General features: G+C 35.2%; 1 pseudogene; it reads right to left on the bottom strand.

The window, feature by feature from the left end:
* Nucleotides 1-27,215: 27,215 nt before the first annotated feature.
* Nucleotides 27,216-113,993, bottom strand: LOC127545486 (serine/threonine-protein phosphatase 2A 55 kDa regulatory subunit B delta isoform-like; annotated as a pseudogene).
* Nucleotides 113,994-138,033: the final 24,040 nt, after the last annotated feature.

Here is a 138,033-nt window from a genome sequence, read left to right on the forward strand (position 1 = left end):
TTTTTTTCTTCTCACAAAATCTAAGAGTTGGAAAGGACTACGTATATCATCTGGACCAACTTCCACCTGAATATCCTGTCTCTTTCTGAAGAATTCCAATGAGGAAGAAGCCATTATCTGCCATGGCAGCCTATTCTTCTTCTGAACATTTGTACTCGTTAAGATTTTTTTCCTTACATTCATCCTGAATTGGCCTCTTTATATCTTCTTGGAGACAAGTAATCAAATCTAATCACTTTCATACATTAGCTCTTCAAATAGAGATTTCTTTTCACCAAGCTAAACATTTCCCATAATTCTAGACTTAGCAAGAATAGCTTTCATTCATATAGTAATTAGTAGCTTACAATTTTTTTCCTAACAATAACCCCAGGAGGAAGGAGTGAAACAATTGGTATTTTTTTTTTTTTTGGATAGAGCTTATATGGGTTAAGTGATTTGGTAAGAATTACATAGTCAACAAGTGTCAGACCTGAGTCTTGAAGTTCAAGACAAAAATTCTTTCCACTACTATCCTCAGTAAAATCAAAATTATAAAAGTGAACTATTACAATGAAAGACTTCATTACAATTTGATATTTCAACTTATGTAAACGAGTCCATTCATATTCAAAATAAAGCCTAAACAGCACCCATTCCTGAGATGCCCAATTCAAAATTCATTCCTTGGAACTTGAGAACAGAATACATGCTAGCTTCTCAGCAATAAATTTGTTACTTGGGTTTCTTTTATAGACTCGGATTTTCAATTGTCCCTGGAGGCTCACACAGATAGTTATTTAAGTTTCTCTGCAACTGGTCCAGTTGAACTACTAAGACCGTTGGAATTAATGAGAGTTGGGGAATGGCAACTATGCCTAACAGCCAGAGAATAGCCCTATAAAGATTTAGCAATATTTTTGACTTGGATCTGTTGAGTTCTGCACTCTTGTGTCTAGGCATAAACTCACTGCTGAGTTGCCCAGTGCTATTTTCAACCCACAAGATTTTGGAACAAGGTCAAGATACACTTAGAGACTGCAAAATAAGACCTTTCTCTGGGGAACTACAGTGAATAGCTCCTGTCTAGTGGCCCTTATCTCAAGTTTTATGTCCAAAGATTTTAGTAGCCAAGCTGGGAAGTTAGAAATAAGAAGCCAATGATAACCATCCTCAAGGTCTAGTTACAAGTTAACAGTGTAGTACCTACAACCATTATTATCTAAAGCATTCAGTAGATATCATTAAGATCATTAATGATAAAGGAGTCATTTGCTTTCTTGGTTCCTTAAGTATATACATAATTACATTTTCTTTAAATTGATATCATATAGAATTTAAGAGAGTGAACAATATCAAGAAGAAAGACACTGGGGAAAATTGCACTACATTATTATTGTGACGATTAATATCTCTCCTTTTATAGATTTCAGCCAAATTTTCTTTTCATGTAAGCCAAAGGTTCTTAACCTAGGATTTGAAAAAATTGTGTTTTTTATTTCACTATAATTGGTTTTCTTGGTAATCTAAAATATTTTATTGTATGAATTTTAGAAGATTATTCTGAGAAGAGGTCCCTTGGTTTCATAGACTGACAAAGGGGTCTATTACACAAAAAGAGATTTAAAATCCCTAATTTATCTTTTTATCCATAAATATATGCACACTATTTACAAGAATTTCTGTTGCACTAGGGGATTTCATGCACTAGAGGGTTTCTTAGTCCTTGGTTAATTTGGCATTGCCAATAAAACTTTCATTATCAACAGAAAAACAAAATGATGAGCTGAGATTCCTATTAATTCAGTCTTTTCATTGTCTAGATTATCTTCATAGACTGATGGCCTTAGGAGGAAAATTGCAATGAAAATCACATTGCCACTCTGCTTAAAACACCAGAACAGACTGGATATCCATTGCATAAGCTTGCTAATTAGACTTTTTAGCAATGACAACTGAAAATATTTGTTCTGCTTTGTTATTGACACTTTCTTCATTTGACTGAACTAATTATTTTCAAATTGACATTGAATAATACAAATTGCTCTTTATTTCACTGATTTTTTTTCCACTGTACAATTGACATTAGATTGGAGAGTGGCATATGGCATTAGGAATCAAAAGTCCTAAATTTTAATTTTGACTCTGCTACTAACAAATAAACTATGTTACTCTGCATACATTTGTTAAATCTTCTAGGTTCCCCTCAGTTTCTTTATGTATAAAATGGAAGCATCTTACTAAATAATTTCTAAGATTTTCCCGTGTTTCTAAAATTTTATGAACTTGTTGGGAATAGAGAAAATTGTAATGATCGCGTATTTAAAATCAGCCGGAGTCAGGAACTCAGGTTAAGGGGAAAATCTTCAGTCTTTATTCAAGTGAAGAGGTGAATAAAGATTGGGATAGCAAATATAGGCAAGAAAGATTGCGATAGCAATATGGGCAGCTGCGACAGGAAATCAGCTAACAGAGAGAGATGTGAGCTGAGCCAACCGTGGCAATGGCAATCCCAAAAGTCTCTCCTTCCCCTTCCTTTTCCACTCCCCTGCCTCCACCCACCAAAATCGTCATTTCCTATACAACACATCAGGACTTGCACAAAGAGTGAGCGGGGGCCATTCTTTCTCCAAGATTATATATTAATAGAATATGGTCCAATTACTATTTAGCCTCATGTGCTTGGGACCTCAGTGCATCAACTCAAGCCTCAGCCCATTACAGAAAATATATATAGTGAAGTCCACAGATAATCCCAAACCTTATTTTGATTTTGAATCTCTCTTTTAACTGCCTTTTAATGAAAGCAAAGTGTACCAATATGAATTTGACTTCCTCTCCTTGCCCCTGAAATGGTCTTCCTCTTATTAGATTCTCCATCCTGATGCCTTTCATAGTGTCCAAAAATGATTTTATAAAATTTATCAAAAAGCTAAGGATAGGAAGATGACGTAAAGGATATATAGGAGAAGGAATGGATAGGAAGGAATAGGAAAGGGAACAAAAAATACAAATGTTCTAATACTTTACAACTTAAAAAATAAAAGAATGTTGTTATATATGTGTACTTATATATAAACAAATAAAATACAGGATTCTAAAATTGTTCATTTGAGTTAAGTATTCATTACTAAATAATATTTTGCTTTACAAAAGAATTTGTTGTAAATTTCCTTTAGTTAGAAATCTCTCTTAGTTTCCTATATGACAAAGCATTAAACAAGAATGATTATGATTATCACTTCTATGTTATATAGCATTAGAAATGCTAGCTATAGCAATAAGACAACAAAAAGACATTGGAGGAACAAGTGTAAACAAAAAAGAAAAAAAGTTATTCCTTTTGCATATTATTTGCTGATATACTTAATCCTAGAGAAACAACTAAGAATTAATTTGATAATTAATAACTTCAGCAAAGTTTCAGAATATAAAATTAGTCAATACAAAAATTAACAAACACAAAACAACAAAATGTTTCTCTATATTACCAGCATAACTTGGCAGAAAGAGATAGAAATAGAAATTCTCATTTAAAATATCAATAGAATGGCTAAAATACTTGGAATTCTATTTAGCAAAATATATTCAGAAACTATTTAATTATAATGACAAAATTTTATTAAAATAAAAACAAATCTAAATGATTAAAGAACTATTCATTGTGTCAGAGTAGTGAGTCAATATAATAGTAAAAAAAGATATTCCTATTTAAACTAATATACTTATTTAGAAAAATAATAACTGAATTTGTTTCAAGAAACAAAATCTTAAGAATATCAAGGGGAATTAATGATGAGGAAGATTATAGGAACCCAGTGGTATGTGTATGTGTGTTTATGTGTACATGTATATGTATATGTGCATATATATATGCATATATAGCAGTAACTATATACTATATTGTCTTTTTTTTTTTAACAAGGCAACAATCATCAAAATAATGACGAGAATTAAGAAGTGGAAATGTTGATCAGTAGAACACAGTAGGCAGATAATATACAGAAACAAACAAATGGTTTGATAAAACCATTACTAAGGTAATTCATTCTTTCTGACAGCAGACAGAAATTATACTTAGACCAACATCTCATACCATATATCAAAATATGTTTCAAATGGATACATCTCTTAGACATGGAAAAAATATTAGATGAAAAAAATCCTTTTTTGATCTATGGATAGGGGAAGAATAAAGATATTGTGAGAATCACCAAATATAAAACAGACAATTTTGATTACATAAAATTTAAAAGTTTTTGAACAAACAAAACCAATGCAACTGGAATTAGAAGAAAAGGAAGTAACTTGAGAAAATCTTTACAGCAAAAGTCCCTGAAAAAGGAATCCTTTCCATATGTTGAATTATTCAATGATTCAAATTTATAAGAATAAGAATAAATTGAAATTTAACAATCTCCAATTGATAAAGCAGTTTTGATGAGGCAGTTTTCTAAGGAACGGATTGCATCTTTTAAGAAGAAACCAAGCTATAAATAAGTATAAGGGGTGGATGTTTTCAATCACCAATAGAGAAATGCAAATTTAAGCTACTTTGAAGTTCTACCTTCACCCATTAGACTTATAAAGATTGACCAAAAAGTCAAGGCAACATGCATTTATTAAGCTCAATTTATAAGCTTAGCTTATATGTGCTAAGCCCTGGGAATACATAGAAAGGTTAAGGAAAAAAATCACCACTCTCAAGGAGTGCAATGTTTAATGGAGGAAACAACATGTAAACAATTATACAAACAAGATATATGCAGGATATGTTGGAGATAATCAATAAAGAGAAGAAACTAAGATACAGGAGGATTGAGAAAGATTTCTTGCAGAAGATAGAGTTTTAGCTGAGTTTACAGGAACCAGGGAGAGCATTTTAGATGTGAGAAAAGCCAGTGAAAAAGCACCAAGACAGAAGATAGAAAGTTTTGTGCAACGAACAACAAGGAGGTCAGTGTCACTGAATTATAGAATATACAAAGAGAGAAGTAGGGTGTAAGAAACCTAGAAAATAAATCCGGAAGATTTTATATTTGATTCTGGAAGTAAGTGAGAGATTCTGGAGTTTATTGATTAGGGAGACTTGTTCTTTAGAGAGACCAACTTTTCAAATGAGTAAAAGATGAATTGGAATGGGAAAGAATTGATGCAGAGAGATCAGCTAACATATGATTACAGTAGTTCCAGCATGAGGTAATGAGAACCTACATCAGTGATTGCAGTATCTCAGAAGAGAAAGTGGCAGACAAGAAATGTTACAAAGATAGAAATGAAAGAATCTGGCAATTGATTTGGATATGGAGAGTAAGAGACAATGAAGGGTCAAGGATGATACTATACTGGGAGCCTGAATGACTAGGAAGATGGTTGTAAGTATTGAAAAGTACTTGAAAAGTAATAGGAAATTAGGAAGAGAGGATTATTGAGGGGAAGAGTGGGAAGATAATGAGTTCAGTTTTGGACATGAACTTGAGATTAAGCTGTCTAAATATGGAAATAGGTTTAAAAGGATTGCATGTATTTAATCTATATCATATTGCTTGCTGTCTTGGGAGATGAAGGAAATAAGGAAGGGTGAGAGAAAAAATTAGACACAAAATTTTACAAAAATGTATGTTAAAAACTATCTTTACATGTATTTGGTAAAGTAAAATACTATTGGGGAAAAAAAAGAGATTAAGCTATCTATATAAAATGTCTAATAGGCAGTTGCAAATGTGAGTATGTTAGTCAGGAGCAAGGTTAGGGCTTGAGAATCAGCTGTATAGAAATTGTAATAGAATTGATGGGGTTGGTGAAATGACTAAGTGAAATAATGTAGAGGAGAAGGGAAAAAAAGATGACCAAAGATTTAGATGAAGACTGGCAAAGAAGGCTGAGCAGGAAGTGGTCAGAGAGGTAGGAAGGAAACCAGTAGAGAACAATTTTTTGAAAATTTAGAGAGGAGAAAATATCAGGGAGAAGAGGGTGATTAACAATGTCAAAAGCTGTGGAGAGCCAAGAAGGATGAGAATTGAGAAAAAAACATTAGACATGTCAGTTAAGAAATCATTGGTAATTAAAAAGAGCAGTTTCAGTTGTTATTGTTAAGAGTAAAAGGAAGGGAAGAGTGGAGACACCAATTGTAGATCATCTTTTCAAGGAATTTAGTCATGAAAAGAAGGAAAGATATATAATGATAACCTGTAGGGATAGAGGAATAAAAAAAATTTTTTGAAGGTAAGGAACACATGGGCATGTTTTAGACAGTAGAGAAGTAGTCTGTAAACAGAGACTTAAGATAAGTGTGTGATAGTAGAGATAACAAAGGAAAGGATAGGGAGAAATAAGATATATAATTTGTGCAAGTGGAAGGGTTTGTCTTGATAAGGAAAAAGGCAATCTTTTCATGTGATATAAGGGTAAAGGAGGAAATAATAGTGAAAGGCACATGTCATATGACATGACAAAGAGGGGAGAAAGAGAAGCCCTTGGTGAATGGTTATGACTTTTTCAATGAAATTTAAGGTAAAAATGTCCACTAAAAGTGTAGAGGCATAAGGAGAGAGAAATGGGAAATTTGATCAGAGAGAGAGTTTTAGAAAAATCATTGTGGTAAAATGAAAAAACATTAGAGGGGCTCTGGAAAAACAGTCACATTAATTCACTGTTGAAAAGCAGTTTGGAATTATGCTCTAAAAGTTACTAAATTATGTATACTCTTTGACCCACCAATACCAATACTAGGTATATACCAAGGAAATAAAAAGAATGAAGAAAGGATCCATTTGTATAAAAAATATTTTCATGGTAATAAAGAACTAGAAAATAATGGGGTGTCCACCAATTGGGAAATGACCAAATAAATTGTGGCTTTTAAATGTAATAGATTAATATTGTGCTATATAAAATTATGAAAGAAATGGCTTCAGTGAAACCTAAGAAGACTTCTTCAGATAATTCAGAGTGGTCAGTAAAATAGAACAATGTTATTGTAAAAATAAAGAACTTTGAAAAACATGGAAACTGATTAATGCAATTAAAACCTCATAAATCTAGTAGATCAATGATCAAACATACTGTTGTTGTTACAGTTGTTGTCATTTGTCCTTCATTTTCAAAAAGGACCGATGATATGGGGGGGGACGCGGGGGGGAGTGATGTTTTGACTTGTTCATGGATTGGATTTAAGTGAGACAGTTGGACAAAGCTGTCAACCTCATTCTTTCTTCCAATGTTATCAAAATATACTGGATTTTTGTAGAAAAACCAGCTTTTTAGATGAGTAAAAGATGGATTGGAATGGGAAATTCCAAGACAAAAGCCAGGATGACTGGCAATGGCCTAGGATATCATGGATGACTTTGAAACCTTTGATAGCTAACCAAGCTGTAGGTGCTCCACAGCATCTGCTTCAGTTGCCTTCGTGGCCATTTAAACCAACTGTTTTCATCTGCCTGAAAAGAAGGCTTCACATGCTTGGAGAAAAAAACCCTCCCAAACTCATTGATAGCTTTGAAGCCTGTTGGTTACCTTTAACCTGGTTTAGCTCATCTGCCAAGGTAGTTTTATTGAGGAATGGCTATAAGGCATGCTACATCTTCTTGAAGCAATAGGTGAGAGTTGGGAGAAGAGTGGATGCTAAAGGTTCATGAGCAGGACTGAAAACAGCTCTGCAAGCCCTCATTGGTTCTCCCTGAACATCCCCATACGTGAAGCATGGTACCCACCTCCTGAAAAAGAGATGAATTAATTCAAGGTGCAAAATGAATTTTTTTTTCAATGTGGACAATGAAAGCATTTGTTTTGGTTGGCAAGCATATTTATTACAAGGATTTTGTTTTTCTTTTCTAATGGTTAAAAATGAAAAGGAAGAGAAAATATATTTTTGCTAATTGAAAAATAATTAATTTAAAATTATGAATAATGTTAATCCCTAAATAAAAATGCAACTTCCCTTAGTACATTTAAAAATTATTTCATTTACAAAAATTCAATCAATGAAGCTTTCCAACAAAATTAAAGCATGAAAATGGCTTATTTTTTGCAAATTATTCATCTTAGAGCTAGGAACTAGCCCTCTATCCTTTAAAAAATGCCCTTGAGAAATGGATTAAGGCAACTGATTCCATCTAAATAGATTCAATGTGTCCAGCTGGCAAGCTCATGTTCTGAGTGGCTCCAGGGGGTACTTCTCCAGCCATGTTACTAAACCAGATGAGAGTGTGGTTAACACTTGCCAGTGAAACTAATTCATTTATCATGTGGATAAACAGCATCCTGAACCAGCTCCAAGTCAGAATTGATCAAGTCTGTAAGCCTAACCTACCCTAATTAACACTGATTGTTGTGGGCTTGCAAGTAGAGATGCCCATTTCCTTATGAAAGCACTATGGATATAGCCTGCTGCGCTGTGGTTGAGAAAATTAAGGTCAGAAGAGATAATAGGTGGTCAATTTTGTGGCACAGAGTTATAAATAAATGTTTATTGACTGACCACTTCAATGGAATTCTGATCTTTTTGATGCCAGCCAGCATCATTTCCCTCTATAACAATCTCAGCCTATGTAATTTTTCTTACACGTAGTCCCAGGGTAACTAGGTAGTGGATAGAGAGGCAAACTTGGAATCAGGAAGTTCCATAATCTTGAGTTCAAATCAGGCCTAAGATATTAACAAGCTGTGTGATCTCCAGGCAAGTCACTTAACCCAAGTCAAGACATCGCCTCTGACATCATTGGTCTTCTTTGAAAAGGAACAACATAGATTAAGACACTCAGATCCAGAGTCCCAGGGAAGTGAACTGATTTCCACAGAAGTCAGTTGCATTGAAAGAGTTGGTCAATAAATGTATAGATCATACAAGTATGGATCAAGATTCAAATTTAGGTCCTCTGACTATACATGCAATCCTTATTCCACTATTGAGATAGATCTTTGTCTTAAAAAATTAGGTCAGAATGGTGCACTTTACATTATATCCATGGCCCAGAAGACACATATAGAAGTAAAGGCAAACTCTAATTGCCCTGGTAAGAAATAACACTCAGGGCATCTGGCCATCATAAACTAAAGATTAACTAATGGTGTTATGTAAACCTTGTACTAATAAGAAAGGTGAGACTATTATTCTCTTTGGAGTAAACTCAGGAGGTAAAAAGGTATTTCCTCTGTTTCTCCTTACTTATATTGTGCTGTACTGGTTTATACTCATTAAGTTTGGGTTTCCCTCAATCCCATTACACGTATGTCTTAAAGTCATCAGGTTCAAAGAAGAACTAGAGAACATTATGAAATGCAAAATGGACAATTCTGATTTTATTAAATTAAAAAGGTTTTCATTCTGGAGAGCAATTTGGAACTGTGCTCAAAAAGTTATCTAATTGTGCAACCCTTTGATCCAGCATGTTTCTACTGGGATAATATCCCAAAGAGATTACATCTAGAAAAAGGACTATGGTAACTGAATATGAAACACAGCATAGTATTTTCATCTTTTTGTTATTTGCTTACTTTTTTTCTTTCTCAATTTTTTCCTTTTTGATCTGATTTTTCTTGTACAACATGATAAATGTGGAAAATTTTATAGAAGAATTGCACATGTTTAACATATATTGAATTACTTTATGGGAAGAAGGGAAAGAAAAATTTGGAACAATGATCCTCTACCCATTCCACCAGGGGAAGTTTTCACACGAGGGGTAGCCCGCCCAGCTCACTAATGACTTTGAAGTCTATTGGTTTCCTTCTATCTGGTTTAAACTGTCTGCCAAGACAGTTTTATAAGAGTGAGACCACTGAGCATACTACAGCTTCTTGGAACCATAAATGAGAGTTGTGGGCAGATGAATGTCAATAGTAAAAAGGATTTGTCAAACCCTCATAGCAACACCTTTGGTCCTTCTTGAGTACTTCATTAAAGGATTAAACCACATGACCTTTGAGGACCATCCTAGCTACAAATCTATGATCCTGATTCTTAGTGGTATGAGGAAAAATTAAGAAGTATTATTATAAACACACTTCATGTAAAGTGGGTTAATGAATAATTCTAGACCTCATCAACATTTCTGGTCAATAGCTTAGTATAGTTTTTTCTGACCCACATCTGTGATCTCATCTATATGCGGAGATCTCAAAGTGAAAGACTTGATTCCAAATCTTGTAGACTCCAAGACCAGACACTTATGTACCATACTACACTGTTTCTGTTTTCTTTTTAAATGTTGTGACTTTTGTAGAAAGCTCAGAGGAGACTAGCAAAAGCTCTCTAGAGGGAAGGAGGAGGAGTTAGGTAGGATTTGGGATGAGATAGTAAAATAAGAATTAAAAAAAGCCCTGGACACTAGGAAGCAGGACAAAATGGAGTCAAAAACAATCTGGCTGTCCCTGTAGTGAAAAGTGCCATGACTAGTACATAGGTACTAACCTAATTGGAAAAAGCATATGATAATCAAGGGAGTTTCCCCTCCTCATCTTCAAAGCATAAAGCTGAGGGGTGTCTTCATCCTCCTCCCCTCGTTTCTCCCTCTCCCTACTATGGCATAACTGAAAATTCTCAACTATATTCTATTTTCTTATCTACCACTCTTTGTGGTATTTTTTAATCTTGATTATCTTTTCATGAATGACTTTGCATCACTTGCAGGTTTTGTCATTCATTACTGGACATCAGATCATGCATGTGGGGATAGCCCTACTAAGACTTTCATTTGGGTATAGGAAGTTAAAAAATCTCTCTGAGGATAACTAGTTTAATTTTATGAATGACTCTATAACCCTCCAAATCAGAAATTTAAAGTTTGATCTTAGGGTTCACTTAGACTTCTCCTGGAGAAGTAAACCAGTTGTAACCCTGGGATCCCCAAAGGTGTGTGCACAGGGTCTAGAGCCTAAATGCTACTATCTGTTTTACCTGAAAGGAGGGATGATCTAGGTCAGACTAGAGGAGAAAGTTCTGATAGGTATGCTCTGTGGGGATTTCAACTCTACCACTTTGTCATTAGAAAGTAAAAATGACAAAAAGTACTGATTCCTTCATGGTCTATGATGATACCAAAAAAAAGGAAACTATATTACGTGAAGTCTATGAAAAGTGTAGGATACAAATGTGCGTATGGTGAAATGAGTGATGTCTCTAGAGTAAGAGACCCCACGCTCAAATCCTGCTTCTTACATTACATTGTAATCTTAAATTACAAGTCATTTAACCTCAGTTTCCTTATCTGTAAAATGAAATAGCTAGACCCAGATGTTCACTAAAGTTCCTTCCCATTCGAAATCTATGTTCCTATGAATTCTAAATTGGCTGCAATTTATGAATGTTCATCTTAACTTAACCATCTGGATGATAATAGGTATATGAATGATTCTAAGTCATCCTTTAAAGGGACTGTTATGTGGTCACATAGATCCACAATTGTCTGACAGATTTACAATTAACACTCCTTATGGGAGAAATTACATTAACTAAAATAAGGTGAATTGGGTCCAGATTTAGACACTGCCTATTAAATAAAATCTATGATACTGTCAAGCACATTTAATTGTTTAATCCAGCATTTTAAATGTTAGAAATTAATGTTGGTGAAAGAGTTAAGCACATTATAGATTTATCACTTTAAAGACAAAGCTATGTAAATGCCTAGGCCATTAGCTACATAATAGCTTCAGATGCCATATTCAGATAACCTCAGATTGGTTAAATTATGAAACTATAATTAAAAATAATTATCCTTGCAGTAGCCACTGGATAGTTAATGAGTCTATATTGGCAGGGAGAAATAAAGAGCTTAGGTCAATGACATATCAAGCTGATAGACTGAGTCAGTCTTAATGTTGATAGATGCAATGGTTTTATGCCTCTATAAAAATTTAATAAAACATCTAGAAATCATTTGTGATAATGATCAAAGGAAAAAGGCTAAACTTCTAAGCAGGATTTATTCCCATGTGAAATATGGAGCTAAAATTGCCACTAGAAAATATTTTTTCCTTGCATAAAATCAATGTAGTTGGCTTAGAATTCTGTACTTATTTTTCCATAATATTATGAGTAATCTGTTTACAAGACAGATTCTTTAAGTTCCGATTCAAAAAGAATTTCATATTTGTAGATTTCAGGCAGTGAGCCAGTATTTTTTTTTAAATAGTTGAAAATTGTCTGACAAAGATCATTGTCATTTGTGTCTAGGAGTCAACCTGCTTCTCATTTGCTCACACCCATCCCCCAAATATTTATCTAATCAATCACCAAGAGCAATAGGGTCATATCATCCACGAATTTAATTTAGATGAATTTGACTATAGACATACTCAACTATAAACACATGGTAAAAAAGGGAGAAAAATAACAATTTAAATCATATGGGTAATGTCATTCCACTCAATGACCATAGGCTTTGAAAAAACCAAAGTGAGTCTGAGATAGAAGACATTAATCTGATGTTACTCCAATCCATTTCCCCAACCTCTCACAGTGTGGGCAGTCAGCTTTATCATCTCCTCTTTATCTTACCCACAACCTTTTCATTCTACTAAGGCTTGTCTATCTAATAAGAAAGACAGCTTTAGTTGGCTATACTTGCATTACTAATCAGATAGACCATATGCTGTTGAGTTTTTCTTTTACCTCCTGGTGAAATAGGAATAAGAAACACTTCCTTTAAGTCCCAATTTAAATCTTTTCTTTTATTGGAAGCCTTCCTCAGCCCTTATCAGTTCTAGTGCCTTCCCTGTTAATTACTTCTGACTGGTCCTTATTAGTCACGTATTTTATATAGATTGCTTTGCAGATTTTATTTATATATTGTCTCCTCTATTAGAAAGTAAACTCCTTGAAAGCAGGACTGCCTTTTTCCTCTTTTTATATTCCCATTGCTTAGCACAAAACCTTCTGTATTTCCACATCTACTATCCCAATCAAATCCTCATTATCTATCAGTTCAAATTTCCTATCTCCTTTCCTACCACCTGCTCTTTCTTGCTCCTATTCTTCCTATAGAACAATGGCAGACTAATTTTCTCCAAAATACCATTTTCATACACTCTATTATTTAAAAGCCTACCAAATCCATACTACTTAATACATTTAAGTCCTTCAACCTTTTAATTCTACCATTACAGAATCACAAAATGTCAGTACTAAAAGAAGCCTAATAGATCTAATTAAATCTCATTTTTCAGATAAAGAAATTGAGGTTTAGAGAAGAAGTGACTGCTTAAAGTCACCCTGGAAAACAATTGGTTCAGTAAAGAGTCGACTTCCGAGTCAAAGGATCTGGGTTTAAATACCATCTTGAGTCACTTCAAGCAAGGGACTCTCTGAGCCTGTTTCCTCCTCTGAGGCCTAAAAGACTTGGATTAAATGATTCTAAAGCTTCCTTCCAGCCTTTCTATGATCCTGAAAGTAGCAGCACCAGGACACAAATCCATACCTTTTTCTCTAAGGCTCTTTCTACTATATCTTACTCATTTCTGACACAATAGCCTTGATCATTGGGAAGCTGAGTGCTGGCATTCAGCCCTAGAGTCAGAAAAATACAAATATAAATCCAACCTGACAGTAGGTGTGTGACCCTGGACAAGTCACCCTGTTTGCCTTAGTTTCCTCAACTGCAAAATGAGCTGGAGAAGAAAATGGCAAATCACTTTAGTATCTTTGCCAAGAAAATCCTAAACGAAGTCGCTATGAGTTACACAACTGAAATAACTTGATAACAACAAAAACACCATGATTATGTTGCATGTTCTCCATTCACTCTCTTATCTACCAATCTTCAAATTCTGCAACTCCTTCAAGATTTAAGTCCAGATTCACTATTTCTATGTAATCTCTCCCCCACCTGGCCCTACCCTATAATGATCTTTTTCTTACTTTGAAGAAATAAATACTGGGCCAATAATCTCTTTGATGAGGTTAAGGGTTGCCTTAAAGATTACCCTGGAATGTACCAAACCACTTTCTGGTTCATGGTTTGCCCCATGAAAATGTTCTCCTTCATTTCATTTCTAGACCAAATAATCATGACGAGGCAATTAGCAATAACAGTCTTCATCATCATTAAAAATATATTGAACTTTGCATTGAATGCCATGATAGACTCCATAACATTATTTATTGAACAGTTCTATTATTGTCATTTCTCATGAAACATAGGCTCAAAACAGTCAGGCAATGAAGCACTTATGTGTCTGAGACAAGGTTTGAAAACTGGGCTGCCATATTTGGAGTGCTCCTTGTCTCTAATTGTCTAGCAGAGCTTTTAAAGCTTTCATTATAATGGATCTGACTTCATGGTACCACAGATTTACAACTGGAAAAGGCAGTAAGGATCATTGATTCCAACTTCCTCCTTTTTCAAATAAGTAAACTAAGGCAGGAAGAGGGCAATTAATCTACATAAGCTAAAAAGTCATTGGCAGAATTTGAACGCAAACCCTGCTAACTTGACTCTCTGATTTGATTTATTTCAACATAAGTACATATGTTCCAGGAAAAGGAGCATTTCCTGCATTAAAACAGGTCCATTTATTCAGAGTAATATTTTTTAAAATGTGTCTCATTATATTTCCCCTCCCTGCCATCTCTATGGTACAGATGCATAAGCATGTATGAGAGATGTTGTAGAGAAGATTTCTGTATAGATCTCAGTTGAAATAAACTATTAATTTAGGTCCCTTCCCACAATGAAATTAGAAATTCTATCTTTCTGTTTTCTGTATTATCTCATCATATGACTGATGGCTACTTAGCAGGTCCTTTCAAGTACCTCATCTGTGCATCCAAAAGAAACCAAGAGTTTCATGTTCAATGGAGAATGAACCTGGCTGGGGTCTTTGATGAGTTGTGTCCAAAAGACAAGCCCTTTCTGGGATATTAATGCATTGTTGGTGGACTTGTGAAATGGCCCAACCATTCTGGAGAGCAATTTGGAGCTATGCCCAAGGGCTATAAAACTGCATATCCCAGCAGTGTCACTAATGGGTCTCTATCCCAAAGAGGAAATAGGACCCACTAGTACAAAAATGTTCTTTTTATAATAGAAAGAAATTGTAAATTGAGTGGATGGCCATCAATTGAAGAACAGATGAATAAGTTTTATGATATATGAATGCTATAAGAAATGAAGAAAAAGGAGGCTTCAGAAAAGCCTAAAAAGACTTATATAAAATGATGCTGAATGAAGTGAGAATATTAAAGTGAAGATAACACTATACACAATAACAGCAAGACTATGTGATGGTCAACTATGATAGACTGCTCTTCTCAGCAATACAATGATCCAAGACAATTCCAATAGACTTGTGATGGAAAATGCCATCCACATTCAGAGAAAGAATTATGAAGACTGAATGCAGACAGAAGCATACTATTTTCATTTTTTTGTTGTTGTTTTCTCTCATGGTTTTTCCCTTTTGTTCTGATTCTTCTTTCACAATATGGCTAATATGGAATATTTTTTGTACATATATAATCTGTATCAGATTGCTTGCTATCTTGGGGAGAGGGGAGGTAAGAGAAGGAAAGAGAAAAATTTGGAACATAAAATCTCACAAAAATGAAAGTTGGGAACTATTTTTATGTGTATTTAGAAAAATAAAATACTATTAAGGAAAAAAAAAAAAACAAGTACTCTGTAGCATGTTTTTGCAGTTTTGTCTGCCTTAAGACAAATGGAAAGATTTCTATCACCATCAAAGGCAAAATATCTACAAAGGGTATTCTAATGTGTCTACCAATTCCTAACATTTTTACAATTAATAACAGCTGTGAGGTGGTTTGACATAATAGAGAAAGTGCTGGAGTGGAAATCAGGAATGCCTGTGTTGAATCTTATCTAGGACAGTTACCAGCAGTATGATCCTGGGCAAATATCTCTCTGAGTCTTGGTTTTCTCAACTGTAAAATGGGTATAATAGCATCTACTCTTCAACGTTGTTTTAAGGGCCAAATGAGACGACAGTGTAGAACTCTTTGCAAATTGTAAATTAGTATGGATATGCTAGCCATTATTACTAATTGCTAACATTTTATTAACAATAACATCTGAGAAATGGTTAGTCTTAAAGGATTGGCGTGCCAGACTAGGAGTCAGAATTGAATCCTACCTAAGTCACTTGCCAGATGTATGGTGCTTGGTAAGTTTCTCTCTCTCTCTCTCTCTCTCTCTCTCTCTCTCTCTCTCTTCTCTCTCTCTCTCTCTCTCTCTCTCTCTCTCGTCTCTGTCTCTGTCTCTTTCTTCTCTCTCTCTCTCTCTCTTTGTTTCTCTCTCTCTTTCTGTTTCTCTCTGTCTCTCTCTGTCTCTCTGTCTCTCTCTCTCTCTCTGTTTCTTGTCTCTTCTCTGTCTCTTTCTTCTCTCTCTCTCTCTCTTTCTCTCTCTGTTTCTTGTCTCTGTCTCTTCTCTCTCTCTCTTTTTATCTCTCTCTCTCTCTCTATTTCTTGTCTCTCTCTCTCTGTTCTTCTTTCTCTCTTTCTCTCTCTCTCTGTCTCTCTTTCTCTCTGTCTCTCTCTCTCTCTTTATTTCTTCTTAGTCTTAGTTTTATCACTTGTAAAATGAGGATAATAGATCTACTTCACAAGGTTCTTCTCAAAATGAAATAATTAATGAAAAGTATTTTGCCAACTTGAAAGCACCATGAAAACTGAATGATTGTTGTTGTTATTCTGTTATATTCCTAACCTTATGCTAAGTATATGAGAAATGGAGACCAGAGCTATGGAGAAGTGAGACAACCTGTGAGGGGAAATATCATCACAAGAAAAACACCAGTTTAATACAAATGCAAAACTCAGGCTGAAGGAAGCACTGTGGGGAAATGGAATGAGGAGAAAATAAAAGCTCCCATCTTCCTCTACACCTAGCCACATGATTACAAACCAGTCCAAACTAGCATCCAGAAATCAGAGATTAGGGGCACCAAAAAATGACAATTCAATACTAACATTGCCATATAAAACCAGAATTCTTCAAGGCCAATGCTCTGAAATAGTCTATAGAAAATAACCAAAGAAGTCAAGAGGCTGCAAACAGCTTGTGAGTTAAAGGCAGTTGGCTGGTACAATGTAAGAGTACTGAATTTGGAATCATTAAGACTCCTCTTTCCAAGTTCAAACAGGCCCCAGACATTTACTAGCTGTGTGACTTTACTCCATTTGACTCAGTTTCCTCATCTGTCAAATGAGCTAGTGAAGAAAATGGCAAACCTTTGCCAGGAAAACCCCAAGTCATGAAGTGTCACACATGCCTGAAACAACTGAAAAACAACCAAATAGTGAATCAACTTATACCAGGTTCACTGGTTAATGATAGATATGAATAAGGTCACAGTGGTGAGTTCAGTTTCCAAGGTTACTGCTTAACTTTATTCTATTACATGGTAACAAATTGAAGGATCTGTCTTGTAAGAAATTGCCATTCATCCCAAGAGGGATAGAGTTAAGAGACAACACTCAAAACATGTACTCCTGATGGCACATCATAGATCACAGAATATGTAAGGGGAAAAGAAAGATCCATTCTGATCACCAGTGACAACTTCATATTAAAAGGATAGCATAGCACCACATATATAATTTATATGAAATGTTTTACTGTCTTAGGGAAGATGGAGAGAAGTGAGGAAAGAAGTTAATTTGGAACTCAAAATTTTTAAAAAGATTAAAAAACTTTTACGTGCAATTAGGGGAAAGTATTACTTTTTAAAAGGATAAAATAGGGGGAAGTTAGGTGGCGCAGTGTATAGAGCATCAGTCCTGAAGTCAAGGGGACCTGAGTTCAAATCTGGCCTTAGATACTTAACACTTCCAAGCTGTATGACCCTGGGCAAGTCACTTAACCCCAATTGTCTCAGCCAAAAAATATATATGTATATATATAGTATCTTATATCTTTGATTTATAGTTTAAAAACCACTATCAACAACTTGGCCTTGCTATCTATTTAGCTTTGTAATGATATCCACTTATCATTTCACTGATCCTCAATTTCCTAATCTATAAAATGGGCATAATAAAGGTTGCCCCACCTACATCACAGGAGTTGCTTGAAGGTCAGATGAAATAACGGGTATCAATAATTTAGAAAGCCATAAAGTGCTATTCAAATATAAGCTATTTTTACTCTGATACTGCTAAACTTAACTTTCCTGGAAGTCAGGAAACATATAAGAAAATGTCAAGTTTGGTATGATCATGAATAGCATATAATTTAAGCAAGAAAGGACCTTAAAGATCATTGTTTTACAGATATATAATGATAGCTAGTATTTATAAAGCACTTTAAAGTTTGCCAAAAAAAAAAAAAGCTTTATAAATATTCACTGATCTGATTTTTAGTATTCCCAGTTTAAAGCAACTAGGTAATAAAATGGATAGAACACTGGATTTGGAGTTAGGAATTTTCATCTTTCTAAACTCAAATCCAGCTCCAGATACATACTCTCTGTGTGACCCTAAGCAAAGTCATTTAATTCTGCCTGCCTCAGTTTCCTCATCTGTAAAATGAGCTGGAGAAGAAAATTTTAAAAAACCACTCCAGTATCTTTGCTAAATAAATTACAAAAGAAGTCACAAAGAGTCAGATGGGAATGAAAGGCCTGAAAAATAACAAAATCCCCATTTTACAAAGGAAGAAACTGAGGCATATAGTGATTAAGTCACTTGTTCATGGTCCACAATAAATATCTGAGATGAGTTGGAACTCAGCTCTTTCTAATTCCAGGTTCAGAGATCTATGTACTATATTGCTACTTAGCAGTCTCATGACTTTGGTAACTAAGATCGAAGAAGATAGTGATTGACCAAGGTAAATTATTTCAGAAGTAGCAAATTTTGGCCTTTTGACTCTGAGATCAGTGTTTTTCCCATTATACCACATTGCTTTTTTGTAACTTGATTTCTATTGATGATTATGGTAAATCCATGCCAGACCCCAAAGGGTAACTCTTCTCTCAAGAGACTAATTACTCAGCTTTCCTAAGTGGAAATACATCCTTGCTTACCCTTAATGGACTGGTAGCATGGCATTATTAGAGACATAGTGTGCTGTTAGTGATTAGAAAACTGACTTTACAATCAGGAAGTCCCATCTTTGTCCTTTCCTGTCTGTGTGACCTAAAATAAGCCACTTATCCCCTTTAGTTTCCCCAGGGAACTCTATAAGACTAGATGTGATTCGTAAATCATCAGCTTTTTCTATATGTTATCAAAAAAGCCCAGCAGCAAGAGATAGAAAAGGAAATCTCATTTAAAATAACTGTAGACAATACAAAATATTTGGGAGTATACCTGCCAAGACAAAGCCAGAAACTATATAGACACAATTACAAAACACTTTCCACACAAATAAATTTAGATCTAAATAATTGGAAAAATATCAATTGCTCATGTGTAGGCTGAACTAATATAATAAAAATAACAATTCTACCTAAATTAATCATGTGGAAGAACAAAAGTAAAAAATATTAAGGGAATTAATGAAAAAGACTGGATATGGTTGCAGAGCAGGTGTGGACCTTCGCCAATTGAGGGATATTCCTAAGAGGAGATGCCCTTCTTCCAACCTCCTTCCCACCTCAAAAACTCCTCAGCTACCTCAAGTCAAAGCTCACTTACTCAAGTATCAATATATCAAAGCTTTGTGGAATGACCATGTTAGCCTGGAGCAGAAAAGTATCTCTGACTACATTCTGAGTTACACATGTGGACCCAGACACAAATTCCACATTCCTATCAACCTGTGCTTTGGAAAAGATATGAAAGTCACCTAAATCCCATGTTACTATGGTCAAACAAGAAGTCTGCCTTCTTCAATTCAATCCAAATAACATTTATTGAAGACTTACTATGTGCTGAAATTCAAAGACAATACAATTAGCATGAACAATATTTGCTGCTCACAAATACTTAAGGAATCTATTTGGGATCTAGCATAATGGAATAGTCTCTGATTTGGCGCTAGCTATATAGAACAACTTAGTGCATTGGAAACTACATCCCCAAAGTAGGGATCCTCTTGTTTTACATAATACCATATAACTATTGAACATCTTTAGAGAAAAGGATATGCCATTTTGGGGGAAGGGGGAGGGAGAGGAGGCAATTGGGATTAAGTGACTTGCCCCAGGGTCACACAATTAGTAAGAATTAAGTGCCTGAGGTCACTTTTGAACTCAGGTCCTGTGCTTCATCCACTGCATCATCCATTTTCCACTGATTCTCTATGTCAGTACTATCATACTTTAATAATCAGCTTTAGGACCAAGTTAGGGTTGCGTCAGAATATCAGGGCTGGATTTGATACAAATTTGTGTGAATCACAGAATTTGAAAATTGGAAAGGGCTTCAATAACCATTTAATATGCCCTGTACATGAAAGTAAATCTCACTGTAACATACCTGACAAGTGGTCATCCAGCCCTCTTGGAAGATCTTCAAAGAGGTTTTTTGTAGAGAAACCAATCCATGGTTTCTCAAGGCAATCCATTCAATTTTTGAATAACTCTAATGATTAGGAAGGGTCAGTTAAGTGGTACAGGATTTAGTCAGGAATACTTCTCTTCATGAGTTCAAATGTGGTCTCAGGCACGTGTTAGTTATGTGATCCTAGGCAAGTCACTTAAACCTTTTCCCTTTTGTTTTGATTTTTCTTTCCCAACATGACTCATATGGAAATATGTTTTCAAAATTGATTGTACATCTGTATCAGATTGATTGCTGCCTTGGAGAAGGGGGAAGGTAAAGGAAGGAGGGAGAAACAATTAAAACTCAAAATCTGACAAAAATGAATATTGACAACAATCTTTATTTCCAATTGGAAAAAATAACATACCATTAAAATGAAAAAAAAAATTAAAGTTATTTAAGCTTGTTTGCCTGAATTTGCTTATCTATAAAATGAGATGGAGAAGGAAATGGCAAACTATCTCAGTATCTTTGACAAGAAAACCCCAAAAGGTGTCATGAAGTCATGCACAACAATCATAAAATTTTTTCTGACTTTAAGCCTGAATTTGTCCCTTTACAGCTATTATTCCACATTCTGACTCATAGAGTTGAACAAAACAAGACTAAATTCTCTTCTACAAACTGCCACACCTGTCCCCCCCAAAAAAGAATATAAATATATATTTATGTAGTGCTTTACATATTTTGCCTTATCTACTCCAAATAATGACCTTGTGAATTAGATAGTACAGATATTATGACCATTTAAGAAGTAAGGAAACTGAGACAGTTAAAATAATTTGCCACAGCTAGTAGGGAACAGAGATAGGGCTGAAATCCAAATATCCTAACTTTAAACTCCATGTTTTTTTTTTCACTCTAAAACATCTCTCTCTTACATGTGGATACATCTACTTGATATTATATAATTGTTTTTTTTTGCATATGTCTAATGAAATGTCTGGTATATAATAAGCAATTAATAAATGCTTCCTGACTAATGTCATTTAAAAGTTTCAGGAAAGCTTTGACTCTAAAACTAACCCTTCTTCATTGGCTAATGCATGAAATGTTCCTATTACAATTTATCCCTTTTGTCTTTTTTTAATAGTATTTTATTTTTTCCAAATACATGCAAACATAGTTTTCAACATTGACCTTTGCAAAACTTGTATTTCAAAATTTTCTCTCTCTCTTCTTCCCTTCCCCATCCCCAAGACAGCAAGCAATCTTATATAAGTTAAACTTATATAATTCTTCTAAATATATTTCCATATTCATCATTCTACACAAGAAAAATCAGATCAAAAGAGAAAAGGGGAAAAAACCAAGCAAACAAACAATAACAACAAAAAGGTGAAAATGCTCCATAGTTCTCTCTCTGGATGTACATGGTGCTTTCCATCACAAATCTATTGGAATTGTCTTGAATCATTTGTTAAAAAAAAAGAGCAAAGTCCATCATAGTTGATAATCACATAATCTTGTTACTATATACATTGTTTCCTTGGTTCTGTTCACTTCATTCAGCATCAGTTCATATAAGTCTTTCTAGGCTTTTCTGAAATCAGTCTTCTCATCATTTCTTATAGAACAATAATATAGAACAATAAGCACATCACCTTCTTTGATGAGGGCCTGACATGGTGGACTGAACTATGCCAGTGTCTCCCAAGTCATGCAATTTATTTATTTATTTGCTTATTTATTATTTATTTATTTTCCCACTTAATAGTATCTTCTGTTTTCCAATCACATGTAAAGATAGTTTTCAACATTCACTTTTCTAGATTTTGAGTTTTTAATTTTTCTCTCTCTCTTCCTTCTCCCCATTCCAAGATGACAATCTGATATACATGTACAATCATGTTAAACATATTTTCACATTAGTCGTGTTGTGAAAGAAAAATCAGAATAAAAGAGGAAAAACAGAAGAAAACAAAACAAACCAAAAAAAAAATGAAAACAGTATGCTTTTATTCAGATTTTATAGCATTTTCCATCATGAGTCTTTTTGAATTGTTGATCATTGTATTGCCAAAAAGAGCTATCTATTTTTTTCTTTTTCTTTTTTTTTAATTTAATTTAAATTTTAAGAGCTATCTATTAAGCTTGATCATTGCACAATGCTGCTGTTACTATGTACAATGTTCTCCTGGTTCAACTCACTTCACTCAGTATCATTTCTTGTAAGCCTTTCCAAGTTTTTCTAAAATCAGCTTGTTCATCATTTTTTATAGAACAATAATATGTCATTACATTTATATACCACAATTTACTCAGCCATTCCCCAATTGATACATATCCTTTCAATTTCCAATTCTTTGACATCACAAAAAGCTGCTATAAATATTTTTGTATGTGTATTCTTTCCCCATTTTTATAAGCACTTTGAAACACAAACCTAGTAATTATATTGCTGAAACAAAGGCTATGTATCGTTTTATAGCCCTTTGGCCATAGTTCCAAATTGTTTTCTAGAATGGTTGAATTTAGTTCTTAACTCCATCAATGATACCTTAGTGTCCCAATTTTCCCACACCATCTTCAATAGTTATCATTTTTCTATTCTATCACAATAACCAATCTAATAGGTGTGAGATGGTATCTCATAGTTGTTTTGATTTGTATTTCTCTAATTAATAGTGATTTAGAGCATTTTTTTCATATAACTAAATATGACTTTAATTTCTATATCTGAAAATAGCCTGTTAATAGACCATTTATCAATTAGGGAATGACTTGTATTCTTATGACTCACTTCTCGATATATTTAAGATCAGAAACACCATTTGTAAAAATTGTTTCCCAGATTTCTGCTTGTCTCTTAATTTTGGTTACAATGGTTTCGTTTGGGCAAAAACCTTTTAATTTAATGTAATCAAAATCATCTATTTTGCACTTTATAATGCTTTCAATTTTCTATGTGGGCATAATTTCTCCCCTTTCCCATAAATCTGTCAGGTAAACTATTCCTTGCTCTTCTTATTTGCTTATGGTCTCACCTTTTTATGTTTAAATCACTTACTCATTTTGACCTTATTTTGATATAAGGTATGAAATATGCCTAGTTTCTGTCATGCTATTTTCCAATTTTCCCAGCAGTTTTTGTCAAATAGTGAGTTCTTGTCTCAGAACAGGCAATCAGTTTCAAAGTTCTTGAAAACTTTGAAACCTCCCCTTTACAGCTGCTTGAGCTGTGGGGGAGAGGGGTTGTCTTTCTTTTTTCTTACTTATATCCCCAAATATTAGTACAGAACCTAACACCTAGTAGGTGCTTAATAAATGTTATTAAACTGAATTTATTAAGCATCAACTTTGGTGAATGCTTTACAAATATTATTTCAGTTAATCTTTGTAACAACCCTGGGAGGTCCTATTATTATCCCATTTTACAGCTGAGGAAAATAATACAGACAGATATTACATGATTTGCTTAGGATCGCACAGTTAGGAAGTATTCAAGACTAACTTGAAATCTGGGTCTCATTATTCTATACTCAGTACTCCTTTAACTGCCTCTGTTAAGAGTTTAGCAATTGTTTGTTAAGTTGACTTGACTTCCTTTCTAAATCACAGGGAGAATTAACTTTTTTATCTATTATCAGTTATTTATACTTTAATGTCAACGAAACATCTCAGGGCTGGTTTTGATTTTGAGTGTCAGAAAAGTAGCAGAGGGCAGAGAAGGAAGGCGGGGAATGAAGAGGAGAAAGAAAGGAAAGACCAATAAAGAATAACATTGCCTATTTTATCATTTTCTTCAGTGTCTGCTCACTTTAAATCTGTGATATTGTCCAGGTTGGGTTCCAGGAGCTTCCTATCAATTTTATATCCACATAGGGAAACTTGACCTAGAGAAATTCAGCCCTGAAATCACAAAGAAGGGGAGTCATAATCAAAATGCTAAAGTTTTGCTCTTATAAAAAATTATGAGTTAAAATCACCCATTAACTGGCTCTTGTATCTTGCCCAAGAGAGGGTCATAGTTCAAGAAAGAATAAAAGCAGTGTCAAGTAACACAGCTGTTCTTAAAAAAAAAAAAAAAAAGTAGCTTATTTTCTTCTGCCTTTATGAGGTAGTGGATATGTCTGAAATTGTTCTGTGTTGTAGTAAAGTTAATTTAAAAAACTTGTAGTTTCTGTCAGAAGGAAAAAATAGCATTTATTAAGCACTTGCTTTGTGCCAAACACAATGCTAATGCTTTATTAATATTCTCATTTTGTCTTGACAACAACCCTGAGGGATAAATGCTTGTTATCCTCATCTTATAGTTGAGGAAACTGAGACAGTCAGATGTTAAGTAACTTATTCAAGAGTCAAAGAGTTAGTATCTAAAGTCAGATTTGAACTCGGGTTTTCCTGACTCTGAGCCCATGGTCCTACAACAGTATCATCTAGCTGCCTCCAGCTAGGAAGCAGAGACCATATAGAACAAGCTCTGCAATTTACAATAGAATTAACTGAGGTCCAAAAAAAATTAAGGGATTTGCCTTGGATCATACAAGTAACAAATAACTAAGGCACCATTTGAATATGAGACTTATTAGCCATGATACTTAGACTCATTAGCCTTAGACTCAAGAGCCATGATACAATGTCCATTTCTATTTTACTGTGCTTCCTGAATGCCTAAGGATACAGTATGGTCCAGAAGAACATGTCTCTGGATTTGTGGTCAAAAGATTAGATTCAAATCCTAACTTGTCCACTTAGTGTATTTGTAACCTCTCAGGATCTCCATCTCCTCATATGTAAAATGAAAGGTTGGGACTAAACGGATTCAAAACTTTCTTCCAACTCTAAATCTAGGATCTAAATTCCTGGAACATAAATTCTGTTTTGTTTTGTTTTTTGGCAATTGGAGTTAAGTGACTTGCTCAGGGTCACACAGATAATAAATGTCTGAGGCAGAATTTAAACTTAGGGTTCCTGACACCAAAGCCAGTGCTCTATCCACTGCATCACGTAGCTCCTCCTCCATAGCCTGTTAATTGGTATCCCTACACTCAGTTGATATTCTTCTCCGCGTAATTACCAATTCCTAAACACAGATTGACCATGTCAATCCCCAGCTTAAGAAACCCCAGTGTTCCCTATTGTTTGTGGAATATAAGACAGATTCTTCAGTTTGGAACTTAAAGTTTCTCTTAATTTTTCCTCCAACCTACATATCCAAATTGATTTCATAAATCCACCTCAAATAGGTCTACCTGCTATTTTTCATGCACATTTTATCTCCTATGTTGGTATTTTTGCATATTCTGCTCTTTATGTCTAGAAGTATTCCTAATCCCCTTCAAAGGTTAGCTCCTTCACACCTGCCTCTGCATACAACCTGCTCACCCTACTCCAGTTATTAGTACTACTCTCAAAAATTACTTTGTCCATTTTGTATTTATGCTGAATTTACTTCTCTGTAAATATTTTGTTCTCCTTCATCCCCATGATAAAATATAAACTTTCCATGGACAGGAACTAGGCACCAAGAATAGTGCCTAGTTAAGGATAGGAAGCCAACAAATTCTTGTTGAATGAAATGAAATTGAGCTAATTATTATGTTCAAGAAACTGAGAATGTGCCGATGGCACATACCCTATTGGAAGAGAGCTGGCCATCTATGACACGTGCAAAAATAATTACAACAGGAAAGAGAGCATAATTAATGCAAAGTGGAATAAACTGGACCCCAGAAAAATTGTGATTCATGATGATTCTTGATTACACAGTTAAGTAACAATACTAGAATTCAAATCCAAGCTGTCAGATTCAGGATCTGATTGATTCCTTGATTATCATTAGAGAGAGTATATTCAGTAGATGAGGTAGGGAATGGAATCCATGTACTAATCAATTCTAAGTAGTCAGTGGATGGCGAGGAATTCAAAGACCAATTATAAATTATTCTTTCATGATGTTTGGTTGTGAATGGAAGAAGAGAAATGGGGTAGTAGCTTTAGAGTAGGAATTCTTAACCTTTTGGTGGCATGGACCCATTTGAGTCTAGTGGAACTTACAGATCTCTTCACAATATTTTTAAAATGCAATAAAACTAGGACCTGGGTAGAGTAGTAGATAGCACTCCAAGTTTGCAGTCAGGAAGACCTGAATTCAAATTCAAACTCAGGAACTTATTAGCTATGTGACTCTGAGCAAGTCACTTAGCCTTGCCTGCTTCAGTTCCCTCATCTGTAAAATGAGCTGAAGAAGAAAATGGCAAACCACTCCAGTATCTTTGACAAGAAAACTCCAAATGGGGTCATAAAGAATCAGATTTAACTGAACAACATCAAAATAAACCATTATATTCAGAAAGATACTGACATATAGTTAGAAAAACACTTTTTAAACAAAAAAAAAGAGAAAATTCACAGGTTCCAGGTTAAGATATAGTTAAGATAGTTAGAAATAACTGGTATATAAAAAAGGTTCAAGAATTTCTAGCCAAAAACTCTTTGCCATCCAATTTATAATATCTGTACATTCCCCCATCCTCCAAGGAATATAAACTCCATGAAGTGGTTACATCAGAAGGTGTGATTAAATACAGTGAGAGAATAGATACACAAGAAAAACCTACTTCCAGATCCAACTCAAGCATCCTACGTTGCCAGGGCCTACCTAAGCATCCAATGGTAAAACCATCTAGACCTAGATGAAGGCCAGAGAAGAAGTTTGTATTGTCATAAAGCATAATATATGTTCTGAAAGTCCCAAATATTATAGCAGAGAGAAAAAGAAAGACCTTTGATGACTTTCCATTTGAATGTTAGATTTTTGGTCTATAAACTGAAAAGGAAGGTCCTAGAATATGTATAAATTGTTGAAGAGCAATGATGCTCTCCAGAGGGTGCCATACCATGTGGAGGATCTTCTTATTAAAGTCCAGACTGTCCACACTGATTTCCTCTCTCTTCTTCTTGCCCCAATACACATTCTCCGAGACTTTAAGATAGCACGTGGTTTGCTGTTTTCTATTGATGCTCCTAAAGAATATCCTTCCCAGTGCTTCTATCAAACATTCTGAAGAAATTGTTGTATAAGCCAATCATGAGGACACTGTTGGAGCCACTCCAGCAACACTAAAACTTGTTGAAGATGTAGTCATTTTCATATAGAAAACAAAGCTTACTTCAGAGATATTCATAAACTTGATATATCTCCACCGGCTTTGGTACCAAGATATATTTTAACTGAAAGGTAATCTCTTGTCATCATGTATAGACCACTGTGACTAAATTTTGCATCAAATATTGAAGAAATTGAATTTTTTCACAAAAACAGACAAATTAGAAATAAATTTTAATTAAAGGGAATTCTTTGAAAATTTGAAATGAAGCACTTTGTAAGGGTAATGTTAACATTGCCTCTAACAGAAAATGCTAGGGAATCCACATGCCTTAAAGAATAGAGAGCTGGGCTTAATACCAGCAAAGGAAGAAATGATTTCAGAAAAAAATGACCTATTACTGGGATTTTCGGGTTCTTAAAAAAACTGGGAATGCCTACTCCACAGGACTAAGGAGCACACATCACAAAGCCTTATAGTTCCTTTGCTGCTGCATATACAAACACATCACATAGATGTGGATGGAATTCTGCAGCAATGATCACCTCAGTCAGTTCCTCCATGTTTGGGGGCTTAATATCTATAATGTTAAAGCTTCTATCTGTGATCTTTAAATGCCACAGATTAATCCTCAGGTCACCAGCAGATATATATTTCATGATCACTGTTTACAGAAATGGAGTTGATGTGAATATTCAAAATATTCTTGGAGAATTTACTTATACCATCAGATTCATGGGCTTCAATATGGGAACCCATACTTTTGTGATTCTGAATAGAGTATCCTGTCTTCATCTTTCAGGTTATAACTTTTTACTCTCTTATCCAATTCTCTTATTTTCCATAATTTAATAATTCCATCATTAGTAGACAGCAGGAAATGAGCAGCATTCAATTGCAGCAACCACCTAATCTTTTAAATTTTGTCCTCAATTTCTAGATTTTTCAGAGTCAGATTCAAATTCGTGACTTTAAAAGGTACTAAACCACCCAGTTGCCTTTAAGGATGTCTTTGATTTCCACTAAGAAGTTACTTCACTTTGGAAACATTCTTCAGCCATATGAGTCTCTTTCCTCCTTTGTCAAATGATGGTATTGAATTTGTAGACCTCTAAGACTTCTTCCAGCTCTGATATTTATGACAATAAGATGACAAAAATCTACATGGGGAAAATGGATCAGAGCCTCAAGTAGAAGATGAATGAGGATTACAAACTAGATGGAAATTATCCAAGAAGTAATGAATAGTTGGCAATTACTTCTGGAGAATGAAAGGGAACATCGAGACCTGGCTATGTAATGATGGTTTTCAATAATTAAATAAACACAAAAACAACATGTTACCAGACTGGAAAAGAAACTTGCCATGAAATTTAAATATAATTTAATTTAATGAGAAGTAACATGATATAGTGGAAAGAGAAGTAGATTTGGAGTACAAGGCCCCAAATTCCAGTGCTGACTTTGCCACATCTTTTCTGTGGAACATATTTAAGTACCAACCTCGCTGAACTTACTTTTCTTCATCTGTAAAATCAAAGGTTTGGACTAAGTAATTGCTTATGTTTCTTCCATCCCTAAATCTTTAATCTAAATCCAGTAGAAAAAAAGTTTGAGATTAGAAGAAAATGTGTTAACTACTATGTATGATATATATATACTTTTTTGAAATTGTATTTTATTTTTCCAAATACATGTATAAATAATTCTCAACATTCATTTCTGTAACACTTTGTGTCCCAATTTTTTCTTTCTCCTTATTTATTCCCCTTCCCCAAAACAGCAAACAATCTGATATAGGTTAAATATGTGCAATTCTTTCAAATATATTTTCATATTTTTTATGTTGTACAATAAAAATTAGATCAAAAAGAAAAAACACACAAAAAAAGCAAACAAACTACAATAAACAACAAAAGGTGAAAATACTATGTTTCAATCCACATTGAGTCTCCATAGTTCTCTCTCTAGGTGCAAATGGCACTTTCCATCACAAGTCTATTGGAATTTCCTTGAATCATTTCCTTCCTCGTTGAAAAGAGCCAAGTCCATTATGGTAGATCATCACACAATTTTGTTGATATTGTGTACAATGTTCTCTTGGTTCTATTCACTTCACTCAGCATCAGTTTATTAAGTCCTTCCAGGCTTTTCTGAAATTAGCCTGATCATTATTTCTTATAGAATAATAACATTCTATTACATTCACATACCATAACTTATTCAGCCATTCCCCAACTAGTGGGCATCCAGTTCCTTGCCACTACAAAAAGGGCTCCTTACAAACATTTTTGCATATGTGGGTCCTTTTCCCTCTTTAATGATCTCTTTGGGATACAGATTGAATAGAGACTCTATTCTCTATTCAAAGAGAATAGAAAGCATTCTTCCTGAAAAGCACCCCGCTATTTCCCAATGGAGTAGCTAGGTGGGACAATGGATAGGGCACCAGCCCTGATATTAGGAAAACTTAGTGAGTTGAAATCCAGATTCAGACACTTAGTAAATGTATAAACCTGGGCAAGTCGCTTGTTTGCCTCAATTTTCTCATCTGTAAAATAAGCTGGAAAAGGAAATGGCAAAGCATTCCAGTAACTTTGCTAAGAAAACCCCAAATGATGTTATGAAGAGTCAGAACTAATCAAGTAAATAATAACAACAAAATTCAGCAATGACTCCCATGAGAATATTCATACCTTTGGATACTTCCTACTTATAAAGAAATTAAGGACAAGGAAAAAAACTATCTGTACAAAAAAATTCATTAATCTGAATAGCTGCTGTCCTTGGTTTTCAAATGACATCACTATGTTGGAGTCAAGTTACAATGTGTCCAGCTGTGACTGATCAGACCCATAGAATTCAGAAGACTGCCACAGATCAGGCAGTTCAGCCTTCTCATACCCACTATGTATCTCTCTGTTGCCTTCTGTGGGATTTTCATTTTCAATTCTTTGGAGACTGTTATTTTCATTTCTCACAACCGTGCTGCAGTGCCAGGACATGGGTATTAAAAAGATGGGTCTTGTTTCCAAGAAAAGCTTGGAGCCATTAAATAAGTTTTGCAATTTCCTGAAGACAATCTAACCTTCCTTCTTCCTGTTCAATTGCAGGTCCAATACTTTTTCCATTTGTGCTGTCTCTACCAGATCTATGCTACCAAACATATTCTATAGATTACCCATGCTACTGCATATGTCTTAGAAATAGACATTCTTCATCTTCTTTGTCTTTTCAGTCTGAATGATCAGACCAAACTTTTTAATGGCTATAGACCTCTTGCAACTATATAAATAATAATAATAGTAACAAAAGCAAGAAAAAATATGGAATGGTAAATAAATGGAAACGGGCTGATTTTGTGAGTCTTGTTAAAGTTAATATACACATTTCAAAAAACAAACTGTAAATAACTAAAGTTTAAGCTTTCAAGTACAATCTTTTTTTTAAATTGTGTATTTGAATGGTTGCTTTTGTTGATGGTTACTAAGTCTATAATAAATAAAAGAAAAAGAGATGTGTCACGAACTGAGGTTTCTTCCTGTCTTACAGCCAAAGTCTTCTTGTATTCAAAACTTTTCTTCAATAACTGTTTTCCTTTTACGTCAACAGACCTGGAAGAGACTCAAACCTCACAGACTCCTTGTACTTTAGTTTCCCTACTAAAAAATACCACTCCCTTTTTTAAAAAGTAGAGCAGGATTATGGGGAATTGCTGAAGAAACTGCATCCAGAAACAGTTTTGAGAAATTTTTTTAAAGGCTAATAATACTCTATGAATTCCACCATATTCATTCAACCAACCAATACCTTTTGAGCAACTACAGTGTATACTGTTTAACTTAATGAAGAGAAATTAAAAAGAGTAATTCCTAATTACAATAAGACTGGTAAAGTGGGTATCAAAAATCTACAGATATTTTATGAATTTTCAGTTCCAGCTTCCTACCTAACTAAAGCTTATATAAGTCTCAGAAACTGAGCTTTTTCTATGACTGCCTTCAGGAATATCATAAATATCATTAAAACAGTCAGCAAAGGAAGAGAAGGAACATGAAGGCCTAGGATAGCTCTAGAATTTAGATTTGGATTTTTTCCTCCCTTGGAAATTTAAGAACTATAGTTTGGGGCTAAATGGAATTTAGGGCCTCTTGCCTAGTCCATCACTGGGACTTGAGAACTCCTAGACTAACTGTTGTTATCACTAATTAAATTCAACCATCAATGTTAAAACTGGTAGGCTCTGTTGTTGACACGAATTTCTACAAATGAATAGCAATTGACATTGGTAGACATTTCCCAAGTGCTTTAATTCATAAGTAGGAACTCAACTGAGCCACATGGCAATTCTATGAGATCAGTGGCATATGCATTATTGTCTCCATTTTACTGATAAAGAATCTGAAGCTCAGGAACATTAAATAACTTGCCCATATGGCAGGTAAGTGACACAGTGGATAGAATGCTGGGTTTGGAATCAGAAAAGCTCATCTGGTCTGACACAGTATCTGTGTGATCCTGGGCAAGTCACTTAACTCTGTTTGCCTCAATTTTTATCTGAAAATGAGCTGAAGAAGGAAATGGAAAATAATTCCAATATTGTTGCTCCCCAAAAAACCAAATGGGGTCAAAAAGAGTCAGACATGCCTGAAAAACATGTGTCATAGGGAAGATTCAATCCCAGGTCTTTCAAGACTTGGAAAGACATTAGACTTTCCAAGAAAACTTCATAGTTTTCTATCAATTGTCACAATGCTCTTATAGTTTGTTTAAATTCATGGTATTTCAAAACTGGAGAAGACCTCAAAAACCAACTAGTGTTCTATAAAAAGGTGTCAAAATTGAGGGCAGCCCACAAAACTCCCACTATAATTGTGAAATGTTTAACAAAATAAATAAAAATACAATACAATATAAATAATGTTAATTTGTGGTTTTCTAAGTCTGTATCCGGACAGCTGGAATTCAGTTATATTTGCATTTGATACCACTAATTTATCAGATAACTAGTTATTTAGCATTTGTTTATGAGCAGAAATTCACTATTTCTAGAAATGGTCCTTTCTACTTTTAGACAGTGCATTAAAATGGGTTTTCCTAGAAGCAAGCCTAAATCTACCTCTTTCACCCTTCCATCCCTGATCTCTCTTTCTTCATTGCTACTTCCTTTCTTTTATCAAAATATGGTGCTGTGAACAGAACATTGACTTGATAATCCGAAAGCTCTGAGATCGATGTGTCATTTACTAGTAGTGTGACATAAGATAGACCACTCCACATGTCACCACCTCTTTCATATACTCTTCCATTCCTGTGACTGGTCTTCTTGATGTTCCTTGTACGAGAATTCCACCTCCCAAATCTGGGCATTTTCATTGGTTGTCCTTCATAGCTGAGATCTTCTTCTTCTTCATCCCGGCATCCCAACTTCCCTAGCTTTCTTCAGATCTCAGCTGAAGTCTCCATCTTCTGCAAGAAGCCTTTCCCAGTGCTTTGCTAGTTTGAAATCTTGTTTTGCTTTTTTTTTGCTTGTTTGTTTATTTTCCCAGTTACATTTTAAACATTTGTTTTTTTTTAAATTTTTGAGTTTCAGATTCTCTCCCTTATCCCTACCCTCAGCCTCTGTTAAGAAACCACATGTGAAGTTATGCAAAACATTTCCATCAAATTAATGTTGTGAAAACAAACATAGATCCCTCACTCCCCTCCCCCCCAAAAAAACTCAAGAAAAATGAAGACAGAGAGGGGAGGAAGAGAGGGAGGGAGGGGAAAAGAATGTTTCAATCTTTAATCAGACATAATCAGTTCCTTCTTGAGGTATGGATAGTATTTTTCATCAGAAGTCCTTCAGAGTAGCCATGGATCATTGTACTGAGAATAGCAAGATCATTTACAGCTAACTATGCCAGAACATTGCTATCACTTTGCATACAATACATCTCACTTTGATTGAGTCATTTTTGATTGAGGTATTTTCTGAGAGTATCCTGCTCATCATTTCCCGTAGAACCAAAACATTCCCTCATAATCACATATCACAATTTATTCAGCCATTCCCCACTCAATAGGCATTCCTTCAACTTCCAATTGTTTGCCCTGAGAAGAAAGATGCTATAAATATTTTTGTATATATAGGTTCTTTTCCTTCTTTTAAATCTCTTTTTGGATTCATGCCTAGTAGTGGGATTGTTAGGTCAAAGGATATGCATGCATTTATAGCCCTTTGAACATAAATCATATCTTTTGATCATTTATCAATTGGGGCATGGCTCTTAATTTTTATTTGACTCGATTCCCTCTGTGTTTGAGAAATGAAACCTTATCAGAGTAACTTACTTCAAAATTCTTTTTTACAATTACTATTACACACTGTATTTCTTTGCATTTATTTTATTCTCTCTCCTTTCACCTTGTCCGTCCTCAAAAGTGTTTTGCTACTATTTCCTCCCCCAATATGCCCTCTCTTTTATCCCCTTCCCCACTTCCCATATCCCACTTCCCTCCTACTTTTCTACAAGTTAAAATAGATTTCCATACTCATATTGAGTGGGTATGTTCTTTCCTCTTTGAGCCAATTCCAATGAGAATAAGTTCCCCCTATCCTCCCCTTCTTCTCCTTCACTGTAAAAGATTTTTATTATCTATTTTTATGGCAAATAATTTATATTTCTCCCTTTCTCCCTTTCTCTTCTTCCCAGTATATTCCTTTCACACTTATTTTTTTTTATTTTATCCCTTCATATTCAACTCACACCTGTGCCCTCTCTCTATATATACTTCTTCTAACTGCCATAATAATGAGAAAATTTTAATGAGTTACAAGTATCATCCTCCCATGTAAGAATGTAAACATAAACCTTAAGCCCCTTATGATATCACTTTCCTGATTATCTTATTATGCTTCTCCTGAATCTTATATTTGAAAATTAAATTTTCTATTCAGTTCTAGTCTTTTCATCACAAATGCTTGAAGATCTTCTGTTTCAGAATTTACACCTTTTCTCCTGAAGGATTATATTCAGTTTTGTTGTAAGTAATTCTTGGTTTTAATCCCAGCTCTATTGCTCTCCAGAATATCATATTCAAGCCCTCCACTCATTTAATGTAAAAGCTGCTAAATCTTGTGTTATCCTGACTATGGATCCATTATATTGAATTGTTTTTTTTTCTGGATATTTTCTCCTTGGCCTGGGAGTTTTGGAATTTGGCTACACTATTGCTGGGAGTTTTCATTTGAGGATCTTTTTCAGGAGGTGATTGGTGGATTCTTTCTATTTCTATTTTACCCTGTTGTTCTAGACTATTTGCAGTTTTCCTTGATAATTTCTTAAAAGAAGATGTCTGTAAGAGGCTCTGGACCTGAACCTCCTAGAGTGAGTTGAGGACTCCTTTGTGTCAGGCCCCACCCTAACCCAGGATTCCTTGATTACCACGCTAGCAATGCTGAAGTGGTGAAACCTTGCCGGGCGCGGGGGAGGCACAGAAAGGATGAGCTCCTCCTTCGGGGAGGGATTGGGGAGGAGTCTCTACCCCGATTGGTGAACGACAGGTGGAGGGAAAAGAACTATAAAAGGAACGGACACTGGACGGTTTGCGGGAGACACCATTGACTTGTAACATCAATAAACATCACTGCATTCTATCCACCTCGGCTCTCTGTCTGGTGATTCCCTCCTCCCGTCTCCACGAGGAGGGCCAGAGACATCCGAAGCCCCGTCCGGCTCGGGGAAGCTGGAAGAGGCAGTCTCTGTTAAGGTTCCCTGCGACTAGGTCTTGGCCCCCGACAGATGTCCAGGCTCTTTATTGTGATCATGACTTTCAGGTAGACTAATAATTTTAAAATTATGTCTCCTGGATCTATTTTCCAGGTTAGTTATTTTTCCAATGAGATATTTCACATTTTTCCTTTTTCTTTTTTTTTTTGTTTTGTTTTGTTTTATTGTATCTTGATTTCTCATAAAATCACTTGCTTCCATTTGCTTAATTCTAATTTTTAAGGAATTATTTTTTTCAGTGAGCTTTTGTACTTCCTTTCCCATTTGGCCAATTTTACTTTTTAAGGCATTCTTTTCCTCATTAGCTTTTAAAATTTCTTTTTGCACCACTCTCAACACTTTTTCTAATTTTTCCTCTATCTCTCTTGCTTGACTTTCAAGCATTTTGAGCTCTTCCATACCCTGAAACCAATTTTTATTGGAGGCTTTGGATGTAGGAGCTTTGACTTTGTTATCATTTTCTGAGTATGTGTTTTGATCTTCCTTATTGCCATAGTAATTTTTTTTAACTTTTTAATAAATTTTTTTTTATTTTCAAAACATATGCATGGATAATTTGACAACATTGACCCTTGCATAGCCTTGTGTTTCAAATTTTCTCGTCCTTTCCCCAACCCCTCCTCTAGATGGCAAGCAATTCAATATATGTTAAACATGTTAAATATATGTTAAATCCAATATATATAAACATATTTATACAATTCTCTTGCTGCACAAGAGAAATCAGATAAAAAAAAAAAGAAAGTAAATGAGTAAGAAAACAAAATTCAAGCAAACAACACTAAAAAGAATGAGAATATTATGTTGTGATCCACATTCAATTCCCACAGTCCTCCTTATGGGTGTAGATGACTCTCTTCATCACAAGATCATTGGAACTGGCATCAATCATCTCATTGTTGGAAAGAGTCATGTTCTCCAGAATTGATCATCGTATAATATTGATGTTGTTGTGTACAATGATCTCCAGGTTTTGCTCATTTCACTTAACATCAGTTCATGTAAGTCTTTACGAGTCTCTCTGAAATCATCCTGCTGGTCATTTCTTATAGAACAATAATAATCCATTATATTCATATGCCATAACTTATTCAGCCATTCTCCAGTTGATGGGCATCCACTCAGTTTCCAGTTTCTTGCCACTATGAAAAGGGCGGCCACAAGCATTTATGCACATGTGGGTCCCTTTCCCTCCTTTTAAGATCTCTTTAGGCCCAATAGAAACACTGCTGGATCAAAGGGTATACAGTTTGATAATTTTTTAAACATAGTTCCAGATTGCTCTCCAGAATTGCTGGATCCCTTCATAACTCCACCAACAATGTATTAGTGTCCCAGTTTTCTCACATCCCCTCCAACATTCATCTTTGTCTTTTCCTATCATCTTAACCAATCTGAGAGGGGTGTTGTAGTATCTAAGAGTTGTCTTACTTTATATTTCTCTAATCAATAGTGATTCAAAGCACCTTCTCATATGATTAGAAATAGTTTTAATTTCTTCATCTGAAAATTATCTGTTTATATCCTTGGACCATTTATCAATTGGAGAATGGCTTGGATTCTTATAAATTTGAATCATTCTCTATATATTTTAGAAATGAGGCCTTTATCAGAACCCTTAAGTGTAAAAATGATTTCCCAATTTATTGCTTCCCTTCTGATGTTGTCTGCATTAGTTTTGCTTGTACAAAAAACTTTTAACTTAATATAATCAAAATTATCTATTGGTATGCAATTATGAGTTCCAATTCTTCTTTGGACACAAATTCCTTTCTGTGTGCCTTTCTTCTCCACAGATCTGAGAGGTAACTATCCTATGTTCCTCTAATTTGCTTATAATATCACTCTTTATGTCTAAATCATGACCTATTTAGATCTTATCTTGGTATATGGTGTTAGGTGTGGGTCGAGCCCAAATTTCTTCCATACCAGTTTCCAATTTTCCCAGCAGTTTTTATCAAATCGTGAGTTCTTATCCCAAAAGCTGGGGTCTTTGGGTTTGTCAAACACTAGATTGCTATAGTTAGTGCCTATTTTGTTCTGTGATCTTAACTTATTGCACCGATTGACTACTCTGTTTCTTAGCCAGTACCAAATGGTTTTGATGACCTCTGCTTTAAAATATAGTTTTAGGTCTGGCACAGCGAGGCTTCCTTCATTAGCATTTTTTCATTAATTCCCTTGAAATTCTTGACCTTTTGTCCTTTCAGATAAACTTTGTTATTGTTTTTTCTAGATCAATAAAATAATTTCTTGGGAGTTTGATTTATATGGCACTAAATAAAAATTGTCATTTTTATTGTATTTGCTCAGCCTACCCATGAGCACTTGATATTTTTCCAATTGATTAGGTCTGACTTTATTTGTGTGGAAAATGTTTTATAGTTGTGTTCGCATCCTGAAACTTTGCTTAAGTTGTAAATTGTTTCTAGTAGTTTTTTAGTTGATTGTGTAGGGTTCTCTAAGTATACCATCATATCATGTGCAAAGAATGATAATTTGGTTTCCTTATGACTTACTCTACTTTCTTTAATCTCTTTTTCTTCTCTTATAGCCAAAGCTAACATTTCTAATACAATATTGAACAATAATGGTGATAGTGGGCAGCCTTGTTTCATCCCTGATCTTATTGGAAATGGTTCTAGTTTGTTCCCATAACATATGATGCTTGCTAGTGGTTCTAAATAGATGCTACTGACTATTTTAAGGAAAAATCCATTTATTCCTATACTCTCTAGTGTTGTTTTTTAATAAGAATGGGTGTTGGATTTTATGAAATGCTTTTTTCTGCATCTATTGAGATAATTATATGATTCTTGTTAGTTTTGTTATTGAGATAGTTGATTATGCTGATAGTTTTCCTAATATTGAATCAGCCCTACATTCCTGGTATAAATCATACTTAGTTAGAAGTATTATCCTGGGGATGATTTTCTGTAATCTCAGTACTAATATTTTATTTAAGATTTTTGCCTCAATATTCATTAGGGAAATTGATCTATAATTTTCTTTCTCTGTTTTCACCCTATCTGGTTTAGCTATCTGTACCATATCTGTGTCATAAAAGGAATCTGATAGGACTTCTTCTTTCCCTATTTTTTTCAAATTGTTTATATATGATTGGAATTAATTGTTCTTTGAATGTTTGGTAGAATTCACATGTAAATCCATCTGGCCCTGAAGATTTTTTCTTAAGGAGTTGATTAATAGCTTGTTTTTTTTCTTTTTCTAAAATGGGACTATTTAAATAATTTGTTTCCTCTTCTGTTAACCTGGGCAATATATATTTTTGTAGATATTCTTCAATTTTATTTAGATTATCAAATTTATTAACATACAGTTGGGCAAAATAACTACTAATTATTGCTCTAATTTCCTCTTCATTGGTAGAAACTTCTCCCTTTTCATTTTTGAGACTAACAATTTGATTTTCTTCTTTCCTTTTTCTAATCAAATTAACTAAAGGTTTATCTGTTTTCTTGTTTTTTTTTTTCATAAAACCAACTCTTAGTTTTATTTATTAATTAAATAGTTTTCTTATTTTCACCTTTATTAATCTCCCCTTTTATTTTCAAAATTTCAAATTTGGTATCTAATTGAAGGGTTTTAATTTGTTCTTTTTCTAGCTTTTTTAGTTGTAAGCCCAATTCATTGATTTTCTCTTTATTTTATGCAAGCAAGCATCTAGAAATATAAAAATTGCCCTTATAACCATTTTGGCTGTATCCCACAAATTTTGATATGTTGTATCATTATTATCACACTCTTGAATGAAATTATTGATTGTGTGTGTGAATTGCTCTTTCATCCATACATTCTTTAGGATTACATTATTTAATTTCCAATTAACTTTTGGTTTATTTTCTTCTAGCCTTATATTGCATGTGATTTTTATTGCATCATAAGTTGGAAAAAATGCCTTTACTATTTCTGCCTGTCTACATTTGATTTTGAGGTTTTTATGCCCTAAAACATGCTCAATTTTTGTATAAATTCCATGAACCACTGAGAAAAAAGTATACTCCTTTCTGTCTCTATTCAATTTTCTCCAAAGATCTATCATACCTACCTTTTCTAACATTTTGTTCACTTCCTTAACTTCTTATTTATTCTGTGGTTCAATTTATCTAGTTCTGAGAGAGCAAGGTTGAGATTCCCCACTAATATAGTTTTGCTGTCTATTTCTTCTTGTACATGGAAATTCCTAGAAAAGTTAAGAGAGAGAGCCAAGTGGTACCTTTATATTTAAATTTGATATTGCTTCATTATCTATGGTACCCTTAAGTAAAATATAATTTCCTTCCTTATCTATTTTAATTAGATCTATCTTTGCTTTTACTTGATCTGAGATCAGGATTGTTGGGGGTTTTTTGTTTTTTTTTTTTTTAACTTCACCTGAAGCATAACAGATTCTGCTCCAGTCCTTTAACCTTCACTCTGTATCACATAGTAACTTTCTATGGTCAGAAACTTTTCCTGTTGTCTGCTTATTTTCCTAAATTTTACTTTGCTTTTAACTCTTTGTTAAAATACATCTCTGTTTCTAGAATAGAGAAAGTACTGTCCCAAGTTTCAGGTTTTGTGCAACTATTTTCAGAGATCCTTCAAGGGACCTGAGCACAAGCATTCTGCCCTAGAACTGTTAGGACTATCTGCTCCATGTAGATGTAAGATGTAATCTGCTAAAATAACAGAGTTCCAGTTTATTGTTAATAAAGAGATGTCTTGTGGGCTGAGATATCCAGAAGCTGTCTGGACCACGACTGCCCATGCCCATTCTTAGTTTGCTGGTTTCCCAAGGCTTTCTCATTCTACTGACAAACCTTTTGTGCCAATCTTCCAAGCCATCTATGGTGTCTCTGGGCTCAGAGATCTAGAAATGCTAGTGCTGCTGCTGATTCAGAGTTCCTGATTTGCTGGCATTGGGACCAGGGCTGTGCTGGTACAGCCTGTGCTAGGATTATATACAGGACTCCTACTGTAGTTCCACAGGCCTTTTCTGCTGATCTTCCAAGTTCTCTTTTAGTGTCTCTAGACTGAGAGTTTTGAAAGTCACCGTCTGGGTCTAGAGTTGTGCTGGCAAGGCCTGCACCAGAATTGCATACTGGATTCCTACTCTTGTGTTACTCACCTTTTCTTCTGACATTCTAAGTTGCCTTCGGCTATAAAATGTTCTACTCCAACTTTTGGGGTGTTCTGAATTCATTTTAGAGTCATTATTTAAAGGAACTTGGAGCTGTTTGGGAGAGAAGTTGGACTAGTTTAAACCTGATTAGAACTCAGGAAGATGAGCCTTCTTGACTCCAGGTATGACGCTCTATCCATTGTACCACCTAGCTTCCCCTCTGCCCCACCTTGAAGAACAAGCAAAATAATGTTGATTACTACATATTAATAGCTCTTCAAATAGTTTAAAGTAGCCATTCTATTCCTGGTTCATAACAGATATAAGATGATTATCTGCATATTTAGCATGTTCCTAAGTATTAAACTTGGAAGATGGAGTGAATATAATTGAATAGAATCTATTTAGTTCTTTGAAGAAAGCTCATTTATGCTAGCAGTCCAATTTCTCTCATCCCAACCTAGCTTCCTAGACCTAAGGGAGATACCAAGCCTTACCTTAGGAAAGTTATAGTTACTCAGGCCTTGGTGATGGTCAGTGTTATTTCTAAGTTATATAGGATATTTGGCTTTAGATAATGTCAAAATCCTCTATAGATTGATTGGCTTTATTTATCTTTCCATACACCATTAAACCAAACAGAACTGAATTAAAAATAAAATTGTATCTAACATTGTTTACCTTTGGTATCTCTAATCTGGACTTTTTTCTATTTTTTCCTCCTTTTTAGTAGAGTCTCTTCTCTCCCCAAATGAAGAAAAGATAGCTCATAAGGCTTATACTTTCTTTTTTTAAAAAAATCAATGAATCTTTCTCCAACTTTGAATCACAGAGAATGATGAGGGTAGAAAATGTAGGCCACAGTGCATAATTTCCACGTTAGAGACAATACATATTTATGTATGTTTGCACATGTGAACATGGCTTCTGTTAGAGAAAATTAGGAAATGTTTCTTTTATTTTTCAGGTCTGTTTTAAATTATCCTCTTTCATAAATAACCTCCATTCCCATTCATCTATCTACTTCTGGATTCATTCTATAGTAACAACATCCAGGATAGAGTAGGAAATTGTGGATAAGTATGATATATGAAACATATCAGTAGAAGAATGAGTAGTATCCAAATTGCTTTCCCCTTTGACTATTAGGTCTATACTCCAAAGAGACCAAAGAAAGGAGAAAAAGATCCAAATGTACAAAAATATTTATTGCAGCTCTTTTTGTGATGGCAAAGAACTAAAAATTAAAGGGATACCCATCAACTAGGAAATGGCTAAGCAAACTATGTTACATGCTCATAATGGAATTCAATTGTGCCATAAGAAATGAGAATATAAGTCATTTCAGAGATACCTGGAAAATTTTATGGAATCACTGAAGAACTAGGAGGATAATTTATATAATAACAACATTGATAAAATGAACAACTTTGAAGGAGTTGAGCACTCTAATCAACTTAATGACTAGTCATGATTCCAGAGGACCTATGATGAAGAAGCTATTTACCTCCTGACAGAGAGGTGATGATTCAAGATGGAAAATAGCACATTCATTTTTTTGTCTGTTGTCAATGCAGGAATTTGTTTTACCTGCCTATGCAAATTTCTTATGAATTGTTTTGGTTTTCTTTTTCTTTATTCTCAATGTGGGGAGAAAGATGGTGAGCATTAAATGTTTATTAATGGAAATTAATTTATTTTAAAAGAAAAAATGAGTAAATATAGTGTGATTAGAGTAAAAGATCAAATGGAATTATACTGTCAAAAATGGGAGGGATAAAAGGAGGACAGAGAATGAATATGTATCATTGGAGAATGAGTGAATAAAGTGAAGTATATGAACACAAGAGAAGGTTGCTGTGCTATAAGAAACAAAATGAGGAATTCAGAAAAATATGAAAAGATAGAAGAACTCAAGATGATTAAAGAGGCAAAACAAGGAGAATATACATAAAGGCTTTAACAGTATAAAGGAAAATAAAGTTAAAAGATTTCAGATTAAAAGGAATGACCAATACATAGTGAGAGTTGGGGTACTACAGGTGCTACATATGACTTATAAAGTCAGATGCTATTACTTTAACAGTTCATTTTGCTTAACCGTTCTTTGTAAAAGGGGAAGGTTCTGGAAATGGAAGGATTGGAGTGGGGGTTTAAACATCAAGAACTTTTGTAGTATAACAAAGGCCTCAATAAAACTTTTTAAAAGAACATAAAAGATTAATATCTTTGGATTCTCAGTCCTCTCCCTTTTCTCTCCTTTTTCCCCAAGTTATGGTTAGCAATTAGCCTTTTGATTAGGTTGGCCAATGTCTTATTATGGAACACAGATGTTTCTTATCATATTTGTCTTATAGTCTTTTGGGTTTTTTTACAGTGGAAGGGGGATTAGATTTGTTTTTGATCACCCTGTATTAGAGTACATTTCAGAGCTAGAGTTAACTGGGCTGAGGTTGTCAGAGATGTATTCTAAAGAGATACTAGAAATTAAGATATGTGTGTGTGTGCATGTAAAACCAACTATAATGAACTTCTTGTTAATGTTCTGTCATTTTTTTATTCTTAATGACCTCATTTAGGGTTCTCTTGGCAAAAATACTGTCATTTCCTTCTCCAGTTTATTTTGCAGATGAGGAAACTGAGGCAAACTAGACTTAGCCAGGGATACATAGCTAATGTCTGAGGCTGGATTTGAACTAAGGAAGAGGAGTCTTCTTGACTTCAGGCTCTGCACTCTATGGACTATGGTGCTACCTAGCTACTCATATAATGAGCTTTACTCTCAACCAAAATTTCTTGGTCTGAGCACAGATTCTTCTGTTTAGTGGTCGAACCATCTCTCCCACCCCTCTTGACTTTCCTCTATCCCAAATCTCTCAGGTGCCAGAAATAAAAAAGACCATCTTCCATTCCCTTCTCCCTGTAGTGCAGTAGTTATACTTACCCTTTCTAGCTATAATCTCATGTTCCTTAAACCTTTCTCCATTAAAAACACTGAAAAGCTGATCTTTCTGGATGTGGAAATGGAAAGCAATGGAAATAACAGATACCGAAAGATACTTTATAAACATTGACGAAAGCTCAAAGAGCTTTGGCTCTAATCAAAGAGAAGAGGAAAATTGGGATCATAAAATTGTTAAGAGTTGAATATTTGTGTAAGCCTAATCAATTTTTTTAGAAAGGGCTAGTCTTAGTTAATGAGAAGAAGATATTTAGAATCATAGGACTGTTAGAGAGTTGGATGTATGCTCATTTTTTAACAAGCACAAGTAAATGTTGCTAATTGTATGTGATAAGGATTAATATCAGCACTTTCCAGACCACAGCTCCACTTCCAGCTGGTACCCTAAAGTTTTGTGTAGGAAAATTACCCTCTTAGAGACTTTACAGCTGTAACTACAGCTCCTTCAGCTTTTGCCTTCTTGAGGGCCACAGCTACTGAAAATCCAGAAAAAAAAAATTCTTACCTTCCAAGTCCTTGGAATTGTCAAATGATTCGACATTAGAAATGGATTCAGTTTTATCAGTAAAATGACATGGTAAGAGATGTATTACCATCTGCTTTGGAAGGCGCTCTAAAGCCCAGCTTCTTAAACTGTGGCTCATGATCCCATGTGGGGGTCTCATAACTGAATGCGAGGGTAGTGAAATTATGGTTTATCATCACTAAATATTTGAGCTCATTTTATGTACAGTGGTCAAAGAAAAATTTCTCAGATAAAAATTAATTTAGCTTGCCAGCTATTAGCTATTTGCATTTAAAAAAAGGATTGATGGAGAAAAATTTAAAAGTTTCTTTACCTGGGTCACTTACTTCCTCTTCTATTTGAGAAAGTTGAGCCCTGGTAATATTTACCTCAACTGGGGGCCATGACAAAACCTAAAGACTAAAACAGACTTCTGGTAAGTGATAAGACATAATTTCTGATAAGTGATAAGATTCTGATAAAATGACCCTTGAATTGAGAAATTTTTAGGAAAAAAATAATGAATAAAGTGTTAAAAGTTCAGAAGAGAGTAAAAAGAAGAGTTCTAAAAGGAATTAAAAGGACAGACCCGAGATCAGCATTGTTCTCTACATTTTGACAACCTGAATGAAGGAATTTCTTAACCATTGGTTCAGTGGAACTGAAGGAAACTTCTTAACTATTGACTGTGAATGTTGGTTAAAGAGAGCTATAGTCTGTTTTCTTTCTCATTTTTTTTCTTTTTTGATCTGATTTTTCTTGTGCAGCATGATAAATGTGGAAATATGTATAGAAGATTCCCTCCACATGTTAAACATATACTGGATTACTTGCACTCTAAGGGAAGGAGTGGGGGGGGGGGAGGAGGGAAGAGGGGAATAGAAGAGAGGGAGAAAAAAATTGGAATACAAGATTTTGCAAGGGTAAATGTTGAAAATTATTCATATATTTTGAAAATAAAGTTTTAAATAAAAAATTAAAATACCCTTGGAACTATATATAGTTCCAATCATTTACATCTTACTATAAATTAGCCAAAGTAGTTTACTTTCCTTTTAATACCAGAGGTCATTAGCACTGATAAAATTTTTATTTTACTGGCACAGTGGAAAGTGGACTAGACTTTGTTTATAATCATTTTATAGACTAGGAAACTGAAGCAAACAAGAATTAAAGTGATTTGCCCAGATTCTCATAGTTAATGTCTACGGCTGGATTTGAATCGAGGTCTTCCTGACTCTGTAAAATGATTATAATAATAGCACCTAGCTCTCAAAATGGTTGTAGAGGTAAAATAATGTAACATTTTCAAAGTGCTTTGCAAGTCTTATATAAATGCTGGCTATGATTAGCTATTAAGAACAAATTTTTTATCATAAGATACTTTGGAAAAAGATAAGGAGAATTGGAATGTCACAATATGGCACAACAAATAGCAAGAAGACAGACACTCAGAAGGCATCAAGGTACCAAATGACAGGAGAGATCCTCAGAAAAAGAAGGTATCCTTTTAAAGCCAAAACAAACTTTACTTTGAAATTTTACCCAGAGCAGGCCCTGCCTCCTCCTTTCTTCCCAGATACCAGATATAAAGAGACCTACTAAATAAATGTCACATGCCCTCAGTCACTTCTCCACCTGCTCCGTGGTGGTGAACTCACTTATAAGTACAAATTGGGGGAGATGTGTTCAGATGGCAGTTTATCCCATCATTTGGGGAATGGTTGAACAAGTTGTGGTATATGATTATGATGAAATACCACTGTGTTATAAGAAATGATAAGCTCAATTATTTTAGAAAAGCATGCAAAGACTTGCACAAAATAATGAAAAGCAAAACTAACAGAACCAAGAGAACACTGTATACAGTAACCAATGTTATTTTAAGAATGACTGAGCAATTAAGCCATTTTGATTAATATAAATGCTCAAATTAACTATAAAGGACATATGATCTTGATCCAGAGGAGCAAATGATTAAAAGAAGTATACATAGAATAATTTTACATCTATATATACCTCCCTATGTCTAATGGTAGCTATTTCTGAATAGAAGGGAGAACAGGAGAGGAAAGGAAAAAAGGAAAATAAGAAGCAAGTTACATGATAACTTTATCATACATTTAAAAGGAGTAGCAAGTTGTAAAGAATAGATTTGCAGTTTCATATGCAATTATCTTTTTTATTATACTATGCTATAGAATTAGTTATTTTATTCCATAAATTAAAAATAAAATAAACAAGAAAAAATTTTATTAAAGCTTTTTATTTTTCAAATCATATACATGGACAATTCTTCAACATTAGCCTTTGCAAAACCCTGTATTCCACTTTCCCCCCATGCCCTCCCCTAGTAGTCCAACATATATTAAACATGATAGAAATATATGTTAAACCCAATATATATATGTATATATATCTATATGTATATATATATACACACACATTTATACAATTATCGTGTCACACAAGAAAAAAAAGAGAAGCAAAATAAAATGCAAGTAAACAACAACAAAAAGAGTGAAAATATTAGGTTGTGAACCACACTCAGTTCCTTTCTCTGGTGTAGATGGCAAGAAAAAAATTTTTTTAAAGAATTAGAGATTTTAGTTGAGCTCAATATGTGTCAACAATGTTATAAAAGCTAATATGATCTTGGGCTTCATTAAGAGACAGATTCAAGAAATATATATTCTGTCCCAGACAGACCAATATAGAGTATCTTGAGCTGTTTTGCTTGCCACAGCTTGGGGGAGTGGGGAAGACATTGATAAGCTGGAAAGTATCCAAAGGATCATACCATCTCAGAGACAGATGATAGATTCTAAGAATCTCCATTTTGTGAAAAGACCTTGACCCAGACAGTCTTCATTTTCTGATCTATGACATTATTTAGTTCAGATACCTCCTCATCATGCCCATCTCTTCTTTCAGGTACCTTTTAAAAACTATACTTCCCTATTAGAATTAAAGCTCTTTGAGGACAATATTTTTGTATTTTTTTATAGTTCTTTTTGTATTTTGATCTCAGGGACTTTAGTACAATGTCTGGCATTTGATAATTGTTTATCATTTTGACTTAAAGGTAATTAGGATGATGAAATACCCTAATTTCATGACATATGAGGATTGTCTGAAAGAAGTGTGAACTTAAAGGAAGCATAATAGCTGTTTTTAAGTATCTAAAGGGTATTATTTAGAAGAGAGATTAGAATTGATCTGATTGGCTTTGAAGAGTAAAAACAGAAATAATTTTCAACAGAAGTTGAAAAGAGGCAAATTCAAACTTCTTACAACAGTGTAGAAGTGTGAAAGGTAGCATTTTTGCCTTTCTTTCTTTTTTTTTTTTTTAGAATCATTACATGTTATTATTATTTGTTTTTCTTTCTTTTTTTCAACTTTTAATTTTCAAAACATATGCATGGATAATTTTTCAACATTGATCCTTGCATAGACTTATGTTCCAAATTTTCCCCTCCTTCTCCCAACTCCCCCCTGTAGATTTGCCTTTGTTTCTTTACACCCTCCTTCACAATCACATAAAAAACTTACCAGACTAAAATCTGAGCAGAAAAGCCAAGAAAAAGTAACTGATTCATTTTTCCAGCCTATGACATTTTAGTAAAACAGATAGAGTGACTAGGCCAGGATTCTAGATTCTCAGATACTGGAATGGTTTGCCAATTGCTTCTCCAACAGATGGGGAAACTGAGGCAGAATTAAGTGACTTGTCCAAGGTCACACACCTAGTGAGTGTCTGAGGCCAGATTTAAACATATGGAGATGAGTCCTCCTGACTTCAGGCCCAGCATTCTATGTACTATGGTGCAAATTTATTGTGACTTTCATCTAGAGATATCTAGATGTCTAGATATGTCTAACAACTTTCTGAGGAAAAAAATATATATATACTATACTTTCAAATTTAATCTGTTATTAATACTTTCCCCATTACTTTCTTAAATCTTGATAATCAAAACAACAAAACAGGCCATGACTTGTAGCATTCGCTGATGTCTAAGGTATAAATGCTCATACTGAAAATTTAACTGAGAATCCAATTCAAGCTGGCTCCAGCTCATCACTGCTTCCCATTAGTCTTATCTCTACATTCTGGAGCCAAACTGAACAGAGCTAATAGTCCTTCTCCATAGAGAATACAGAACACAGGGCCTATGGTCAGCAAGGCTCATCTTTCTAAATTCAAATTCAGCCTCAAACTCTTACTGTTGAGTCTGGGCAAGTCACTTAACACTATTTACCCCAGTTTCCTCATCTGTAAAACAAGCTGGAAAAGGAAATAGCAAGTCACTCCAGTACCTTTTGCCAAGAAAACCCCAACAGTGGTCATGAAGAGTCAGACATGACTGAACAACAACAAAAAGTAAAATAGGCTGCCTTGATATATAATCATTCCTCCCTTTCTAGAAGTCTTTAAGCAATTACTTTTTCATTGATAAACACTTTTACAAATAAGGAAATGTAAGTTTTCCAGATAAGTTAAAGGACTTGCCTGTCTAATCCTATGGACACAAAGTGTTTGAAGAGTTGAAATCTAATTTTACTGACTCCAAGCCCAGCACTCTATCCCATTTTCAATCTCTGGCAGGTTCTAAATGGGCCAAGTGAGAGCCTGTCCATCTACTGCCCAAAGACTAGCCCAGTTAAGTTCAAGAGACATCAATAGGCTAACCACACAGGGAGATTCATTTTCCAACCACACAGCTTTCCCAAACTGTCTTAATAAGTAAGTTATAGAGGGGCTATAATCCACACAGGGACATCACAAATCCTGTTAAATATTGAAGTAAGTATTTAGTAACATGGAAAGCACCCAACACATAATACATTTCAACTCTAAGTGAATTATGGGTCTGTTGTGTTCTTCTCTCCGAGGGGGCTGCAATAGAAGTGCTGGAAGCCAGCTATTTATCTTAGTATCACTAACTAAGCTACTGCAGCACTGACCCACCCAACAGCAAAGTAAGACATATGAATCAAGAAAAGTGATTTCACTTGGAAGTCCAGTCAAAAGGCTGGAAAAAAAAGAAAATGTGATGTTGAGAAAGTGCAGTAAAGGATAGGTTTCCTGAATAATATGTTGGAAGTCAAAGGCTCTTCAACCTTTTAGATTCATTATCCATATCCCCTTCCCCCCACCCCCAATCCCAGTTGGATATTATCCAAAGATATAAGAGCTTCTTGTTATGGAGAAAAGAAACTGACATGCAACATATGACTTTGAGACATCACATATCTTAATGTGCCAGGAAGACTAATAATGCTTTCTTCAACGACCTTCGGGAGGCCCCCAGACTTGGGAAGAGAATTACATAAAAGTAACCTCTGGGGCTTTGCTCAGGTTATCATCAAAGGTATTTTTAAATGGCTGGATTGAATAATTGCCAAATTTATCTCTGACACTCCCTGGAGTTGGATGTTTGGCTAGATATAGATCACTATTAAACTGCTCTGCAAGGCAAAGATGAAGGGAATTGCTCTGAGTTTGAAAGGAGGGACAAAGGTAGATCCTAGAAGGAGCATCACTCCAGAGCAAAGGGACCCACTGTATCCCACCTTGTATTTCAACCTAGCTTTGTTTTCATTTCCCTTTCCCCTGTGACATCTAAAGAGAGATAAAAGAATTTTAAAGTTGGAAAAGCCCAACTCTTTCATTATACTGTTAAGGAAATTTGGCTGAGAGAAACTAAGTTAACCCAAGATCATGTTTGTACTTGGACAGGACCTGAAATACAACCCTCTTCTTTTGACTCTGGGATCCTAATGAGATCTCTGCAGAAAGAAGTAGCTCTAGACTAAGCTGCTGAGGAATATTGACCATTCTCCTAAATGAGGGGAAAGAGATAGCAAGTTTTTCTGGCATGATAATAATAATAATAATGATAAATAATAAATAATATTATTATATGCTTTAAAGTTTGTGAAGCACTTTTAAAGTATTATTTCATTTTATGCTCACAGCAATCCTGGAACTAAGTGTTCTTATTGGGTAGGGAAGTGTTATAATTATCCACCTTCTACAGGTGAGGAAACTGAAGCAGAAAGAATCCTGTCCTCTTGCCCACGATTACAGAGTTAGTAGAATTTGTTAGAAGACTTTGAATTCAAATATTTCTGACTTTAGATCCAGTACTGGGCCACCTAGCTACCTAGAATATAGCCCAAAATTTAGAGTTTTGTAATTATGATTGGCAAATAATTCTACCCAAGGAAATCAGGAATATGAGCTTAGGGTGAAGATGATGGCTTGAATTCAAAAATTCAATAAATAGTGCTAATTTCAGCAGCACATATACTAAAAATTCATAAACATTTATTAAGTGTCTTTACTAAATCTTCCCCTCTTTAACTTTTTTTTTCTTTTAAGAAACAGGTGGCATTGTGAACAGATCACTGGATATGGAGTCAAGAAGACTTGGATTCAAATCGAGTCTCAGACTTTTATCAGCTATGTGATCCTAAGCAAGTCACTTAATCTCTCTGTGCCTCACTTTGCTTATCTATAAAATGAGGACAATAATAGCACACACCTCCCAAGGTTATTGGGAAGATTAAATTAATATCTGCAAAGTGCTTTGGAAACCTAATTTCAATTTCATGCCAATAAAAGAAGAGAATAGGAAGAAACTAGACTTCATTGCACACCTACTTACAGCTTTATTGTTGTAGTTGTTTTTGTAGACTCTTTGAAATGGTTTGAGAGGTAGCCAGGATTCACCCAGACAGTTAATAGGAGTTACAAGGAATTTTCTAACTCTGACACACTTTGAATCAGTGCCAGATGCAGGCAATCAAAGGAAAGGATTTAATCTTAGTCTAGAGCACACTAATTGACTAGATTCTCTTTGATTGGGTGTGGTGGGTGATGGCAGTTATACACTAAAAGAACTATTGGTCTGTCTTTGTCAAGGAGAAGCTTTCCAATCAGTGCATTATGGTAGAAAAGAGCCTATGAAATATGAACAATTTTCAGATGAAGAAATTGAAACTGTTTCTAGTAATATGAAAAGGTGCTCTAAACTATTTGTAATGTTCGGGCTAGCTTTTGGAGGTCCTCCAGAAGGGCCTTAGTCTCAGCAAGATAGACACCATGAGAATGGTCAAGAACAGAGTCTAGATTCTTTATTCTGGCCCAGTCTTGATCTTAGTTCAGGAGGCATCGGAGCTACCAGGAGGCTGGTCAAAGATAGAATGTCTCTCTTCCAGTCCTTATTGGTCCTTATATTCCTTACTGTAATTACATCATTACAGAATACTAATTATGTGACCTTAGAGAACCATTACATCACCATGCTAAGTACTAAGTGTATATGTAAACTAGAGAATCATCATCTCATCAATTCCGCTGAGTTAACACCTTGTTTCAAGTATATTTCTCCAGAGTTCTGGCTCTCTACAACTATTGATCAGAGAAATGCAAATTAAGACAACTCTGAGACACCACTACACACCTGTCAGATTGGCTAAGATGACAGGAAAAGATAATGACAAATGTTGGAGGGGATATGGGGTGGAGATGCGAACTGATCCACTCATTCTGGAGAATAATTTGGAACTATGCTCAAATTATCAAACTGTGCATACCCTTTGATCCAGCAGTGCTACTACTGGGCTTATACCCCAAAGAGATACTAAAGAAGGGAAAGGGACCTGTATGTGCCAAAATGTTTGTGGCAGCCCTGTTTGTAGTGGCTAGAAGCTGGAAAATGAATGGATGCCCATCAATTGGAGAATGGCTGAATAAATTGCGGTATATGAATGTTATGGAATATTATTGTTCTGTAAGAAATGACCAACAGAATGATTTCAGAAAAACATGGAGAAACTTACGTGAACTGATACTGAGTGAAATGAACAGAACCAAGAGATCATTATACACGGCAACAACAATTCTGAAGGACATGGCTCTCTTCAGCAATGAGATGATTCAAACCAGTTCCAATTGTTCAGTGATGAAGAAAACCATCTATACCCAGAGAGAGGACTGTGGGAGTTGAGTGTGGTGAAATGGAAAAAAGGTACAAAGTAACCAATTTAGGTCTGATATTAGGAAAAATTTCCTATCAATTTGAGTTTCCAACAATGGAAATGGTTCTTGAAAAACAAGGTGTTTCCTCTCCTTGAATCTGTTGTTATTTGCTTGCATTTTGTTTTGCTTCTCTTTTTTTCTTGGGCGGCATGATAATTGTATAAATATGTACAGATATATTGGATTTAACATATATTTCTATCACATTTAACATATATTGGACTACTTGCCATCTAGAGGAGGGCATGGGGGAAGAGGAGAAAATTGGAACACAAGGTTTTGCAAAGGTTGATGTTGAAGGATTGTCCATGCATATTATTTGAAAAATAAAAAGCTTTAATAAATAAATATTTCTTAAAAAAAAAGAAAGAAAGAAAAGAGTCTATGAACTCCAGAAGCTAGCAACAGAAAAAAGTAATTATCAAAGTTCAGTAGATAGACACCAAGAAGAAAGAAATATGAAGACATCAACAGAGGATAATAGCAGCCCTATAGCACCAGAGACATCAATTTGCCTGACCATCCCTATGCCTAGGTCACATGTATCCCCTAAATATATGACTTTAGTAAGTGTTCCCCAATCACACAGTTTCCTAGTATCTTGCACATATTTCCTAGCTACCCAAATTCCCTGTGTTGGCTGCATTATAAGAGGCATAGTTTCTAAGGATAGAGGTGATAGTATTATTGTACTTTGAACTTGTCAGACCTCTTCTGGAATATTGTCAGTCTACAAACATTTATTAAGTGCCCATTTTATAAAGACACTCTGCTAAACACTGAGGATACAAATACAAATAAGAAAGATGTTCTCTGCCCTCGAGGAGTTTATCATTTAATGGAGGAAGACACTCACAAAAGGAAACTGAAGTAGGTAAGAGTGATCCAGTCGAGGGAGAAGTTTTATGAAGTATAATCAGGTAAGAAATGAAGAGGTGACCAACCTGGGCCCCCTTTTTAAAAGGAGATTTTAAGCCGACTCATGGCACCACTCTCCAATCAGAGAAGCAGATGGCATTGATTAGATGTGAGTACCAAAGCTGATGGTATCTTAAAGATTGATGAGGTTCCTGTGTGCTTGATATAAAAGTTCCAAGGAAAGAAATTGGGTAATAAATGAAAAATATTGTGTTCAGTTTTGGACACCATGGTTAAAGAAAAATATTGCTAAACGAGAATTTTGAGAGAAGGGTAAATAGTATAATGAAGGATCTGAATCCTAGTACATATAAAGGTTGGCTGAAGGAATTGGTTCTTTTTATCTTAGAGAAGACTTAGGAAATTTGAGAGCTGTCTTCAAGTATTTAGAGTATGATGTGTAGAAGGAATATCTTGTTCTATTTGGTTTCAGAGGACAGAACCAGAAGAAATGGAAAAATGGTACAAAGTAACCAATTTAGGTCTGATATTAGGAAAATTTTCCTAACAATTTGAGTTTCCAACAATGGAAATAGTTCTTGAGAAACAACTTGTTTCCTCTCTTTGAATCAAGCACAGACTGGTTAACTACTTGCTGCCCTAGTGTGGAGCCCTTTCCAATATGGATTAGACTAGATGGCTGAGAATCCTTCTAACCCTCATATTCTGTGTCTTCTATATGGGATCCCATGTCACACATCTTCTCTGTAAGCAGGGCATCACTTAGAGCAAAATGTATTCCATGTGTACAAAAGGGACCTTGTCAATTTATTCTTTTTATGCTTCTTAATCAAATGCCTTTTTTTCAACTAATGTGTTTCCTGGTTGATTGGCTGATCGCATGGAGAACCTACAAGCTGTGATTTTCAGTGGACATTGCCCTAACAGGTCTTATGAACCTTGAATAGCTTCTCTAGAACCCAGACTGTGAGCAAGGATACCCTAGGTGCTACATTGGTTTAACTTTACAAAGCACCTGGTTTCTATTCAACTCATTCAGGAAAATAATGAGAAAGAATTTGGGTGTTACATATATAATTGAAAACATATTTCTTGCTTTCTCATTGAGTGGAGGAAGAGCAAGAGAGAGGAAGAGAATTTCAAACTCAATTTTTTTTTTAAAAAGTAATATTAAAAAAAATTTTTTTTAAGAATTTACATGCTATACAGTTTTAAGTCTAATATTGATGTTGTTAGCAACTGAATGAAAAATCATTATGTAATTTAGAGGCAGGTTGGTAGGATGGTTGGACAGAAAACTGGAACTGAAACTTGGCAAGTGTCACATAGATGGTAAATGGCTGAGATTAGATTTGAATGTGTCCAAGTCACATAACTTCTGTCTACTTCAACTATCAAATAGGTATAATAAGAGCACCAACTACTCAGGGCTCTTGTGAGGATCAAATCAAATAATATTTGTATTTTGCAAATCTATTAACTATGTAATAAGCACCATATAAATGTTTTTCCTTTCCCTTTTTAAATAGAAAAAAGTAAAATTTTCCTCTGAGTTGGTCTTAGGAAGGCTTATATTTATAAGCAAAATAATAATTTCATTATTTTTATTAATATTTAACAATTTTTAAAATTTTGTGAAGATTAATGCCAAGCAGCAAATGTAATCCTGAGCTTCTGAAACTGATCTAAGTAGTTACATGTCGTTTAGTTCAATGCCTTCAGCCTATCTAAGACTTTTGTGATATCTACTGCATTGCAAAGAAAAATGTGTTAGAATTATTTGACTGGAGTTTCTCATTGTAGAAATTCCCTTGTGGATTATAAAGGATCCTAACAAATAATTACAGGAGGGTTAGGAGAATAGCAAATATCTAGATAATTGAGATTCTTGTCTTTCCCCCTTTCCTTTCATCCTACACCCCACTCCTACCCTGTTCATTCATTCCACCACTATTAATTAAGCACCTGCAATGTGGCCAGCACTGTGATAAACACTGAAGATAAAAAGCAAAATAGTCACAGTCCTCATGGAACTTCCCTCCCTCCCCGCTCTCAAATTAAAGCACTATCTGAAGTAAGTGGGCTGACTATCTACATTGATCAAATTCATAACTGAAGATTCCATGAATAATTATTAAACTTCTATTCTCTTTAAGGTTCATTAAAGACGCAATAAGCTCAGTTGTTTACCACCGAGTGAAGCCTTCAGGCAATTAATTAACATTCATCATTTCCTTATGGGATCACTGGATTTGGAGCTGGAAGGAATTTAGAAATCTTTTAGTCCAATCCTCTCTCTCTCTGTAAATGAGGAAATTGAGGGTTGAGGTCATTTGCCCAAGGTTACATAGATAGTAATAAGTGAAGGCAGGATTTGAACACAGATCATTTAACTGGGGCAACTAAGTAGCCGGTGGATAGAGCATGGGCTGAGAACTAGGAAGATTTATCAGAGAACCTGCCCTTTATTAGAGAAAATGTCACACCTAGGGGTGTGTATGATGCAAAATAATGACTATATAAATAGTTAGGTGGCAGTGCATAGTGTTGGGCCTGGAGTCAGAAAGATTCTTCTTCCTGAGTTTAAATCTGGCCTTAGACACTTAATAGCTGTGAGGCCTTGGGCAAGTCACTTAACCCTGTTTGTCTCAGTTTTCTTACTTATAAAATTAGCTAGATAAGGAAATGGCAAACTCCTCCAGTATCTTTGCCAAGAAAATCCCAAATAAAGTCACAAACAGTAAAAATAATAATAATAACTGAACAATAATCTAAGTTATAAACCTAGGAGTTTTTCCCTTGACTCCATATTGAAGTCTCTCTCTCTATGAGTTTCATGTAACATCGGGTTTGTCATACCCCTGAATGGGTCTGATTGGTTGAAGTTTTCTCAAGTTTGTGGGACTGGGCCTAAGTCACATGATCTCTATATCCAGTTGAGCCTTGGGTTTCAGGAAGTCACCTGACCATTATTCCCAGCCTACAGAAGTGATGTGACCCACAGGAAGCAGACAATATTAGTGACTCTTGGTCAAAGATGGTTCCGTCCTTTTAATCTATCCAATGAGAAGGTCCGGGTCTTTTGCTTTTAAATCCTGAACAAGGCGGAATCTAGCTAGGTTCCAGGAGTACATGGCAGATTTGGGATAGATTAAATAAATGCTTTCTCTTTGTACCTGAAGATGTCTCTGATAAGTTAATTTGGGGGCATCTTGCATCCATCCCACACACACCTATGACCCTGGTAAAAAGCATAAATATGGGAATTGAGCTATCTTATCATTCTTCCCAATTTAATCTAATAACCATTTTCCCAGTTCAAAACTATGTGTCCTAAATTGGAAAGTAAATAAAATTCTATATATAAATACCAAGTTTCAATCAGTATTAGGAAGTAAGGAAACAAGCTTGTATAAGAGCCAACTAGGTACTGAAGCAGGTTGTGGTCCCTTTAAGAAACTGTATTTCCTATTGATCTGTGATTCCTTTCAGATTATTCCCAGCCCCTCCTGGCTGAGGAATTTTAGTTCAGGAAGCCAGGACCTTTGATTCACAAATCCTGATCAAAAGCACCCTTTTGAATTCCAACAGGAGATCTAGGCTTGTCCCAGCCCCCATTCTGATGATCTGCTCTGATTTCCCAACCCCCACCAAAACAAGCAATTTAATGAGCTTCCATCAACTAAGGTCTTTACAGATGGACCTTGGCAGTGCCCTTTACAATCAGGATCTTTTTGCCCATTGGAATACGCTTTCCAGTGCTATCCTCTCTTTACCCTTACCTATTTCCTTAACCAGACTTTAACCTTACTTCCAATCCCCATAATAAACCTCTTTTATCAATCTAGGTTTTTGAGTCTGTAAATTCCTTTACAGAGAACCTCTGCGCCACCAGAAGGGAGTCCCCCAAACTCCCTATCCTTGTGCCAAAACCTATCCTGAACCCTGAACCTGCCACTAGACCTCATTTAACCCCCTGACCACCAGAAACCCTAATTTCATTTGGGTTTCTCAATCAAAACTTCATCAGTACCAGGCCCTATACAAATATATCATTTTGGGGAATAAACTGAGTACAGACTCTCACAAAGATGTGGCTTTGACCTATTCTCCTTTTATGACTTAAGACTTTTCAATAATAAGTTAAGAGAGATGTTTCTTTTAAACAATTGTTTTATTATATAATTATTTTAAACGGTCATATACCACATCATATTTTATGTTTTATATTTTTATATATTTATTATATTTTATTATATGATTATTTTAAATGATCATATACCATATCATAATTACCTATATTCTACAACAAATCCATCTACTATGCTGAAAGTCTTCCTTTAGGCTTCTTCTTATTGTTGTGTAGACATTGTGTGGGACAGGAATGAAGCTTACCCAAATTGAAATCAAGGACTTTCAAGATAGAAAAACAAAAAAAGATTTATTATGATCTCCAGAGAAAGGGCAACTCCCAAACAGACAAGGTGATATCAGTAGAGGAGTACAAAGCACAAACTGTAAAACACAGGATTATATAGTTCCCAATATGGAAGCTCCCACCCCCATCTGATCTTTTCTTCCATTAGCTGGGGAGTTAAGGCTCATGCTCTAATTGGAGAAATCTACCCAGAGGAGACTAAGAACACTAGCTAATGACACACTCTTTATACCATATTAGGAACTCAATGCTAATATGGCAAAAAAAAGTCAGAGGGAACAGGAGGAGAACACCTATGACTTTTAGCTATAGCACAACTTGTTATTGCAAAGCTTCAAGTTATAATTAGGGTATCGTTTGAAGTCATATTCTTAAAAGAAGTCATATTCTTAAAAGAGATCTTCATTCAATCCATCCCATCAAACACCAATGGAGCATACAACTTGTCCATCCCTTGCTCTTGTCACTGAACAGCCCACCTTCTTTTCCAACATTATATTTCTCTAATGAAATTGTAAAAGTCATTGACATAAATTTTGTTTGTTAATGTACTGCCCTTTGGGAAAGCCTCATCTTTTTTTTTTTTTTCATTTTAAACTTAAGTATAAAATGAAAAAAGAAAATAAAAGAACATTTCTGTACACAGCAGAATATAAGAGCATTCAATATAAAACAATCAACTTCTATTTTAAGAAAACCTATGTAATAAATACTATATACATTGTTTTCAAAGCTACCTAGCTTCTCTATTTTTCTTTCTAGGTTTTCTTTTGTTCTCTACTGTGAACTTTTATTTGATATTTTTCTCCTCCCTCTCTTCCTCTCTCTCCCCCATCTGCTCTAGAGAAGACTACAATTAAACACAAATATATGCATACACATCTGCAAACATATACATATATATGTACATATATACATATATGTAAGACACTATTATGCACATTTCTATTTGTTCTTTCTTTGAAAATAGATAACATCTTCCTTCACAGATCCAAGTCTTTCTATGCTTTTCTATATCAACCAGCTCATCATTTCTTATATCACAGCAGTATTCCATCACAATCATATATCAATCACAATTTGTTTAGCTAGTTCTCAACTGAAGAGAATCTATTATTTTGCCCAATCTAACAGGTATTAAGATGATCTTGATGTTGTTTTAATTTGCATTTTTTCATCAATAATAATTTAGAGCATTTTTTCCATATTTTTTTATTTCTTCATCAAAAAATTGCCTGTTCATATCCCTTGAACATTTACCAATTGGGGATATGACTAAGGGAAGTCTCATCTTTAAAATGTACTTTTAACAAGAAATATTGAATGCTTTTAAAGCTTATCTTTGTTTGGGCAATAATTTTTCATTTTTATTTGAATTTTTTGTTCCTAGACTTTCTCTTTCAGAAGTGGATAAAAAGGTACAAAAACTAATTTAGACAGTATATCTGGAAAAAACTTCCTAACAATTTGAAGAGTGTTCTCTTTGGGAACACATTTTCCAGAAGACTGCAGAATTCCTTAACATGGAGATATTATCACATGCTAGGTGACAAGTGCTCTCAGAAAAGAAGTTGAAAATCACTGGGGACAAATTTTCTCTAGAAGATTATTAATTAAGAGGAAGTTGGGAAAAGGCCATATCAGGGGGAAAAAAGATAGGAAAATAAGGGTGGCATCTTAGTCCATGATGGTGCTAGTAGAAAAAGGCATCCATGCTTATCAGTGTTTTTTTTTGGCAAGTTCTGTTATTGTTTGTCCTTCATTCTCAAAGAGGATAAAGACATCAGGAAGATGCAAGTTCAAATAGAAGCAGTGACAATCAGGTGACAAAAAATACTGTCTGCACCAAAAGCTCTTAACTTTTTTTGTGTGTCCTGGACCCCCTGGAAATATAATGAAGCTTTGGGAACCCGTTCCAGAATAATGTTATTAAATGCATATGAGAAAATACATAAGATTAACAAGGAAACCAAAAATGAGTGAAAATAAATATGAAAATTTTCCCTTATTTCATAGACTCCAGGTTAAAAATCCCTGTTCTAAGCACCTGACTTTGTCCCTGTGTGTCCTAACCAGTTCTTTTCTAAGTGTTCAGCATCCCTTGAAGCTTTAACAATCCGGGGCCCCTCTAAAGTTCTCTTCTCCATATCCCCTCCCTCCCAATGTTGGCTTAGGTGGAAGCACCTGATGTAGTGGGGTCAAGGTTGAAGGAAATTACCCTGGAGCTCCAATTTCCCCAAATCCTAGTAGAGGGCAAAAAAACAGCCCATAGTATAGACAGCCTTACCATGCTGGTTGGTGAATCCTGTTCACCAGGGTAGCTAAAGGTTCCTGATGTATGGCATGAAGAAGGAGTATGGACAGGTGCCTATGAAGAGATAATGTTGAGCACTCTATTGTTCACAACTCTGCCTTCTCATGAAAAAGCCATAGCCATTTCACTCATGCTTGCCTGAGAAGTTTCTTCTTTGCCAGAAGCTTTTTTTTTGGAAAAGAGCTAGTTTCCCAGTCTTGATTCTAAATTCCAGTATCATATCAACTTTGATGACATTAGTAAATTTATTCAACAAATTTTACTGTTGTCAGTCATGTCCAACTCTTCAAATTCCCATATGAGGTTTTTTTTGTTTTTTTGTTTTGGACAAAGATACTCAAGTTATTTCCCATTTTGTTCTCCAGTATTCAGAAATTAGTGAGGCACAAACAATTATAAATTGCTAAGAGGTTCAGTTCAACAAATCCAATTCAATAAAAATTATCGAGTTCCCCTATGCAAGGCTTTAGAGTTACAAAAATAATACAACCTTATTAAAAAAAAACTCCTTGATCTCAAGGAGTTATAGTCAAGTATGAGAACAATAAGATATGGACAAATAAGAATAATACAATATTAAAGGGAAGTATAGTCATATATCAAGCAGTTCTGAAATTATGTAAGAGTAAGATAATCACAAGATAAAACAATATCAAAATTAAGAATTGCAAGTGATCATCTAGTTCATTCTAGATCATCTAGTTCAATTCTGCCATTTGATAGATGAGTAATCTGTAACCTAGAAATAAATGACTTAGAGGGGGGAAAGTGAATATTTATAAAACGCCTACTATGTGCTAGGCATTTTATCTCATTTAATCTTCACAATAGCCCTGAGAAGTGGATACTATTATTAATGCCATTTTATAAATGAGAAAATTGAAGCAAACCAAGGTTAAGTGACTTGCCAGGAGTCACATAGCTAGATAGTCCACTGAAATTGGATTTGAACTCAGGTCTTCATGACTCCAGCCCCAATGTTCTAACTGATGTACCATGTAGCTGCCTAAGATAGTAGAACCGGGGTTCTTTTGAGGTTATATACATTCTTTTCATTCTATAAATCTTCATGATCAGCTTCTAATGGGAGTCCTGTAATCCAGGATATATTCTGATTGATAGTGTGAACTTATGAATGGTAACCATTCTGGGTGACCCTATTAACAGTATGAAATGAAAACTGCCTAAACTAGAATTAGCTTCAGTGTGGCCTTTGCCTCTGCAGACTATATGCCAGAGTTTGTTTGCAAAAATGTTTTATGGTGAGTTCATTGCCATCTGTAGATTTGTCGTCTGTTAAAAGATCTTTGTGCTTTTAAGAAGACTGCTCTCTTAAGCAATATTTCATTAAATCAGCTAAATAATATGCAAAATAAAAGCTTGAAGCTGTGACCTACATATTTTATAAGTTTAAGATAGTGTTTCCTTTCAGAGCCTCATCCTGCCCCCAATTTCAGATGTTGTAATAGGGAGACCCAGTCCTTAGAATATTCTTAGATTTTCCCTTTGTGGGGGGTTATATAGAACAGGTGAATATATTCCCTTTTTGGCTCTAATCCAACATATGAACCTTGTTTTGTCATTCATGACTGAGGAACTAAAGTGAATAAAGAAAAAAAGTCTTCTAATTTGCTGAGAGAACCTTTAAAGAACCAATGATTCACTACATGCTGAGCTGGAATCGAGTCTCCCTATAAAAGTGATGATCTTCCAGTCTCTCATCTTTTCTTTCCTGATGGTGAGTAAGACAAGGACTGATGTGAATTGCCCAGTGAGTGAGTGACTGCCTCATTATCTCTTACCTGGTTGCCATGGGACTATAAAAAATGACATCTTTAAAAAAAAAAGTTTGTTTTTTTTCCTGCTTTTAAGTGAATGGGGATTCTGAGATGGAAGTACCCTGCCAACCTGTCAAATTCAAAAGATCTCAAGATCCTCTAAGATATTTCTCTGGTGATAAGAATCAATAAAAGAATCCATCAGAGCTGGGCATGGTAGCCCCTATAGCAGTAATACCTAAAGAAAAGAGAAAAATCTATTTAGATGGGTGTGGAAAGACAGTTACCTGAACTCATAGAGCCACCTATATGACCTAATATAAATCATCTAAACTGTTTGAATGTCTCTTTGCAAACAATTGTACTATATGATCTCAAAGATTCCTTCTAAAGTTTTAAATTGAATGCTTAGTTAAGTTCTATAGTTTATTATATTCAGATCACAGATCTAGAGTTTTAATGAGACTTAGGAACTACTCCAGTTCCTCATTTTAAATATGGGCAACTAAGTGGTACAATGGATAGAGTTCTAGATCTGGAGTCAGGAAGACTCATTTTCTTGAATTCAAATTCAATCCCAGACACTTACTAGTTGTGTGATCCCAGGCAAGTCACTTAATTTAGTTTGCTTCAGTTTCTTCATCTGTAAAATGAGCTGGAAAAGGAAATAGCACCAAACCACTACCGTATTTTTGCCAAGAATACTCCAAATGGAATTACAAGGAGTCAGACAAGATTGAAAAACTGAAACACATTGAATGGTTTGCCCAAAGTCACACATATGTTAAGTGGCAGAACCAGAATTTAAATCCTAGTTCTCTAATTCCAATTCTAGTACTCTTTCTACTATATTAGGAGGACTCTTATTTTCCTAAATCAATCATAACAAAATGGATAGCCATCTTAATTAATTTTAAAGCTACTACTTGGAAATCTGCCTAGCCCTATATTTGAAAGTTGGTGCATGTCCACATCAAGTTCCCCTATAAGGACTGTTTTTCTTTTGGTCTTCTTGGTCTCTTTTTTGGCCTTTCTTTTTGGTATCTTTGATGTCTGTCACAGTATCTCTCACATGGAAAGCATGTATTAAATGCTTTCTGAATTGAATTGAAAGTATCACTCCAATCACTCATGACAAATACCAGGGGCTCTGTGAGACTCTCATTGATCCCCAGAGAGCAGCACCTGAAAATAAAGGCATAAAATTTAAATAAAGGCCTAGTTTCAACTAGGGATCACTTGACTATTCCATCAGAGCTACAGTTTGGAATTCAGATTTATTAAATTCAGGATAAGAGATGTTTAAAGAATTGAAAGTCACTTCTGTCTGGTTTGTTAGTACTATAAAATTTAATGTCTTTTTTCCCCTGTTTGTTCTAATACCACATACTTTTTTTGGAAATTTCTTTTTCATATAAATTTGGTAAATGACCAATCAGACAGTGTTCTTTTTAAAATATAATCAATTTGTTTTATTTCAGAGATTTCTGTGGATAAATATTCCTGACAACTGGAATTCTGTTCCATATTAATGAGAAAGATAGTCATATAAAAATTACAATCGAAGAAATTTTTTACTAAAAGAATTGACTATTTCAGGAGGCTAAGTTGGGTCTTTAATCACAAGCTTGACACTTATTGAGGCTGTTTAGAAGTGGTTGAATGCCAAAAAGATGAGGACCAATAGTAAGGAAGATGTGCTATTATGTATGTATCTATTTATTCCTCTCCTAGATTGATTTTGCTTGTAGTTTATAGCCTACCAGCTGATTACAACAATTGGTATGGTTACATGGGTGAGCAGGCCATTTCCCCTCTCCGTCATTGCTGTCATCAGGATAAGTGATTGGTGATAAACAATATCAGTCCTATTGACTATGTTGGCCTTTATCATCCCTATGTACTTTGCTTCCCTCTTTAGTCTGTCTTTATTTATGTGCCCTTTTCTAAAAGACACACTACACAACAAACTGGAAAAGACTACAAAGTATTGGAAAATTACATCCTAACTTCCACAGATGTGAAGCCCACAATACATAATTTTTTCAGTTTAAATAAATCCTTTTAGTAAATAAGAGTGTGCACTAAAGATTGGTGGCATTGTTTTTAGACCAATAAAGGAATTGCCTCAGACCATTGCCTTAAACTATTAAAAGAATTTCAAAAGATTGGCACTGAAAATTTTGGGTTTTATTTTAAATAATGATTTGTATCATACAAAGTATTAGGTTTCAACTTTATATTCCATCACTATCACCACAAAAAATAAAAAACTAGCTGCCCTTTCCTTATCCTTAATTCTCTTGAACAGGAAATCCCAAAGAATTAATTATCTCTCCATTCCTCAAAACATTATTCTAATGCCCACTCATATTAGGTCCATACTACTGTTAATAAACTGTGTTACAAGCTCAAAATAGATGAGATAATAAAAATTGAAATAGTCAATATTGAAAAGGCTACAGAAGAGAGGAACAATAATGTTGGTGGAACTGACAAGTTATCATACCATTCTACAAAACAATTTGAAAGTATATGAGAAAAGTCTCTAAACTTTGCATGTCCTTTGACCAGCAGTCCCACTAGTGGGCATATAACACATGGAGATCAAAGGCAGAAAGAAAGGACCCCATATGTGCCAAAATATTCATAACAGTACTTTTGTGATAAAAAAAAACATAAGATAGAAGCCAATCAATTGGAGAATAGCAAAACAAACTGTTATGTTAGTGCAAAGATATATCATTAAGCAATAAGAAAAGGTGATTGTGAACAATTGAGAGAATTATGGGAAGACTCACATGAAGAGATTAAAGTAAGCAGAAAAATATGTACAATGAATACCAACATGTAAATAAAAACAACTCTGAAAGGAGTCTATTGTCATGATCAATCATGGTTCAGAAAAAGGAGAAATAAAACACCCTTCCTTTATCTAAGTAGAGAAATGGAGAATTATAAGTATGTAATGGTGCATCTGCTTTTAGATGTGATCATTTTTGTCTGTTGGTTTCCTTAATTATTTTCTTACAAGGGTGAGTATGGTGGGACGTGAGAGTGTGCAGTATCAAGAAATGCCTGTGGCATAATAAACAAAAAATATTAATAAAAACAATTTTTATTATTGTGTATGATCCTTATTCTTTTAAATATTCATGATTCTGATTTTTTACATCATCCATTTTCCTAAATAATTCTCTGGTTTCCCTTATCTCCCATCAGAGTAAAGTGAGTGAATATTCTCACCATGACTATCTTTACTCTTCCTAAAGAACACTGACTTCAAGTAATGTCCTCCTATCCCACAATTCCTTCACTCTGGGAGAACAGCAACTATTTACCTTCCTGCTAGTATCTGTCTTAATCACTTCTAAGTATACACACCATTTTGCATGGAACCAGCTATCCCATTATCTCTCCCCTCCCCCTACACAGTACTAGCTCTATGAAGCCACCACATCTCTGAACCCAGAGGAAGGTGTTCAGTGATGTACAAGGAATTATTGATTTTCCCTTCTCACAGCTTTTCATTAGTGCCCACAATTGCCTCTCTTATATTGGCTTTTTTTTCCCCTCTGGTTTCTCTATAATGTGATTTGCTCACAGAATGGCCCCAGTTTTTTTTTTTTTTCTTTCCCCTTCTCTGCTCCTGGAACTCAGCAGAACTCTCCTAAATCCTTTTTTATGTTATATTTCCTTTTAACACTATCAATTTTTGGCTATAAATTCCCTGATTTGCATCATCAGAGACAGCCCAGGAAGGCTACCTTCTCCACAATCTCTTCCCCAACAAGCAAAGCAGTTGAAACCTGGGTCAAGAAGGAAAATGTATATTTTCTTGTTCAACCTGGGATGGAGAAAAGTCTTCTCTGTCATTTTAGGTACAAAGCTAGGTTGGACACAGTGCATTTAATTTTTCAGATGCAGCAATTCTCAAAGACACAATTGTAATAGGGTTTCAGCCTATGAGTTAACAAGTATATATGGACCAAGCACTAAGTGCTGAGGGCACCCCCAGCCAAAAAAAGACAAATAACAACCACTGCTCTCAATGAGTTCAGTTTTAAAGAGGAAACAACATGTAAATAATTATATATGCTGGATAAATTGGAATTAATCTTAGAGGGAAGACGCTAGCATTAAGATACATTCTTCTAGAAAGAGAGATTTTAGTTGGAACTTTAAGGAAGCCAGGGAGGGCAGAAAACAGAAATGAGGACAAAGGGTTCTAGGAAGACAAGGCAACTGTGAAAGAAAATGCCCCCCAAATAGCAAGAAAATCAATGTCAGTGCAATACTAAGCACACCCAGTGAGTGGAGAGGGGAAATGGGAAAGAGAAGAGAGGGTAAAGTCAATGGACAAAGTGCCTACATCAATGAAAGTTCAAACTTCAGTTAACAAATGGATGAATGAGAAGGAATGAGTAACTAGTGCTTGCTCCTTCTTAATCATTTCTCATTTATTCATATATATCCTTTTTATACATAGTTGTCTTTATTTTGTCTCCCCTAATAGATTGTGAGTCTACAAATTCAAGAGAATATCTTTTGTCTATCTTTGGATCTTCACACAGAGAAGGCACTTAATAAACTGACTGACTGAATAAGTGAAATAAAAAGCATTTATTAAGCACTTATTATGTTCACTTAAATTCAATTCACTTGCATGTCATAGCATCACCTTACTGGTGTCATGTCTTTGAGAATGGAGGATAAGCAATAACTATACTAAATCTATGCTCTCTCACCAGTGTAAATCACAATCAGCATCATATCCCCCGTGTTACCCTAGTAGGTCATAGAATCATTGACTTAGAGCTGGCAGGAGTCTTAGAAGAGATCATCAACGTCAATCTCCTTATTGTACAGATGAGGAATTGAGAACCATAAAGGCAAAATGGCTTATTTAAGGTCATATAGATAAACAGGACAGCCAGGATTTGAACCCTGGCCCTTTAATTCCAAATGCAGGACTCTTTCCATTGAAATAATCCTGAGGACCTGAGGATGGTCTTCAAGAAAAAGTTTATCATCTCATTGTTGACTCTCCAGTGATAAGTGCCTCTGAATTAACTGATCCTCTCCAAGTACATTTAGTTCTGAGACTAGAGTCAGGAAGGTGAGCCCTGTGTGCAAATCCAGCCTCAGACACTTATTAACAGTGTGACCCTGGGCAAGTCACTTAACCCTGTTTGCTTCAGTTTCTCCATTTGTAAGATGAACTGGAAAAGGAAATGGCAAACCACTCCAGTACCTTTGTCAAGAAAACCTCAAATGGGGTCCCAAGGAATCAGATACAACTGAAAAACAGCTAAAAAAGAAAACAATAAAACTCACAACAGATAACAGATGTCAGTTGCAATGCTCCAAATGATTGCAGCTTGATAACACTGATTAATTTATATTCTCTATTAGCTTAATCTCTCTGCATCTCAGTTTTCTCAACCATACAGTGGCGTGAACATATAAAGTATCTATTTCTCAGGGCTATGAGTAGAACCTCCTGAGTTTATGTTGATCTGATCAACCACAATTAGACACAATGTACTTTGGCTCTGACATGATGGTCCTCTTCGCAGAGTTGTTGTGAGGCTCAAATAACAAAATATATGAAAGTACTTTCAAAGCACTATATAAATGTCAGTTGTTACTTTATGAAAGTTGACTTTAACGCCACTCATTCAATAAGCACTTATTAAATGCCAGCTACAAACTGGGCTTTGTCTTAGGCACTAGAAATACAACAGGCCAAATAAAATTGCCCTTGCTTTCAAAATGTTTATGTTATTTTGAATAGACTTGTATGCATTGAGCTCAGAATTCCCCCAATAATTTATATATTTTCCACTAAATTTGTTTCTCATTCTTGAGCCAATTTTTTTTTTATTTATTAGTAGTTCAGCTAGTTCTTATGCTATCAGCAATTGCCAAAGAAGACTCCAAAAGCACTTGTCTCCTAGCAAATTGTGGATATTTCATCTCCTTAACAGCTCACATAGTGGTAAATATTTGTTTAATTGAGTTATTATTATTGTATGCCCTTTAAGTCAAGTAAACTTTCCATACCTTTTCCACATAAATTACCACCATTAGTGACCTATATCTAAAATGGTCATTCACCCAAAGTGCATTAGTAATAAAGGGAAGAAATATGTTTTCTATGACTTTATCCTCTCAAAAGCTTCCAGAGCTAATAGCAAGCACAAGCACTCATTTTTCAGCTTTTTTCTTTCACTCACATCTTCACAGACATTGAAACAGACCATGAGGGATTAAGTCTGCCTGGCTGTGATTTATGACTGCTATTGTGTGTTGTCAATTACTCATACGCACTACAAATGTTGAAACATTATGTACCTAGTAACTGTGTATTGAATTATAGATGGTTATGTGTTGAGCAATATAATGTATAAGGTCCCATCAGCCCAGAGTAGATACCAAACCTTCAAATAAAAGTCTCCATTTTAATGAGCACTAAAGGTCCTTCCACATTAACCATGTACATAGAAGAAAAATAAATCAGTGAATCACAATCTGCAAAGCCAAAAAAGAATATAGCAAGTTTGGGAGAAACCTAATTACTGATTTAAGAAATAAAGAACAGCCAGAGGTAGTAATAGCCTATGATGCAACCTAATGCCATTTTCAGAATATTCAAGAAGTTTTTGAAACACCTGAACTCCAAAATGTGATAAAAATGTAAATGATCAAAACAGAGAAGTGTGAATTTAGTGGGCTTGGTTAAAGTATAGGATTCGATTCAGAAGCATTTTGGAAACAACAGCAGAATTAGGAGTTAAAATTGAAAATTCAAACTAGGGAGGGAGGGAAGAGAAAAAAAAATTTACATGACAATTTTGGATATTTGAAAAGAATGGCAAATTGTACATAGTAGAATTGCAGGATCAAGTGCAATTTTTCTTTTTATTATACTATGTTATGGAAATGGTTGTTTTATTCCATAAATTTAAAATAAGATTTAATCGTTTTAAAAAGAGCAATGAGGAAAGCTAGGTTATCTACTTTCTTAGGACCTCCTGGCCTGGTATGGATCTTTTCCAGAGTTCTGAATTTCCTTTCCATCAGTAGCCCTGATTAAATGTAAACTGGACCACCCAATCACCCAAATGAACTATAATATACATTAGAGGCAGATGCAACTTGAAGGACTAAAACTAGACTGAAACTTATACTATGATATAGGACAGAATCTAAAAAATTTAGTCTACTTAGATTGCTAAGAATAGTTTGAGGTGAAGGTAAAACAATTTAACCTAAAATAAGTAAATGTGCATGTTTATCATGAGAAATGAAATACACAGATGCATTTCTTCTGGGGAGATTCACAGTAGTAAATTACTGGAAGGCTGAATTGGTCCAAGTTTGTGGTTTTCTTTGGTGTGATCTGTTAGTTTCTGCCTTGAAAGAGTGCTGTTTCTAGCTGATTCTCAGTTATCCTAGCTAATGAAGAGAGAGAGAGCGAGAAACAGAGAGACAGAAAAGAGGGGGGAGCAAGAGAGGGAGAGAGGGAAGAGAGAAGAGAGGGAGAAATTTGCATGGAAAGATAAGTGATAGAAAGATAGATAAAGCACTTTTAAGCACATCTATGTTCCAGGCATCATGATAAACACCAAGAATACAAATACATACAAGCAAACTGTACATTCTTGTCAATGAGCATACATTTGATGGGGGAAGACAATGCATATAAGGAAAGTGGAAAGTGGGGTAAGAGAAGAATTCACCTGTTCACCCCACTCAAAAAATACAAGGCAAGTGAGAACAAATAAGTAGAAACAATGCATCTGGCAGAAAATCTATCTGAAGCTTTCTTTAATACACTGTATATTAAAAGTTCTAAAATCTTAGATTAAAGAGGGATCGGGATTTGAATCTAAGCTAAAATGCTTATGAGATATGTAACCCAGACTCTAATGGTGGTTTGACTTTTCTACTGATTTGCTATATGACCTTAGGCAAGTGATTTATCTTGTCTAAATCTTGTCCTCCCCTGTGAAATGTAAAAAGAATAAAGTAATTGAAATACTTTCCTTATAGGGTTGTTGTGAGTGTGGCACTTTGTAAAACTCAAACTATCCTACATATATGCATTTTTATAATATATGAGTCCCAGAGACAGAGAGCAAGTAAGGAGAAGAAACTGGAAGAGAAGGAAGCTGAAAAACAGTCTTCAAGAAAAGTCCAGGAGAGAATCCTGAGAATTTAAGCTTTTTCCCCAGCCTCCTTTGATATCTGTTCCTGGTCAATTGTTTTTTGGGGGGCATCAGTGTAATCACAAAGCCACAGATTTAGAGCTAGATTTGAGAAAATTTTGATGATCTTAGACATCATTTAGTCCAGACCTCTCATTTTATAAGTACAGAAACTGCAACCCACAGGGGCTAATTATGGCACAGTAGATCAAACACTGGCTTGAAGGCAGGCGGACCAGAGTTCAAATATGATCTCAGACACTTACAGCTAGTTGTAGGATTGTGGGTAAGTCACTAAATTCCAATCACGATGCAGAAAAAGGGGGTTGGGGAAGAAGGATCCAAGCATTTATTAAGCACTTACAATGTACCAGACACTGTATTTAGTGTCTCATTTGATCCTTATTACAACCCTGGGAGGCAAATGTTTTATTATTCCCATTTCAAGTTAAAGAAAGTGAGGTAAAGAGGAGATTAAACAACTTTTCTAAGGTTATAGAGATACAACGTGTCTGAGACTGGATTTGAACTCAAGTCTTTCTGATTCTAGACCTAGCACTCTTTCTACTGCACCACCACAATGACTTATCTAAAGTCCCACAAAGTAGCATGTGAAAGCAGCATTTGAACTCAGTATGTCTGGCTGCAATTATAATACTCTTTCCATTGAATTATGCTACTTTCTACCAGTAAGACTTGCAGATAGGCAAACTAGGAAGGAGAAGAATGAGAAGAGTAAGAAAATGAACAAGAACAGGAAGAATAAGTAGTAGTGATGATAGTGGCAGCAGTGGTGGTCATGTTTGGTAAGCATAAAATAATTAATTTTGGCATTTAGCAAAACATCATTCTCATTACATTGCGCAATGATGATTTCAAGTAGCATAACAAGAATAAGAAAAAAAATTCTTAGTCATCTAATGCTACACAATTTTTCAAAATATTTTCATATGCATTATCTAACCAGATTCTCAAAACAACTCTGCAAGATACACGAGGAATGTCCAGGTATTTCAGTAATGTCCAATTCTTCATGATCCCATTTGAGTATTTTTTTCCATAGAGCACCTGAAGTGGTTTGCCATTTTCTTCTCCAGTTCATTTTACAGTTGAGGAAACTGAGACAGACAATGTGGTGACTTAGTCATTAAATGTTTGAGGCCAAATTTGAAGTCGTCTTCCTGATTCTAGGCCCCACATTCTATCCATTGCACCACCTAGTTGTCATTAGAAATGTAAGGAAGGCATAATTATTATCATGATATAGATGAAATAACTAAGATTCAAAGAAGTAATTTTTACAAAGACATGGGACTAATAAGTGGAAAAGTCAGTGCTAGGATCCAAGTCTTGATTTATACTAGCACATTGAATAATTCTGTAGCAGATATACTCAACAAAAAAACTTGAGGAAAGCATATATGATAAACATGGGTAGGTTTGCTAATTAAATAACATTAAAAGGCAGCCTTCCCTCCCCTGATTTTTCCTCCAACAAAGATAAAGAGATTTCATGGAAAAGTAAACAAGAGTTGATTGCACATACTACCTGCATTTCTCAAAAGGCAGGTTATTAATGTTATTCTCTACAGAAGATATATCTCACCAAACGCAAACCCTACTACCACAATAAATGTACTGAAGTACTTTTGGGAGATTCTTTTGCTTTGTGATAACTGCAACAAAAAACCTTACATTTAAAAAGAAATGTTCATACAAGGATCTGGTAGTACTTTAAACAAATAAATTCTATCTTACTTGTGCCTCATAGGATAAATGTAGGCAGACCTTTTCTTTTTTTTTTTTTTTAAAGAACATTAGAAATAAGAGTGGGGGAGCTGAGTCACAGAGAGATTAATTCATTTGTTTTAAATCCCATAATGAGTCAGTAGCTAAGAAGGGAATGGGATTTATGAGGGTCAATTTCCACTTCTGTGTTTTAGCCATTAGACAAGGCTCCCTCTAAACAACAGAACACTGTAGGGACATCACTTTAGTTCCCTTTACACCAAAGAGGCCAAAAGTTCAAAAACCAGACTGTGTTGGAGCCTCTTTTAATGGAGCAGCTCATTCCAAATGTTAGGGGCTTTCTTTCAGACTATGCCTATATTCCGTAAAAGCTTGCCTTTAAAAATCCAAAATGAACAAAACCTTTTTTTGACATTAAGGTATTTTTCTGATTTAAGAAATACTATTTTAAACAACAATTGGAGGGGGAGGAAGGGTAGAAGGTAGGAGATGAGTTGTGAATGTTATATTACATATCAATAGATTTCAGATTTTATATATTTATTATTTGTTTCTTTGTGTTTGCTTGATGTTTATGAACAAACTCTTACTTTGGTTCTGAGCACTGTGAAAACAACAGAAATATTTAACAAAAGGACATCTTATAATATACTGAAATGAATATCTATCCTTACATTTTCAGGGATCAACATATGGGTATATATTCATTCATTAATTTATTCACTCAATTACCATTTATTAAGCATTTATTGGTCTACGAGGTTGTGCTAATCATTAGGGAAAATATAAAGTTAACTAAGCTATAATCCTTGTCCTCACAGAACCTGAAATCTGTTAGAGAAATGTGGGCTATATATGGATGCAAAAGACTGAATATACAGATAGTTAGGCAGCATAGTAGATAGAATGCCAGGCCTAAAGTCAGGAAGATTTATCTTCCTGAGTTCAAATATCTCCCCAGATGCTTACAAACTGTGTGACCCTGGGCAAGTCACTTAAGCCTATTTGCCTCAGCTTCTTTATGTATGAAAAGAGTTGGAGGAGGAAATGGCAAACCACTCCATTATCTTTGCCAAGAAAACCCCCTAAATGGAGTCACAAATAACAATAGTGAGCATAATATTTATATAATAACTAGAAAGAAAAATAGAATGTAAGTTCTTTTTAAAAAATGGGCTTGTTGAATGAACATTCAATTAACATTCTTTCCCTACTTTACTGATGAAATCATTGTCCTTTGGTTTCCAACCTCAGGAACCATATAGAAAATTTACCTGTTTTCACATTTTTTTGTGTGTCTCTTAGACTTATGGTCAGCCTGTGTGGCCTGAGCCACAGAAAAACCACCTTGCTTTCACCCTCAGGCAGTGCTCTGAGTAGGTTGGTTTATCTACGGCTACTTTTGTCTAACTTTTCATTCTCATACTTCCTTCTTTGAAACTATGCTTTCCAAATTGAAACTATTTCTAACCATATGAAAAGATGCTCCAAGTCATTATTAATCAGAGAAATGCAAATTAAGACAATTCTGAGATACTACTACACATCTATCAGATTGGCTAGAATGACAGGGAAAGATAATGCAGAATGTTGGAGGGGATGTGGGAAAAATGGGACCCTGATACATTGTTGGTGGCGTTGTGAACACATCTAGTCATTCTGGAGAGCAATTCAGAACTATGCTCAAAAAGTTATCAAACTGGGCATACTCTTTGATCCAGCAGTGTTTCTACTGGGCTTATACCCCAAAGAGATACTAAAGAAGGGAAAGGGAATGTTTGTGCAGGAATGTTTGTGACAGGTCTCTTTGTAGTGGCCAGAAACTGGAAACTGAGTGAATGCCCATCAATTGGAGAATGGCTGAATAAATTGTGGTATATGAATGTTATGGAATATTATTGTTCTGTAAGAAATGACCAACAGGATGATTTCAGAAAGGCCTGGAGAGACTTACATGAACTGATGCTGAGTGAAACGAGCAGGAGCAGGAGATCATTATATACTTCAACAACAATATTGTATGATGATCAATTCTGATGGACGTGGCCATCTTCAGTAATGAGATGAACCAAATCAGTTCCAATAGAGCAGTAATGAATTGAACCAGCTACACCCAGCGAAAGAAGACTGGGAGATGACTATGAACCATTACATAGAATTCCCAATCTCTCTATTTTTGTCTGCCTGCATTTTTGATTTCCTTCACAGGATAATAGTACACTATTTCAAACTCTGATTCTTTTTGTACAGCAAAATAACTGTTAGGACATATATGCTTTAACATACTTAATTTAATTGGTCTACCTGCCATTGGGGGGAGGAAATGGGAGAAAGGAAGGGAAAAAATGAAACAAAAGGTTTGGTAATTGTCAATGTTGTAAAATTACCCATGCATATAACTTGTAAATAAAAAGCTATTTAAAAAGAAAGAAAGAAAAAAAGAAAAGAAACTATGCTTCCAAAAGTCAGGGAACATAAATATGGCAGGAGCACATTCGTATCATAGGGAACCATTGATGCTTGTTGTTTAAAAATATGTAGCCCTTTTGTAAAAATGGATCACTAGATTCTTAATTACATGTAACAAATATTCTTCTTGTTGCAGACACCATCCAAAATGGGGGAAATGTCCTTTTAAAGGAAAACAGAAGATAAAACTGCAAAGAAATTGCCACATCCTATACTTCTGATTCTTGCCCATGAGATAGGGTGCTCAGGAACAGTAGAATTACGCACCACAACCACTTTTTCCCTTCAGTGTCAGTGTTTTGGTGACAACACCTCACTAGTGACTGAGAATGTGAAGGAAACAGTCATTTGTACTCTGAATCAGGGGACAAATAAGGCAAGACCTACCAAGTAGCACCAGAGCTTAATTCTTAATAAAATCCTCATTATTGTCTTTTTTTCATCTTTTTTCCCTTTTTTTCCTTAACATTTGGCCTCAGATACTTACAAGATGTGTGATTCTGGGCAAGTCATCTTTGCCTCAGTTTCCACATTTGTAAAATGGAGATAATAATAGATTCTACCTTTCAGAGTTATTATAAAAATCGAGTGAGATAATATTTATAAAGTATTTGCAAATCTGAAGGTGCCACATAAATACTAATTATTATTATTACTACTTTTTCTTCCTTTCTTTCCTTTTATTTTTTTACTTTCTTACTTTGCCTCTTTTCTTTCCCTTTTTTCCCCCTTTCCTTTTCTTTTTCCTTCTTTTTTTTCTGGCTGAAAAAGCCTCACTCTAAATATGTTTCTGAGATTCCACAAAGGGTCAACCACCTTATGTTAATATCTTCTCTCTCTTCCTTGAATTGATTTTAGAAAATCAGTTCAATAAACATTTATTTAAAGTCCTTCTCTGTGCAGAGTACTTTTAGACCCTGAGACACAAAGACAAAAAAAAAAAAAAATGGTCCCTGCACTCAGAAAACTTATATTCTCCAGACATGTACTGAATGCTTATGTGTTCAGCCTGTACTTGGTAAGAAGATGAAGCACAAAATATGGTCCCTAAATTCAAAAAACTTCTATTACAGCTAGAAAGAAATTGGCATGAATTGAATAAAAATAAACAAAATTTGATAAATAAGAACATGCTCAGTAATATGGTCCAGGTTGTAAATCTTATAATTCATAAAAGATGGAGGGAGAATAAGGAGGATTAAAGTAAACATGTTAAAGTTCTATTGAGAAGGCAATGTTTAAGCTCATTTAGAAGGAAGAGTTTAGATTCGTAGAAGAGAAAAATAGAGGTAATTCCAGATCATGGGAAATCACATTGAAGGCAGAGAACTATGAGGAGATTGGGTTGACTTAAATGAAAAGTATATACTAGAGAGTAGTTAGAAATAAAACTGATCAGATAAAGTGGGTCCATATTATAAAGAACTTTGAAAACTAGTCAGAGTTAAAATAAGGACTATAAATCAGATAAAGTTTATGACATAGCAGGAAATAGGGATCCATTTAATGTTTTGAGGAAGACAGCAATATGATGAAAGCTGAACTCAGGAACTCTCGACTTGAGGGCTGGTGCTCTATCCACTGTACCATCCAGCTACCTCTATTTAAGGGATTTTTGCAGATCTTATAGCAGTATCTAAGAAAGATCAGAGCAGGAGAGCCTGATATTAATAAGGTCACTTAGGAAACTATTTCAATATTCACGGTATAAGCCAATGAAGGCATGAATAAAAGTGATAAATAAAAAGAAAGGAGAGATATGAGAAGCATTTCAAAATGATAATACCATTCACCTCCTGATAGAGAAGCAATAAAGTTAAAATGCAAAAAAGGGACATATATTTATAACTAGGGCTAATATCAGAATTTGTTTTTCCAGACTACATAAATTTGTGTTGTGGGATGTTCTATTTCTCTAATTTGCTTAATTGGGGATGGGAAATAATGGAAGAGACAGGATTAACTTTGTTATTAAAGGGTAGGGCCAAGATTACAGAGATAAGGCAGCAACTTATTTGAGCTTTCCCCCAAACTTCTCCAAATACCTTTAAATAATGCTATAAAATAACTCCTAGAACAGCAAAACCCACAAAAGGATAGTGTAAAATAATTTTCCAGCCAAAGACAGGTAAGGTCTGTTGCACCTGGGTAAGAGTAGAGGACAGTCCAGTGCAGACTCTACTAGCACAAACCACCCCCAGCAAACCAGGAGCAGGCCTTGGGAGCCACTGAATCAGCACAAACAGCAGCTACTTCCAGAACTTTCATCCATAGACATTAAAAAGATCAAACAACTGTCAGAAGGAGATTACAGGGGTCTCTTTGCTAGGACTAAGGCTGCAATCGCTTTGCCCATACTCAAATCTTGATTGCATCACCTCCTGTAAGACACTCTAAAATGAAAACTCCCAGGAATATCATAGCTAAATTCAGAATTCCCAGGTCAAGAAGAAAATATTGCAAGGATCCTGAAAGAAACAATTCAAACATTGTGGAGACATAGTCAGGATAATACAAAATTTAGCAGCTTCTACATTAAAGAATCAGAGGTCTTAGAATATAATATTCTGGAGGACAAATGAGTTAGTGTTACTATCAAGAATCACTAGCCCAGCAAAATTAAGTATTATCCTTTGGAGGTGGGTGGAATGGATATTCAGTGAAATAGAGGGTTTTCAACCATTGTTGATGAAAAGACCAGAGCTAAATAGAAAATTTGACTTTCAAATACAAAACTCAAGAGAAGCAAGAAAAAGCAAACAGGAAAGATAAATCATAAAGGACTTAATAAGATTAAGCTGTTTACATTCCTACTTGGGAAAGTGATAGTTGTAACTTTCTCATTATTAGGGCAGTTTAAAAGAGTATATATAAACAGAGAACAGAGAGGTAAATTAAAAATGAAGGAATGATATCTAAAAAATAAATTTAATTAAAAGATGAGAGATGAATATTCTGGAGAAAAATAAAAGGGAGAGGTAAAAGAAGTAAATTATCTCACATAAAAGGATAAAGTAAAAGCTTTTCCAGTGGAGAGTAAGGGGAGAGGTAAGGAGAAGTGAGTAAACTTTACTTACATCACAATTGTCTCAAATAAGGAATAACATACATGCTAGATTTCATATAGAAATCTATCTTAACATAGAGGCAAGTAGGAAGAAAGGGGGATAAGAGAAGATGTGGGGAGGGTAATAGAAGGGAGGAAATAGAAGGGAGGAAAGGGTAGCCTGAAGAAAAATACTTTTAAGGAGGGACAGGATGAAAGGAGAGCAAGCCCCAGTCACTATACTGCAAAATTTAGCAACTTCTACATTAAAGTATCAGAGATCTTAGAATATGATATTCTGGAGAGCAAATGAACTAGGATTCTAACCAAGAATCACCAACCCAGAAAAAATGAGCATAATCCTTCAAGGGGAAAAATGGATATTCAATGAAATAGAGCACTTTCAAACATTCTTGAGGAAAAGACTGGAGCTAAGTAGAAAATTTGATTTTCAAATCTAAAACTCAAGAGAAGTATGAAAAAGTAACAGGAAAGGGAAATCATAGTTGGATGTAAATAGTAGTAGAAGGGAATAGGAGGAAAAGAAACCCAGTTGACAATGGTAATTGTCAAAAAAAATTTGAAGCAAGTTTCTCTGATAAAAGACACGTTTCTCAAACATATAAAGAACTGAGTTAAGTTTATAAATATGAAAGCCATTCCCCAATTGATAAATGATGAAAAGATATGAACAGTTTTCAGATAATATAATCAAAGCTTCATATAGCAATATGAAAAAATGCTCTAGCACCATTCATTGTAAAAATGTAAATTAAAACAATTTTGACATACTACCTCATATCTATTAGATTGGCTAATAGGACCCCAAATATATATATATATATACATACATACATACACACACACACACACACACACACACACACACACACATATATATATATATATATATATATATATAGGAGATATAGGAAAAAAATGAGTCATTATTGCATTGTTGATAAAGTAGTAGACTGATTCTTTAGACTGATTAAGTCATTCTGTAGAGTAATTTTGAACTATTCCCAAAGGGCTATAAAAGTATGTATATCCTTTGATCAAACAACAACAACAAAAAAAAAATCTGAAAATACTTAGATGAGCCAATATAAAGTGAAACATACTGTGTACAAAGTAACACCAATGTTGTAAGTGAATGACTTGGCTATTCTCAGCAATACAATGATCCAAGATAAGTCTGAAGGATTTACGATGAAAAATGTTATCCATCCCCAAGAAAGAACTAACAGTGTCTAAATACACACTGAAGCATATTTTAAATTTCTTTATTTTTATTGAGGAGTGTTTTTTTATCTATGTTTTCTTTTACAACATGACTGGTGCATAGTAGGTGCTATATAAATAGTTATTCCTTTCCCTTCCCTGCCTGTATTTATTGTTGTGAGAATCAAATGAGTTAATTTTTGTGAATTACTTTGCATATTTTAAAATGTCATATAAATGCTAACACCATTATCATTATTTTTTTATATAAACTTGAAAAACCAATGTGGCAAAACAATTGTAGGGCTAAACTTAGAATTAGGCATATCTAGATTCAAAAACTAGCTGCTTGATAAGTCATTTAAAATTTCTCTCACATAGTAACATAGATAATTTAAGCCAAAGTACTGACCTTTCATAGCATTTTTTCCCAATCATCATTAAATAATTGCTTCACTATTAAATTTCATTTTATTTTGCTGACATAAAAATTACTTGTTATTTAAAGTTTTTTTTAAGAAGAAGCAACAAGGAGAACAGAAAAAATCATAATTGAGGGAACTTGGGACAAGGTTTTGAAGATTAAAAAAATGAGCCAACAAAAGTGACAAAATTTTGAGCAAAAGTAAGATCATGGTTGAAGCCAATGACAAAAATAGGAGTTCAAAAGGGAAGTTGATTTCAGAAGGAAGAAGATGGATGTTTTTTTTGATATAATGAATGAGGTAAAAACAAGATAAATCATTACAATAGTTCAAAGAATCAAGGATCCTTGTCAAATTGAGTATTCCATGTATTCATATAGGTCACATCTAAACTTTCTAATCCTATTAATCCTATTTTTGTCCATCTCCTTCTTTGTAATCAATATGGGATTCCAGGTGGTCTTTCTTGAATTTTTATTATCCCTGGGTAGCCTTTGGCTATTTATCTGTTATCCTATGACCAACTCATCTTCAATTCAAATACCCACAGGCCATTAGAGATAAACTACTAGAATATAACTTCAGAAGTGACTACATATCATAATGAATGGAGAGCTGAGTCTAGACTCAGGATGACCTAAGTTTAAATCTATCCCCAGTTACTAATTTTTGGACAAATAATTTAACCTTTGTATGCCTCAGTTTTCTCTCCTAGAAAATGTGGATAATAACAGTACTTCCTTCCACATTTTGTTAGGAATATCAAATGAGAGAATATTGCTAAAAAACAGTATAGTGCCCGGTACACAGTAAGTCCTTAATAAATACTTGTTTTCTTTTTTCCTTAGATGAGACAATAAGATTAGAAGTACAGAATTGTTCATCATCAGCATAAAAGCAATAATTGAAACCATAAGAACAGATGAGCTCTCCAAAGGAGAGAGAAAAAGAAAGACTGAGCAGGGCCAGAGAATTAAAGAAATAGCAATTCTAATAAATTTCAGAGCAAACCACAACAACAAACTTACTTTCCCCCATCTACTACATACACATGCACATGCACACTAATGAATCCTCATTTAGTCTTTTAGAAGCTGTGAAGTGATTCCTGGTATTTGTGACTTCAAATAAGTATGAAAATCAGCTGCCTTTCTTCTGCCAGGACCCAGGCAATTTAGGTAGTCTGAAGAAAAGCACTCCTTAATATAGATATCATTGTCCTGGGGATTAATTTCACTCCCTCTGATTGAGCCCAAGTTTCTTAATTTCAGGGAAACATCTCTTTGCTTGGCATTTTCAAATCAGACATCATTTAATTCTCTTTCCTTTGGGCTGGAAACTTAAGTTTTCAAACATTGAATCTCATTTGATTTACTTACTGTTTTTATTTTAAGAAATGGCCAAGAGCATTTGGAGAAAAGCTGCAATTATATTTTTAAAAATATGGAACAGGGCCATATATGCCAGTGTTCACGTGTGAGATTCCCCTATTGCACAGATCAATGTGCTCAAGTTAAGTGACTTAAAATCATCCCATGGTGGGGGTAGGATGGGATGGAACGGGATAAAAAATGATGATAATGTGACCTGTGGCCTGGAAGCTGCAGAAAGTACACAAGTAGCCTCATTACACAATTGGTGAGAGGTTTTTGCATTTCACTTTATCTCCTGGATAAAGAAAAGGCAATGTCTCCATTAGAGAAAAGACTGTCCATTTCCATTTCAGAGTTGGGTCAAATGGTATAGTCAACATTAATGCACTGGTCAGCACTTTTGCCAGTCCTAAACATACTCCTTCATTTGTTACAGAAAACAAACGCCTGTTGAATCTATGCTCTAGTGATAAGGCCCCATCCCCCCTCACCATAAGCTTCCTGGCAATTGCATTAGCACTCATATATAAAGGGACCCATTGTTTATGCATATTTTGATCCTCATTTAAAAATCAATAAAAAGATAGTTTGAGAAAACAGAGAGGCAAGTCCTTGAGATTTTATCTTCTCAAAAAAGAGTCCCTGGGATATTTCAAGAAGCCATTATTAAAACATTCTCAATAGAGTCCCTAGTGGCTCAAATCTTACTTCAGCTAATGTAATGTATTTTTCCATAACCAATCATCATTCTGAGCTTGTTTAAAAATAAACTAAACACACACTGGTAAGCATCATTACAAGTGTAGATTTGGCAAAAGCTAGTTTGTTTCCATTGTGAAACGTCATTTTAAGAGGGCTTAAGCCTCATGAAAAAGAATGTACTCACAACATTGGAAAAGAAACTTTTCTCTTTGCTTCTGTTGCCTTCTCTGCAATCAGTAAACAGCACTCTTGTATGAGCCACCACTAGGATAGGGAAACCAGGACTGTTTCTCAGGATGACTCAAATTTAGAGGACATTGAATTTAGATAGCATGTGATATCCTTCCCTAATAAGAAAGTTTAGCACCAATACAGCAAGAATTCAAAATTGGATGTTACTAAATGGAAGTCTTGAGTGAACTCCATCTCCTTCCCTTATCTAAATCTCCCTTCTACAGCTGTCTCCCCTCAACTGAAGATATGCTTCGTGCCATTTCCCAAAGTAATGTCGGAGGTATTTGCCCCAGACATCAAAATATATAGCTATGATTATATATTTATACTGAATGTGTAGCTTCCAGGAATTCTTCAATGTTCAAGTTTGAAAACTCTGAACCCATTCATTAAAGCCACCTGTGTAACTATCAAATTTATGAAGCATTAATAAAGTAGAAGTTACCTGCAATTTAGGAGTCTTGTGTTGCATTCCATTGCCACAGACACTTAGGAAGTAAAGAAGGAATGAGGTTATCTGCCTCCTTCCTTTATTTATTCCTAGGAATGAAAAAATAAAAGACAGGGAAGATTGCTGAACTGATATCCTTAAGATATTTGGAGCTACTCACAGGAAAATGTTCATGTAGAAACGGTAGAATATAGACTCCTTGAGGACAGGGGGCTTTTTGCTGTTTTATCTCCATTTTCCTGGAGCTATGAACAATGGCAATCAATCAACCCATAAAAATTTAGTAAATACTCACCACATGCTAAACACTGTTCTAAGTGTAGGGGATACAGAGAAAGACAAACACACACAAAAAGTCAGTCTTTGCCTTGACAGATCTTAAGTATTATTAGGGAGGCAAAAGCTAAAGAAAATTATGTATCAAGTAGCATGATTCTTCTTGTTGTTCAGTCATTAATTCAGTCATGTCCTCCTTTTTGTAACCCTTGTGGACTATAGCCACCAGGACTTTCTATTCTCCAGTATCTCCCAAAGTCTATCCAAGTTTATGTTTGTTGCTTCCATGACAATATCTATCCATCTCATCTTCTGCCATCCCCTTTTCCTCTTGCTTTCAATCCTTCCCAATATTAGGGCCTTTTACAATGACTCTTGCCTTCTCATTATATAATCAAAGTGTTTAAACTTCAGTTTCAGTATTTGACCTTTCAGTGAAGAGTTTGAATTAATTTCTTTAAGTACTGACTCATTTGATATCCGCTCTGTCCAAAGGACTCTCAAATACCTTCTCTAGCATCACAATTTGAAAGCATTTATTCTGCAATTCTCTGCTTTCCCTATAGTCATACTTTGCTACTAGAAAAAAATCATAGCTTTAACTATATGGACAACATATACAAGATACAGAATAGATGGAAGATTGCCTCTAGGCAATGTCATTTTAGAGGTATCTTGAAAGATACTAAAGATATCAGGGAGCAGGGTGAGGAAGAAGAGCATATCAGGTGTAAGAAATAGTCAGTGCAAAGGCATGGAGACAGAAAATGGTTATGTGTACAAGGAACCATAAATAGGTCAACTTCGCTGGATCTTAAAATATGTAAAGGATACTTAAATGTGAGGATTCTGGAAAAGGTAGAAAGGGACAAGTAATAAAGGGTAAATGCCAGTGAGGGGAGTTTATATTTGTTCTTGGAGGTAATAGAAAGTCACTAGAACTTATCAAGTAGAGAAGTGATATGGTTAACCTTATGCTTAAATAAAAATCACTTTGGCAGCTATGTGGAAGATAGGTTGAAGTGGGGAGAGATTTATGGTACATTATATATATTAGAAGGAAGAAAAGAAGGAAGGAAGGAAGGAAGGAAGAAAGGAAGGAAGGAAGGAAGGAAGGAAGGAAGGAAGGAAGGAAGGAAGGAAGGAAGGAAGGAAGGAAGGAAGGAAGGAAAGAGATGAACAAGTATTTATTTTATTAAGGCAACAGTGCCTACCATGTTCCAGGTACTGTGGTTAAGACTCTTACAAATGTTAGCTTATTTGATTTTCATAACAACCCTGGCAGCTAGGTACTTTTATTATATCCATTTTATAGTTGAGGAAACTGAGACAGCCAAAAATTAATTAACTTTCCCAGAATTATACAACTAGTAAGTATCTGAACTTAGATTTGAACTCAGATCTTTTTGACTCCAACATTCTGCCTATCATACTAGGGTGGTGTTTTTGTAATTAAATGAGGTGGCACACAATTTTGCATGTGTAGTACATCTCATATGACATGAACAATGTTCAACAATAGTATTTGGTAGTACTTTGTCCATGGAATGACAATTACAGAATAGAGGCCCTTGGTGATGACCATTTCTTCTGAATGGTTTGAGAGTGTTCATTCATTTCATCCTGGCCAATGATCCCCTCATCAGTACTTTAAAGCAGAAACTAAAGTAAACTGCCCAAATGATTGGAAGGTCCTAGATTCTGTTGCAAATCACCTGAGCCTCTGAAAAATCCAATGGTCCTTACAATGATGTATTTTACAACCCATACCTGTGGTGATTTGGATTCCTAGAATGCACATAAAAACAGCAAATAAAGTTCTATTACTTTGCAGAGGTAGGTTTAACCAATTAACAGATACATGCAATTTGTGATTGTATCTCACTTGGACCAGGGTACATTACGTTTGGATGTACCTTGGAGTGGCCCTTTCAGCTTTCATTAATTCACCATAAACCCCTAAGTCTGCAGATTCAGCATGGTAGAATCACGCTTGCATGCCTGAAACTGCAAAAAAAAAGTTAGTAGTTTAGCTCAACTCAGGTGAAAATGAAGGCAGCACCATTGGAGAGCTAGTAATTAGAGGTCATTGAATAGTACTCTGGTATGGGGAGGCAACAATGGAGAAAATTTTTAAGGGGGAAAAATTCTTTTTATATGTCAGGCCTGAAAAGGGATGGTTGTTTGGTCCATTAGAAAGTAACCTATGTAGGGGCAGTTAGGTTGCACAATGGATAGAGCACCAGCCCTAAAGTCAGGAGGACCTAGGTTTAAATCTGATCTCAGACACTTAACACTTCCCAGCTGCGTGACCTTGGGCAAGTCACTTAACCCCAATTGCCTCAGCCAAAAAAAATAAAAAGTAGCCTACATAAAGCAAGTGCCAGTGCCACTCTTAATAAGGCTTATCTTTCAATAACGCTTAGGAGAGATTTTGAAAAACAAGTAAACATAAGTAGTTTCTACTCTTTACAAATTCTTTATATGTCAAGATTGGCCAATGAAAAGAGAAGCCTTCCAACTATGAAAGGCATAACTTTCTTGATTCTCCCAAATGCTAGTAATAAGAACCTTGTTTTTATTTATATTTATCCCCTTATTTTCTTTTTCTAAATAATTTATTTTCTCTTTTAAAAGTTTATTGGTATCTTTTATTTTTATATCACCTGAATTTTCCCTTGTAACTATTCCCTTCCATATTTATTCTCTTCATATCTATTATATGTATATAATAATAAAAATAGATATGTGTTAAATATTAAATTATATAAAATATATTTATAAATTGTATATGTTGCATATAACAATATGTTATATATTATATATTTGTGTATACATGGATGTATATGTACTTGTCACCTCCACCACTGGAATGAAAGCTCTTTGAGATAACAGATTCTTTATTTTTTGAAGATTTATGAAGTACACTTTATACAGTACCTATTACATAGTAGGCTCTTTTGGAAAGACTAAATAGCCTGGAAAAGAAAGTGGAAAACTGTTGTGGCCATCTTTTAAGAGCTCATAGCATATTAGCCCTTTGATCTCAGAGGCAAGATGAATGAGGTGGGAGGCTCACAGGGTCTGAAAAGAGCTCCAGTTTATTATGCCATACAGCCTTGTTGATACACATTTTTACAAGCATGATCAGCATGTGGAGAGTAGGCAATCCCCAATCACCATGCAGAGAAACAGCTTGTGAGCTTTGCATATGCATGGTATCTGCCAATGGAAGGAGAGCTGATCCAGCAATTCAGCAACTCACTCACAGGTGAGAGACTCTGTCCAAGCATCCCTGCTCACGTAGCCACTGGCTGTGACCCTCGGCTTACACCCGTTCCCAAGATCACAAAGCAATGCTCCTTGCTCATCAAGGGTGTTTTTTCAACGTAGCAGAAAACTTATTGTGCATCAAGGGTTGAGGTAGCCTTGGTACTCCCATAACTCTGCCATTCCCCCTTTTTATCTTTTAGATAAAAAGTCCTTTCTTGAGCTTCAACCTCCAAAAGGATGGTGGGAAAAGATCTATAAAAAGCATCTAATATTACAGGGAAACAGCAAAGCAGTCACAACGTAACAAAACACAGGGCAATCCATGATTCTAATTTTAATCACCATGAAAAGATATTATCAAACCAATGTTTGATTTTTTTTTCAGCAGTTTTATCTGCATTTACATTGTAACTAAGCTTGGAGTTTCAATAACTCTACTTCTACTCTTATTTCCAATAATACTTCTCTTTTTTTTCTAATAGGATTAAGATCTGTTTCTCACTTTTGACAGGAAGCATTGATACATGAGCTCTTGTGATCACAAACACAGTCTGATTTTCAATTTCAGTATACAATTCCAACAAGTAACATTGTAACAATCTAATGTTTCTTTGGTAACAGTTACAGAATATCCCCACATAAATGCATATTTCCCTCCCAGATAGGTTGTTATATAAAAATGGTATCCAATTCTCTCACCATTTGTCCAAGAACCAGGTCCCAGGATGTTTTTCATGTGCCAAACTGCCGGCCCAATTCTTGAATGACAAGAATGTGTCCATGGAGGATTGTGTGGGACCAACCTGATGTCACTTTGACAGGACATCCCTTGAGTGCCCAGCACGTGTCACATGATACCCCACCCCTCCATGACACAATCCTAGATTATGGTGGATCTAGCCCATCTTTTAGCCTCTGGTTGTGTGTAACACAAACCTATATACGTGTGTGTGTGTGTGTGTGTGTGTGTGTGTGTGTGTATGTATCCTCTATCTAATGGTCTTGGGACTGCATCTTCTCCTCCTATTGGAGGAGTCATCTCTTCTTCCTTCTTTTCCTCTTCAGTTATGGTGAGGATCCACTGCTAAAGGTTTTCTCCTGTGGAGATACAAGCATATCCTGGTCCCATATTAGAACCCTATAGGGTCCCTCCCATCCTTCAGGACCCTTTTTCAATTACCCTGATCTCATTCTTAGGAGGCCTTCTTAATGAAGATAGGGTTTTATTTTTGAATGATTCTCTATCTTCACCAGACAGTGGATGTGTTTTTGTGGGAAATATCCATTGCCACTGTTCATCTCCTAACCCTAACAAAATGATCCAGGTTTCCTGAGTAGCTATTAAGCAATCTAACCTATCCTTGTCTATGTTGATCCTTATAATTCCTATTTTTTCCTGTTAATTGGATAATTCTGCCCGATGTTTTCCTTGCTACTTCAGTTGTCATATCTATTCTTTATAACAAATATAGGAGAGTTCCATGGGCTGTTTATTCTCTGGTCAGGGGCCATTTTTTATTCCAAACAAACTAATGCAATGGAAGCCTTAACATCAATGACCCCTCATAAAATTCTGTGGTGATATTTCATTCCTAAATTAATGTAATATATCCCTACCCTATAAGTTAATATGTAAGCCATCTATTATTAAAGGAAAAATGATTCCTTTCTTTCCATCTTTTTGCCAATTTACTGGTTCAGAGGACATCAAAGCCTCCTTACTGCCTCCTACCTCTACCAAGAGGGTTGTTGAGAAGCAGCCACCACAGTTCTGGCAGCTCCAGTGTCTATTAATCCTTCAAACTGTTGGTTATTCAAAGTAAGGGTTAGTATTGGCCGAGTGAGTGTGATAGTCTTTGTAAAATATGTATGTACAACAGCCTCTAAATTTTGATTCATTTGTGGGGCTAATTCACAAATATTATCTTCTGTTTTAATTATAAGTTCAGATGGAATAACTATTCTTTGAGCTATACATTGTCCCTTGTTAAGATATGTTTCAATATTGTCAGAGTAAATCATAGTTACTGACACAGGCATTTCTTCATATATTTGTATGACTGAGAAAGCCAATAAATACTGGGGTAATGGAGGATTTATAACAAGGATTTTTAGTTGTTTTCCTCTTTGATACTGTTGAATGGGTACTTCACAAATAATGAAGGCAGTAATAATCATTGTTCCTGAGTTTTATTACTGTGATTGTCCCTTGGCATCTAAATCTGCATACCTGTTCCTCCATTCCTGATTTATATCTGTCCCTATTTGAGCTGTCATTCCCCAGGTTGGTTTCAGGGTCCCAGTAGGTCCAGCACTAAGTTGCTCAAAATATAACTTCATGTTTGCTCCAACCTGAGTGGCAATTAACTGAGTCTATTCTAAAAATTCTGTCATCCAGAATATTACCTGGCCTAGAGTCAACACTGCCCATGCAAGTGCTTTCCAATGATTGGGGGACAAATTTTCCCATGACATTGTTTCAAGTCGTAACATAACAAAAGGTGCTATGAGCCTATATTTATAAACTTAATCCCTTAGTTGGGTTAGAACTTTGAAGAGAAGTGATACATGTCTGTGTTTTCTCTGTCTTGGGTTAAAAGGGTCATCCTCCTTTATACCAGGATATAATTCTTCCCACCCCTCCATATCTTTTACTTGATCTCTAGACAGATCTCTAGACTTTTTGAAATAAAGATAAAGAATGTAACTTAATACCTTTTGCTTTTTGTCCACTAAGTGTAGCTGCTTTTTTTTTTTTTTTTGATCCTGCTTTTCCTCAGTTTTTATTTCATTTTTTACATTAGGAGAATTTTTGAAAGACTGTAGGTCCAAATAGACAAAAAAATAAGGTGAGGCCATAGGTGGAGGAGGGGAGGGAGGCCATTCGTTAGCATCCTGCTCAGGCTCAAGAGAGGGACACCTACTGCTAAAAGATGGACCTGTCTATGCTCCAACTTTAAATTTCCTGACCTCCTTTTCTGGTTTTGATTTTAAACTTTGTTTAATGAGATTATTTTGTACTTTTCCTGGGCATTGTTTATCAAAGATGGTGAGCTGTTCACCAAAAACAGTCTATCTATCACAATTTTAACAGTCCTCTTTGTAAGCAATGTCCACACGTTTCCTAATTTCTCCTAATTGAATTGTGCACACCTGATCTTTTATAATTTATATATAGTACTGACATATGCTTCCCTGTCTGAAGAGAGTAGGGTACCTATTTTCTGCCCCATTAGGTTACTTAACCTCTCTCCACTGCACTCTCTGTGGTCTGGAAACCGCATAGTTCAGCAGGTCTCCCGCTGGAATCCTCTTAGAGGTTGTCTTGACTACATAGAGGTGCTTGACTGTGAAGTGGTCACTCTGGCACCCTTCCAGGTTCTCATCCCTGTTCCCTGGGAGCCAGTTGTTGCGGCCATCTTTTAAGAGCTCATGGAATATGAGCCCTTTGACCTCAGAGGCAAGATGAATGAGGTGGGAGACTCATAGAGTGTGAAAAGAGCTCCAGTTTATTATGGATTACAGCCTTGTTGATATACATTTTTTCAAGCATGATCAGTGCACGAACAGTAGGTAATCCCCAGTTACTATTCAGAGAAGCAACTTGTGAGCTTTGTGTATGCATGGTATCTGCCAATGGGACAACAGCCAATCCAGGAATTCAGCAGCTCACACACAGGCAAAAGGCCCTGTTCAGGCATCCCTGTTCATGTAACCACTGGCTGTGACCCTCAGCTTACACCCATTCCCACAATCACAAATCAATGCTCCTTGCTCAGCAAGGGCATTTCTGCAACATGGCAGAAAACTTGTTGTGCATCAAGGGTTGAGGTGGCCTCAGTACTCCCTCTCAACAGAATCCCATATTCTTGCAGAAAACTTTACCCTAAAAATGAAATCCATGAAAATTAGAATAGACCAAATAGAAATCAACAACTCCATGAGGCAGTAAGACATACTGAATAAGATTTAAAAAGTGAAAAAATAGAAGAAAATATAATTTATCTGATATTCAAAACAACTGACCTGGAAAACAGGTAAAGAAGAAAGAATTTAATAATCATTGGAATCCCCAAAAATCCTGATTAAACAATAGAAGCATGATGTATTATTTTTAAATTATAAATGAAAATTGCCATCTATTAAAATTCAAGGTCAAAGTAAAAACAGAAAGAAGGAACCCAATTATCTCCTGAAAGGAGCCCAAAAAAGAAAACCTCCAGAAATATCACAGTCAAAAGCCAAAGCTCCCACATAAAAAATAATAATAATACAGTAAGCATTCAGAAATAAGCAATTCAAAAATCAAGGAACTAAAATCTATTACACAAGACCAGGAAACTCCAATTATAAATAAGAGGAAATTCTAAAATACAGTATTTGTTGTTGTTCAGTCATTTCAGTCATCTCCAACTCTTCATGACCCCGTTGAAGATTTTCTGGCAAAGATAAAGGAATGGTTTGCTGCCATTTCTTTCTCTAGCTCATTTTACAGATGAGGAAACTGAGGCAAACAAGGCTAAGTGATCTTGCCCCAGTTCAAACAATTAGTAGGTATCTGAGGCTGGATTTGAACTGAAGAAGATGAGTCTTTCTCACTCAAGAAGTGGCCACTTGAAATACAATATTATAAAATGTAAAAGAGGTGGACTTATAAGCAAGAACAATTTACCTTGCAAAACTGAATATAATCCTATGGGGACAAGAGGCATGAATCTTTAATGGAATAGAAGACTTATAATCATTTCTAATAAAAAGACTGAACCTGAATAGAAACTTTGAACTACAAACACAAGTCCAGAACTGAGTAGAAACTTTGAAATACAAACACAAGTCCTGAGAAACTTAGAAAGGTAAATTTATTTGATCAATTTAAAATGAATGATGATGCAATACCCCTATTCTAGTAGGAGAAAAGAAAAAGGTGTCCCTGGAGAGACTTAATATTTTCAAGAGGTATTGAGGAAGCAAATTAAGAAAATCAGAAGGGGGACTGGTTTACTTTTAGTGTATAAAGGAAAGAAAAGAGGATAAAAGAAGGAATACACTAGTGTAGAAAGACAAATGAAACTATTTCTTATAATTGGGGTAAGAAAGAAAAAGAAAATACAAACATGGAGAAAGGAGTAAGGGAATGAGCATCAAAAGAATTTCTTTCTTACCTAAAAATGGTAAAGGAAAATTGAACATGCCTGCAGAAAGTTTGATGGAGAAATTCATCATACTCAACAGGGAAACAAGCAGGATTGATATGGGATGCAGTTATAAGAGATAAATTAATACTGGGGGAGAAGATAGATCCAAACAAATTTCCTAATCCTGAAAAGGAAATTTCTTCTTTCAGTTTTAATGTGGGAGAAGAGGTTAAGCAATAGTAAGTAATGCTAAATAAAGAGGGCCATTATAACACTTTTCAGAAGGAAGCACTAACAAAAATGACAATTTAAAAAAGTTTTATATATGTATATATATAATTACATATATATAATAATGTATATATAATATAATATAATTATATATGTATATATAATAATATGATAAAAAAAATCAGGAAGCATGAAATAGAGATTTACAGCTTCATATCCTCATAAAGAAGTTTTTTTTTTTTGTATTTCACTGTGTGTATAAAAATCCCCCCTCTCTCTTTCTCTTTCTCTTTCTCTGTCTCTATTTATCTGTCTGTCTGTCTGTCTCTCTCTCTCATGTTTGTGTGTGTTTCTGTGTAACTTCAGAATTTTAAATAACAATGCATCTGAAGAGAAAGCTTCCTATATAGATCTACCTATCCTTGCCATTCCAACATCACTGCTGCTTCTACCACCCATAGTCTTCCCAAAATATTAATAATCTCCTCCCTTTTCCCTGTAGTTTTTTGGGGAGTTGATCAAGTAGTACAGTAGGTGTAATGCTGGGTCTGAAATCAAGAAGACCTGAATTCAAATTTGACCTCAGACAATTATGAGCTCTGTGACCCTAAGAAGCCACTTTAACTCTTTCAGCCCTGGTTTCCTCATCTATTTTTTTTAAAAAAGGAATAATAATAGTACCTTATTCCCAGTATTGTTGGGAGGATCAAATGAATATATGAATATAAAATAAATATATATTAAAAAGAATTTAAAACTTTATGCAAACTTTAAAGTACTGTATATTAGCCATTATTATTATTATTTTTTAAAAATAATATCAATTCCCAAAGATATACCCTTATACTGTATACATAGTCCCCCCGGAGTATGTTATTCAGGACCCTCACATAAGGAGAGCAATTTTTAAGCCCAAAACCTTGTGAAAGATATGCCTCTTCCCCGCCCCTCCAAAAATAAGGAGGCCATATCTCTCATGACAAGGATCACTTACATAAAGGCTAAAGTTAGGAAAACAAAGATTTTTAAGTTTTTTACAATTTCTCTATAACCTACCTTTCCAACCTTATTTCACATTAATTCTTTTCATGCTCTCAACTGGCCTTCTTTCTGTTTCCCACCAACAATTTCTCTACCAGCTTTGACTTTGCCCCAATGCCCATCAAATCTGGAATGCACTATATTCTCACCTCTGCCACTTAGAATCTGTAGCTTTCATCAACATCCCATGCAAATGCCTCCTCCTGAACTCATCCATGATTTCCATAAATTCCAATGCCTGCTCCCTCAAAAGAAAAAACTTGCTTAGATTTTATACATAATCATCTATATGCATGGTGTCTCTCTCAATAGAATGTAAATTCCATGTAGACAGGAATAATTGCATCTTTTTGATTTGTCTTCTCAGTGCCTAGTATAATATCTGTCTGGTGCCTGTAAAATCATTGATACAATACAATGGAATTTGATAGAATACAATATAAGACCACACAACAAAATACTAAACAATACAAAGCCACATTTATTAAATACCTACTTTGTGAAAAATCCTATTTAGACTCTAAGAGAGATCCAAAATTTAGACTATCACTGTAGAATCTGGTTTCTGAACAAGAAAGGGGAAGTCAGTAATGAAACCAGAAGGTTGGCATTGTGTAACAACAATTCAGATCATCACTGGAGGAAAGAACTTGATGTATTTACATACCATCAGCAATTAAAATCTTTCCTTCTCCTCAATATTACAACTACAAGAATATACATGCAATAGTATATTATTCCATAGTATATTATATTATATAGTATACACATATAATATATTATATTACAGAGTACACTATGTTAAAATATTAAACTTTGTGTAAAATATATGTTAATGGAAAAAGTCAAAGGAGATAGAGCAGTTAACATTATTAGTCTATTAAAAATATTTTATTGTAAATATTTATGGCATTGCTTCATAATGGTTTTCATCATTGTTGCTACACTAAAGTTCATACTAAAAACTGAATCTGTTTGTTTTTTTTTTCCAAGAGTCACTAAGGCAACAGATGTGAGATTAGGACTGGCTGCCTGGCAACCATGCCCACTTACCCTCTTCTTCACACCCCTTAAATTGCTCTCCCCTATAACAATTACACATGCTATTATTCTTAATATTTTTATTCTCTATTCTTTTGATCAAAGCTGCTCTTGATGGTCACTTCAAGACACTTCAAACTAGGATTTGGGGAATACACTCTGTGGTGGATGTTCCCTGGAACCTGCACTACATAGGGAATGGCTCTGGCAAAAAACAGGGCATCAGAATATTTTATTGTTACCACATAATCTTCCTCATTGACAGATCAGATCACTTTACTCCACTGTTCAAAACCCTTCAATGGCTATCATTGATTAAAATCCAGACTCAGCCTGATAATTCAAGTCCTTTCCTTCTCTACTGTTCCAACCTACTTCTGCAATTTTATTTCCCTTTCCTACCTTTCAAATATTCTTTTTCCATCCAAACTAGGCCACTTGCTAAGCCTTCATAAACACTTCAAGTCTTCCTGCCTTTGTGCCTTTTCTGATGCTCTTTCCTACACATGGAATATCCTACCCACTATTACTGCTTCTCCTGCCCTTTAAAAGTCCATTCAAATGTCATCTCCACCATGATGTCCCCAGTTAAAAATTCTCTTTCCTTGCTTGGACCTCATATAGCACTTAGTTTCTATTTCACTAATGTTCTTAGCATATTTGTTTTGAATTCCAGTTATTTGTGCTTGTATCTCATCTCCCCTACTAAATTTTGAGCTGTTTCAAGGAAAGTATTAAGTCTTATTTTTCCTTGTTTCTCTACCAGTTTAGTATGGTAGTTTTTACACATAATGGGAACTTCATAAGTGTGTGTTCCATTTGACAAATTGTCAACACTCAAAAGAACTGATGAGCTGAGGAGTCAGTCTGACCACTGCTATAACCCTCATGATATTCACTATTTGTTTAAAACCCCCTAAAGTAACACACACACACACACACACACACACACACACACACACACACACCCCTTATTATTGTTCTATGCTCTGGACCTTTACTGACCTTCCTCCTCACTGCCTACCTCTTCAAAACTTCTGTGTATTCTGCAATCCTTGGAGTCTTGGTCTATCTAATCCTTTATATTAATTCTTCCTAAGTCATTAGTAGCAATCAGATGATGCAGTGGATTGAACATGGGGCTTAGAACCAGAAGGACTCATCTTCCTGAGTTCTAATCCAGCCTCTGACACTTACTATCTGTGTGATCCTAGGCAGGTAATTGAACCCTGTTTGCATCAGTTTCCTCATCTGTAAAATGGGCTGGAGAAGAAAATGGCAAACAACTACAGCACCTTTGCCAAGAGAACCCCAAAAAGAGATCACTAAGAATCAGATATGACTGAAACAACCAACAACAAAAGGTGGGCAATGATGGCTTAAATGAATTATCCTTTCTGTATTGTCTTCTTACAAAGACCTACAACCTAAGGCTATTGATAATTCCAAGAGATACTTAAGATATTGGTGATTCAGCCTTGAAAATGTTTCTGAAGACCCAGAAAAGAAAGTTTTCACCAACAAAGATGATTTTCTCAAAAGTAAGAAGCATATCACCTGCTTTGAGGTCATACCTTAAGGACAACGGAACCTTTCCATCTGACTTGCAGCTAAAATCTTCTACATGTGTTGTCTCCCCCATCAGAAGCTCCAGGAAAGCAGAGACTAACTTTTCTATTTGTATTTCTAATATTTAACACAGTGGTTTACACATATTAAGCACTTAAATACTTTTTAAAAATGCATTCCATTAAATTATGTAATGAAGGCAACCATTCATTTTATCTATTCATCAAGCTATTCCTACATGGTATTTACTGGTTGAGTTTGTAGCTATTCCCTGCTTGGCAACTAATAGAGCATTGTTGACTTAAAGTCTCCACATCGCCAGATTGAGTCTTAGCCAATACCAATCCAGTGCCCTTATGTGTAAATTAAATATATAATTCTTCATGTATTGATAGGTCAGACTTAAATATTTTGCTGGGACAAAAAAGGAGACAATTGCTTGTTCTGGACTCCTACAATGTAGGATAAGAATTCCCATGCTTCCCAGACTCAAATCAAAATGTCAAAATGCCAATCACTGCCCCTCTGAAGCATTCCATATCTGTTTGCCCTTTTGAGTAATCAAGGCTTTCAGTCATGAAATACCAATACTGTCAACTTATGCTTGTCAATTACAGGCTGCTGACCTGTACTCCTAGGTACCATGATGCTGTGTGTTTTTAATAAACGTTCTTTTGCTCAGAATTTCTGGGAAAATGAATTCACTCTTCTGAGAAATATAGATTTAATATTTGAGATTAAGCAATAGCTGTTCTTGTTGTTTTTAAAAAATAAACCAAATGCATTTTCCCATCTCCTGTTTCTTTGCCTTTGAATTATCTGTCCCCCATGCCTCCTCTTCTGTTTCATAGAATGTCTCTTTGAGATGCAATTGAAAGATCATTTTCTATACCAAATCTTTTCTAATTCTTCTACCACTTCTAATGCTCTCCATTGTATTTATTTATTTATTTATTTTTTGTTTTGTTTTAATAATTTTTTATTGATAGAACGCATGCCAGGGTAATTTTTTACAGCATTATCCCTTGCATTCACTTCTGTTCCGATTTTTCCCCTCCCTCCCTCCACCCCCTCTCCCAGATGGCAAGAGTCCTTTACATGTTGAATGGGTTGCAGTATATCCTAGATACAATATATGTGTGCAGAATCCAACAGTTTTCTTGTTGCACAGGGAGGATTGGATTCAGAAGGTATAAATAACCCAGGAGGAAAAACATAAATGCAAGCAGTTTATATTCATTTCCAGTGTTCTTTCTCTGGGTGTAGCTGCTTCTGTCCATCTTTGATCAATTAAGGCTCTCTTTATCAAAGTGGTCCACTTCCATCAGAATACATCCTCAAACAGTATCGTTGTTGAGGTATATAATGATCTCCTGGTTCTGCTCATTTCACTCAGCATCAGTTCATGTAAGTCTCACCAGTCCTCTCTGTATTCATCCTGCTGGTCATTCCTTACAGAACAATAATATTCCATAACGTTCATATACCACAATTTACTCAACCATTCTCCAATTGATGGACATCCTTTCATTTTCCAGCTTCTAGCCACTACAAACAGGGCTGCCACAAACATTTTGGCACATACAGGTCCCTTTCCTTTCTTTAGTATCTCTTTGGGGTATAAGCCCAGTAGAAACACTGCTGGATCAAAGGGTATGCACAGCTTGATAACTTTTTGAGCATAGTTCCAAATTGCTCTCCAGAATGGCTGGATGTGTTCACAATTCCACCAACAATGTATCAGTGTCCCTGTTTTCCCACATCCCCTCCACCATTCCACGTTATCTTTCCCTGTCATTCTAGCCAATCTGACAGGTGTGTAGTGGTATCTCAGAGTTGTCTTAATTTGCATTTCTCTGATTAATAATGATTTGGATCATCTTTTCATGTGTCTATAAATAGTTTCAATTTCTTCATCTGAGAATTGTCTGTTCATATCCTTTGACCATTTATCAATTGGAGAATGGCTTGATTTCTTATAAATTAGAGTCAATTCTCTATATATTTTGGAAATGAGGCCTTTATCAGAACCTTTGACTGTAAAAATGTTTTCCTAGTGTATAATGTTTCCCTTTTAATCTTATCTGCATTAGTTTTGTTGGTACAAAAACTTTTCGATTTGATATAATCAAAATTTTCTACTTTTGTAGTCAATAGTGATCTCTAGTTCTTCTTTGGTCATAAATTCCTTCCTCTTCCACAGGTCTGAGAGGTAAGCTATCCTATGCTCTTCCAATTTATTTATAATCTCATTCTTTATGCCTAGGTCTCAATAATTTTAAATAGGATAAAGATACTGAAAGCAAAAGCTTGAGAACCACTGAAATAGAAGATCATAGATATTAAGTGACTTGCTGAGCACACAGTTAGCATTAAAGCCTGGGTTCAAATTCAAGTCTCCCAATGCCAAGGTCAGCAATGCAAATACTTCCCTGAAACTGTCTAGAAATTCCCTGTTTCCTGTCCTAAAACAACACAACTATTTCTAACTGGAAAATGTCAAGTTCCAATATTCAACATTCTCAAGGTTCTCCAAAGAGGCTCAGTTTATTCCCATCCAAATTCATTGTTTAGTCAATCTTTCTCTTAATGAAAATATTCTAAGTTCCTAACATCTGACTCAAATACAAGTACTCATTCCTTCCCTCCTTTTCCTCATCTAGCATGTGTTGCTCTGTGTCATTTTCTCTAATGAGAAAATAACATTATCTTACTCTAAAAAGCATGAAAGTCAGGCTTTGTTTTAATTTTAAAATGACTTTCACTCCCATAGGGGCCAGGGATGAAAACAGATTAAATAATTTTAAGGGTGTGAGGACAAATTTGGCATAATACATTGAAAGCATCTTAACATTTTGTCCTACAAAACTCTTTATGTGTTTACTCAGAGAATCTTCTCCATGAGTCACCCATTGGTCTGATAAACACTAAACATAAAAGAATCTAAATACAAGACCAGAGAGACCAATTCTTTGCCTTAGCCAACTGTATACCAAGGAAAGTCAGGGCTAGTACCAAGTTATTCCCCCTTACAGCTTCTTCATCTGCATGGTGACAGCATCAGCTAACCAAGACCTGAGTGTCATATGCAAACATTTGTTTTATAATGGCCTTGTCCCCTCATCACCTTGGCAAAGGGACTCCTCTTCCTGAGTTCACATCCAGCCTCAAACTGTTAGCTGTGTGATCTGGGCCAAGTCAGCAAACCCTTTGTATCAGTTCCTTCATCTGTAAAATGAAGTGAAAAGGAAATATTTTACCAAGAAAACCCCAAATTCGGTCACAAAGAATCAGACACAATTGAAAAACTATTAAACAACAGCAATAAAAATCTAATTACCAGAGAGCTGTCCAAAGTTAGGCCCTTATAATAAAAGGAAATGCTTCATTTCTATTTTTGTATCTCTATTACCCAGAGAGGCTGTATGTAGTACTACTGGCTATAATCAAACCTCAAGGGCCAATTTTGAGATATTCTGGTTTGATCACATTGAACAATGGAGTCACATCCTCTCAGTGACCCAAACAATTCTATAAAACCAGACGTTGAAGCTAACTGCATTCATGGGGAGATTTTTCTTCATTTGAAAATTCAGACCTTAGCCCTAGTGATTCACTCATACTAGGTATTCAATAAATTCTTCTCAAATTTAAAATAACTACAAAAAAAAAAAAAAAACAGCTACTGTTCACAGGTTCTTCCCTTTATTACACAATACTCCTGCAATCCTATTTCTCACCTTCTTCCAGGGTCTTGTTAGCAGTAACATTGATGGTGACAAAAAGAAAGGGAAAGGAGTGACAAATTCCTGTTAGAAACTCTCCCCAACATTGTTAGAAACACTGGCAATGACCTCTTTGGTAAAATCCAGCCCTCCAAGTGAAGTCAACCACCTGCCAATGGAGATACTGCTGACACATTTTCAAGTATCTGCTAAAACCCCTGCCTCAAGCTGTGATTCCTGTCACCAGTTTCTGAGCTAGGGGACTTCCTTCTCCTACTTCCCTTCCAAGGCAGAGAATAGAAATATATGATGAAGAGACTATGTATCTGAAATTCCAAATTTTACCCTTAAAATGCATTCTCACAAAGAAACAGATTAGAGCATCATTATGGTGTTGGAAGGGATATGAACCCAAGAAATTCTAGTCCAATCTTCTCAATTTGTACAAGAAGAAGAAGAGATCCATAAAGGACTAATGTTTTACCCAAAGAAACCAGCAATCAAATGGCAGAAAAAGACTAAAAACCTGTCTTCTTGCTCCAAATCTAAATCTTCTTTCTACAGTATCTAGGTCAGCAAACTAGAAACTGCTACTTTCTTTCTAATGGTCTTAACCTGGTTTTTTTTTCTTTTTTTTAAGATAAAATTTCACTGTATTTTAAAATGTAAAAAATCTTTCTTAGTTCACTAACTGTTTAACTCTACAAAATAGGCAGCTGACACATTTGGCCCTCCCTACTTTGTCAAACCTTGTATCATGTCATCTTATGGAATTTAGCTTCTGTAGATTATAACTATCAGTGCAGTACTATACCTCAGGTATATGGTAGCTTTATAGAAGCATGGATTTAGAGCAACTAGGTGACACCATAGTGCATGGAGTACAGGGCCAGGACTCCGGAAGGCGCATTTTCCTGAGTTCGAATCTGGCCTCAGATATTTCTAGCTGTGTGACAATGGACAAGTCACTTAACCCTGGATGTCTCAATTTTCTCATCTGTAAAAATGAGCTGAAGGAAAAACTACTTGAGCATTTTTGTCAAGAAAATCTCAAATGGAGTCATAGAGTCAGTTGACTAAAATAATTCAACAACCAAAATGATTCAGATATGGAAAAGATCTCAGATACAATCTAGCTCAACTCTTTCATTTTTCATATGAGAAAAATGGGACCCAGAGAGGTCAAAAGTCATACAGATTGGACCTAGTCTATCTATGGATTCAACAGGTTTCTATGGGCTAGCTTGAAGCCTTGTGAAACATCATTTCCTTTGGAAAGTGAATTCTGGCTTCCAAATAATTCGCTTACAAATAAACTTTTAGACAATATAATCATAAATCAAAGAATGCCTGTATGATCTTGTTTACCACATCTCACATGGAAGAGTGTCAGAATACACTCATACACACACACACAACATCTCCCAAATATGTGAGTATAAAGGACAGATAATTAATATGAAAAGAGAAAGTTTTATCTTGGTATTAGATTGATAAATGTAAAAGCTCAGCTGTCAATATTAGTTAATTTGGCTATAATAATAAGAACATAGCATTTATATAGGGTATTCCAAAAATCATAGTGCAGCTTTAAGTTGGGTTTGGGAGGTTGGTTTTTTTTAAGGGGGGGGGAGGTGTTAAAAGACCTTTATTGAATTCCTCCTATAGCAAAAATTGCATCATATCACTATTATGTAAAAAGATAAATAAATAGACAGATAGATAGATACCAAGTAGCTCCCAAATGTCCATAAAATAAAATCTAAATTCCTTAGCCTGGTACTACTGACCCTGTGTCTCTCTATATTCCCAACCTTTTTTCACATTAGTTTCCATTATTTTCTGTCTTCCAGGGAAACTACAGGATTACTAGTCTTCCTTTGTATTATCCAGTCCAAGTATATCTCCTTCCATTTGCAAAGACCTTTCATCATGACTGCCTTTTACTGCCCATCTCTGCCAGTTGACATCTGTCCATTCTGCCAAGGTCTAATTCAGTGATTCCTCTTCTATGAAATAGTCCTTAATCCTCCTCAAAGACTATCCCTCCCTTGATGAATTTTTCATCTCTTATTGTTTATTTCTCTTATTATTTATTTCTAATGTAACCTTTTCTCATAACATTTCATATATGCTCCCTTCAATACTAAAGCTGCTTGAGACAGATTGTTGTTTTCCACTTTTGTTTGTTATTTTATCTTATCTTATGCTTGAATTTATTATTTATTTATTTTTATTCTTTTTTTTTTTGAGTTCTTAATTCTCCCATTCTTCCTATATCCATTAAGAAGTGATATCAGTTATGCTTGTAAAATCAAGAAAAACATTTCTATATTAATCATGTATTTTAAAAAAACAAGAAAAATAAAGTGAAAATTGAAGAATGACTTGTACTGTTATAAATTTGATTATATTCTCAATATATTTGAGAAATGAGGTCTTTATCAAAGAAAAGTGTTGTAAAAATTTTTTTCCTAGTTACCTGCTTTCCTTCTACTCTTGAGTACATTAGTTTTGTTTGTGCAAAACCTTTTTAATTTCACGTAATTAAAATTATTCATTTTACTTGCGGTAATTCTCTATTTCTTGTTTAGTCATAAATTATTCCTTTATCCATAGATCTGAGAGGAAATATGTTTAATGTTCCCCGATTTCCCCTAATATTACCCTTTATGTCTAAATAATGTACCCATTTTGACCTTATCTTCATCTGTGATATAAGATGTTGATCTTTATCTGATAGCTGCCAAATTACTTGCCATTCCCAGCAATTTTGTCAAATAGTGAGGTCTTGTCCAAAAAGTTTCGATCTTTGGGTTTATCAAATACTTGATTACTATAGTCATTTACTACTTTGTATTGTGTACCTCCACTGATCTACCACTCTATTTCTTAGCCACTACCAGATTGTTTTCATGATTGCTTCTTTGTAATATGGGTTGAGATATATTACTACGTCACCTTTCTTCACATTTTTTAATCTATTGATTCCCTTCATAGTCTTGATCTTTTGTTCTGCTGAATGAATTTTATTATTTTTTTCTAGCTATATGAAATTTTTTTTGTTGTTTTGTTGAGGTGTTGAGGTAGTTTTGTTGTTTGGGGTACCTAAATGAAATTAGAGTTTAGTTGAGGTCTAATGGCAGGTTTGGGGTACAGGAAGTCAAGCAAAGCTCCCCTGCAACCCCCTTAGATTCGGCGCAAGGATACGGTGGTAAATGAGGTCTAGTAGCTGCGTGAGTTCCCAGTAAAGGTATTTATTGGCCCGAGAGCTAGATTGATAAAAGAGGTTTATTATTGGATTTGGAAGTAAGGAGATAGGTGAAGGTAGAGATAAGGAGGGCACCGGACAGAGAGTCCAATGGACAGAGGGTCCTCACATGGCTAGCATGTTTGGAATCTCTGCAAAGAGGGAGATCCCAGCGGCTCCCTTTTATAATGGGAGATTTAGCTCAAGGGGCTTTTGGGTGTAGCCCCAAAGTTGGCTCAGATCCTGGTGGGGTTGGGACAGGTCCCGATCTTCTATTGGAATTCAAAGGGACCAGGATTTGTGAGTTAAAGGGTAATTTACATTATTAACTAGGAGAGGGTGGGAATCTAGAAAGGAATCTTTCCCACATCGTTTTCATTGGCATGGCATTGAATAGGTAAATTAATTTAGGTAGAATTGTCATTTTGTAATACAATATATACGTAATACAAGAATAAATTATGTTTATAATATATAATTAGTTTGACCCAAGCATAAGCAATTAATATTTATTCAGCTGTTTACATCTGTCTTCATTTATGTGAAAAAAATGTTTTATAGTTGTGTTCATGTAGTTCCTGAATTTGTCTTGACAGGTAGACTTCCAAGTGTTTTGTATTGTCTGCAGTTATTTTAAATGGAATTTCTCTTTCTGCAGCTCTTTGTTGGTAAACTATAGGAATGTTGGTGGTTTGTGTGGATTTATTTTATGTCCTGAAACTTTTCTAAAGTTGTGAATTATGTTAACTAGGTTTTAGTTCATTTGCTAGGATTCTCTAAGTATACCATTATACAGTCTGCAAAGAGTTTTGTTGCCTATTCTAATTTCTTCAGTTGTTTTTTCCTCTTTTATTATTATATGTTATTTTTATTATATATGTAATAAATATAATGTATTTATTATAATATGTTATTATTTAGCAAGCATTTTAATACAATAGTTAAACAGTAGTAAAAGGAAAGAAAAGATGAAAGGTTTGGTTTGGTCTCGATAAACAAAAGGAAGGTCAGAAGCTAGGTAGCTCAGTGGATAGAGTGCAAGGAAGATTTATCTTCTTGAGTTCAAATCTGGCTCAATATTTACTAATTCTGTGACTTTGGGGAAGTCATTTAACCCTGTTTGCCTCAGTTTCCTCCTCCTGTAAAATGAGCTGGAGAAGGAAATGGCAAACCCACTTTTGTTATTCATGACAAGAAAACCCCAAAACTGAAACAACTGAACAACAACAGAAGCAATCATAAACAAGCTTATCATATACTGAATTTATCATATACTGAAAAAAAAAGGGGGGGAAAGCTGAACACAATAAAGATCTGAAGTTTTGTGTATAATCCTCTTTTTTCTGTTCTACAATAATGTAGAAAGTTCATTTTATTTGCTGTTAAAGTTCAGAATTTTTTAATTTTAATTAAAAATTTTAGTAAGAAATAGTTCCTATAAGTTGGTAAAATATAGCTTCACATGAGCCTAATGAATTTGGATTTTTAGCATATGAAGTCATAGAATTAATAATCATCAAGAAGATTCAGAACTAGAGATCATCTAATCTAAACCAGTGTCTAACAAATGAGTTATTCTACATCAATCAGTAGCAGAATCAAGATTCAAATTGTGGAATCAGTAACCCAAGCCTGCCTTGTTTAATTGTGCTTCTAGAGGGTAAAGGCTTGGGGGTAGGCTAGATTTCGCTAGTATGAGGAAGCACGTGGGGAATGAGCTCCCATAGAAAAAATTTTGCTCCTAGTCAGGACAATGCAAAGCACAAATTCATCTCACCTTATTTATTTCTAGAATGTTCCAGTTCACAAATTAACTACCATAATCTGTCTCAGTCTCCTAAACTTGAATTTTCTTCTTCCCCACTCCCACCCCATTTATCCTTCTGCTTTGTACTACTCCCAATTGATCCTTATCCTCTCAGGACTATAAATTAGTCAGCCATACTCAGCTTATTTGGAGAACATTGCTGTGAGATCTGCTTGTAAATCCCTTGTGCATAATTAATAATAATGCCTTGACCACGCCAGACCAATGAAAAGTTCAGAGATTATTTTTCTACAGAAATCAAGTCCTCTGCCTACAGATGTCATGGACTTTCCACTAGTCCACAAAACCTTACTCTTCAGTTCAAAAGAATTAAACAAAAGAGTTTATTTACAATGGAATATTTCCCACTCCCACCCTGCAACAATTAGTTCTACCAAACAAGACTCGAGCCATACATAGGATTAATTCTGTCTTCATATATATATATATATACACATATACATACACACACATATATTCCAATCAATGTTCCCCTTAACACATCTGAAATTTTCATCTATTAGTAATATTGGGGTTTTTATTTTTCCCCCTAGTGAAAAAGCTTCCCAGGATCTCTCTCTTTGATTAACCAAAAAAAAGTGTTTAGTAGTGTTGCTTTCTTGTGTCTTTCACCAAGAGAAGGGAACATCACATCTCAGCATGTTTCCAGTTTCTAATTTCACTGAGTTGTAATTGTAAAAGATCCATATAAATTGAGCATTGGATCCAGTGCTTTATAGTCTGATATTTTAGTGGTGAATTATTGTTTAATCTTAAAAGTGGTTATTGACTTTATTTACATTCCTTTGTTTAGAAGTTCTTGGCAGTTTCCATTTACTTAGTTAAGACTTGGATTTAAATTTTACAGTTGGAAAAATGTTTAGCAAAATTCTACAGACATCAAATTATTCTTCCTTTTTTTTCCTGAGGAGGTCATTTGGAGTTATCATTGACATAGATTTCCTGGGATATTATTTGTATTATAATCATAATATATGTATTATGTGTCATCATCTCTTATCTAATTTAAAAGTAACGCTGGAAATCACTTTTTTTAAAAGCTTATATTGTAGATCTCTTGGGTCAGCCAAAACATTATTCCTCAGTGGGAAAAATGGTATGTTTCCTTCCTCAGTCCATGACTAGTTCTATTTGTTATTACAAATTCTTAATGCTTTCTATAAGAAATTCACATGCATAAAAGAAGTGTTTGGTTTGAAAATTGACATTGACTTTTCCCTCAGTATGAGGACAGAGACAGTTTCAGATTAAGTGTAAGAGGAACAGGTTGACCAATTGAATTGTTTGGAGGTGCCTTTTAGAGCAAGGTAGGACTAAGACTATACCCAAGATCATTTAAATGTCTAGGACTCGGGAAGATGGGCTATTTTGGGAGAAAGATATTACATATGTCCATGGTCTATAGTTTTCAAAAGTGTCATTTAAAAGCTCACTCCCTATAAGCTCATCATATTAACTATGGAACACCCATCATAACTGTCCCCCTTATATCCTATTCTATACTTTGCCAACAATGTCCCCTGAATTATTTTGAATGCCTCCAAACATATTATTCATGCTTAAAATCAGTAGTAATTATGACAAAATTCTTGTCACTTGGAATCAAAGAGCTGTCTTTAATTTTCTCTTCCAGTTAAATGTCATATTTGCAATATCAATATATATTGAAAGCTAAGACATAATGTTTCTACAGAGATACTTGTCCTACAGATATGTGTGGCAAAACATGACAAAGATTTTATAGTTCAAAACTACAGAGAAATTGGCAAAAAAAAAATGATTATGGCATCTTGGGCTGCACCAAGACATGAACAAAATAGATGACTGTCTCCTATACTGGTAAAAAAAATGGATAGTCTTTTTAGTTCTAAGAGCCACATTTTAGGAAAGACACTGACAATCTGGATAGGAATGAAAAAAGACAACTAAGTCAAGTGAAAATTAATGAAAGAAAGAAAATTAATGAAATTAAAAAAGATGTTTAACAAAGAGAAAGAAGAGAGAAGAGAAGAAAGGAGTTGACAGGACAGGACAGTAAAGGAGAGGATAGGACAGGACAGGACAAGAAAGGAGAGGACAGGACAGGAAAAAACAGGACAGGAGAGGACAAGATAGGAAAGGAGAGGCTAGGACAGGACAGGTTAAGACAGGAAAGGAGAGGGCAGGACAGAACAAGACAAGAAAGGACAGGTCTGGAAAAGAAAGGAGAGGGGAAGGGAGAACAGGATAGGAGACTTAAGGGAGTACATGAAATTGTTCTACTTGGCTTTATAGGGCAGAATATATATATATATATATATATATAAATTGATCATGACTATAGTCATGGAACTTGGGTTCCAAATGTGTTCCCCCAATCATGGACATACTGGCTTAATGGGAAGAGAAGGAAAAGAGGGAAGGTGGAGGAAGACAGAGCAGAATCCTGCCCCTATGATGTTGCATATTGCTAGTGCAAGCTTACTCAGGAAGTAAAGGAAGAGACAGATGAGTGGTCTTATCTTCTCTGGTTCATTGAGCTCTTCGATGCTTTTGGTTTTTAAAACAGTGACTAGAGCATAGCAGGTACTTAATAACAGGGTGTTGATTAATTGAATGCTGGATTTCATTTCCTCCCTACTTCAACTAGAATCTCAGCTTAGGGATTCTGAGTGACTTGTCCAATATGATGCATGTAGTAAAACTCAGAAGCAACTTTTAAACCTAAACCCTCTGTTTCCCGGGACAGTGTTCTTTCCTTTGGGTTGTCCTTGTGGTTTTCAAAAGTATTTTCCTTCACTATATCCACATAATGTGCATTTGTATGGAAATTCAATTCAATTTATATCAGTTCAGCAAGTGACATAACGTTGAAGTCAAATTCAATATAGCACAACTTGAATCATACTAACTAAGCTTTTTTCCAGTTTCTTTATTCAGAAAAAGAATGAGAATATGGTAAATGTTTTTGAAATAATAATAAACAGTAATAGGAATAATGGTATTTAGGCAGCATTTTAAGGTTTACAAAGCTCTTTACACATATTATGTCATTTGATTCTCACAGTAACTTGTGAGGTAGGTCTTATTGTTATTTCCATTTTCCAGAAAAAGAAACTGAGGCTGACTGAGGTTAAGTAATAATGATGATGGCATAAGATTCATAAAGCATTTTGTATATAATATTTCATTTGATTCTCATAATATGTCTATGAGATAGAAGTTATTAGTATCCCCATTCTACAGACAGGGAATTGAAACTGAGAAATTAAATGATTTTCTGAAGAACACCCAGCTAGTAAGTACTTAAGATATGAGTTGATATCAGGTCTTCCTGACTGCAAGTCCACTGTTTTATCCATTACCACACTAGTCTAGGAAAATTTCTACTATTTTATAAAATGTTTACTATTAAAATTCCTTAACATTATGATTGATGGAAGATGTAATCTTTCATATATACTAAAATATTCACAGCAATATTTTTTGTAACAACAAAGACCTGGGGGGGGGGGAGTGGAAATTGGAGAGAGTAGATGCCCATGGAAAAAGGCTAAAAAATTATGATATATAAGCATAATGGAATATTACTGTGTTATATGAATTGATAAAAGTGAAGAGTTTAAAGAACTGTGAGAAGACTGATGCAGAGCAAAGTAAGCAGAATGAGGGAGATGATAAACAATGATTTTAAAAATGTATGTTGAATGTATGAATTGATGATTGTGGTTGTGAACAGTACAAAAATTAAAAGAGAAGCTAAACTTGTGTAATTATAATGATCAAGCTTGTTCTAAAGAAGAGATGAGAAAAGATATCATCCTCCTCATTTTTTTGTCTGGATTAAAGGTTAAAGATGTGGAATCAGATTCAATTGATGTTAGTTTTGCTGAACTGCTTTTTTTCCCTTTCTATTTTATTTTGTAGCAAAAGATGACTTTCTAGAGAAGGAAGAGAGAAAGGGAGAGAGAGAGAGACAGAGAGAGAGGGAGGGGGAGAGAGAGAGAGAGAGAGAGAGAGAGAGAGAGAGAGAGAGAGAGAGAGAGAGAGAGAGAGAATACATAGATTTAAAAAGAAGATTATATAAATCAATAAAAATTTCAAATTAAGAAAATCAATCAATCAAAGGAGAAAGCAAAATTAGTCCTTGCCCCAAAGAAGTTTATGTTCTGATGAGGGAGACAATATATAAATGAATATCTTTTGCTACAAGAGATATCAATTAAATACCAGGTAACCTTAGAGGAGAAAGCACTATAATCTGGGGCAATCAAGGAAAACAGAGACTAATTTCTAAGCAATAATTCTGAAAGGCAGAGAGAAGGAAGGAGAGCATGACAACCATGGGGAACTGTCAGTGCAAAGATGCAAAAATCAGAGATGGAACCTCGTGTAAGAGACACAACAAGTAGATCAGACAGTCTGGACTACAGGGTATATGAAGGGAGGCTGGAGATATAGGGAGAGGTAAAGTTATGAAGACCTTGAAATATGAAATAAAGAAGTAGTTGAAATAAAGAGCTCTGTTATTTCTTTAATGTTCTAAATTCTCCATTTATCAGTGTAACTCACTTATCTTGTTTGGTCTTTTCCAGTGATTTTTGACTATCAATTCCCACAGATCCATCAAAGACAATTCGCCAAATCTTCAGGAAGCTTTCCTCCTGGATTTTTTACATTCCATAATAAACAATTCAAGACTTGGGCTGTCCATTCATTATCCTTTAATATCAATACACAATTGAGCCACACCCTTTTTCAATCACACATTTCCTCTGTCATGTTCCTTAAGCCACTTCTTTCTTCTATGCAGATTATCATTACAATTATGTGTCAATTTATTTGTCTCTTCATGGGCTTTTTGGGTCACCTGAAACTTTGACTTTTCAGAGTTTCAAGATTATCAATTGTCCAGCATTGCCAGGAGAATATTTGTATCAAAAAAAAAAAAAAAAAGAGAAAGAGTTTTGATGCTAAGTGAAGTGAATAACAACACGACTGTGTGAGACTCAATCATGGCTGACTTAGCTCTTCTCAGCAATACACTCCAAGAAAATTCCAATAGACTTAGGATGAAAAATGATATACATCCAGAGAAAGAATTGTGGAGATTGAATGCAGATTAAAGCATCCTAATTTCACCTTTCTTTTTTGTTTTTTTTTCTTTCTGTTTTTTTTTCTTTTTATTTTGATTTTTCTTTCCCAACATGACTAATAAGGAAATATGTCAAAAATTGTTGTACATGTATAATCTATATCACACATTGCTTGCTACACACATTGTAGAGGGGAAAAGGTAAAGGAGGAAGGATTTAAAAAAATAGAATTCAAAATTGTACAAAAATCAATGTTAAAACCTATCTTTATATGTAATTGGACAAATAAAATACTATTAAAAATTAAAAAGGAGTTTTTATATCAGGAACCAGCTTGGGAGCTTTAAAAATACAGCACAAATCACAACTTTTGTAAGCCATAGTTTTTTTTATCTTTTCCTCTTCAAGGTCACCTTATGTTTCTGCTTTTTCGTGGAATTTTGTAGAGCCTTGACAGAAAATTGTTAATATAATGACAGAAAATTGTTAATACCAAATGTTACTTGCAACTCCTTTAAATTGCCCCATGTAATGTCAGAATTTCAGTAATTTCCTTACATTGCCAGTCTTAAGATATAAACTCTTAATTAGGTTGTGCTGAACCACATCCTAGATTCCTGTCATTAAGGGCAAAACAGCCAGAATGAAGTGGTTTTCCCAGCCCAGATTGCTAAGGGCCAGTGAGGTGTCATGACCAGGGCTTGCTACCTCTTACTGCCTCCCCCCTTCCCCTCTTCTCCTAAAATTATAAGAAGCTTTTGTATGGGTCTTGGAGTTCAGAAATCCATTGTGCTCTACATTCATGTGACTTCCACAGGATGGCAGGCTTGCTACCCTGTTATCTCAATTAAAAATGCTTTATTTTTCAATTCATGGTTTTGATTTATTTTAGACTTGACACCCTAATCGAGGTTTTGTATATACCTTTCTATGTACATAAGAATGTTTTCCTTTATTTTGTCTTTATAACTCTAGGAATAGGTTTATAGTGGCACTTAAAAATTATTTGATTGATTGTAAAATGGAAACTATAATAATATGGCAATAAGCTACTTTACAAGCGAGTTATGAAAATACCTTAAGATGTAAATTGTTGGACTACTTGCCATCTAGGGGAGAAGGTTGAGGAACGAGGAAAAAATTGGAACACAAGATTTTGTAAAGACTAATGTTGAATAATTGTCCATGCATACATTTTGAAAAACAAAAAGCTTTAATATAGGAAAAAATAATAAAAAAAGATTTTTCTATCAAAAAATGTAACTTGCAAAGTACTTTATAAATACAAATGATGATGATGATATTTATAATAATGATGATGAAGATGATGATGGTGATGGCAGTGATGATGGTGATATCCTCCTAATCTTTACAAAATCCCTTAGAGGCACATAGCAATCATTATCTTAAAAGATCAATCAATTAAAAAAACCATAGCAACAATATTGAGATTTGCAAAGCATTTTACGTAAACCATTTCATTTGATCCTCACAACAATAGTGTGAAGGAGATGTTCTTATTATTCTCATTTTAGGCATAAGGAAGCTAAGACTAAATGCTTCCATAGATATGTCTGTGTGAAGATCAATTATGGCTGACACCTCTTCTCAGCAATATACTCCAAGACAATTCCAATAGACTTGGGATGAAAAATCCCAAATTCAGGACTTCTGTTTTTAAATGCAGTAATCAGTCAGCCACTCTCTTCCTTCTCTGTCCTTCCCCAACCTAATCCTTCTTACATCTTTAAATCATTGTTTCCCTAGCATAGCTCTATGGAAGAGAAATGAAATGACAAAGGAATCTCTTGCCCTCAGTGCTCTGAGCTTTTCTGGTTTCTGACATTTACCAGAAATACAACTCTATGGAATTAGAAGTTGCTTTAAACATTCCACATACTCAAAGTAGACCTTGGGGATTTCCAAGGAAAATTACTGCCACAAAAAGTGCTTGCTGCCATTCACCACATAAAGAGGAATTCCTCAGTGTTTTTGTAGGTAATAAAAAAAAAATTAAGGGATGAGGATGGTGGGAAAAAAAATCTCCTTCATCCCCAAACAACACTTCTGTTTCATGAATCCCCAATACCAGCAGAATTCAACCAACTCACTATCCCCAACAATACCCATTAGGGTAAAGGGATAGTCACAGAAGGCCACTCTGCTCTTTTAAAGATTTTCTTAGTGCAGCTGTGTTATTATCCATATATTTTTAATAGCATCTCCATGATTGTTTCACAGACTCTATCATTACTTAAATTAATGTTGAAGACATTACAAGCAGCTCCCTTTTAAATTTTTTTACAAGAGAAGTTTACCAAATACATACACTTTTCCCAACCAGTCAAGCCACGTGTCAAAATAGAAACAGAAACTGTTCTACAAACTGGTCACATTTTCTCTTGGATTACAGATGTTTTTTATTTCTGCTACAATGGTGGCTCTCAAAGTTACATTCTTAGTAACTGGCTGCAGTCAATTAGAGGATCTTTTTGGATTTTTCTGCTTCTGCAAAAGAACATTTTCAGAAGATGTCTTTTGCACTAGAGAGGTGTGGGAAACCTATTTGCTTGCACTTAATGTGTAACTCTTTGGATTATGGCACTCCCTGTATCTCTCATAAACACTCTGAGAGTAAGCTCCATGAGGCTAACGTTCAATCCCAGTTCTGTTATTTAACTAACTGTGTGACTGTGGATAAAATATTGGATAATAGAATCAGAGACTTAGAATTGGAAGAGACCTTAAAGGTCACTGGGTCCAACCCTCTCATTTTATAGATAAGATCATTTAAATTTTCTAAGCCTAATTTATTATAAAATGATATTTACAAACCATAAAGCACTAAAAAATGCTGGCATTATTATTAAAATAGGAATCATAATTCCTGTATTCCCCATCTAAATCAATCATCAAATAATTTATTGAATGACTTATATGCTAGACACTACATTTGATTCTGAGGAAAGATCTTTCAAAATCTTTTTGAGGGAAAAGCACTAGCAACTGAATATGGGAGATACAATGGCTGGGAAGAAGGCATCAGAAAAGGCTTCATATAGAAGGTTGATTCTTGAGCTGATCTTCGAAGGAAATGAGGGTTTCTATGAGCAGATCCTAGGCATGAACCAGAATTGTTGTGGGGAAAGGCATTAACAAACTCCAGAATTTAAAGTACAACATGAATGTAAACTATTATTATTACGACAGCAAGGATCAGTGCTCATCCAAGGTCCAGTAAAATTCTTTGGATATAGTAGGTACTTCATAAGTGTTTGTTGAGTTGAATTGAGTTGAGTTCATCATACTATAGGAACAAGTTCATTGGGTATGGGAGAAAGGATAGAAAACAAAATCAAAGGAAATTTCAAAATGTATAAAATGTGTTCTATAAAAATGGCATGTGTATGCTTGCCATTTATACACTAAGAGTTTATATACTTAGGAAAAGAAGAATAATGACTGTATTTCACTGGAAGAAAATGAGTTTTGTGAAATGTTTTGGTAACAATATACTAATAACTGAGTCACAAATCCTTTCTGCTATTCCATTGCTATGATATGCCCTTCTCTAAAGTAGAGATAACATAATAAAAGAAAAAGAACACTAGATTAGGCGTCATAAGGTATAGCCCTGCTATTCATCCTCAACATGACAGTAGGTAAATCATTTAACTTTTCTAGGTTTCTATAAATTGGAGAGCTGGAGCTTTAGCAACAGTCTTGCTAGTATTGTGAGCCAGACTAGATGATCTCTAAAATCTCTTTGAACCCTCATATTATAGAAGGTACAATGATGAGGATCCTGAACTTTGACTCAGAAAAACCGAAGTTCAAATCTGGTCTCAGACACTTACTAAGTGTGTGACACAAGTCAAGTCACCTAAACTGTTTGCCTCCGTTTCCTCATTTGTAAAATGGGCATGATAATAGTGTCTATCTCCCATTGTTGTTATGAGAAGATAATACTTGTAAAATGCTTAGTATAGTGTTTGACACAGAGTACATATTAAATAGATGTTTATTTTTTTTAATCTATAGTAACAATGAGTTAGTATAGAATCACCTCAGAGAAAAGAAAACACAGGTTCAAATCCTTCCTTTGACACATATAATCAGTTGCACAAATATTTGTTTCTTAAAAAGCATATTGCTATATAAATCAAGCTAGAAAAATCATAGTTTTACACACGTTAAAGAGTTAACATAAATAGTACAATAAATAGTGGCCTGTCCTTGGCCTTCAGCCTTTTCTGCCTTTTTTTCCTTCTCCCATTTCCTGACCTCCTCCCAGGATCAGGTTGAGTCTGGAGGCCTTTGGGAAAGGGGGGAAAGGAAAAAAGTAAGGGTAGAGATGAAGGTGGGGTTGAATGAAGGAAGAAGTCTAGGGAGAAGGGTGGAAGGAATGGGCTTGGTAGAAAAGGACTGGGATGAAGAAAGAGGTTTAAAGGGAGAAAGGATGGGCATAGGGGTGAAGTGGTAAAATGTAAAGAGCAGTTTTCCTCCATCCATAGTTCCTACTACATTAAAAGATACACAGTCAATATATGATTTTCCTTGACAAAAACCTTTCTGGAAATGGGCATAAGAATTTCAACTTGTGAATTTTTGCCATTTTTTGCATTTGATGCCATTTTTTTTCATTCTTGCTTTCCTAAAGTCTCAAAGAAGCAAATTCAACATACTCCTTATACTCAGATTGTTCCCTATAAATCAATAACATTGAAAGAATATGAGTTTTTAAAATATGGTTACCACAGAACTAACTGTGCTTTCTTTGTGCCATTTGATATATATGTCAATCACTTCATCTGTCAGTATTCTAGGCAACTTTCTTAAGTTGCTATTGCGAAACAGGTACCAATCTACATTGGAAAGAGGATTCTCCTCACTGGAGGTTCCATATACCAATGAAAGTCTAGCTAATTTTTTTTTTAATGGATGGCCACCGGGATTCATTTTTACACCAAAATTCTTTAATTCTATTAATTTAATTCCTAAACATTTAACTCCATTATGCTTTTCTTGTTAGATCGTTGTTTCAATTATAAATGACTCTTCAGGATCTCTTTTGGGATTTTCTTGGCAAAGATACTGAAGTGGTTTACCATTTCCTTCTCCAGGACATTTTACAGATGATGAAATTGAGGCAAACAGGGTTAAGTGACTTGGTCAAGGTCACACAGCTAGTAAATGTCTGGGATCATATTTGAACTCAGAAAGGTAAGCTTTCCTGAGTCCAGGCCCTGCACTCCATTCACTATGGCACCACCTAGCTGCTTTAAATCTATGTTTATATAGAGTTACCTATAGAGTTACCATGTACTTGAGGTATAGTACTGCACTGATAGTTACAACCTGTAGAAACTAAATTCCACTAATTGACATGATACAAGGTTTGACAAAGTAGGGGAGAGCCAAATGTGGCAGCTGCCTGTTCTGTATAGTCAAGCAGCCAGTGAACTAAGAATGGTTTTTTTAATATTTTAAAATACAGTGAGATTTTGTTTTTTAAAAAAAGAAAGAAATAGGTTAAAATCATAAGAAAATACTAGATTCTAGTTTGCTGATATTGATGTAGTAGAGAGAAGGTTGTCTGGGGTTAGATTTGAACTCAAGAAGATGAGTCTACCTAATTCTAGGTTTGGAACTCTGTCCATGGTACCACCGATCTGCCTGCAGTTTGATTTAGGCATATAAAAATAAATCAAATAATGTTTTGTTTGAAAAGCACAGATAATTTTTTGAAAGTAGAAAAAAAAAGGCAGGGAGTTGGGGAGTACAGATTTTCCTTTGACAGCATCACAGTTGACCTCCAGATATAATTTAGCAAGAAGGGAAGGCATTCCATACTTAGTAATGTGCTGCAACTGAGTAAGATAGAGATATAGGCCCAGAATGCTTTGGATGATTGGAGAGAGAGGATGTGAGAGTTATGGACACAAAATAGGTTTTATAATCAACCAAGCAATAGCTGATTAGAGACTGACCTGAGGTAAGGTAGTGAATGTGTGTTAGGAGAGAATGAGATGGTTGAGAGAAATGTTGTGCAGGTCGAATCTGCTAGAATCTAATAGACTTGGAAATTCATTGAATATGGGCATTGAAGAGAGTAAAGAGTTAAACATAACATCAAGATTCTAAACATAGAAAGTTACAAGAATGGGGGTCTTTCAACAGAAATAGAAAACTTGGAAAGGAGCAAATAATGAGCCCATTTGGGGACACATCAAGTTTAGGATGCCTTAGTAGAAATATACATATATATGTATATATAGATGGTGATCTGACCAATAATTCATCCTGATACTTCCATAATGTTCCCATCTCCTTGCAGTCCCTTACTATCTTCGTCATCGTCATCAAGAACAAAAACGTATCATTTTAAGTAATGCAGACTGATTTACATACATTAACTTATTTGATGCTCATAACAATGATATTAGATAGGTGCCATTATCAGGCCCATTTTACAGATGAGGAAACAGAGGCTGAGAGGTTGCATGAGTTGCACAGGGTCACATACAGCTGGAGATTTGAACTTGAGTCTTCTTGAATCCTTGAGGGCAGAGACAGTTCTGTTTCTGTCTTTGTATTCCCAGTGCTCAGCACATAGTAGGCACTTAATAAATGCTTTTTGATTGATTGCTGAATTAAATTGGATTAGATATATTCTGAAAGAAGTTTGTGAACCAGGGAGTCTCCTTTGTCTTTTGGCATCCTTCAGAGAATTCCTGCCTAGTTCTTCGGATTTGTTGACTCCAGGGAACTTGTGGTCTTGACACACCCTCCTCCTCATCCCCAGGCATTCTCATAATAATAATCACACATTTTCTGTTCTGTCCCCAGGCATGTAGCTTCTCTTCAGGCCTGTTAATAATACTGGGTAAACTCTCCTTCTTGCCCCATAGCCAGGAATAAAAATTCATGAAGTGGTAAGATTTTCTTCATCTTTGAAGGGAAAGCTGATAGATTTTAGAAGCACAAACGTCTATTTAGAAGCGAAAGGAGATCCTTAAGAAATACCTCACTAAGGGAGGAAAATTAGCAGGAAAATTCACACCTCTGAAACCCAGCCACCTTTTCTAGTCTCTATTTGTGTGTCTAAGAAATTCTTTTTTTTTCCTGCACACTTCTTATTGCAAACCCCGAGAGAGGCAGCACATCAAATATTGCTTGTTTTAAACAACACCCTTGAAATAATCTTCATGACTTTATCACTTGGTTGGTGAACATTGATTTTTTTAAAGCACCAATAACCACAAGTATTATTAATGACAGCATTGTGTCATTCCCCCAACCACTGCCATCCATCCTTCCCCACCCCATCCCCAATCCCTTATCACTGAGAAACTCATCAGTGTCATTAGAGGGGGCTGGTATGCCCTGCCCCCCCATGCCCACTCAAGAAATAGACTTTCATAGAATAGATAGATCAAACTGACTCTTGCCGCTGTTGATTAATTAATGAGAGAAGAATAAAAAAGCTTAGGATGTTGTCAGGACCAAAACTATCAGATAAAATCCTGAAACATGACACTCATATGAAAAACTGGTCAGAGAGAAGGGGAAAATGTTCTCACCTATAAGGCCAGTAAAACATAGGTCAGCAGAAAAATATGAATGTTCAATCAATTGGCATTTAAGTACCTGCTGAATATCATGTGTATATATGTATGTATATATATATTACATTTCATGCACATTATAACATATTATACATACATTGTAATGTATTATATATTATATCATACATAAATCATAGCATATATATCATAATATATTATATTATATATACAATTACTATTATTATACTCATTTAAAAGCCCATTATATATTGTAAGGATTTACTTGGTGAAGAGGACATTGGTACAACTTCTAAACCTTTGGGGAAAGTATATATTTACAAGATAAAACAAGGTAATTGGGACAGAAAACACTTGTTTACAAATATCACTCAATTGCAGTATAGCATTGGGCAGCTAGATGATGAAGTAGAATCCTGATCCTGAAGACAGGAAGATCAGATTTTCTTGTATTCAAAGGTGGCCTCAAATACTTATTAGCTGATTCTGAGCAAATCACTTAATCCTTTTTCCTCAGTTTCTTCATTTGTAAAATGAGCTGGAGAAGGAAATGGCAAATCATTCCATTGTCTTTGCCAAGAAAACCCCAAATGGGGTCACAAAGAATCAGACATAATTGAGAAATATCAACAGTATAATATCATTTCAGAAAAAGAAATAATGGAATCAGGAGATCATATGATTATATGATAATCAATCCTGATAGATGTGGCTCTTTTCAACAATGAGATGATGCAGGCCAGTTCCAATGATCTTGTGATGAAGAAAGCCATCTGCATCCAGAGAGAGGACTGTGGGAACTGAGTGTGAATTACAACATAGCATCTTCACTCTTTTTGTTGTTGTTCGCTTGCATTTTATTTTCCTTCTCATTTTTTGTTTTTGAATTGATTTTTCTTATGCAGCAAGATAATTATATAAATATGTAGGCATTTATTGGATTTAACATATATTTTTACCATGTTTAACATATATAGAATTACTTGCCAACTAGGGGAGGGGGAAGGGACAGGGAAAGAGTTAGAACACAAGGTTTTGCAAGGGTTAATATTGAAAAATTATCCATGCATATGTTTTGAAAATAAATAAGCTTTAATTTAAAAGGGGGGGGGAATGAAAAGAAAAAATAAAAACAAACAGAAATGCTCCAAGTTTACATAAAATAAATTCTGCCCCAGAGCCCAAATGGAACTCCAGCACAACTACATTTGAGAGCATAACTACATTTGATAGCACTGGCTCTTTCTTCCTGCTTTTGACAAAAGACCATTTCTGTGCTTATCAGTGATGCCAGCCACAAAGATAATCCTACAGCTAGTTACCATATTAGGACTGTTAAGAATGCTAGAAAATGAGAACAAACAGGAATCCAAGGAGGAAAGTCTGACAAACATATGGTTTACCTGCAAAGGATTAAAGAATTTGGCTTTGTGATACTTCAGCATCTGCCATCCATCATCCATCTGAAGAACCATCAAGGAAAGATCTCAGCTAGGGTCAGTCTTCTAATCAAGCTGGGCTGTATAATGCTACCCAGAGGCCTTGCATCTGCTTTTTTGATATCTTGGCAAACTAACTAATTATAATCTTCATTCTCCAGAAACCTGGAATCTTACCATCCATACAGAATGACCTCAGGCACATCATTTTTTATGCATATCCCCATCCTTGCAAGGCAAGAGAGACCCCACACCCCACAAGCTTTTTTCAACTTCTAGATCTAATTCAGTCTAGACCATCAATTTATTAAGTGTCTGCTTTGGGGCAGCTAGATGGTACAGTGGATAAAGTGCTGGATATACAGTCAGAAAAACTCTTCCTGAATTCAAATCCAACCTCTTACTAGTTGTGTGATCCTGGGCAAGTCCCTAACTTTCTTTGCCTTGATTTCCTCATCTATAAAGTGAGAAGGAAATGGCAAATCCACCAATGTCTTTGCCAAGAAAGACACAAATGGGTTCATGAAGAATATGACATGACTAAACAATAATTATGTGCCAAGCACTAGGAATAAAGAGAAACAGAACAGACTTAAAGAAATAGTCTCTCTCTTAGGAGCAGAATGGTGATTGAGACAATGAAGAGGTTGGTCAATCATTCAGATTAGAAACTGTTCAGTTCCAGACACCATTTTTAATAAGGGATAGACGTTGACAGAATGGAACTCCAGCCCTTTGGAAAGCAGTCTGAAGGAAAAATGGGCTTACATCTTGCTACATGGGTAAATTATTGCAGGACCTGGATACAATGCATGTAGAAAAGCAGACTTGGGAACTGGGGCAGGGACAATGATATTTGTATGAGACATTGTAAACTTCACATAGGTTAAAATCAAAAGGATCAAAGTTATGAAAATGGAAATTTCTGCTTAACAAAAGAATTTTCTGAGGTATATAGCATGGCACAGCAGAGAAGAAGCGGATCTTGGAGTCCAGAAGATTTGATTTCAAGTCCTGATTCTGACAAGTATGGCCTGTATGACCATAAGCAAGTCAATTGACTGCTCAGTCCCAAGCAACTCCCTAAGATTACTGATGAGTTGAAGTACATATATGCATGCAGTTGATTCAGAAGAAAAAAGAAAAGAAAAGGTAAAGACGAAAAAGATGATGATGATGATGATGAAGATGAAGAAGATGATGACGATGAAGAAGAAGAAGAAGGAGAAGAAGAGGAGAAGGAAGAGCCGCAGCAGCAACAGCATCAATAGAAAGAGGAAGAAAGAGGAAGTGGAGAAGGAGATAGAGGAAGAGAAGAAAGGAGGAGGAAGAAACAAAAAAGAACAAAAAGAAGGAAAAGGAGAGGAGGAGAAAAAAAGTATAAAAACAAGAAAAAGAAAAAGGACTAGGAAGGGGAGGGGATAGGAAAGAAAAAGAACATTCTAAAAATATGGGGGCAAAAAAAGGAATGGGATGCCTCAGAAGGCAGTGAATTCTCATCACTAGAGTAGTGAAAGGAGAAGTAGAAAAACTCCAGGTCAGAAAATCGTGGGAAAAATCCATGTATTGGCCAAAGAACTGATCCCTAAAACACCTTCTTAGCCTGATAGATTTTGAGTTCAACAGATTATCAGTTTTTCAACAGAATGCAAGTTCCTTGAAGACAGAAACTGTTTTTCATTTTGTCTCTGTATCTGCAGCAGTGAGGTATAATAGAAAGGGTCAGGAAGACCATAGTTCAAGTCTTGATACCCATGATATACAGAAGCTGTATGATCCTGAATGAGTTGACAATGTTCTCAGCGTTCTAGGTAATTCTCTAAGACTAAATGAATGTCATGAAAGTGTATTGGTATAGGATGCTTCTTCACTTGGGAGTTCCCATACAATGAAATAACAGATGCAGTTCTTATTCCTAATGGAGGTCCTCTAGCAATGCTTCCTGAATTGAATCAGACAATTCTAGGTCATGTAGACACTATGCAACACTAATCAACTTTTAAATTCTCTGTTATTGAACTTCCTGAAAATTGTGTTACAGTGAGGAATTTTCTCTTTCAACAGCTACCCAAGTGGGAAAATCCTGTTATTCTAGGTCATCAAATCTTACAGAAAAATCATTGTATTGCAAATACTGCTAAAAAAAAAAAAGATTTACATATTGAAAAAGAAATGTGTTCAGTTTTTCTCTCAAGAATATAGAACACCCAAAAGGATGACACAGCCAATTTTTGTTAAGGGAGTGTCAATGATAAAGAGAATCAGGGTGGGTTTCACAAGTCTATCAAAAAAAAATCAGGATTTTTAAACGTTTTAACTTTCTATACAAAAAATAAATTTTTAAAATAGTTTTCATGAAACATGTCAAATTTCAAAGATGTTATCTTTGAAATAGTGTTGTAGAATAGAACAAGCATGTTCTGGGAATCACAAAACCTATGTTCAAGTCCTTGCTCTGACACTATCAACTGTGTGATTTTGGGGCAATCTTTTAATCACTCAAGACCTCAGAATTCTCATCCCCTCAGATGAAGGACTAGGACTAGAGGAATTCTACAGTAACTTCCTGCTGAAAATCTGTGATCCTATGAAGTCATTTCCTCTCTGAACTAATGTCTTCATCTACATAACAAGGGAACAATAATATTTGAGATGTTTGTGTCACAAGATTATTGTAAGAATCAGGTAAGATAAATCCAATGAAAATACTTTCTAACTATTAAATTCAATACAATTGTGAGCTATTCTTAATCAAGGCTTAGCTTTGACATGTTGCTGTGTGGCATTGAGAAAATGTCTTAACTTTTCTGAACTTTTTTTCCTTATATATCAGAATTTACAGATTTATGTGACCTCACCTATGTAGGTTCTCTCTCCGCAGAATTAGAAGGTGACCTCTAAGTTTAAGGAATGTTGTCAATTCAGTTCAACAAGCTTTATTAAATACCTACAATATGCAGGGTACTACACTGTAAAGTATACAGAGACAGAAATTACATAATTGTTAGACTCAAGAAGCTAAGATTCAATCAGGGGATAGTTAGATGGGCAATGGCGCTGTGTTCAAATTCAGCCTCAAACATTTAACATTTACTAGATGTGTGGCAAGTCACTTAATCCCAATTGCCTCTCCCTGCCAAAAAAAAAAAAAAAAAAGTATGAATAAGTACATGAAGAGTAATTGAAGGAAAAAAAATTTCTAATAACCAAAAAGATCAGGAAAAGAAGACTCCATAGAGAATGGCACACCTAAACTGAGGTTTCAAGGGAAATAGAGAACAATTTATACAAGAGAACAATTTGTATTTCAAAACATCAAAGAAAAATACCTCTGAAATTCATAAGATTAATGCAATGATGAACTTTAATTCCAGAATACCAAAAATGAAGTATACTCCCCATCTCCTGAAAGAGAAGTGATGGACTCAAAATGCAAATATCACACAAGCCCCATGTGGAAATTTGTTTGATTTGACAAAAAATATTTATGATGAAGACTTTTTTTAATTTAGGGGATTGAGAATGGAAAAAGAGGGAGGCTAGCAATAAGTTTCCCCCAAAAAAGAGTAAAAGGGTCACTGAAAAAAAATTTAATGCATTGAAGACAACAGAAGAAATACAGACATATGCAAGATAACTATAAAAGTTGAATTTATTATATGCTTCAAATTTTTAGAGACATTCATCCTTCTCTTTTTTCTCAATAATATTTTATTTTTCCAAGTACATATAAAGATAGTTTTTAACATTCATTTTTGTAAGATCTTGTGTTCCAATTTTTCTCCTTTCCTTCTTTATCTCCCCCCCCGCTCTCCAAAACAGCAAGAAATTTCATATAGGTTAAACATGTACAATCCATAGTCGTCATATTATACAAGAAAAATCAGAAAGGAAAAAAATCACAAGAAAAAAGCAAACAAGCATACAAACATAAAAGTAAATATATTATACTTCAATCCACATTGAGTTTCCATAGTTCTCTCTCTCTGGTTCCAGATGGCAGTTTCTATTTCAAGTCTGTTGGAATTGTCTTGAATCACCACATTGCTGGAAAGAGCCAAGTCCATTATAGTTAATCATCACATAATTTTTCTATTACTCTATACAGTAATATTTTCTAGGTTCTGCTCACTTCACTCAACATCAGCCCATGCAAGTATTACCAGATTTCTTAAAAATCAGCTTGCATCATCATTTCTTATAGAACAATAATATTCCATCATATTCTCTATTTTTTTTTTTGCTGAGGCAATTAGGGTTAAGTGACTTGCCCAGGGTCACATAGCTAGAAAGTATTAAGTGTCTGAGGCCAGATTTGAACTCAGTTTCTTCTGACTTTAGGTCTGGTGCTCTAAACACTGCACCAACTAGCTGCCCCTCTATTTTCTTTTATATGTGGAAATTTTCGTTTGTATTTGGTGTTTGAGACAAATGAGTATTAGTAACCAATTTTGGGGAGATTCAGAGTTTTTCCCTTCCAAATTCCTGATTTTAAAAAAGTGGTCTCTTGAAGGATATTACTGATAATAATAAGATTAAATTAGCTATCCTCATCTTGGTCAGATCCCACCCAATTTTTACAAGTTCTTGGTAGCTTGGCAGGATATAGGAGTAGCATTATCAGGAGACTATCTGAATTTTACTGTCCAAGCTACTCCAGGAGGCAAGCACAAAGGAGCACTGATAGGATCTTAATTAGGTCTTTTGTTATATTTAAGTGGACTCTTATAGCAGTGGCCCCTAGTTGTTTCCTTACTTTTACAAAATCATCATGATCCCACAGTTACTGTATCCAATAAGAAAGCTAAGTTATGATGTCAACTCCCAAGGTTATTTTTGCCCTTAAAAAAAATTACTTGTAGCCAATTCTTTGTGGGTTCATTAGGAACTGCCTGCCTTATGGCAACACGCTCTCTAGGAGCTTTGTCTGTCTTGTGGCATCTTTCTCCTTATAATAGCTAGTTCATTAGAAACTTGCCCTACTTTGTGGCTCTTCCCCCTTGTTAATGAAGGGTTCCCTTTTGAAACTTAAGCCTGACAGTCAATGATTTAATAATAAAATCTTTGCTTCTTGATTTGGAGATGGTATAAGCCTAAAAATTCTGAGACACCTCATGACACTGACACAAAACTCCAAAATATTTTGGGGGTCTAAATGCCTTATCCCATCATTGCTACTGGACCCAGCTGGTTCTAGAAGAGCAAGTGAAGCTAGTAATTTTGTACAGCCCTCAATCACTTAAATCCAATTCATTTACAGGTCAGAGCTTCACCTTCCTGATGTCATGGTCCCCTTTGTGAAAGGACAAACAACAACTAGCAGAGTAAATACCTGGTAAGACAAAATTACCCTTTTTCTTTTCTTTTAAAAATGAAGACTTTGAATGAAGATATGACAAGATGAAAATAGTAAAAATTGCTCCAAATACAGAATGAAGAATTTGCAGACTATCCAAGGAATTGATGAGGGGGAAAAACCAAAGCTGCAATACAATTTGATTTCTCATTTTTAATATAATTTCATTTCAAAGTAGATTGGGGGCAATTTTCCAAAAAGTGAAAGATGCCTTCCACTTAGATCTCAATACAATGTTTTCTCATGGTATGGAAATTGAAGTGGGAGGGAAACTGTTCCCTTTACTGAACATGTTCCCTTTAAAATTAAAATTGTGTCCCCCTTTTGATCTGAGAGATCAGGATCTCCCAGGTTCCAAGGAGTCTAGAGAGAGGGTCCACCCTCCCAGGATGAGAGAAGCAAAACTATTCAATGGCAAATCAACTCCCATTGATCTTTTTGAAATCCTAAATTCTCATTCAATTGAGAAATCCTGGTCTGATCAGCTCAGGCTATCCCAGACTCCCACCAAGAGCTATCCCTATAACAGGTTTCCTTAAACTCACTCATTGAAGAAGGCCCAAAGTAGCTTGCTCAGCTGCTAGGACCCTCTGCCCACTGAGAAGGTATTCTCTTCTCAGTGCCAGACTCCATTTCCCTAATAGGACTTTGCTGCTATAGAAGTCAGTCTCTTAGCAAACTGGTTTCTATTCAACAATAAACTTTCATTTTTGCCAATTAATATTTTGGGATAAGTGAATTCTTTCACTTCGAACCTGCGGCCGACTGAAAGGGGATTTTAACAACTCTCTTATTGTCACTAACCTCATTACCATCGGTAATCATGGGATACAAACCTCATCACCCTGAGATCTCAAAGATTCTGCACAAGTTCTGGTAGATCCTAATAAACTATATAGAGGCAGCAAGAGAGTGTGTCTGGTGAATAAGAAAAGGTCTTTATCAGGTTGGATGTGAGGTGAGTTTAGTTATAATAACCCATAAAAAGCACAGAAGACACAGAAGAGAATGAAATGCAAGCTTTTTAGGGACAAAAACTGCTTCATATTTGTCTTCATACCTCCAGGGCATGGTACAGTGTCTGATGGTTAGGGATAGGAATTGAACCTGTGATATCACTGGGATAGAAAACCTCCAGGAGAGAAAATTTCCTTTTTCAATGCAGATCAGTACATCCTCTGCAACTTAAAGTCTTAGGAGAAGCGTTTGAATAGAATAAACAAATAGAGGGAAGAAGAGACAGAAACAATTTCTATGTAGTTTCCTTTGCAATGCTATGTATTTTAATTTATGCATTTAAAAACTTCAGTCTGAGGAGGGTTTCATAGCTTTCACCAAACTGCAAAAGTGTTAAAAGGTTAAGAAGACCAGTCTTAAAGAATAGTCTAAGACTACATAACTTGCCCAGAGTCACACAACCAATAATCCTTGGTAGCAGAATTTGATCTCAGGTTTTTCTGACCTGGAGGCCATCATTCTATATATGTTATGCAATTTAATCTATTAGGTAACTAGGGCTTAATAAATATTATTAAAATATTAAAATAAATATTAATAACAATTACTTATTGATTGGTTGATTCACAGAGGGAGTATCCACACAGATATTTAAAAGTACAAAAGCAGACATATAAAAATTGTCTTTAACTTATTGTTAAGTCATTTACACTCATGTCTAACTCTTTGTGAATTCACTAGGGGTTTTCTTGGCAAAGATTTTATAGTGGTTTGTCATTTCCTTCCACAAGTCATTTGAAACATAGACAAACAGGATTAAGTGATTTGCCCAGAGTCACACAGTTAATACATGTCTGAGGTCAGGTTTGAACTCAGCTCTAATTCCAGATCCAACATTTATCTACTGTGCCAGCTAGCTGCCTTCTTTAACTTGTTAGCAACTTCTTTAAAGTAAATTCTCTTTGTTATTAAAAAAAAAAATGAGGGGAAAAGAATGGCAGCAGTGAGAAAGAAAACTGCTCAGTTATTATCAAGAAATGACTGTGATATAAAAAGCACACATATGCTCTCTTTTTCTGATCCTAGCATTCTGGATCTCAAAAATTCACTCTGGACTGGCAGGATTTTTTCCAGATCTGATTCTTAAAGCCATCAGAAATGCAAATTAAAGCAACTCTGAGGTACCACCTCAGTCTATCAGATTGACTTAGATGACAGGAAAAGATAGGGATAAGTGTTGGAGGGGATATGGAAAAACTGAGACACTAACGCATTGCTGGTGGAGTTGCGAACTGATCCAGCCATTATGGAGAGCAATTTGGAGCTATGCCCAAAGAGCTATAAAATTATGTGTTACTTTTAAAACAGCAGTGTCATTACTGAATCTCTATCCCAAAGAGATCATAAAAGAGGGAAAAGGACTCACGTGTGCAAAAATGTTTGTAATAACTCTTTTTGTAGCAGTAAGGAAGTAGAAATTGAGGGGATGTCTATCAGTTGGGGAATGATTGAATAAATTATGGTTTATTGGTTACTGTTTCTGTAAGAATAAGCAGGATGATTTCAGAAAAGCCTGGAAAGACATACATGAACTGATGCCAAGGGAAGTGAGCAGAACCAGAGAACATCTTACACAGTAATAGCAAGATTGCATGATCAACTATGACAGATGTAGCTCTTCTCAAAAATGCAGTGATCCAAGACAATTCCAATAAACTTGGAATAGAAAATGCCATCTTCATCCAGAGGAAGAACTATAAAGACTAAATGAGGATTTGAAATATATTATTTTTACCTTTTTGTTATTATTTACTTTTTTTTTCATAGTTTTTTCCCCTTTTCTTCTGAATTTTCTTTCACTTCATGATTAATATGGAAATGTTTAAAATGGTTGTATATGTATAAGCTATATCAGATTGTTTACTGTGTTTGGGGGGGGAGATAAAGGAGAGAGGAAGAAAAAATTTGAACTCAAAAATCTTACAAAAATGAATGTTGAAAATTATCTTTACATATAATAGGAAAAATAAAAAAAAACTTGAAGAAAAAAATAAAAATAAAGTTATCTGTGGCTTCTGTTTACAGGGGAATCAAAAACAACCTACATTTTATTTTCCCCACAGAAAAGGTAGCTACCCATGTTCATTTGAACTAAAGTAAGATAATTTGACACACATTGGTGTAGGACAGCTTTTTTTTCTTTCCTCTTATGAAGTGTTTATAATGATCTAATTACAAATTATTTCTCAAATTAGATCAGGAAAGTATTAGAAGGCCTGTTGCATAAGAAAAAACAAAAAAACAAAACAAAACCCAAGCATACTCTTCTCCCTCCCAGCCCCACTAATTAATGCTTTCTCACTCTTGAGCAAGATTGGATTATTTCCATATGTATTTTATATCTCTATTACAATGCATAAATTTTGGGTCTATTTCATATCCCTGGAATAAATCAATCAAAAAGTATGTAGTAAGTGCTTATGTTTTAGGTGTTATGGCAAGTACTAGAGATACAAATACAAAAAATGAAATTTCTTCTCACAAGAAGCTTACAGTCTCATGGGGGGGAAACAAATAAATGCAAAATTCAGTATAAAAATAAAGTGAATAAATATATTTGTTGTTATTCTGTTGTGTGACCCCATTCTTGGCATAGAAAATGAAGTGGTTTGTCATTTCCTTCTTCAGCTTATTTTACTGATGAGGAAACTAAAGCAAACAGAGGTAAGTGACTTTCCCAGGTTCACACATCTAGTAAGTGTCTGAGACTAGATTTGAATTCAAGAAGATGAGTCTTTCTGTGCCTTCACTCTATCCACTGCATTCATAAAATACTTAAATACAAGATTGAGAGGAAAGGCAACTTGAAAACCTTTGAAAGCAGGGATTTGTTTCCAGCTCTTACCTCAGTGCTTTGCATAGAAAATGCATTTGATAAATGATGAATTGAATTAACTATCTTAGATATTCAAAATATTATTGAATCCAAGATAATACATTGCCACAGATGACCTCTGATCCCATACATTTCTAGTCAGAACAATAATTTCTTTCCTTCAAAAAGCAATTGTGGATAAAACAATGAGTCTGGAGTTCAAATCCAGCCTCAGAAGTGTACTAGTTGTATGACTCCAGGCAAATCACCTAAATTCTGTTTCCCTCAGTTTTCTCAATTGTAAAATAAGAACCTACCTCCCAGGATTATTGTGAGGATCAAATGAGATAATATTTGTAAAGCAATTCCATGTCTGGCACATAATAGGTACCATATAATACTTATTTCCTTTCCCCTCCACCCTCTTCTGGAAGGCTGCTAACTCATCTGGAGAGAGCCTTACAACAAGTCTGGCGGTCTAGTTGTAAAAATCTGCTCACCAGTCTTTCAGGTGCTAGTCTGAAGGAGACAGCCATGTCCTGGTTTGCTGAGCATGATTTTAGAACATCATCCAAATGAGTCGAAGGAAAATAAGAAGAGAGAAGGCAAGGGAGGAGAACATTCTTCTATTTAACATTTGCCAAAATAACAACCTTCAGCAAATATCACATAACTCATTAAAAAATTCCTCATTTGTGGCAGCTCAAATGGAAGTAACCCAGCAAAGGAAAGGGAAGCAGACCTTGTCAGCCCTGTGCATATGCTTAAAGTAGACTTCTGAAACACACACACCCCTACCCACCCACTAAATAAAGGCCCTTCTCCCACCACCACCTCACTCCTTGGAAATTTGATTTATAAACTGTTTCAGAGCCCATATGATTCAGAAATAATTAGAACAGCATGGCATAAAGGAAGACACCCTTGGACTCAAAATGCTTGAATTCCAACTTTGTCACTTATTATTATTATATGACTTTTTCAGTTCTCCTGGTCTCAGTTTACTCATCTGTAAAATGCAAATAATACTACTCCCCCTCCCTCCACAAAAAAGGATTGTTGTATGATAAATGCTTTGCAAACTTTAAATCATTCTAGAAATGTGAGCTTATGTTTTTTGTTATACGGGCTGTTTTCTCCACTTATATCTCATGATCGTCTGGAGATGACCCTTCATCTCAAACCCTGGGCCAGGTCCTATCAATATGGAAAGGCTTCTCATATAGACCAAGTAGTCGGTAGGTTATCTAAACTAGGACCAGGACTACCTAGCTCAGCCAGAGTAGAGGGAACCCACAGTAATCTCTCATGGACTTTAGAGATCATCTAGTCCGACCTTTGGAAGTAGGGATACTGAGGACAGAATGTGAAGTGACTTGCCCATCACAAAGGAAGTGAGTAAAGGAATTAGATGTCCTGACTCTAATTCCAGCATTATTTCCCTTGTGCATTGCAGCTTCTAGTCACCAGACTGACCACAAGGTGACAAATTTTCAGCCACAGTAATTTTTTTAACTTTTTTTTTTCAACTTTTGAATACTTTCTCCGATGTCATAGGGGAGGAAGGCTCTGCAATAGTGGCCCAGAATAGTGGAATCTCAGGTTGTTGATGTAGTTATCAATTCTGAGGCCTTATAACATTCAAGAAAGACAATGTGGAATTGCAAATAGGGATCTAGCCTCAGAGAAGGAAGACTTATACCTAAAAAAAATCTCACCTCTGACACATGTTGGCTCTACAATCTCAGGTAATCCCTCAATTTTCTAGGCAACTCTCTAGTTGCCAATCTGCACTGACAGAGAGTTTCTTCACCAATAATACCGCAGGTCCACCCCCAGAATAACCCACTATCATTAGATTGTGGTTTTTTACTTTGTATTCTTGCCCAAGCAGGAACTATATTGGCCATTTACAATCCCCCTGTTAATCATTTTCAACCTGAGTCAATTTGTCTCTTCTTAGGAAGCCCAGAGTCCCCTCCCACTCCTTAGGATTCAAAACAAACTGGTGATTAGCTTTATTTCCAATTCACCTCAGAACTCCTCAACTCAAACAATGCACCAGTCTCCACTGCTCCAGTAACAGGGACCACAGGCATAGCCACCAAGCTGGGCCCACACAATCACATGACTGAGTGAGAGAAAGGAAAAATACCACCAGGTGTCCATCATTTTAATACTCCATTCTTTAGTTTCTGAGCCAATCTTTATTTGCACAACTGGGAACTTCTGGGAGCCAGGAAAATCTCTGTGTCAGATTTAAGAAGACCTAGCAATCTCAGCATGGGATCAGCTCCGATCTTCCCTGTATCATTTCACTCGGCATAAATTATTAATAGATTACAGAGTGTTCCAAGGGCACAGAAGTATAATTCAACAGGATGGATGAAAATATCAGCTATTAAAAACCAAAAGGAAGATATAGGCTCATATATTAAGGGTTTTCACGATTCCAGATGTTTACTGCCTTCAAATAATGAATAACTTTGATTTTCAGTCCTTATTGAATCACTTTGGGCAGCCCAAGCAGCCCCAATCCAAGAACAATAGGGGGAAATGAGTGCATATAACCAATCTGCTCTGTCTCTGCTAGGAGGTAGTCAGTCCTTGTCTTGTGAAGAAAGATTGCTACTTCTAAAACAATGCTCACTCATCAGGCATGTTAAAATTCTAAAGTGTCTGTTAGCCATTTCTCACATGATTGCTTCAAGTATTTTTAACCAACTTAAAAGAAAGAAGCAATTGGTTTCTAAAACTATAAATCAACTATTTGCACATATGTATAGAAAGGGTAAATATTTCCCTGAGACAAATGGTCCTAAATTCAATTTATTGGAGCAAATGTGTGTTGAGTGTCATAGATGTATGTGTATGTGTTCATGCAAGTCATCGTGTTTATTAAATGATCTGAAAGTAGTAAGTTAAATAAGACACAGTCCATGACCTCAAGAAACTTATAATCTAGTAAAGGAGTAGGAAAAGTCCAATAATAAAAGCAAAATGCTAAATTTTCCTAAAGTTGGAGTCAAGAAAGCCTAAGTTTCAATCCTGCCTCAGATATACACTAAGTAAATGACCTGAACCTGATCTTCAATCTCTATAATCTCCACTTTTGTCATCTATAAAATATTAATCATGATCATAATAATTACTTCACAGAATTGTGAAGATCAAAGAGTGGTACAGTGGTTAGAATGTTTAGCTTTGAGGCTTCAAATCCTGCTGTGGACACCTAACCATGGGCAAATTTCCTTACTTTTCTCTCTGACTCAGTCTCTTTCTCTGTAAAATGAGGGGTTAAACTCAATGACTTTCAATGTCCTTTCAGATCTAAATGTATAATTCTATGAAAAGCACTTTGCACACCTTAAAAGATACATAAAGTTAATAATAAGAGGGGGGCCTCAGGTTGCTTAAATAGAAACAAATTGACCCAAACTAGACATGGAATAAACCAAACACAGTGTCTGTAAAGATCAGCCATGGGGCTGTGAATGGCCATCACAATCCCAGCTTGGGCAAGAATATGAAACAACAACAAAATAAAACAGAACTTAAGTCTCATGAGAGGTATCAAAGAAGGGGTATGGGGAAAGAAGGGAAAGCAAGAATTCAAATCAGGGAAAAATCACATCAGTTAGAGCAGGGGTATCAAATTCACAGCTTGCAAAACTCCTAAATGGGGTGAACCTGATTAAAATGTAATTGGGAAATGTTTGACAAAATAAATAAAAATGTAATACAACATAGATAATGTTAATTTTTTGTTTTCTAAATCAATATGCAGTCCACAAGGATTCATTTCTATTTGAGTTCAACACTGTTGCATTAGAGAAATAATAGAAATTATGGAGGATGTGCTATCCGAGCTTGATTGTAACAACAAAAAAAAAAAAGTTTAGGTAGGATTTTGATATTTGGAAATGCAGGGGAAAGACTCTGCAAGTGAAAAAATAGAACAAGCAAAAATAAAGAGGAAAAAAAAACTGAAGAGAAGAAAGTCCAAGAGTGTTTGGGAAGAGGGAGTCACTAAGCTTATGTGGAACATGAACTGTACATGTAGGGAATAGATAAAACAGTTTGGAGTGTTTTTGTAGAAAGCCAGGCTGGAGAATTCAGATCTGTTTTCATGGGCATTGGGGAGCCACTGAAGATCTATGAACAGGGAAAAAAAGGATCAGAGCTGTGCTTTAAGAAAATTAAAAGAGTGACTGGAGAGGGCAGAAACTGGAAACAGGGAGACAAGACTTTATTGTAAAAATTGAAGGGAGAGATAATGAAGGCCTAAATGTGTCTGATGGCAGTGGGGGTGAGAAGGTTTGCAGGAACATTAAAAGACTAGAAGCAGAAGGATTTGGTGACTGAAAGGGGGATGAAGGGAGGAGGAATGAAGGCAAATGAAAAAAATGACAATTTCATTCTTTGACAGAATTCAATGACAGAAATAGAAAAGGCCTTCAAGGGAAGGGGAAAGTGATTCGAGGACAAGACAATGAGTTCAATATTGAACATAGAGACTTTAGTTGCCATCATATCAATCCACGTGAAAATGTTTAACATGCTGTTTAAAACATTGGAGTGGAGCTTGGGGAGAGAGGATAGGTCTAGAAACACAGAGATGAGAATCATATTGGCTAGGTTGCACCATAGTGCAGAGAGTTCTGGGTAGGGAGTCCTGCGTTCAAATCTAGACTCAGATAACAACTGTCTGTGTGGCCCTATATGCTTCAGTTTCCTCATCTGTAAAAATGAGCTCGAGAAGGAAATGGTAATCCCCTTCAGTTTTTTGAAAAAAAAAAAAAATGCAATCACAGAGACAGGTGCAACTGAAAAAATATCAAATACCCATCCAATCACAGTTCCTAGAACATAGTAGATATTTAACAAATGTTTACTCAACAATTTATTGATTTACTTATTAAGTTTCTACTATGAGCTATGCTCCCTGCTAAAGTTCTATAAAGACAAAATGGTAAGCAGTGACTGCCCTCCAGTCACTTGTAGAGGTGAAACCTCAAACAACAGAAATGGATGAAATACTCAAGAGATTGTGTCTAGAACACTGATTTTTAATTTGTTTTGTGTCATGGCAGTCTAATAAAATTGATGGACTCTTCTCAGAGTGCATATTTTTAAATGTATAAACCAAAATACATAGAATTATAAGAGAAACCAATCTTATTGAAATCCAGTTACTTAATCTTTATTTTATTTTGTTTTTTTTATATTTTGTGGAACTCAGTTTAAGAACTCATGGAGAAAGGAAAGAGAAAAGAACCCAAGATAAAACCTTGAGGAAAGCCTTTACTAAAGGTACAGGATGAAAAAGTGAATCAATGAAAGAAATAAAGATACAAAGAAAAAGGAAGAGAACTGGGAGGGGCCAGTGTCCCAGAAGCTAAAGAGTAGAAAGATCTGAGACTAGAGGATGCTGAATGGTATGAAATGTTCTGGAAAAGATGAGAGAGATAAGGCAGTGAATTAATAAGCTGTACTGATTCCTGGGGACAAATTCACAATTCTAAATTCTTAATTTTTATATTGCAAAGTCAGTAAATGCCAGAGTTCTAGTTGAACTTTGATATGTTTTATTCTTTTAACTCCAAGATATCTAAATGCTCTTATGAAAATTGGGAATATTCTCCCATGAACACCCTGTCATTTTCCTCCTTCAAACAAGTATTTTTTAAGTGCTTAGCATGTGCCAGACATCATTCTAGGTACTGGGGACACAAGTATGATTTTTTTTTAAATCAAACAAATCTGTTTATGAGGAGCTTGCATTCTAAGGGGGGGGGGGGTGTACATAAGTATACACAACAAAAACATAGTAAACATATGTGTTATATATACACTACAGTTATATACAAGGTACTTTGGAAAGAAAGTCACTACCAAAATGGAAATTATATTTTATGTGATTTCACATGTATCATCCATATCATATTGCTTGCCTTCTCAAAAGGTGGAGGATCAGTGAGTGGGAAGGAGAGAATTTGAATCCAAATTTTTTGTAAATGAATGTTACAAAAATTTTACATATAATTGGGAAATATTTAGTGATATAAAAGTAAATTTTTAAAAAGAATGGAAGAAGCAATGGTTGCTATTCAGTTCTTTTTCATTTGTGCCTTACTCTACATGTCCCTATTTGGAGATTCTTTAGCAAAGATACTACAGTGATTTGCATTTCCTTCTCCAGTTCATTTTACAGATGAGTAAAGTAAGGCAAACAGGGTTACATGACTTGCCCAGGATCACATAGCATTTTTTAACTCAGGTGTTCCTGACTCCAGGTGTAGCATTCTATCCACTGTGCCACTTAGAAGTGGAAGGGATTGGCAAAACCTCAGATAAAAATTGGTGTCCGATCTCATCTTAAAGAAAGAGATAAATTTTACAAGGCAAAGGTAAGGAGGGAGAATATTCAACTCTTAGAAGACAACTAGCCCAAAAGCTAGATGAGAAATGAAGATCCTCATATTAAGAACAGAAATCCACCTTAGTTGGATTGGAGAGTGTGTGATGAGTAGTAATGTACAATAGGCCTAAACAAAAAGACGAGTCACATGTAGAGTTCTAAAAATTAGACAGACAAGTTTATGGATTCCTTTTCTGGAGACAAATCAAGTTTGTCAAATAGTAAGTCACATGGTTCTATCAGATAGCCGCAATCCAGGAAAAACAAAAAACCTCATTATTATGATCATACTAGTTTTTAAGAAGAAAATCCAACAATTTACTATCAAGATAATACTATCCAGGGAGCAGCTAGATGGTGCAGTGGATAGAGACTTCCCTGAAGTCAGGAGGATCCAAGTTCAAATCTGATCTCAGACACTTAGACTTCCTAGTTGTATGACCCTGGGCAAGTCACTTAACCCCAATAGCCCCAGCAAATAATAATAATAATAATAATGCACAGCTCATATATTACAGAGCAGATAAAGCGCAGAGCAGTACTGAGTCAGGTGCTGAAATCAGTGAGAAGTGGAGAATTACTGGAGGCTGATGGATGGCTGGGAAGAATATGGCAAGAAAGTGATATAATCTGAAAATATAACTTTAAGAAAGAAGGTTTTATGGGTGATCTTGGCGGAACAATGGTCTGGGAGGACTGATAGGGACTCAGGAATATACCAAGAAGAGCTGCAATTAGACATGAGACAGTAGGCCTAGGCTATAACACATAGAGGTTGGGAAGGATGAAAAGGATCAACACAGAAGCAACACTTGAATGTTCCTTTTCTTATATAAGTGTAGATATTTTTAATGTCAAAATATTCTGCTCTCTAAAAAGTGTGGGTTTTGTTTTTTTGGGGTTTTTCTTTTTGGCAAATCCAGTTAGAATCTAAGTAATTAGCCTTGATCTGCATTTTAAAAAATTTTTTATTATAGCTTTTTATTTACAAGTTATATGCATGGGTAATTTTACAGCATTGACAATAGCCAAACCTTTTGTTCCAATTTTTCCTCTCCTTTCCCCCATCCCCTCCCCCCGGATGGCAGGTTGACCAATACATGTTAAGTATGTTAAAGCATATATGTCCTAACAGTTATTTTGCTGTACAAAAAGAGTCGGACTTTGAAATAGTGTACAATTAGCCTGTGAAGGAAATCAAAAATGCAGGCGGACAAAAATACAGGGATTGGGAATTCTATGTAGTGGTTCATAGTCATCTCCCAGAATTCTTTTGCTGGGTGTAGCTGGTTCTGTTCATTACTGCTCTATTGGGACTTATTTAGTTCATCTCATTGCTGGAGATGGCCAAGTCCATCAGAATTGATCATCATATAATATTGTTGTTGAAGTATGTAATGATCTCCTGGTCCTGCTCATTTCACTCAGCATCAGTTCATGTAAGTCTCTTTAGGTCTTTCTGAAATCATCCTGTTGATCATTTCTTACAGAACAATAATATTCCATAACATTCATATACTACAATTTATTCAGCCATTCTCCAATTGATGGGCATCCACTCTGCTTCCAGTTTCTGGCCACTACAAAGAGGGCTGCCACAAACATTCATGCACATACATTGACCTGCATTTTTAAGAGCATGTTGGATGCAATGAAATTGTTATCTTTCTCTTTCCTCAATGATCAGTTTGGGTTCCTTGTCCTCCATGATGTTGCTGAGCTGAAAAGCAAAAGAAAGATGTCAGCCAGGATGGGGGGAGGGACTCTAGTTGATGACATGCAAGAATAAATTAAAAGATTTGGGGATATATAAACTAGATAAAAGATGTCTAATTTCAATACTTAAAGGGCTATTGTAAAAAATTGGATTTGTTCTGTTTGACAATGGGTAGGAATTTCTAAGAGGAAAACTAACATTTGTCCTCAGGGAAAAACTTCCCAATAAGTAGAGCTGTCCACAACTGGCATGGGCAGCTCTGGACATTAAGGTGCAATGGCTGAATGGTCACTTATCGGTAATGATCATGAGGGGATTCTTTTTTCATGTATGTGTCAAAGTAGACCTCCCTTTCCAACTCAGAAAGTTTGTGATTCTAGAAATTTTCCTTAATTCCCATTTGGAGCTCCTTGATCCTGGAATCTATCGTTCACTCTGTCTAACCTTGCTTATGCATTCAACCTGTATTCCAGTTATTTGTGTTGGTGTCTCCTTTCCCATTGGATCATAAGCCCTTTGAGGATAAGGGAAATATTCTTTTCATATTTGTATTCCCAGCATCTAGCATAGTACCTTGTACAGATAGGGAGAGACACAAGGATTGAACCTATGATTTAATTGGCATGGGGATCTCTGGGAAACTCGCTACCAATGTACAGTAACACTTAACAGATGCTTTTTCATTCATTCACTTAACAGATCTCAAGAACTGAAGCAGGGATAATGAGGTAGAAGAACCAGTCTGGGACAGGTGAAAGTGAGCCAATCAAAGTGAAATACTGCCACCTGGTGCCTACTTTGGATTGAGTCAAGTAGCTGTTACTTCAGTATCCAATCCATACTAGTAAATGTGTGAGAGCGAGAACCTGCATACCCAGACTTTTTCTTAATTGATTTTGGGCCATTCTTATCATTAACATTTTATGTATATATTAAAACCTAGAAGTATATGCTTCATGCATCTCTGTAAAAAAGGGATTGAAACGTTATCATTCCACCACTACCCTGAGTCTAATCTATAATGCAGTGTTTCAAAACAAAAAATACTCTTTGAAAAGTACTTTGTAATTTGCTATAAAGTACTATGTAAGTTAGCTATGTCATATATAGAATATATAATTTATTATGTATGATATGTAATATATGTGATATATATATATATCATATATATCCATATATTTAATATACATAGAACCCTTTTTAATGCTTGTAGGTATAGACATAGATTTATAATAGAAGTATGGCAACATTAAAAACCAGTTCCATTGCATGGAACATGTAAGACACAATTATGTTAAAAGCCAAGCAATTAGGGATACTCTGATTTCCCTTGTGTTTGAACTGCTTGTCCTCTCTATGTTGGGATAGGAAATCAAAGGGCGTTAACTTGATTTCCATTTATGTTCTCAATGAATAATTGTTATAAACATCTATAGCAACATGGTTTGTGAAATTTCCAAGTTAATTCTTCTGGTCAAATTGACTTGAAACAAAAAGCAATAAAGAACCAGAGCAGGTTAAAAAAAAAAAAAGTATATGCTTCCAAGCTACAGTAAGCTGCCTACTGGAGCTCAGATACTGAGATCAGACAGCTGAGTGAAACTACTGCTTCAGCCAGTGAACACAACTGAATTTAGCACCTAGTTAGCAAAATAATTAGCTAAAATAGGAAGCTACCAGATGTTTTACTCCCTGAGCCCCAATGAGTATTTCTTCCTTCCTCCCAAGTGCTATCCTGCTCCCTCCATCTACATTCCCATCAGCATCCCCATCAATATCCCTTATCCTAGGATCTCAAGAAAACAGCCCCTTTTTTCCTATTCTGTCTCTAAGACATACCCATCCGGCTTAATTCTGTGGCTTCAGATCTGCTCCTGTTTAGAATGGTGTGAAACCATGAAACCAAAAAGCGAGGGGTCAAATCCTGGCTCTGACACTGAATGCTCATATGGCAATGGGCTATAAATGACCCATCCCCTTAATTAATTCCCTGAGCCTCGATTCCCTTATCTATAAAATGCATCAGATAACACAGTATATAGAGTGCCAGGCTTGGAGTCAGGAAGACCTAAATTCAAATCTGACCTTAGACATTTGCTAGCTGTGTGGCCCTGGACAAGTCACTTAATGCTGTTTGCCTCAATTTCTCCATCTGTAAAATGAACTGGGGAAGAAATCCAGAATCTTTGCCAAGAAAACCTCAAAATAGGGTCCAAAAGAATCAGATTTAACTGAACAACTAAAATATTTATACTACTATTTACCTCACAGGATGATTATGAAAAAGAAAATGCTTTCTTAAAACTTTACTTAAATGTGAACTGGTTTTTTCATTACCATTCATGATCATTGTAATGACACCTGAGTACTCCTAAGATTCCAAGACGCCTCAAAGGGTCAAATAGCTCTACATTAGAATGGACTCTAAGATGACTTGGAAGTCTAGAAGGGGGTGGAAGGAAAGCAACAACATACTGTTATGTACTGTAACAGAGACAGAGATCGACAAAATTGATCCTGTCTAAAGTTGATGAGAAACAAAGGTTGGCCTAAGATGAATCCTTTCCTTAGCTATAGTCAAAATAAGCAGGATTCTCCCTATTCCTCAAAACATGAGCTATAACCCATGGAATTGCCCTGAAACAAAATAGTCTTCAACTCTATTGAGTCTGAAGGTCTAATTTATAAGGAAAGTGTCATGACAACAAGATTATGAGATCCAGGACAAACCAAAGGAAGTGAGAGAATCTCATCTATAAAAAGAAGGGAGTTGGCTTAAATGACCCCTGAAGTCCCTTCCATTTCTAAATCTATGATCCATTTCTTTAGAATAAATTCTCATTTGTTTGGAATAGTTTGAGCATGAATCCCTGTGTAAATGAAAGATTATTCAGGAAGCAATTAAATTATAGAACCAGAAGGTACCTTAGAGATCATTAATCCAACCTTTTCATATATCGGTATGATAAAATTAAGACAGAAGTAATTTTTCCATCCAAGGTCACACAGCTACTTATTATCATTGCCTTTTAATGCGCAAGCCAATTTTCTCAGTTTGAGTGACATGGTGTTGTAGATAGAATAGTAATAAAGAAGAATTCATAAAATCTTATTTCTAGTCTTTGCTTTGTACCTTACTAAATATGAGGAACTTCCCTGGGTTTTCATTTCCTTATTTACAAAATTACAAAATAATGTACAAAATTAGATTGAATTCTCTTAATACTTAAATTGATTTTGAAGGAGTTTTTCCAAATATATAAAGCTATAGCACAAACACACATGAATCTGTAAATACATTAAGAGCTTCCACAAACTTAACTGGAAACATTCTGTATTTGTTGCTTATTTTCAATGGGGAAAACTGGATCCAATAATGTTCTAGTTGCATCTTTTTATTCTTTGCTGCAGCTGGAAAGCAATTTTGCTGATAGCTTATTCCTGACTCTACACTCAAGCTTCCCACCTGGCCAGATCCAGGTTGATGGTGACTAAGACACTTTCTGCAGCTGCCTGAGTCATCTCTAAGTCATTTTCTTCCGGAGGAATTTGTCAACATTTTTTTTAGTCTTTAAGTGAAAAGTTTTAAAATATGATGTCTCTCTTGTTCCCTTTCCCCTTTCTTTTTTATTTTTCCTCCTTAGGAGATCATCTCACATTATTTCCACTGACAGAGCAATGGAAAAGAACATAGACACTCTTGGGTGCCCCATAAAATAGCAGTTGAGGTCTGCAAAAAAGAAAAAAAAAGATAAGGGAGAAAGTATATGTACACACACACACATACATTTCACATTTTTTCTTAAAGGAAAAGGATAGAGAAGGGTTAGGAAAAGTCAATGACAGAAATTGAATCCAGTGAGTTCTGCCATAATCCATCACCATAATTAAAACTATCTCTAAAGGAATTAGTCAAGAAGTCTCTTCCAATGCCAAACCAGCCACTAATTGACTTTGTGAACTATGGCAAATCACTTGACATCATGAGATCATAGGATTTAGTACTAGAACAATAATAGTAATATTTTACATTGAGATTTGCAAAG

Source organism: Antechinus flavipes, chromosome 1 (assembly GCF_016432865.1).
Source record: "Antechinus flavipes isolate AdamAnt ecotype Samford, QLD, Australia chromosome 1, AdamAnt_v2, whole genome shotgun sequence".
In the NCBI taxonomy this organism is placed as follows: Eukaryota; Metazoa; Chordata; class Mammalia; order Dasyuromorphia; family Dasyuridae; genus Antechinus; species Antechinus flavipes.